The sequence below is a fragment of the Antechinus flavipes genome, chromosome 4 (genome assembly GCF_016432865.1).
Source record: "Antechinus flavipes isolate AdamAnt ecotype Samford, QLD, Australia chromosome 4, AdamAnt_v2, whole genome shotgun sequence".
Lineage (NCBI taxonomy): Eukaryota > Metazoa > Chordata > Mammalia > Dasyuromorphia > Dasyuridae > Antechinus > Antechinus flavipes.
This window is the reverse complement of record NC_067401.1, coordinates 28,485,965-28,630,143: the sequence shown is the minus strand read 5'-3', so window position 1 is coordinate 28,630,143 and position 144,179 is coordinate 28,485,965. Positions and strand designations below refer to the sequence as shown.

Sequence of the window (144,179 nt, the reverse complement as noted above, 5' to 3'; positions counted from 1 at the left end):
GGGGTACTAGACCCCTTTTCCCCAAATTGACTACTCGGAGGCATCTTCAGATACAAAAAAAGCATTTATTCAGTCTTTGCAAAGAGAGATCCAAGCATACTTACTGAACAGCCCAGCATGGTGTGTGGCAGGGGCTGGGAATTAATTATATAGCAAAAAGACTTGGGTTCAACCCCTCTTCCTGTTGATTTTTAAATTCATTGGATGGACTGAAAAAGAAGAAACCATTGACATTATAATAGTCAGCAGTGCTGTCTACTTCCTGTGGATCATATAAATTCCTGAAGCTTAGATCTAGGGTTTGACTTTTTCTGCCCTACAGTCCTCTGAGAATAGGGATCATGTAATGTCCTGAAATTTAGACCTAACGCCTCTGAGAAATCTTCATCTGTTCCATTCACTTATAATATGGCGAAGGCAAGATCTGAACCCAGCTTTTTCTAAATCCACCCAGGGACACCCATCTTTTTATTGAACTAGGCTGCAGCAATTAAGGTCTTTCAGGATGTAGGATGTACAGTTTCTCAGCCACTACAGTGAATCAGAAATTTTTAATGGAACCTGTTGAATCTCCTGCCTCCAATTTTCAAGTTATGATGAGATCAGAAAGACTGAAATAGCAATGAGACAGAATAACTGCTTTTAATGGCAGGAGTTTCACATATCAGAAAATGTAAAATCTATTACTAACAAAGGGAAACTAGCATTTGTATGGCACTTTATACAGTTGTGTATGTTAACTGTATACATATATATCATCTTATTTAATCTGTTTAACTTCAAAATAAAGTATTCTTACTCCCATTTCACATAAGGGACAACTGAGGTTCCAAGAGGTGAAGAGATTTTCTCAGTTTTACAATCTAGTGTCAGAGGCAGGACTTAAACTCCTCCCTATAAGTCCTTGGCATCAAACCCAATAAATACTCTCTCCACCAGATGCTACTTCTAATCTAGCAGAATCTTTAGCATGTTAGTTGTCAGAAGACCCTTATCAGCTCATATAAACCAAATCACTTTGCCATCTATACTTTAGTTTCCTCATCTGTAGAATGGAAATGATGAATATCTCACAGGAGTATTTTAAAGAACAAATGAGCTTATCTAATTTCATCTGACAAATGTTTATTAAGCATTTCCTAGTTATGAGACACTGAGATCTTTTTTGTTTTAAAGTTTGATGGATGTATTTTTTTAAGACACCGTATAATTCAATATTTATCGAGAACTTACTAGGTACCTCTCATTGGGAAGGAGACATAGGAAAATAGTAATAGCAATCCTAGAACAATTTGAAGTTTACAAAAGGAAGAAAAATATAAAGTGCCTATTATGTGCTAGACACTATGCTAAGTGCTTTACAAATGTGATCACAGCTGATCCTCACACCAGCTCTAGGAACGAAATTGAGAAAAATGTGGCAAACTGGAGTTAGGGGACTCCCAAGCAGCATACAGCATCCATATGTCCAAGGCCAGTTTTGAAGGTTTTTCTGATTCCGGGCCCACAGGATTTGATATGCCTTACTTCATTTGGTCCTCTTAAGAATTTTGTGAGCTACCAGCATAGCTGTAATATTATCCCCATTTTTCAGATAAAGAAAATGGAGAATAAAAGTGACTTGATTGTGGCTTCACTGCTGCTGAATGTCAGTACTAAGAGTCTCTCTGAACTCTCGATTTTATATCCTTTTCAATATACTTCCCTATATCCACAGTTCCTACTCTAGATTTTTTTAGACTGGTGGGCAACAAGGTAGCCTGCAACACATTTTGTATGCAAATTGTTTTGTTTTGTTCAGCCATTTTTTAGTTGGTGACTTGTCCAGGTCACATAGCTCCTAAGTATCTGAGGCCAGATTTGAACTCTGGGAAGTAAATCTCCTTGATTCCTATCCATTGCACCACTTAGTTGCCCCCAAAAAACTTTTCCTTTTTTTAATTAAAGCTTTTTATTTACAAAACACATGAATGGGTAATTTTTCATCATTGACCCTTGCAAAACCTTGTGTTCCAAATTTTCCCCTCTTTCTCCCCACCCCCTCTCCTAGATAGCAGGTAATCCAATACATGTTAAATATGTTAAAATATATGTTAAATCCAATACACACACACACACACACACACACACACACACACACACACATAGAGTTATACAGTTCTCTTGCTGTACAAGAAAAATCGGATCAAGAAGGGAAAAAAAAACTGAGAAAGAAAACAAAATGCAAACAACAACAGGAGTGAAAATGCTATGTTGTAGTCCACACTCAGTTTCCACAGTTCTCTCTCTGGGTGTAGATGGCTCTTTTCATTACAAGATTATTGGAATTGTTCTGAGATAGATGCATTTTTTTTAACATTATAATCATTTTTTGCTATATCTCAACCACATAACATCTTTTTTTATCTAAGAAAAGCAGTTCAGCAAAACCAACAGACATTGTGATTGAATGTACATGAAACATTCCACACCCATAGTCACCCATCTTTCTTCTGACAAGTGGAAAGTATGTTTCATCACCTGCTTTCCCCAGGCTAAGATTGGGCATTTGTGCAATACAGTTTTGCAAACACTAGGATGCAAATGAAAGAGATTAGTATTACTGTTAGGGAAACATTTTTATGGAGATGCTACTACTGGTTGCAAGTGTCAGGAGAAATAGGGACAAGTAGTTCAGGTATTTCAAAAGGAAAATGTTCCTAAGAGAGGAGAGCATAGTGAATGAAACTCCCATGTAATGCTATATCCTGCATTGTTGGTGGATGGGCAACATGTTTCAGGATCTGGGGTAAATCAATGCCAGGCTCCTCCAAGGACATATACTCCAATTCTTTTGGAATTTTACAGATAAGGAAAACAGAGGAAGGATATTCAGAGAGGTAGTATTGTTGGGTCACAGGCAAGATTTAAATCCATCCAAGAAGTAATTGGCCAGTGTGGCAGGAGTGTAATTTCAAGCTCCTCTGACTTCAGAAGCAGAACTCTTTCCAAAGCATCACTTAAGACAACCCTCTAAGAATACTGCATCCTTCCAGTTGACCATGGATTCTTTTAAAATTCCCATTGGCTATATACTGTAACTCAGAGCAAAAGTCTTGCATGGAGACTTCTCTCACTGGAGAGAATCTATAACTAAAGAATAAAAAGCCCACTTTGATGCTCCTCTGATAATTTAAGAGAGAAGATGACTGAGCATTAAAGAATTGACGCAGGTACAATTTATTTTGGTATTTACTAAAGGATTAGAAGTATAAATTTTTGAAAAAGAAAAAACAAAAAAAAAAAGTAATTTTATTATGCATAACCCCATTTCTTTAGAGTGGAAGCTGCTTGAGGATAGGGTTTTTCTTTTTGTTTTAGAATCCCCAGAGCATGGCACATTATTTTTAGGAGGGGAAGGGAGAATAATAGATCTGTGATTTCACTAATATGGGGAATCACTGGTGAGAAAAGTCTCTCTGCAGATCCAGATGGACATCTGCTCTGCTGTTTACCCTGTTAGGTGACTGGGTCTCTGGTTTGCCCAGGATCACATAAACAGTACTAAACAGAGATAAAACTTGAACCAAGGTTGTTCTGAAGAGCCAGGCCCTTTCATCACACCAACTTGCTTGACACATTAGGAAAAAATGCTTGTTGATTGAATGTGTGCTGAAAGAAGTAATTGCCGGGTATTTGGACTGGAGAAAGATGACTAGGGAGTAATGAGAAATCTGACTTCAAGTGCATTAGGGGCCAATGAGTGCAAAAGATATCAGAAGTATACTGGTGAATAATGGGTAGAATGCTGGATTTGGGGGCAGAGAGTGCAGGGTTCAAACCCCACTTCTAATAAAGACTAGCTTTGTGATTATAGCTACTTCCCCAGTTTCCTCATTTATAAACTGGGTATAATAAGACCTATAGTATCTGTCTCAAAGGATTGTTTTAAAACTTAATCAACAAGTATTTCTTCATTACCTAATACAAGCCAAGCCAAGTATACATTAAGCAATTAATGTGACTCACCTCTGACAGTCTGAATGTGTGATCTTAAGCAAGTCACTTAGCCTCTCAGTGTTTTTAGATTCTCTCTGCTTCATTTTTTCTCGTCTATAAAATGAGTATAATAATAGTATCTATCTTCCAGGGTTGCTTTGAGGATTAAATAAGAAAATATTTATAAAGTGCTTTGTAAATCCCCAAAGAAAGAACACTGGGAAACGAATGTGAACTATCTGCATTTTTGTTTTTCTTCCCGGGTTATTTATACCTTCTGAATCCAATTCTCCCTGTGCAACAAGAGAACTGTTCAGTTCTGCAAACATATATTGTATCTAGGATATACTGCAACATATCTAACATATATAAAACTGCTTGCCATCTAGGGGAGGGGGTGGAAGGAGGGAGAGGAAAAATTGGAACAGAAACGAGTGCAAGGGATAATGTTGTAAAAAAAATTACCCTGGCATGGATTCTGTCAATATAAAGTAATTATTAAATAAAAATTTTTTTAAAAGTGCTTTGTAAATCTTTAAGCATGACATAAATGCTATTTTATTATTATTCTGTGAATGTATTTTATTATTTTGAAGGCAATCAGGGTTAAATGACTTGCTCAGGCTCACTCAATAAGCATTAGATTTGAGCTTGGTCCTCCTGACAGGGACACTGCTCTATCCACTGCATCAGTAAGTTGTCCCTGAACTTGTTTTATCATCTCAGTAGCTGTATTTCAACATAATTAGTTTCCTGTGTATTTTATTTTATGCGTTTAAAAACATTATTCTAAAGAGTCCATAAAAACCACTGCTCTAAGATTCTTAAGTCACAACATATTCACCTGAATTGGTAAGAAATCATAGATCCTAGTTCCTAACCCTCTGTGCCAAGCACTGTGCTCATTGTTGGGGATACAAAGACAGAAGTGAAATTATTCTTGCTCTCAAGGAGCCTACATTCTCTTAGGGAGATATCTTATCTCATCTTGGCTAGTCCTGTCTTATTCCTTCCCTTCCTGTTTTTTCTCTCTTTCCTTTTCTCTCCCTCCTTTCTTCCCTTCTTCCCTTTATGTGTATGTTTTTTTCTGTCTCTGTATCTCAATCCTCCCTTCCTCCCTCTCTTCCCTCTTACTCTTTCTGTGTCTCTGTTTCTCTATATATACATAAACATATACATACATATATGACATATATAAACATAAAGCAGATATATATAAAAGTGAATGAACAGGGGAAAGGCACTAATATCTGGGGAGATCAGAAAAAGTTAGAGAAGATGATGTGCATAAATCACTTTGCAAACTTTACAACAATTAGAGCTCTTCAAAGAAACTAAAATAGCTCCTTTAACTCTGCAGCTAAAATAAGTTCCCCTCTCACAGTAGTTCTTCAAGCAAAGGCTGGGGGGGGTCCATTGTGTTTGTGTAATATGTAGTGTTGCTGGATAGTTTCTGGGGTCCGTTTTAGTTCTAAAATTCTGTGAAGTTATGGTAATAGAAGCAAGTGGGGAGGAAGAAAAAAATGTGACCTTGGAGACAAGTAATTCAGCAGCTTATCTGACTCAGGAGCCACAGTCCATGTTTCCTTTTTAATTACATAGTTGCTGATTAAATGGCTGGCCAACAGCATTTCTCACAGAAAGACTACACATTTATCTTCAGAAGTATCCATCAGCCCTTCTGTAACATTTCTTTATGTCCTTTGGAAACATTTTTTCAGATTTACAAGCAACTATCTCTTTCTGACTCTCTTAATCTGTCTCTTGTCTGTTTCTGCGTGTGTCTGTCTGTCTTTGTCTCTTTATTTTCTATGTCTCTGTTTCTTTCTCTGTGTGTCCTTCTGTGTCTGACTCTTTCCCTCCCTCCCTTCTTTCATCTGTCTCTCTCTCTCTCCCCTATCCCTTTCTTTTTCCTTATTCCTTCCTTCCTTCCTTTTCTCCTCCCCTCCATGTGTGTATGTATCTGTGAGTGGGAGAAGGAAACTTACCTTGAAAGTAAAAAACAGAAGGCTCCTGAAATCTTACCCCTGACTCCTAATTTGATTGTGAATAAGACTTAGAACTTGAAAGTACTTTCGAGATCACACAATCTGTCTCAATTTACTAAACTGAGCCTAAGCAAGAGGAAATGGCTGTTCAAGGTCACCCAGAGTACAAACAGCAAAGCCTATTTTGAACACAAGTCCCCACAGCCAAAAGTCAAAATTTTCCAATACCTGTACTACTCTGCCTCCTTTAAAAAGCCTCTGAGTGGGATTTGTAGCAAGCCCAATGTAGAAGTTCTTCCCATTCTTCGTGCAGAACCTTTGGCAGACAGTATGATAAAGCCCATGGAGTCCTTTTCAGAGTGTTTTTATTTGTATAAAGATTTGCATATGATTGTAAAAGAAATCAATTAAGTTGAAATATAGTTATCCCAAAAATTGTAACATCATGAAACCAAGGGTAAGAATCCTTTGCCCAGTGAGGAGACAGGTGGCTTTGGAGTGTAAAAAGGTTTTGTCCAGGTCCTTCTCTATCATTTTTCCTATGTGACCCAAGTGGAAAACTACTCAACACTCTTAAGTTGCAAATACTAGTGATCAACATTGGTGCAGGGACTTTCCCTAACCTAGTGAATAATAGTTCAATCGAGTTTAATAGAGAACTCATGAGTAGGAAAAGAATGTGCATGGTGAAAGTAACCAACATCAGAGTCTGGCAAGGCATGAGAATCAATTTCAGCTTCCAATTTTGACCTTTTCATTTTCCTTTGCAATGTTTTTTCCAACCCTCTTAGCTGTTCAAGCCCCTCTACCTCTTCCTATTTTTCCCAATCAAAAATTACTGTTCCAGAAATATTCCAATAAATTCAGTATATTAAAGTGTCATTGATTGATAAGCTCCCCTGGGTTGCCTCTTTTAAGGGTATTTTTATTTTATAAGATGAAAATAAAATCCAGAGGACTGAAATTCAGAGAGAAATTTTAGGTATCAGTAAGTAAATGCAGAAGGAAGACATTTTGGGAAGGGAAAGAAATGATGGAGTCTCTTCAGGGCATCTTTAAAATTTTATCATCAGACCAAGATACTCAAGGAATTGATTCTATATATATATATATATGTGTGTGTGTGTGTGTGTGTGTGTGTGTGTATGTGTGTGTGTGTGTATATACACACACATACACACACACACACACACATATATATATATATATGAAAAAGACATTATTCAATAGATAAATGGTCACAGGATATGAATATGTAGTTTTCAAAAGAAGAAATCTATCAATATTCACATTTTTAAAAATGCTCCAAACCACTAAAGAATTAGACAAGTACTAATTAAAGCAACCCTGAGATTGAATCTCATACCATCTGATTAGCAAAAATGACAACATGATAATAAGTCTTGGAGGATTTTGAAAAAAATAAGCATACCAGTACCTTACTGGTAAAGTGAATTGAACCAGCCATTGTGAAAATCAATATGGAACTCTATCCCCAAAGTTATTAAACTTTGCTTATTCTTTGCCTCAGAGATACCACTGCTAATTCTGTACCTCAAAGAAATTTTTTTAAAAAGTAAGAGGACCTATCTGTTCAAAACTTTTTTATAGCAGCTATTTTTTTTTTTTGTTTTTGTAGCAAATAACTGGAGACTAGGGTGGGACTTATCAATGAGGAAATGGCTGAACAAATTATAATACGTGAATATAATGGAATATTATTGTGCCATTAGAAATGAAGAAAGAACGATTTCAGAAAAATTTAGTAAAAGTATGAACAGATACAGAGTGAAATAAGGAAAACCAGAAAATTTACATAATATATGTTTAAATAAAAACTCTTAAAGACTTAAGACAATGATCTGTATAATTACCAATGATGAGCCCAAAGGACCAACAATGAAGCATGCTACCCTCTTCTCGATGGGGTGACAAGCCCAAGGCACAGAATTAAACTTGTATTTTTGGGCATTGCCAGAGTGTGAATTAGTATTGTTTAACTGTGCTTATTTGCTACCTGGGTTTTGTTTTTCCATCCTCCTCCACCCCAATTGAGGAATAGAAATAGTATTGTCAAAAGGAAGAAAGAAAGGTTAACAAGGAAATTCGGAAGGAAAAACATGATCAGAACAGCTTTGAAAATCAAATATTGAATTATATGTTTAAAGGGAAAAGCCATATATGAGAGATACATAATTTTATAAGAATTCTTTTTTATTTACTCTATACTGTATATGAAAATTTCATTTTATTTCATACTTAAGTTCAGAAATTAAAAAAAAAATTAAAAGAAACCTCACCATCAGGTCCCAATTACTTCACCTACCCACTTACTCTTTTAGCCACAGTGGGGCTGGGTGTGACTATGGGGAAACTCAAGGAACAATTCATGATTTCACAACTCCAACACATTAGTAATCATTTATCTATCCAAGTCACTGATGGAAAATTGTCATGGTGATGGGAATATTCCCAAATTCCAGAGTTCCAGGTATATTCAGGTATATTAAGGTATATTCCTTAGATATATTCAGATTGGGTTGACTCAACATATTGATAGCAAAAAAGTCATTATTAACAACAATAAAACACATTAAACCAACCAGGACCAGGCTTTCCCTAATAAAAAGAGAAAGTCAAAATGGGATTAGCAGATAGTGATATTATAATTTCTGTTAATTGTCTATAACACTTTCGTATCATAAGTCAAGGTTACTGGATCTTATAAGGGTAAATAAACTCTTTCCTGATGAATAAGTTGCTTGTGAGATCATTGGGAGAATTCCATGTCCTAGAACAAAAGTCAATTCATAATTCCAGGAGATAGGGCTAAGACATTAAATGTCTAACCTTACCTGCCAATTCCAAGCAACTTAATAAACAGTAAACTTTCAGATGGCCTATCTACTTAATTAATTTAAGAATCAATTCATTCATTTGTATCTTAAAAGAATGCTTAGGGGTAGACATCCCTGGCAATATTATTTCCATTTTACAGAGGAAACAAAGCTCAGAAAGGTAAAGAAATTGCCCAGTCATACAACCGATGAGTGTCAGAGGTCACACTGGAACTTAAGCTTCTTCAGAATTCAGGCCATCTAGAGCAAAGCTTTTTAAACTTTTTCTATTCACAACCCCTTTTTGTCAAGAAATTGTCAAGAAATGACCCTGGGTATATAGGTATAGAAATCAAATGTTTACTGGTAATAAATCATAATTTAGTGGCCCCTACATTCAGGTATGGAGTTGCAAACCACAGCTTAAGATTCTGGGATCTAGATCAGTTTATATCTAAATATAATTGTGTAGCTCTATGATATCAATGTATGTTATATACATCTCTCTCTATATATGTGTATATATGTATGTGTATGTATATATATATATATGAAATTCATGTAATATAAGATATATATAAACAGATACATTAAATTAAATATGATTGACATCATATGTAATTAAATTAACTATATTTTATATAATTAAATATATCAAATTAGTTCAATAAGATATATTTATATGTAATTGAATTAAATTATTTTATTTTATATTATTTTTACTATCTATAACCATACATACATATATGTATGTATATACACATATATACATGTGTGTGAATGTGTGTATGTATATATACAGACACATATACATCCCCCTCCAGACACATAATTGACAAGGAGTCACGCAGATTTTCCATGAATACTTTTAGTAAGGAGAAGCCAATACCTCCAACTCATCTCTTCTCTAAAATACTAAATAATCCTTGTGAGCTTTTTCTGGTCTTTAAGAGTCTTTGGATTCCTAAGCATCTCACTTTGAGAAATTCTACCTTATGGAATTGAACTGATCACCAGGTGAGATATGACAAAGAATGCCGAGTTTGGGGTACAAAGATTACCCAGAAAACTCTGAAATTACCAACAACTACTCTAGACCAGACCTGCCTTATAATGTCTCCCTGCCTGGCTGGAATTCCTTAAGAAGAGGGAGCTATAAAGAAATAAGATTTGTCCTTGAGTGCTTAGCAACAGTCCTGCTAAAATTTTATGCATTCTATTTCTTCTTTTGCTTTTTTCATCGTTAAGGGCCTTTCCTCCATCACTGGCAGCTAGTCATTTCTACAGAGGGAAATAAAAACAGTCCTAAAATTGAAACCATTGAAGCAGCTTCTAAGGGAGAGAGGGGCCATTTCACCAATCAAGCTATCAACAAGAATTTTGAAGCAACAAGGATTTTTAAGTTTTAGGCACTGTGCTAAGCAGTGGAGACATAAAGACAAAATTCATAGGTGAACCACAAGCAGGCTAGGCCTGGATAACCATTTGTTAGGCACCTTAGTAATTTTGGGGGAAAATTTTACTTAGTATTTTATTTTCCCCCAATTACATGTGAAAAAATTGTTAACCTTTTTAAAACTCTGAATTCCAAATTCTTTCCCTTTTTCCTTGCCCTCCTCATTGAGAAGACAAGCAATTTGATATAGGTTATACACGTGTAGTTTTACAAAACATATTTCTATATTAATCATGTTATAAAATAAAACAGACCAAAAAAACCCCAAGAAAAATAAAGGAATTTTTTTTTAAATTATGTTTTGATCTGTATTCAGACTCCATCAATTCTTTCTCTGGGGATGGATAACATTTCTTTATCATAAGTCCTTCTAAGTTGTCTTGGATCTTTGTGTTGTTGGGAAATACCTAAGTCATTCCCAATTGATCATCTTAAAATATTGCTGTTACTGTGTATAATGTTCTCTTAATTTTTCTTATTTCATTTTACATCAGTTCATGTAAGTCTTTCTAGGTTTTTTTGAGAGCATCCTGCTCATCCTTTCTTATAGCATAATAGCATCTCATCACAATTATATCTCACAACTTGTTCAGTCCTTCCCTAATTGATGGGTATCTCCTTAGTTTCCAATTCTTTGACACCAGAAAAGCATTGCTATAAATATTTTTGTACATATAGATTATTATCTTTTTAAAAAAGATTTCCTTTAAGATATAGATCTAGTGATATTGCTGGGTCAAAGGATATACATAATTTTATAGCCCTTTGGGCACAATTCCAAATTATTCTACAAAAAGGTTGAATCAGTTTTCAATTCTGCCAACAGTGCATTAGTGATTCGATTTTTCTACATCCCCTTCAACATTTGTTATTTTCTTTTTCTGTTCTATTAGCTAATCTAATAGTGTGAGGTAGTACCTCTGACTTGTTTTAAATTGTTTTAAGTGATTCAGAATATTTCATATGGCCATAGATAGCTTTGAAAATTTTGAAAATTCTTCTGAAAATTTTATATCTTTTGATCACTTGTCCACTGGGGACTGGAGCTTATTTTTATAAATTTGACTCAGTTCTCTACAAATCTGAGAAATGAGACCTTTATACAGGTACAAATTGAGAGAAAAGATATCGGGATTGGTACATTCACATTGGTAAGGAATTAAGGCAAGAAAACACAGATATATCAACTTTAAGGAAAGTCAGGTATTTTAGTCTAAATGTGTCCACTGAGTATATATTGACTCATAACTAATGCATAGTTCTACAAATTGTTGTATAAAAAAGATGGGCTTCTAAACAGACATTTTCTTTGACTGGCTCCATTGAATTTGTCCATTTATATTTGTCTTAATGTGTTCATAAGTGAATCCTAGGATTGAGAAGGTATCAGGTACAAGTTAAATGGAAATTCAATTCAATTAAACTAATGTTTATTAAGTTCCCTTCTTTAGGCTATGCCCTGTTCTAGGAACTGAGAATACAAATATTTTTAAAAATCTACATAATATTCCCTGCCTTCAAGGAATTTACTATATTCCAGAGGTAGGAGTGGGGGATAGGAAGGGGCACAATTTGTATCCAGATAAGTAAATACAAAATATATAGAAGGCAATCAAGTAATAATAACTGAGAAGATAAGGAAAGGCTCCTACTAAGAAGTATTATTTGAGCTATGCTGTAGAAGGAGTCAGAGCTTTTAGGAAAGGAGGATGAAAGGCAAATAAATTCCAGATACTAATGCAAGGTGGAGGTGGGAAATGGGATGTTATGCAAGAAGGATCATTACTACATTAACTTCTGAGAAGAAGCTTTGTTCAAATTCTAAGATTTCCTCTGTTTCCATTCAATCCTCCTCCTCTTATACCTCAAATTAGCCAATTTTTATCCTATTTTCTTTTAGCCAAAATACTTAGATTGACATTAATTGATTAGTCCAACACCTCTTCATCAGCACTGACCGAAGGAAGCACATTTTAATAAAAGCAAGGAACACACACGGGACTCCACACCCACGAAGGCCTTGGTATTGTCCTCTACTGTTAGACAGCTGCTTGATTCTTCACCTAGAATCAGAAAGAAGCACAAAGGAAAGACAAGAATTCCATCAATGGAGAAGGTTGCATATGGAACAGAGGGGAAGGAGCATTCTAGGTCTTCAAAGAGAGCCATATTCATCCAGTCAGGCCCCAAAGACAAAGAGAATCTAGCACTGGGATGCAGCGCTTCCAGCCCTAGCTGAAGGAGTTTGACCTGGGTGTCTTCCCTCAGGGTAGGCCCTCTCAGTCATTGACACCACACAGCAATAGAAAGGCAATTTCATAAGCTAGAAATTGTTCTAAAAGAAGTGAAGTCCTAAGGCTGAAGGTGGTGTTTAGGTCTGGGCAGCCTGCCAACCCAACTTGTCCTTGCTCGTCTTACCTCACTTCTATTCAGTAGAAACACTTTCAGATTCCCTTCCTCCCTCCTCCTACTCCCTCAGATAGAAGAAATATTCAAGGAAAACCATCCTTTTGGATTATCAGCAGTTATAATTGTGGGGAAATGATGAGGACAGTCTGTCCAAGGGAAGTCATTCAGAAGAGAGGCTGAATTACCTACCCCAGCCTAGAATCATTCACCTAAAGGTCACCAACCTCTTCCACCAGTGGGGCAGAAGGCAGAGAGAACAATAGGGGAAGTGAACCTTGGGATGGAGATAACATGCCCAAGGGAAGCAGGATGGGCAAGGAGAGCACTCTGAATGCAAGGAAAGCAAGCTGCCATAGAGAGGGATGGTTCTTTCCACCGAGATCCTGAGGCAAAGCCCCATTGTCCCACCTTACTTAGAGCTCTGATTACCAACTATCTTAAGTGGATATGCCTATGGAAAATCATTGATCCCCAAATACTTACATAGCTATACCACTTTGAGGTGTCTGGGTCTTCCTGCAAAGCTAAAAAGCAAACACAACAGAAATGATTCTGCATGTCAGAGGGAGGAGTAACTTTAATTTTAGCAATCTCATTTGAAGTTTCAGTGAGATGAAACTGGAAGCTAGAGCTTCACAGAGCTCGAGCTGCAAGGAGCCTCAAAGGCTATCTGGTCCAAGCCCCTCATTTTATAGATGAGGAAACTGAAGCCAAGATAGATGAAGTGATTTCCTTACAGTTCCACCGATAACTAAGTGGAAGAACTGGATTTTGAATTTAGAGGTCCTGTGACTCCAAGCTCACTGTGTTCCTCCCCTTCCCCAACTCCTTCCCTCCCTTTGGAAAGGAAACAGAACAGAAACTTGCTCCAGCTCTGTAGAATTAGTTCTTTGACTTCCCTTGGATTATTTTGACATCTTTCCTCCCCCTCCCCATCCTAGAATTCCCAGGTACCTTCATTATCTTTTTTCTTCTTGCAATTAGTCCAAACATTATGGTTAAGAAGACCACCACAGAAGCAGCAATAATGGGTTCAATGGGAATAGTAGTTTCTTTATCTATGAAAAATTCAGATATAGATCACAAAAAGGAATGAAAAGTGAGATCATGGGATAACTATATTCATATAGTCATGCACAAGCAGAAACACACACACACACACACACACACACTTCATTGTTTTATTTCTTGAAGGACACACGAGGTAATTGTGGACATTTCTACCACCAGAACACATTGGACTCTTCTATGGTTCGGTAGCCTGACTTGAGGAATTTTTGCATCAGTTAGAATTAGTATCCTGGATCCAGCCTAGTGATAAATCTTCCCAAATTTAGGCTGGTTTTCAAAGGACAGACTCACTATCTCTTTCTGGGTGAAGTTGCCCCAGTTCTTTTCACCCTAGATCTAGCAGAACTTAAGCTCTTCTTTTATAGGAACTGAGGGTCCCTTCCCTACTTTGACCATAGGATTCTAGATTGGCTCCTCTATTAAAATGAGAGTACTTTTAGGGCAGGGACTGTCTTTTGCTTCCTTTTGTATCCCTTGTGCTTAGCATAGTGGCTGGCACATAGAAAGCACTTAATACATATGTTTACTGATTGAGTGCCTGACTCAATTTAAAAGAGATCTTAAAGGTCATTCAGTGGAACGATTATAAAGATAATAAGACTCAGAGATGAAGCAGCTTGCCAATACATTTTAGAGCTGGAACTTGAAGTTAGCTATTTTCTCTCTACATCTAGAGTTCTTCCCATTGAATCACACTGCTTCTGGGAGACAGATTGGAAGAAGACATTAATGCAGAAGAATTCTCTATGAGAAGAATAGGGTAGCTTGAGTGCAGGATTTCTTAAAACTTTTTCTACTCACAACTCCTTTTTGCCCAAGGAATTTTTGAGACCTTGGGTTTACGGGTGTACAAAATAGGTAGACAAATCAAACATTTACTGATAATAAATGTTAATTTGGTAACCCTCATCATTTAGTTACAACACGCCAAATGGGATCATGAGCCACAGTTTAGGAAACCAAGACTTAGTATATTGAGGGCTGGCCTTGGAATCTGATTCCTGTGGATTTTAGTGATAGGAGTTTGCCTCTGATCCCAAATGGTTCTATGACTCTGAGTTCATTACCCAGCTTCCTACTATCCTGGACAGCTTTCAAAGACATAAGTTGTGGCAGAAATGTCTATTTTCATCAGGAGAGACTTTTCTCACTAAGAATTTCCTACTCTCATGAAATCAGAGATTTAAAAAGTACCTTGTGGATATATTTTGTTGAGATTTACAATTTCATAAATATAAAGAGCTCCCCATTAAAAAAAACCTTCTAAGAGTTTATGTGATTTGCCCAGGGTCACAGCCAAGATGCCTCAGAGACAGGACTTAAACTCAGGTTTTCCTGACTTTGAAGCAGTCCTCTATTCACTATCCACTACACCATCACTTCCCATAAATAACTAGCCAAATGAATAGATTTGGAGATAGAGGGATTAATAGATGGATGGATGGATGGATGGATGGACATTGGGTGATTGGATGGATGGATGGATGGATGGCTAGACACAGAAATGGATGGATGGATGGATGGACATAGGCAGATAGGAACATGACATGATGGATACATGGTGAATCAGAAAGACCTGGGTTCAGGTCCCATCTCTGCCCAGTTATTAGCTGAGTGACTGGGAAAGTCATTTAACTTCTCTGAGCCTTAAATACCTGCAAAATCAACCAGTCAACAAGCATTTATTAAGCAACAGCTATGTGCCATGCATTCTGCTGGGTAATAAGGATACAAGAACAAAAATGAAACAACTCTTACCTTCAAGAAGCTTACAGTCTATTGAGAGAGGTTTTTTTTTTTTAATACAGATACGTAAACATGATAGGTAAAATAATGGTTATTTGTTTGGTTCAACTGTGATAGACAGCTCTTCTCAACAATTCAGTGATCCAAGACAATTCCTATAGACTTGGGATAGAAAATGCTATCTGCAATGGGGAGTCCCTGGATCTTCTTGAGCAAGAAAGTGACATGGTCAGACCTGTGCCTTGAAAATATTCATGTGGCAATTGTGTAAAGGATGGACGGGAGAGGGAAGAGACTGGATGTGGGAATACTAATTAGAACACTCCTGTCAAAAAGCAATGAGAATTCCAAAAGAGTAGAGAGAAGGGTTCAGGTGAGAAAGTTTCTCAGCAGGGAAATTGATAAGTCTTGACAGTTAATTGGATATGAGAGGTATGATAGAGTAAAAAATTAAGTATAGCTCCAATGTTGAAATCAAAGAAGCCTGAAAGAAATTAGGCAGTTATAGTTTAAGGTAGAAGATAATGAATTCTCTTTAGGACATATGTTTGAGATATCTATGGGACATAAGAATGGAGATGTTCAATAGGCAGATGGAATTGCCAGACTAGTGCTCAGAAGAAAGATGTAGGCTGAATAGGTAAAGTTGGAAGTCATTTACAGAGAGACATTAGTCAAATTCTGGAGAGCTTAGATAAGTTCACTTGGAGACAATAGAGAAAGGAACAAAAAGAGATCTGGGGGTAAATACACAAGTAGGGGAAGAAGGACATAAATGATGATCCTATAAAGGAGACAAAGTAGAATTGGTTGGTCAAGTAAGAAGAGAACCACACCAAATCTGAGTCACAAAAATCCAAGAGGAAAAAGGATCTAGAAGAGAGTGGTCTTCAGTAGAGCATGGCAGTGAGAACTAGGAAAATGCCATCCGATTGAGCCACAAAGAAATAGATGATGACCTTTGACAATCAAGTGGTAGGGAACCAAACCAGAGGACAAGGCATTCAGATTATAAATTATAGACCCATGCAATCATGCATGGGTGGCAACAGAAATCACAGGTCCTTGAAATATGGTGATGTATGTAGATCACAGTAGGAAATTGGAGAACACACAGATATTGCTTATTCACCCTCTTTCCCAACCATTTTCCATTAGGAGGTAATATAGTACAGCAGAAAGAACACTAGCTCTGGAGTTCAAATCCTGCCTCTGACAGTTACTTACCTTCATAACCTGAGACAAATCCTCTCTAGTCCTCAGATGGGACTAGATTAACTCACTCAACAAACATTTATTTATGTTTCAGGCACAATACTAGCCTATCAGGATACAGCACAAAAATCTAACACTTTTTATCTTCAATGAGTTTTTGTTCTTGTCCAGTAACCTCTGAGGACTCTCTACTAGATCTGTGATCCTGTGATTAGATAGCTTTGGAGGACAGGATACAGTCCTACATTCACTCCCTCTATCCACTATGGATAATTTTCAAGAGTAAATCAATCTAAATGCTTTCGCTGCTTCTTTTCTGAAATGATATTTCCTAGGAAATTGTTCATTGGAACAACTGAGTTATTACCTCCCTTAGTGACCCTGATTCTTGACCTATCCAATTTGGGAGGGGGCAGAATTCCTTTACTTTGTTGGTAGGTGGATGATTGCCTCTGCAGTCTATTCTAGAAGGGACAACTTGGAAGTATGAAGAAAGAAAAGTGGGTCCTTCTGGAAAAGTGACCAGGTCAGAAAACTGAAAACCATCTGTGATTTCTAGCTACTCTCTTCAGTCTGTTATTCTAGGTACTGGACATTTGGATCTCAAGTCTCTACTAATAATATTTGCTGGATGAGGCATATAAAAGCCTTCTTTCCATGAGTGAGATCCCATTGCTTCATGGTACCTGATTTTAAACTCACATTAATGCCAGCCTACATAAAACTCGTGTTTTGTGCGATTTTTTTCCTACCTTCATCCTGGTTCTTAGAAAATCATTTCCAAATACTTGGTCAAGATGCTCAAGATAAGATGCCCAGTATTCTTTTCAATCAATCAATCTAGCTTTTTAATTAAATAACAAAATCTGGGTGTTATAGTGGATAGAGAACAATTGAAAGATCAATATGGAGGACTTGACATTCTAGCCCAACATTAGCAGAAGTTATACAATGACAGTTTATAAGGAAGGTGAGGAGGGAGGAAGGTTAATTGCTGGGATATACAGAAATAAAAACTAGCAGGTTTGGAATATCTCCACCCAGAACAGGATCCTACACATCTGAAAGCTGGCCTGGCAACCTGCCTGACACATCAGCCTCAGATTTCTTTCATGACATGAAGCATCGCCTACGCCATTGCTTTTTAACCAGAATAAATTATGTCGATGTCTAATTTTCCCACCTCTGAGTATGAGTTCAGTTTATAATTTGCTAGGATATTACATCCTGAGGCCTTTGTAAACCTACAAAATATGGGTGAACATGATAGTTGGAAATCTTATTGTGGCATTTCCTGCTCCATTTCAACCCCAAGGGTATCTGGTGGTTTCTTTGTGGCTTGGATTTGGAAGGTTTGTATCTGACAGAAGCAAATCACTCTCTTTCCCAATGAAACAATTCAGGAGGTAGATCACAACTGAGGGAGGGGATCAGTTAGCCTCTGCTCCCCCCATTTTGCACTTGGTCAGAGTCATGTAGTCATCCAAGACCTATGACTGCGCCAGCGACTCTCCATGCATGCTACTGATTTTGGAAGATTGACAAAAGTGCCTGAAGTGAGCGGGCACTGGAAAGATATCTGTATTCCATGCTTGGAGTTAATGATATATCTGCTTTTGTGATGAAGGAAGAGGCTAGGCCTGTTTGTACATTCACTAGTTCCAGACCAGGAAAAGTGTGCATCATCATTTTCAGTTTTGGCTCCAGTGGGTATCTCATCTTTCCCTTTGTTCATACAAGAAATATGAGAAAGAAAAAATATATACAGTACTTCAGGTGGATTCTTTACACAGATCTTAAACTTGAGCGAGCCAAGTTTGTTTTGGAGCATTTTAACTTTTCACAGTTGTCTCTTCCACCCCAGTATACTGTGATATACTGAATCCCCTATGATTCAGAATCAAAGAGTGACTAACCTAAGGTGAGAGTTGTAAGGGACTGGAAAGATCATCTGCTCTAATTCTTTTATATTTTTTGGTCTGCCTTTTGCTAAGATCATGGATTCCAAACTAGATAGGACCTCAGAGGTCAGCCAGTCCTATGCCTTCATGTCATAGAGAATCAAAATTGAATCTCAGAGAAGTGGAATATCTTACCAAGGTTATACAGGGAGTGATAAGAGTCAAGGTCCTTTTATTACAAATCTAGTCATCTTTCTCCTGCATCATGATTCCCTCCCTTTACTTCCTGTTCCTCCCTTTGCTCATGTTTCAATGACCTTGGACCTGAAAATTCCAGTGGCTACATCCTTCATTGTTCAAAGTAATTCAGTAATATTCTCTTTAACATTTCAGGCATATTTATCCCTCTGCACTTATTTGACTTGGAGGAGAACCTTTGGTGAACACAGAGCTAGAAAGAAAGACTGAATTTTCTTATGAAAAATCATCAGGATCTATAGTGCCAGACAACCTTGGCTGGGTCTGTGTTTTAATTCATGGAACTCATAGAGTTAAATCAGGATGGTATCTTGGCACTAACTAGTTCGATCACCTCATTTACAGGTGAGGAAACTGAGGCCCAAATAACTTACTCAAGATCACACAGGTTCATAGGATTTAGAGGTAATAAGAACCTCAGCTTCCCTCTAATCCAACATCCTCCTTTTGTGGATCCAAAGACAGAGGCCCAAAGAAGTAAAATAATTTGCCCATCACATAAGTGTCAGAAGCAGAATTTGAACTCAGATCTTCTGACTTCATGGCAAGTATTCTTTTCATTATATCAGGAGAGCCAAAATCTCAACCCAATTCCTTTGCTTCCCATTTCATTGCTCTTTTCCCTACACTTCAGAGTTAATTTTTATCATCATTAACTAATGTTAATTGTTAACACAGCTAGTGCACCATTCTAGCTTCTCCTTAGGAAGTCTTTCATCACTTTATTGTATTAGTTACCTTCAATGATCAGGTGGAAATTCATGATCCTCAACTCATTGGACGTCTTTGCGTGGCAACTGTATGTCCCATTATCAGATTTCAGGGTCTTGGAGATAGACAGTTGGAATAGCTCGCTTGTTTGATATATTTGGTGATGATTCTTCTCCAAATTCAGGACACTGTTGTATCTGTACCACATCATTTGAGCTGGGGGGTTGGACTTCACATTACAGTCTAATTTTATGCCGTTTCCTTCCTTGACTGTTTGGAGGTCTTTCCCACTCAGAATGGGCTCATCTGCACAGTACAATAAATTGGATTTAGTTAGTGGATTAGCAAGCTCTTGCTTAAAACTCCTAAATAGTACATTGCTGATACTGCAAAGTTAGCCTTATTTTGAGGATCTGAGGATCTTGTCCACAAAGAAGTGGAAGAGATCTCAGAGCATATTCAGAATAACCCTTATATGAATGAGAGTTTCTTCTGCATTCAACATAACCAACAAGAAGCCATTTAGCTTTTGTTTCAAGGGGAAGCCCACTATCCTCCATTTAATTTCTCAATATCTATAATTATTTGAATGGTTTTCTTTGGAAACAAATTTAAGTTTGCCTCATTTCACAGTGGAAAGAGTGCTGGATTTGAAGCCAACAAAAATATAGGATCATAAGGTAGCCTCTATAGCAAACTTCTAGAGATGCATGAGATGGATCCAAATACTACTGTTCCCTGGGGAACATTTGTCCCTGGAAGATTGTAGGAGGGGCTACTAGCTCTAATATTTAGAGCAGGAAGGGGTCTCAGAGGCCACTAGTCCCTGTCTTAGATATCAGGCCTCCTTGATACAGCCTAAGATTTTTTATTGACTTTTATTGACACTTTTTTGACTGCTATATCCCATTTTGGACTCATTAATCTTGTAGTCTTTAATTAAACAACAAATCAGATCTTTTTCAGATAAGCTCTTATCCAGCCATACTTTTCCCATCTTGTATTTGTGAAGCTATCTTTTTTTCAACCCAAACATGTCTTTATATTATCAATATTAAACTCCATTCTTGCTACTCTGATCAATTAATTCAACTCCAAAAGCCTCTCAGAAACAGACCCTGGGAAATGCAAAGACAAAAAAAATAACAAAAAATTGCCTAAAAGGAGCTTATATGCTATTGGAACTAATTTATTCTACTGTGATCAAATCCATCTCCTTCCTTGGGTCTGTTTCCTAATCTGTAAAATGAGGGTATTGAACTAAATTATCTCTAAAATCTCTTACAGCTCTAAATCTGTTGTTCTTGAATCCTTTACATTATAGCTCATCCCATTTTTGTGAATAACTGAAACAAACATATTAACTTTAAGCTTTATGCTATGTCTATTTTTTGTCCCAATAGGGCAGAATCAGAGGAATTGGGTTCAAATCCTTCCTCTGATTATTTCTAACTATAAAACCGCGGGTAAGCCATTTGGCTTCCCTTGGACAAGATGTGCAGGAGGGATCCTTTCTGCTCTACAGCTGGGTTCCAGTACGCAAGGGCTTCAACAAGCAGAAGAAATGGCTGGCTTGAATCTCCCTTCATTCCTACACCCTGTTTTCCAGATGATAGAGGGGCAAGCTGGCAACAAAGGAGGGGAGCAGGTTTGAAAAGGAGGGGAAAAAGCCACAAAACTCACACAGTGAATGATTCCCCAGGAATAAGGGAGGATAGGCTATGCTATGCTATGAATAGCTCCTTTGAAGTCTTGGCTTTTCAGAGATCTTCTGAATGTGTTTCAATTATGCCCAGCCTAACAGAAATGGCATGAAGATATTTTTTGGATGTGTGGGATGTTGCTGGGAAAAAGCAGATAGTTTCCAAATACCCTGTTTTGTGTTCTAAAAGTTTATCGTGGAATGTCCTACTAGATATGTTTTATCTTTTTTCCCCCCTTTCTTTCAAAAGCCCTACCAAATATACTTAGTCTCTTTCTTCCTTCTTCCCTTTTTGATTCCTCTCCTCTCCTCTCACCTTCTTTCTTCTTTTTTCTCTTTTCTCTTCCCCTTCTCCTTTTTTTCCTCCTTCCCTTCTATCTTCCTCTTCCCCCTCCTCTTTCCCTTCCCTTTTCCCTTTCTCTTCTCCTTCCCTTCTCCTTTTCCTTATTCCTTTCCTTCCCTTTTCAATTCTAATCTGCAACCTGAATTAGTTCATCAGAGCCATTCTAACTAGCTGAAGCTAAGTCCTAATAGAGGGAAGAGGAGAGAAGGAAATCCAAAGAATGGGGCTCTACCAAAGAGGAGGTCAAGATTTGATGGATAGCATTCTAGCTAGCCAGGGGGCAAGGAGAGGGTTATGTTCCATGCATGAGAAGGGGGCTTTCAGGAAAGAGTAAGAAAAGAATAAAGCCACAAGAAGAATCAAAAAGCGAACGTGGTCTAATTTAGGCATAGCACAATTAATTTTTCAATCGTGACCTCATGTAGGGATTTCTTGGCAGAGATATTGGAGTGATTTGCCATTTCCTTCTTCTGCTCATTTTATAGATGAGGGACCTGAGGCACACAGGGCGAAGTGACTTGTCCAGAGTCATACAGCTAGTAAGCGTCTGAGGTCGGATTCGATTTTAGAAAGAAGAGAACACTAGTTTTAAGGCCAAAGCACCACCTAGCTGTCTAAACATAGCTGATTATCATGTCCTGTGCCTCTCTTAAGCAATCTCAAACCACATTGATAGAGTCCAAGCCCAGCTTTGGTTCTACTATATCCTACTTTTGATTTATATTGAGTTTGCAGTCCGTCACCACGAATCCCCCCACTCTCTTTCAGATGAGCTGCTCCTAGGCAGCCCTCTCTCATCTTATACTTGTGATAATACTGCTTTTGTTGGGCCTATTCAAAGATGGTACTGGGGAAAAATATATTTCAACTCTACTATGATCTTGAGCAAATCACTTCTTTGTTCTGTGACTTTCTACTGGTTCTCATTAAATTTCATCTTGTTGGGTTTTTCCTGAGTCTCTCACCTGACTAGATCATTGGGGATTCTGCCTCAGGCATCCATTGTATTACCTGACCTCCCCAGCTTTGGGTGGTGAAAATTTGGTAAGTCTGCCATCTGTGGCTTCTTCCAAACACACAGTCATAGATTTAGAGCTCAGAAGCATCTTAAAGGGCATCTAGCCCAATACTTAAAATTTTTTTATTTACTTATTTTTAACTTTAATTTTTTTAAACAGAGGACACTGAAGTCTGGAGAGGTTAAATGTCCAGGTCAAATATATAGAGTCAGAGTTAGAAAAGAACAAAGTCCTCTGAGTCCATATGGAGGCTAGGTAGCTCCAGAGTGAATAGCGTGCCAGACTTGGAGTCAAAAAGAATCACCTTCTCAAGTTCAAATCTAACCAGATACTATTAAGTATCTGGACAAGTCACTTAACCCTGTTTGCCTCAGTTTCCTTATCTGCAAAATGATCTGGAGAGGGAAATGGTAAATCACTCCAGTATCTCTGCCAAGAAAACCCCAAATGGTTCATGGTAGAATCTTATGAAGAGTTGAACATGACTGAAAATGATCAAATGACAGCCTCTGATTCCATATTCAACATTCTTTCCACTATAGTACCTCTTCACATGCCATTGGTAAAAAGAGTTATATGGCACAGAGTTAAGCAGAGACCATGGCATAGGCACTCCAGTGACCACCTCCTTCCAGCCTGCCATTGGACCATTAATGGCTACTCCTCAGATGTGGTTATTTGGCCAATTCTCAATAGTCATGATATTATAAATAAATATCATAACACTGTTGTTGTTGAGTCATTTTAATTATGTTTGACTCCCATTAGAATATTACATTATTTTATTATAAATAAACAAAGCACTCAGTGCTATGCCTAGTATATAAGCTCTATATAAAAATTTGTCATTATCATTATTATTATTAATCCACTTAATTCCATCATCAGGGTCTAAATCAACAATTGGTAAGCTACAATCTTGGGCCAAATTTGGATCACTACCTGTTTTCATACATCCCATGAGTCCTGGGTCTCACAAATGGCGCACTTTTCAAATATGCAGCCAGCAGGCTTAATTATGCAATTGGAGAAGAAAGTGAGATTGTTTTCTTTCTTTCTTTTCCAGTTCTGTATAAACTTAGGTGGAAATGGAGCAAAGCCCTTCCGATTCCGAACCATGATGGGGCAAGGATGCTCAAAATTCTGCTTCTCAGTTAAACTCTGAAACTTTTATCTGACACACAAGGGCAGTTTTCCTTTCTGTCCTGGATAGTTGTGACAGCTTCTTAATGGGTTTTCCTTCTGTAAGCCAAAGTGACTTTCCTAAAGTGCAGGCTCATCATAACTCCCTCTCAACTCTAGGACTGAATATAAACCCCTCTTCTTGGGCATTTAAAATCTGGTCACAACCTGGCTCTCTTCCACTTTCCCACTCATGAATTACTCCCCTACACATACTTTGTCATCCAGTGTTGTGTACACACAACACTCCATCTCCCTCCATGTCTTTACCTCCCATTCCTGTAATGTACTCCTTCCTCAGCTCTGCCTCTTGGAATTAGTGGCTTCCTTCACAATTCAGATTAAGTGCCATCTCGTGCAGGAAGCCTTCCATGATTTCACTCTCCCTAGTGTCCTCCTTACCAAAACTAGCTTACGTCCATTTGGTACGTATACATTGTGTTTCTATTTCAAATATATGTATTGTCATTTCTCCATTCCATAAAGAGTAAGCTCTCAGAGGGCAGGAACTATATCTCTTTTGCTGTTGTATTACCAGTATCTACACCAGGGTCCTCAAACTTTTTAAATAGGGGGCCAGTTCACTGTCCCTCAGACTGTTGGAGGGCCGGACTATAGTAAAAACAAAAACTTTGTTTTGTGGGCCTTTAAATAAACTTCATAGCCCTGGGTGAGGGGGATAAACATCCTCAGCTGCTGCATCTGGCCCGCGGCCGTAGTTTGAGGACCCCTAATCTACACAGTGCCTGATATATAGGAGGTGCTTAATAAATGCTTCTTAACTGATTGTGATTAAGTTTAGGGTTGGTCGGTGCTCAACTCACAAGTGACATTCAAAGTCACTGAGATGCTTATGGATTGGTTCCGTTGCAACTTGCAGGTAAAGGTGACTCCATTGTCATCCTCACTGACAGGATAAATACAAATGTCACTAGAGTTGATTTTGTTTTCAGCTTTCAGGTCCACCTTCCCAGTTTCCCTGTACCAGAGTAGCTCTTCATCTTGGCTGTGATTCTGAACTGCACATTTTAGAGACTCTGAAGAGCCAGGCTTGGTTGGCAGGACATAGTTTTCACTGTTGTTATTCACAGTTAGGATGACATCTGGAAATACACATACACACAGAGAAAAATTATCATAAACAGGTATGGATCTGGAAGAGATCTTAAAAGTTCTCCAATTCAGAGGAGTCAAAATAAAATAGAGAATAGAGAATGTTAATATGTGGTTTTCTAAGTCAATATGCGACCTTCATCCTTATGTCTGCTTTTGTGACCCCTTTTCTATTAAGGTTTGTATACCATTGTGAATTTAGTTCAACTCCTACATTTATAAATGAGGAAACTGAGGCAGAGAAATATCAAGTAACTTGCTCAAGGATCCAAGCTTAATCTTATCCTCTGATTTAGCAATATCATTGCTATTAGTTTATCCTACACTTATAAAAAGAATTGGCTATGATTTCAGTTTCTTCCTCCCTTCTGAATAGGTGAATAGGGAGCTGAATGCTTCCCAGCCTTTCCTATCTTCTTCCTGTGAGGTGATATTCACTGGTCACTGTTTTTTTGAACTCTACCCTTTTTCTCTCTTAGTCTCCCATTAGTCTAGGGGTGATATAATGACCCTTAGGTTCACAGTGGTCTCTTCCCATATGATTTTGTGTAGTTTATATAAAATGAGAAGTTACAGCAATACAATTGTAATAGTTAAGAACTCCCATTTAGGGATGGCTAGGATAATGCAAGTGAGAAAAACATTAATAAGGCAACCTAATTTATGATAAAGATAATAGCCAGTATTGTTCCAGAGAACAGATTCTCTCCTGTTAGTAGAAATCAAAGGCTGTCTAATGTGGTTTCTGTGTCAGTTGGTATTGTTTAACTATTTTTCTTTGTGACAAAAGAGCATCTTATGGGAGATGTCATATAAAAAATAAAAGGCATCAGTAAAACTTATTTTAAAAAAAAGACTTTAACTTACCCATTAAGCCATATGGTAGAAGTAAAATCACTAAGAGGAGTGATGCATAGTTCTGCATTAGGATGTTCTTCTTCCAGGTCATCTTTAGTAATGCCATATCTGCCAAAAAAAAAGATTCTGTATTTCATATGTGACTGGTAATCATGTAATACAATGGGCCTCTGTTTTTGTGGGGATTTCTTTGGACAGAGCCTGTGATCCTATTGGTACAGAGAACTCTCCCTTCTACCAAGTCAGGTAAACAACAATCCTGAAATTTGTAGTCTTTTTCTTGCAAGGCAATTGGAGTTAAATAACTTGCCCAGGGTCACAGAGCTAGTAATTTTAAGTGTCTGAGGTCAGATTTGAATTCCTAACTTTAAGGCTGGTGCTCTATCCACTGAAATTTGTAATCTTAAGAAAGCTATCTGGTGCAGGGAGAGATTAAGTGATTTGCCAGAATCTCAAAGCCAGTATGTTAAGATATAGGCTCAAAGGTTCATAGATTTACTGAAAGGTCCTTAGAAGCCATCTAGTCCAATTCTTCTACTTAATAGATAAAGAAACTGAGGTCCATAGAGGTTAAATGATGCCCAAAATCACATAGGCAATAGTAAGTGGCAGAGCCAGAATTCAAACCCAGATCTCTAACTTTAAATCTCTCATGCTTTCTGCTGTATCACCACGAGCCTTGTGTCAGAAGAACTTTGAGTCAATTCTTCCTGACTTTGAATCCAGTGCTCTGGACACCATGCTGGACACCAGCAAATGCCTTTTATTCAACTTTTTAAAATTTCACCTGTGTTATCTAGGCCCACAGCTGTACAATCCAAACTACAAATTTACAGAGTACTTTCAGCATTAAGCAAGGGTGAATGTTGAAAACTATCTTTGCATGTATTTTGAAAAATAAAAGGCTATTATTAAAAAAAATAGTAAGAAAAAATGAAATTAAATCTCTAAGAGGCATTGCCCTGGAGAAAATAGGAGTGAGATAAAGAACAAAGATGGGGAAATAGAAATGACTACATTCTTCATTGTAGAAAAGAATCAGAATATTTTTAGTTATAGAAAAATAGTGCCTTATGGTATTCTTTTTCATTCCCAAGTGGGAAACTGAGATAATAGGATTATAGATTTAGAGGAACCTTAATCCAATCACCTTATTTTACAGAGAAGAAAACTGAAGTCCAGAGAGGTAGTAATCAAAAATCTGCCCTAAATATGATTCTAAATCTAGAGGTGTTAAAAAGCATTTTCCATCCTTCAGTGGCAGAGAAATAAAGGAACATAGCACCTATTTAGCAAAAAGAATTAAGTAGCAGGCTAAGCTTATTCTTGGTCAAGTCCTACCTTTCAACCTCTCCCTTCTCTTCCTCATTTATGTTCTGATATCCCTAAGTCTCCACCCCTGTGCAAGAACAGAGGACATGGAGAATAGCATTGAGAATTTGGGATGAGAAGAGGTTTAAATTTTTTGGTGCTGTCCCTTCCTGGTTTGCACCACTCCTGGTATAAAACTTGTTAGTTATAGCTCTGATTTTGAGCAACAATCATGTTGATCCCATTAACTCCTTTCTTAGATCATCTTTATCGAAGGGGGTTTGTTAGAAGACTCTGTTTCCATGATTAGCCCCCAATCAACACCTCAGCTGCTGGTGCCTTGGAATGGAGGTAATTTCAGTGAGGCCTCTATTCCAACTGAGATATTTTCTTTATTATCCCCATACAAGTTACTTCCCTCTCTTTGGACCTGCTGCTTCATCTGTAAGATGAGAAAGTTGGACTAGTTGAACACACAAATCTTTCAGTGCTGAAATGCTGTGACTGACAAAGCCACTTGCTCCTGTCTCCATGCCTCTTTGTGCATGCTTTTCTCCCCATCCACCCCATCTCCATCACCATTCATAGTTATATCTAGTGGGCAGGTGCCACATCTTTGGTGTGATGGGGTGGGTATCCTATAGTTCACTCTTTTGCTTCCTACTTTTCTTCTGCAGCCCTAGGCCTTCTAGAGCTATAAGAAGAACCCCATTCTATCTACCCTGTACTCTCCCTGGAGCCTCTTCTTCCTCACCCCATCCATCCCTGCATCAATCTACCTGCTATTTCCATCCTCCCACCTCCAGGAATTGGTTGAGATGACTGCTCTTGACCAAAGTGGGTCATCTTCTCCATGTCCTGACCACTTTGCTTCTCCTTTCTCTCCCTTAACTATAGAAATAGTTCCAGGCTTCAGACTTCCTAGTTATGGTTCTGCTTCTTCCCATTACCTGAAGTATCCCATCCCCATAAAAATCAATTCCAAACTTCCTTTAAGGCCTATTCACCTTCTCCAAGCAGCCTTTTCTGATTTATACCAATTTACTCTTGGTCATTAAACATATTATTTACAATTTTGAGATGTACATAGATTAAAAAGCACATAGATGAGTGTTTTAGGTGCTGTTCATTACTGTGGCTCCTCTTTCTACCAATGTGGATTAAAACTCTTCCATGATTCAATACATTTCTTTTCCATGACTGAAAAATTAATCACCCCTGCCCAGCCTATGTAGGAGCCCACTGATCTTGGGTAGGGGGCGGGCTTCCTATGACAGATGGCCAACACAGTCTGAATGAAGCTTTTACAGCTTGGGGGCTCCCAACAGATCTCATGTACTTCTGGAAGAGCTTTTGGGAAACTGGGGTCACCTCCATACTCCAATAAGACATAATGAGACTAAAAAAATATATACCTGAATGTACGTAAACTCACATACACACATACAGGGACAGGGATTGGACTGTGATTCCATTGGTGGAGGAAACTCCCAGAGAATGAAACATTGTCAATATAGGTCAGCATCTCTCTGATTTATAATCTCAATGAATTTCTAGTGTAGGACGCAAGCAGTGGCTTGTCCAGGGTCATGGAGTCAGTAGGTGTCAGAGGTGGGGCTTAACAGCCAGTCTTACAGGCTTGGAGCCTAATAATCTATCCATGGGGCTGCACTGCCTCCCATATGGAAATAGGAGAAGCAGCGTGGCCTAGTGGGTAGAGATGAAAACTGACTTCAGAGCCAGGAAGGCCTGGGTTTAAGCTGCCCCTCTGACACTTCCTGGCCATGTGGGCAAGCCACATTCCCTCTCAATGTCCCAGCCAGCTCTCTCAGCTGTAAATGCCATGTCAGGAACCCAGTTGACTTTGGTAGAAGGAATCCCTCTCAGGAAGCTTGAAATCATAGGTTCAGCTTGTATATGTACATACACACACACACACAATTTGGAGTCAGGAAATCTGAGTTCAAACTGTATCTATGTCAAATACTGAGTGGGTAATTCTTAAGAAGTCACTTAAACTCTCAGGGCCTTGGACAATTTTTAAAAACTATAAATTACAGAGGAGTCACTGATCTGCAATTCAATAGAATCACCTCATAATCTCTCTCTTTCTCTCTGTTTCTCTATATCTGTTTCTTTGTGTGCTCACTTTCTCTCTCTCTCTCTCTCTCTCTCTCTCTCTCTCTCTCTCTCTTTTTCTTTCTCTCTGTCTCTCTCTGTCTCTCTCTGCCTCTGTCTTTCTCTATCTCTCTCTGTCTCTGTCTCTGTCTCTCTCTGTCTCTCTGTGTCTCTGTCTGTCTGTCTGTCTCTTTCTGTCTCTTTCTCTCTCTCTCCCTTCCCCATTCCTCTGTCTCTTCTGTCTTTCTCTTTCTATGTCTCTCTCTGAAGCCCACATCTCTGTCTCTGTCTCTTGGACTTTCTATCTTTCCTCCATCTCTCTGTCTCTCTGCATGGGTCTCTCTCTATCCCATAATTCTGTCTTTATCTCCTCTGTATCTCTGGCTCTGGCTCTCTGTGTGTCTCGATTCCTCATCTCTCTGTCTCTTCTATCTCTTTGTCTCTCAACATACACAAATATACATATATTATATATATACATTCTACATAGAGATAGAGATATAGAAATAAATGTATATATGTATATACACATGAAAGAAGCATATGCGTGCATGCACAAATACACCACAGAGAATGCATGGGCCTTGGAACCAAGCCCTGGATTTAAGTCCCACCTGTGACACACTGTGTGATTCTAGGCAAGTCACTCATCATCTCAATGGTCTGTGCAATCGTCTCATACTGTGAGTGGCAGAGAAGGTGCTTCCCTCTATAAGTAAAGAGTTTCCCCTCTTACCTAGTGGGAAGAGATGAGAACTGAATGTGGCTTGCCCACATGACCAAGTAGTATCAGAAAAGTTCAAGCTGCCCCTCTGACATACTGACTTCAGAGCTAGTCACGTTACCCTGTTTGCTCATCTGTTAAATAAGTTGGAGAAAGAAATGCCAGACCACTCTAGTATCTTTGCCAAGAAAACTCCAAATGGGGTCATGGAGTTGGTCATGACTAAAATGAATAACAACAATAATAAATTGTGATATATACTGATACATATTTATATCAGCATATGTACTGATACATGCAAACATATGTATTGTGTATAACTTTCTATAAAGTTTGCAAAGACTTTATATATTTTACCTCATTTATGTCTCAACACTACAATTATCAGCTGATTTTTCTTGCACCACATGATATATATTGAAATATGTTTAGAAGAACTGCACATGTTTAACCTATATTGGATTATACTTATTACACATGTATATGTCCACTATAATCAGCAGTATCATCCATTCTTCCAGAGCACTTACTAGGACCAGGACTTCTTTACCACCAATTCTTCTTTCTTCCAGGACCTGAGTAGTTGTATAAACTAATAATTATGGCACTCTGGGAAGCCCTCATTTTAGTCATAGTGCCATAGCTTTAGAGCTAGAAGGCACCCCAGTGACCATGTAGTCCAACCCTCTCATTTTTACACATGGGGAAACTGAGGCCTAGGGAGATCTCAGTGATGTAGCTTAGGTCACCCAAGTGGTAGAAATGAGCAGAGCTTCTCAGTAGGAGGCAGCCTAGGGTAGAAGATGGGTGACCCACCTGAGATTCAAAACAAGGGTCTCTTGCCAACTATAGGAGACGCTGGGCAAAAGACTTTCATTACAATTCTCTAAGAGTTTAAAGTGAAGACAGAGCTTTATTAGAGGGAGGAGTTTCTATTTCTGGGAAATCTTCAATCAGATTAGAAAGTCTTGGCTCATTCCATCTTCACACTCTGAACCCCCACTGAAAGACAGCCAGGGAAGACTTCCCCACTCTCTCTCAGCCTCATACCTCATTTTCCCCTTTTATTCCCATCCTTCTTGCTCTGTATGATTCAAAGCTTTGCTTCTTACCTTAGTAACCTCCAGGAAGCTGCCTTCTTCGAAACCTGCTTCTCCTGTGAAATACCATGAACCTTTTCACCGTTCTGACTTATATGGGTTGTCTTCTTAATATTTTTATGGTAGTGATGTGTCAAGTGAATAAGGCAAATTGGGGTCAAAGTCTGTTTCCTTTATGGATGTCCGAAAGAAGACAAGACTCCAAAGAGACATCTTCAGGGAGATACAATTAAAGCTGGCAGGTTTTTATGTGTAACTAGGTTGGGAATGTCACCATCCTAGAGAGGCTGACCTTTGGCAAAAACATGCTGCCCATCCCACAAAACCTTCAACTCCATGGTCAAACTTTAATCAGTGGAAACCACAGGAGCATAAATTTTGAGGTAATAGGGTCTTGAAAGGTCTTCTTATTCACTCCCACATTTTACAGAAAATAAGTTGTATATAAGAGACTGACAGGCAAATTCATGCATGTAGGAAGTAGCAGAGGTTGGATTCTATGAGATGAGAGCCAGGGTAGAGTAGTAAATAGAAGGCTGGACTTAAACCAGAAAGGCTGGGCTAAAAACCACCACAGGCATTTCTGAACTGTGTGATCCTTGGTAAGGTCAACTGAAGTCTTGGTGCCTCCATTTCCTCATCTTCAGATAAGGGGATTGGACTTGATGGTCTCTGAGTATCATTTCAATCTAGGATCCTGTGAAACTAAAGCCCGAAACCAAAGAATAAAGGGACTTACCCACAATCACAAAGGAAGTAAGTAGCCAGACTGGAATTTGAATTCAAATGCATTGACTTGGGCCACTGTCCCTTCCATAAAAGCTGAGCTCATCTAAAAATTCTGCTGAGCAAGTCAGGCAAGATTAACTCTGCTACAGTCAAACCATTGACAAACTCCCTGGATTTCAAATAATCCTAAAAAAATGTGACTTATCTCCAATGAGAAAAAACAGCTGAAAAATTCAAGTAAATTAGATCATCTCAATCCAAAGTTAAGTATAAAAACTATAGCTTTAGAATTAGTTAGCCAATAAACATTTTTAAAGTACCTGTTGTATACCAGACTGTTCCAAGGGCTGGGGACACAAAGAAAGCCAAAAGAAGGCCTCTGATCTCTCCCAGTCTAATGGGAGAGACAATAAGTAAGCAATTATGTACAAACCAATTATAGTGGAGATAAATTTGAAATATTCAATAGAAACCAGTACCAAGGGGGAATATCAGGAACGCCTAGGAAAGCAGGATTTTAGCTGGGATTTGATAATGGGAAAGAAAACATTAATGACATGAGGGATAGCCAGAGAGAATGCCCAAAGTCAACAGAGGAAGTGTCTGGTTGGAGGAACAGCCAGGAGACTGGGATCTCTGTATAGGGGAGTTAGGTGGAAGGGGAGAAGTGTAAGATGTAAGAACAGTGAAAAGATCTTGGGGAAAAATTTATAAATGACTTTGAAGGGCAGACAGAAGACATATCTGATCCTGTGACTGATAGAGAACCACTGGAATTTATTGAGTAGGGCAGGTGGCTTTAGGAAGATCATGTTAACAGCTGTGAGGAGGATGGCCTAGAGTGGGGAGATTGCAACAGTCCAGGCATGAGGGTCAGTGTTAGTACCAGGGGCGGAAGAGTCAGAGGAGAGGACATGTATTGGAGAAATGATGCAAATGTGAAGTTGACAAGCTTGGCTTGGACAATAAGGGGTAAGCAGTAGAGTCCAGGATGACTTCTATGTTGTGAGCCTGGGTGATTGGGAAGATGTACCTGCAGCAGTAACAGAAGTCAGGAAGAAGAGAGGCTCTGGGAGAAAAGGTAATGAGTTCAGTGTTGAATGTGTTGAACTGAAGAAGTCTAGAGGGCATACAGTTTGACATGTCCGACAGGCAGTTGGAGGTGAGAGATTGGTCAGCAGAGATATTAAGAGCTGGAGAAGTAGATTTGAGAATCATCAGCACAGAGATGAAAATTGAATCCATGGGAGCCAATGAGATCACCAAGTGAGGGAGAAAGAAAAGGGCCCAGGATAGAGCCCTGCGGTCACCCGTTAACCATTGTTGTGACCCAGATGAAAATCTAGCAAAGGAGACTGAGGTAGGATATGTAGAAGAGAATAATGTTATAAAGATTACAGGATATCAAAAATGGTCAAAGAATATGAACAATTTTCAGATGAAATTAAATCCATTTCTAGTCATATGAAAAATATACTCTAAATTATTATTGTTCAGAGAAATTCAAATTAAAACAATTATGAAGTACCATTTTACAGCTCTCAGATTGGCTAAGATGACAGGATGATAAATATTGGACAGGATGTGGGAAAACTGGGAGTTAGTGGAGTTATCAACTGATCCAACCATTCTGGAGAGCAACTTGGCACTATGCCCAAAGACCTATCAAACTGTGCATATCTTTGATTCTGCACTGTCTCTACTGAGTGTGTATCCCAAAGACAGCATAAAAAGGGGGAAAAGGACCTATGTGCAAAAATGCTTGTGGCAGCCCTTTTTATAGTGGCAAAGAACTAGAAACTGAATGGATGCCCATCAGTTGGAGAGTGACTGAATAAGTTATATATAGTATATGAATGTTATGGAATATTATTCTATAAGACACAATGAGCAGGTTGATTTCAGAAAAGCCTAGAAAGGCTTACATGAACTGATGCTAAGTAAAGTGAGCAGAACCAAGAGAACATTGTACATAGCAACAACAGGATTATGTGATGATCAATTGTGATGGCCGTGGCTCTTCTCAACAATGAGATGATTCAAGACAATTCCAATAGGTTTGTGAGAGAAAGTACCATCCACCTCCAGAGAGAAAACTATGAAAATCTTGGTGTTTTTTTTCCCTTTTGATCTGATTATTTGATTTTCTTTTGTGTAGAATGATGAATATGAAAGTATGTTTAGAAGAATTGTAGATGTTTAAACCAATATTGAATTGCTTACTGTCTTGGAGAAGAGGAGAGAAGAGGGAGAAAAATTTGGAACATAAGGTTTGGGAAGGTAAATGTTGAAAACTATATTTGCATGAATATGGAAAAATAAAATACTAAAATAAAAATAAGAGTATATCAAGGAAAAGAGGGTGACCAACATGATTAGTTCGCTAATGTTCACACTTAATTTCCATTTTTTCTGCTTTTTAAAAAATAGATCATAAATTGAATATTGAAAGGGATCTGAGAAGATATCTAATCCAACCTTCTGATTTTATAGATGGTAAAACAGAAGTCCAGGAGGGGAAGTGACCTGCCTAATGTCACACAATTAGGTAAGTATAAGGACCAGGATTTGAATTTAGTTCCTCTGGTTCTAAAGCCTTCTATGCTGCTGAAGGCCTAAAAATCCTGCTAGTGCCCTCTAAATATATATAAAACGTCCTGGGGTCAAGCCCTGATTATCCTGCCTCATTATTACTCAGAAACCTCCTTTTAGCTGTATTAAGGGGAAAGTTAAAAAAAACTCTGGAGGCTCCACCAGACCTGAATGGGCACAATTATGGGCACATAATCTAAATTATGAAGGAACTTTAATAGAGAGTTATAGGTAGACCAGAAAGAACCTGGTTATTTAAAAAGATTATACCATCAGGAATATCACCTTCAAGAGTGGCCACCAGAGGGCGGCTCATCAAAACTCAGTGATTTGGAAGTTGGACTTTGGCCAAGACCAGTGACAACACAGAGAGAGGGACGCGCTGGTGGAGCAGTCCACACATGGCATAAGTATAATGGATCCATTATGTAGCAAGTGGCAGAGGGAGGGCATGGATGAGTGGTGCCAGTGTAATAAATCAGAGTAAATGACCTCCCCAAAGTAAGCCGGACAGGTTCACAGATATGGGGCTAAACTAGACTAAACAGGATTTCTCAGTGAGGGGCTGGACATTGCTTTCTCCAGTCCCAGAAAAGTGGGGGGGAAATGCAGATTCCCTTCCCAGTTCTCTTGTGGGAATAATCTGACTCCAGGAAGGAGAATTTCAGAGAAAAGGAAAAGAAATTTAAAGGTCAAATAATTCCCTATGGGCAATTAATGAAATCTTATTCCTTTGAGTTGGCAATCTTGCCAACCTCACCTCAGATGTCTTGGAATTGTGAGGAAATTCACAGCTCTTCTTCTCAAACGTCAGTAGTTTTCAACAGCTTTTATGAGGTTGGTGACGCTGTTGGAGATGGAGTCAGAAAGACTCCTTTGACACCTGCTAGTTGTGAGATCGTGGGCAAGTATCTTCACCTTCTGGAAACCCAGTTTTTCCATCCACAAAGATAAGGATTCTTACAGCTCTGGCACTTACCTGGTTGTCATTATTGAGGCTTTTATATGACAATATGCAGAAAGGACTTTGAAAACCTACAGTTGTGATATAAATGTCAATTCTTATTAGGTAGTCAGAATGCTGTAGGGCAAGAGTGTGGGATCTGAAATCAGTAAGAACTAGGTTCAAATGACCTCTGACACTTACAAGCTACGTGGCCACGAGCAAGTCATAATTTTTTGGAGCCTTAGTTTTCTTACCAACAAAAAATGGGCATAAATGGTGCAGGATGTGCTAGCACTTGAACAGCTTAATACTGCACCGATTTTGGGGAAGCTTTGATTTGGTAGTATTACAAATAAATGGTGGTAGTGGAGGAGAATACAGCCACGTGGTGGCGCCATAGTGAAAAGAGCTCTGGACCTGGAGTCAGGAAGACTCTATCTTCCCGAGTTCAAATCTGTACTCCGACATTTACTAGCTATGTGATTCTGGGCAAGTCCCTGTGCCTCGGCTTCCTCATCTGCAAAATGATCTGGAGAAGGAAATGGCAAACTTCTTCTGTATCTTTGCTAAGAAGATATCAAATTGGGTCACAAAGAGTTGGACATGACTGAAATGATAGGGAGAATATTGCTTGAATTCTCAAAACTAACATGTTCAAAATGGAGCTCATTGTCTTTCACCCAAACCCAGTTACTTAAGTTTGTAATATGGGATGTAATAAATATGGGATCTATATATTCTTGATTCTTCTCTTTCTCTGTCTTCTCCCCTTTTTCCTTCTCTCTCCTATTTCTCTTTTTGTCTTTGTCTCTGTCTCTTGGTCTCTCTCCTCTCCTCTCCTCTCTTCACCTTTCCTCTCCTCTCCTCTTCTCTTCTCTTTCCTCTCCTCTACTCTCCTGTTCTGTCCTCTACTTTTTCTCTCTCACAAATTTCTTTCTCTCTCCCTCTTCCCCTCAGTCTCAACCTCTGTATGTTGTCTCTATCTCTATGTCTCTCTGCCTCTTTTTCTTTCTTCCTCCTCCTTCTCCTCTTCCTCATTTGACTATGAGGAAGTTTATGTTCCTCTGTCTCTATTAGAGCCAGCTGGAACTGGCTCTCAGAGAGCCTACTGTTAAATTTTCAGTATGATCATTTACACTTCAGATCAGCAAACATTACAAATCAGCTCTGTTTTGTGGAATGTCTAGACTCAAAAAAGTGGTAGAGAAACTATTCATGTTGCAAATTAAACCTAAAAGTGTAACCTGCCTTCCAGAGAGTCCATTGTTAAATATTTAGATTCTGATTGTTAAATTAGCACACCCCTGTACTATAGCAGAACAGTTGCCAAATCTTATTTATTCTACCTGCACATGTCCATGATTGACACCTTTTTCTCTGCAAAAGCCCTCATCACTGCTTAACTAGACTATTGTGATAGCCTCTGAATCGGTCTGCTGTCTCTATTAATCTTTTCTTTCATTGGATCCTAAAGTCATTTTATCTTTGCTAAGAAGATATCAAATTGGGTCACAAAGAGTTGGACATGACTGAAATGATAGAGAGAATATTGCTTGAATTCTCAAAACTAACATGTTCAAAATGGAGCTCATTGTCTTTCATCCAAACCCAGTTACTTAAGTTTGTAATATGGGATGTAATAAATATGGGATCTATATATTCTTGATTCTTCTCTTTCTCTGTCTTCTCCCCCTTTTCCTTCTCTCTCCTATCATCATTTTAGAATTGGAAGAAACTTTAGAAGCCATTGGCACCTAGGTTGCTCAGTGGGTAGACCATTGGACACAGAATTACAAAGATCTGAGTTCAAATCTAGCTAGCTATATACTTGAGCAAGTTACTTAATTTCTAGAGGCTTGCCTCAACTTTCTCAACTTAAAAATGGGTATAATTAAAAACACTTAACTCCCAGATTTTGAGGAAAATTAAATTGAGATTGCATCTCAGTTTATCTTAATTTTGATTTTAACAGATTAATGTAAGGAACAAATGAGATGATATTTTAAAGCACTTAGCGTAGTGCCTGGCTCATAGTAGACACTATGTAAATACTAGCTATTATTATTTATGTACTATATTAATATAATCTATGTTGTGCTATTATTTATACCATATTTATTCGTATTTATATATTATATTAAATCTCCCCTCTCCATTATTCCAGCTCTCACTTCTGTGCCTTTGTTCAATAAGTACTCCATACTGGGAATGTCTTTCCTACTTACTGATGCTTCTTCAAATCCATAGCTTTTTTCTAAAACCAGTTAAGGTGGTATTTCCTTTGAAAGAGCTTAGCTCATCTCCCAGGCATAAAACACTATCCTTCTGGAAATTTCAAAATGTATTTTGTTCTTATTCTTCTACAAAAATTCCCAATGTAGTGAATGACCTTGGCCTTTCTAAATCAAGGTCTTTCCTGGGTCTTACTTTATCTATAGCAATGTTTATTAAGTGAATAAGAATTGAGACAAAAAATGGTCCAATTTATGATCATCAGTCTGGGAGGGAAAGACCCTTAGTTTCTGGCCAGAACAAAAAAACAATTGCTACTTGCACTCATTCTAAGCCATCAAAATATAAACAATGAGCCACAGAGGCTTGGGTTGGGGGCTGTTATTGACCATTAATGCAAAGAAAGCTAAAATGATTTGGGTTTTTAAAAGTAGTAGTCAAGTACTTCCATTTGAAACTCAATGGGCTTTTTAAAAGTTTTTTTCAGGGCTCTATGATATTTTTCAAGAAATCATAAATGAAAACCACTCAAGATAAAAAATAAATTGCCCCAGATTTTGGAAAAATATTGTTAATTAGAATGTAAATCTAGCCTCCAAACCCCAAAATGTTTGAAGGAGGAAGAGGAAGAGAGGAAGAAGAAAAAGAAGAAAAGATAGAAAGATAAAAGAAAAGAAAGCAGTATTGCCCACCTTCTGTTCAAATTGATAGATTGGATCCCGAGAGAGCATCTACTACTACTCCTAAATAATATGGTAAAGACAATTAATACAGAATGTTTTCCTAAAAATCTAATTGACTTCCCACAGATATACACAGTATCAATGGGAAAGGTAAGTTTAAAATTAAACCAGAATAGTACATGTGTAAGTACATGTGTAATTATTTTTTTTATCAGAAAACAAATATACAATTTGGAATGGATTTGAGGCCAATTTTGCCAAAAGCAGATTTGTTTAAATGGGCTAAACAAAGTTTTAAAAAACAAGTAACAATAGAAGAAAATGTTTTCTGGTACATGATCAGTTGTATAAAAAAAGTATATGAGTACCTGAGGCAGCAATGATACAGTGAATAGTGCGCCAGTCTGAAGCCAGGAAGTCTCAAGTTCCTAAGTTCAAATCTGGTCCCAGACACTTACTAGCTGTAAGCTCCTGGGCATGCCACTTAACCTTACTGTTTGCCCAGTTTTTTCATCTGTCAAATGAGCTGGAGATGGAAATAGCAAATGGCTCTAGTATCTCTATCAAGGAAAACCCCATATGTGGGCATGGAGATTCAGATATGATTGAAATAACTCAACAACAATTTGGATAATACACCCTTTTTGCAATAGTACAGTTTTAAATACATATTGTTGGCCATCGATACTCCATTCAGAATTACTACTATACACTTCAAGAACATGCTTGTTCTTGAGAACAAGAACAAGAAAAAAACTACTTAAAGGAAGAAAAGAAAGGAAGGAATGATGGGAGAAAGGGAGGGAGAAAAGAAAAAAGGAAGGAAGGGAGGGAGGAAAGATGGAAGAAAGGAAGGAAGATGAAACAAAGACATAACCTAGATAATTCCCTCATTTGACCAACTCCATTTAAGTTTAGATTTCAGAAGGGCTTAGCTGGAGTGTGGAAGGGAGGCAGTTAATGACACTTATTAACCATCTTCATTTGCTTGATCTCTGCTACTGTCAGGACAGACTGACCTGGGAATCAGAACCAGCCAAGCAGGAGGCAAACTAAGCATCCCTTAAGCTGGGTACACAGACATTCTTTGCAGTTTATACTTGCTGATCTTGCAACTCCCTCAGTTGTGCTACATAACCAACTCAGACCAACTCATTTCGATTCCCAGCCTGGTGGCTGAAGCTGATAAGGCCATGGATATGGACATGAAACAACCCAACCCAGGGGACCAATGGCCAAACCTGATGAGACCGTTCCGCGATTACCCTCTTACCCCTCGAGTTGGGGTTTTTATCTTTATAACCCGTGCTACCTAAGCCCACCCCGTGCTTTCCATGCATGTCCGTCTGCCTGCTTAGGAGGAATAAATACCCGCTGACAACCTATTTGTCTGTCTTAGACCGAACTCTGGAAAAAGGTTGACAAGAGTAAGCCACATATAACATGTTACTTGATCAATTTTCCAAAATAAAATTTCTGGACAATGACAGATAAGGAGAAAAAAACATGGAGGAATGAGAATTCTAATTCCTACACATGCAGTGGAATAGGGGTGGGGAAACGTCTTACAGAGAAGTTACAAAGAAAAGACAAATAATTGCACAAGGTATTTGATGCAATGTCTTCACTTTGCTGTCATCATTTGCACAAATTCTTCATAGTTTACTTGGCCATCGCCATCCATATCGGCTTCCCTGATCATTTCGTCAACCTCTTCATCTGTTAACTTCTCTCCAAGATTTGTCATCACGTGGCGAAGTTCTGCTGCGCTAATAAAGCCGTCACCATCCTTGTCAAACACACGGAATGCCTCTCGGATTTCTTCATCACTGTCTGTGTCTTTCATTTTCCTTGCCATCATAGTCAGAAACTCTGAAAAGTCAATTGTACCATTACCATCAGCATCTACTTCATTAATCATATCCTGTAATTCAGCTTCTGTGGGGTTCTGCCCAAGCGACCTCATTATAGTTCCCAATTCCTTTGTTGTTATACTACCATCTCCGTCCTTGTCAAATAGAGCAAAGGCTTCTTTGAATTCTGCAATCTGCTCTTCAGTCAGTTGTTCAGCCATATTCTTAGAAGCCAGGTTGCCATCAATCAGCCTCCACTCTCAATGGTTTCACTAAGACTAACTTATAACCTTTAGCAACTTAGCTACTTAGTGCTGGATTATGACATCTTAGACAATGACTTTAGTCTGCCAATCCAGTCAGACCTGGGATTTTAAAAACACATGACTAAAATCCTAGTAATTCTCTGTTTTCAAGGAGTTTACACTCTAATTGAGCTAAACAAGATACATAAGAGAAGGCAGCTGCAGGGAAGATGGTAAGTCTCCTGGGCCCAGAAAGCTGTGAGTCAGGAGGGGGGCTCAGAAAGAACAAAGCCTAGCTTCCTATAGTAGTTGTTTAGGATCAGATTAGCCTATGAGGAACTTGCTAACTTGTAACTTTTAATTCTTTTCCAAAATCAACTCTAGTTCCTTTATTCCTTTGAGTTTCCAGTTCTAAATGTCTACGAATCCCCCTACCCAAAGACAAAGAATGTAAGAAAGTCCATACAGCATCAGAAGAATGAATCATATAACCTAGGCAACAACAGATATTCTGTGAACCTCCTGCCTCCACCAATCCTTCCTCAACTGGAAAAAATTAATTAGTAAATACGTTAATAAAAATATTAAGCACTAAGTATGTGTCAGGCACTGTGCTAAGTGCTGGAGGCAAGTAAAGAGGCAAAAGAGAGTCCCTCTCCTCATGTAGCTCCCCTTCTAATGGGGAACTTGGGAATTCCTGTGTACAAGGAAAGCATGCTTTTTACAGAACCCAAAGGCAGAGAGGAACATTAATAAAATCCATGTTCTTATTCAGCAAAAGAGCTGGACTAAAGGTTTTATTTTCTATTTCTTACACATGCTTTGGAGTACAAACATTATTTTGTGGAAAGAAGAGACTGTAATAGGGAAAGAGTAGCTGCTTTTAGTGCTTCTAGCCATCTGACCATTAGCTTTTGCAACGTCAATGTTTTCTGTTCTGATTTTTGATTCATGAACTCATTGACTTAAAACTGGAAGGAAGGATTGTGTATAGTATAATCGCCTCATTCTAGAGATGGAACAATTGAAACCCAGGGAAGTTGTCAGTCCACAAGCATTTATTAAGCACATACTATGTGCCAGGCACTATGCTAAGAGGTATAGAGTGAGGGATGTAGACGAAGAAAGGCAAAAACATGGTTCCTGTCCTCAAGGACATTTCTAATTAGGAGATGATATTCCACATTCTCTTGCTTTTCCTCCGGAATTAGCAGAGACATGTTCTTCAATAATGATCAAATTGAAAACTAGTTGTAGACTTGAAATAGCAATTTTGCAAATGAGTTTTTTGCCTCTATTCCTCTGGCTCTTTACACTTTACAGAGAGTAATACACCTACTATGTGCCAGCTTTATGCCAAGGAGTCTTCATTTGTGCCTTGTGCATTGGTAGGATGCTAGAGTAAGGTGGTGGTGGTTGTGGAGCAGGGAAGATTGGCCAGTGAAGGGAAAGTCCTCAGATCCCATAGGAACTATGTCTTACTTTGTACTTCCCCATGCCCTGACTTTCCCACAGATCTCCCCCTCTCCATCCCTTCCTCCACCCAGTCCAAAGGCATTGCCTTAAATAACCCCAATCCTTTCCTTTTCCCTTCTGCATCTTCATTGCTCACTCTCCAGATGACATCCAGCTGGCAGGATGCTCCCTTGGCATAATCTTTGAGAATCCAGTCACCCTCTATGCTGGGGGAGGGATTGGCAGAGAACTGACTCTTAAGGGGCCTTAGGAAAAAATGAAGGGAAATGGTGGCCAACATCGGAGGGTATCAGAGAACAGGTTCTCTTGACTTGCTTCATCTGAGTGTCTTTTCATTATCAAGATCAGATTAAAAAGTCTGATTTCCAACTCATTAGAAGTCCCTGATAAATCTTTGGTTAATGACTGGGAGCCAAGATCCTTTCATAAATAAGCCTAACTTCAGTTTCTGACATTTCATCAAGGAAATTACAATGTAAGTCACTTAAGGGCCTTTGTTTCAGTCTTTTCTTCTGTGAAGTGGGGATAATAATATTTACTTCACAAGGTCCTCCTGAAGATCAATTATAAAATATGGTACATGCATATCATACATATGGTGCTTGAGAAACTTAAAAACATGATATGGATCTTAGCTTATAATTATTATTACTATTATTCAAAACCTTTATGGATTATTCAGTACTTCTATATTCATTGTCTTACTTGTTTCTTACAACCTCCCCTTTAAGATGGGCAGCTTAGAGGGGATAATTTATAAACAATTGACATCAAGGCAGAGGGAGATACCATGGTATAGAGAAAATAGATTTGGAGTCAAATTTGGGTTTTCAGTGTTTTGGGGATGAGGGTTCAAATCCAGACTTTGTTACTTCCTATCTGCTCAAATCACTCCTCCTCTCTAGGCCTCTATTTTTGACATGTAAAATGAGGTTAGATGAGAAAATTCCTAAGGTCCCTTCCAGAACTTAAATCCATGTCCCTAAGAACATTAGACCTGGAAGAAAGCTTGGATGCCGCCTTGTCTTTTAGGATTCACAGCCCAGTGAAGATGATTATGCAGCAGGTTAAGGGACCCTCAAGGTCCAGGATCAGTTGTCGGATTGATGTGAGGGTGAGCTGTGTGAAGTCATAGCCTCATTCTCTCCTCTGGAGCTCTTTTGGTCCAGGAGCTGGATACAAATCAGGACAATTGGAACTAGCCCTGGCACAGTGAGAGACCTGGCCTTTCTAAGCTAAGATCTTTAACAGGTCTTGGTTTTTCTGAGCTAACACTCAGTCCATGATTAAGGCTAAGTAAAAAATGAGGCAGAGAATGACCTCTTTTACTTAGTTCAAAACAACTGTTTGCTAAATATAACCCACTGAGACCACTAGGGAGCAGTAGGCACAGGTGGTGTCTAAACTCAGAAAGAATGGAGTTCAAAATCAGCCTCAGGCACTTACTAGCAGGGTGACTTCAAGCCAGTTACTTCACCCCTGTCTGTTTCCTCATCTGTAAAATGGAGATAATAACAAAACCACTTTCCAGAGCTATTGAGGATCAAAAAAAGAGAAAACATTTTTAAGCACTTAGCCCAGCACCTGCCAGCTACAGAAATGCTAGCTATCATTATTAATTAGAAATTTCAAATGTATCCATGTAGAAAAAAATAATATATTCCCCTAACAAATGAGAAATTCTGACACTCTCGGGGTAGTGAAATGTTCCCCCTTTCTGCAAAAACAAATATCCTAAAGAGCCCTGATTCAGCGGCTTCCCTTGGCAGTTGGACTCCCTATGCAGGCTGTGCGGTATCTCTTGTTCCTCTTTAATCTGATAATTAAACTCCTCCAGGTACATAGTTCTGTTATTTGCTTTTTGGGCAAGCATTCATTGAATATCATGGCAGGGTCAAATACTGAGTAAGAAAAAGAAAGACTTCATATTGGTGCAGAGACAGCAATAAGTATCCATGTGGAACTTGGAGGAAAAATAAAAATTAATGCTCCTGCCAGTGCCTGAACCACTTCTTCACCCACCTGAACAGGATGCCTCAAAGGCAGCATCACTCTCCCTTAGACTAGAGTCTGTGTGTGTAATAACTACTAGATGCAAGGCAAAGGGACAGGAGGACCAGGCGCTGCTCCCCTCCAGGGATGACCCTCAATGGGAATACACGATAGGAGAAGGCAACATATACACATGGGGACAGAAGGACCAGGTCCTCCCCTCCAGGGATGACCCTCAATGGGAAAACACGATAGGAGAAGGCAACATGTACATGCGGGGACAGAAGGACCAGGTCCTCCCCTCCAGGGATGACCCTCAATGGGAATATACGATAGGAGATAATAACATGTACACACGGGGACAGAAGGACCAGATCCTCTCCTCCAGGGATAACCCTCAATGGGAATACACGATAGGAGATGGTAACATGTACACATGGGGACAGAAGGACCAGGTCCTCCCCTCCAGGGATGACCCTCATTGGGAATATACGATAGGAGATGGTAACATGTACACATGGGGACTGAAGGACCAGATCCTCTCCCCCAGGGATAACCCTCAATGGGAATACACGATAGGAGATGGTAACATGTACACATGGGGACAGAAGGACCAGGTCCTCCCCTCCAGGGATGACCCTCAATGGGAATACACTATAGGAGACAGCAAAGTGCACACATTAATCAAATTAGCCCAAAGTGTCGAGGCAAAGCTGTGAAGTCAGCAAAGTTCATCTCTGGCACTCCTGCTCTCTCCTCTTGGGTCTGACCCAATCCTATGCCCTATTTCCATAAGAACTTCCAGGTTCTCTTCAATCTCTTCAGCTGATTCTGTTCTAAGCTGATCCTGCTAATAGATAATGACTTCCATCATGTTAATTGCTTCTGGAAGAATAAATAAATGTTAAGAACCAAAGAATGAATGTCTAATAGTATATTGCAGGCAGCGAGAGAAAAATCAGGGCAGATCTTTTGGGGATATGGGAGGCCTTCTTTACAGTTCCTGGTTGATTTCTGATGGCATAGATCAGAGCCAGAACACATCCATAGATACCAGTGGACACAAGGGCTTTGTTAATCTTTCCTTCCTGTCACAAATGAATAAGATTGTTCCATGCTTTGGAGTTGCTTTTCTATCTGTTCTTTGAATATACTGATATATTATACCCCAAGGACATCAAAGAGAGAAAGAAAAGCTTCATAAACACTTAAATATTTATAGCAGTATTTTCTGTGGTAGCAAAGAACTGGAAATAAAAAGGGTTCCCAGCAATTGTGGAATGACTAATCCAATTAGTAATGTAATGAACTATTGCTTTGCTGTAAGATAGGGGCCAGAATGGGGCCACTAAATCATACATAAAGATCCCTCTAGTGTCATGTTGACTGAGAAAATGACAAATTAACATTTATGTTTTATTGTATTTTTATTTGTTTTGTTAGATATTTCCCAGTGACATTTTAATCTGCTTCTGACTGCATTCTGGAATGTTGAGGGCTTCATGACCCCAGGGCCATATGTTTGGCACCTCTGCTATAAGAAACAGTAGATGTAGAGAATTCAGATAACCATGGGGAAGACATAAATGAACCCAGCCACAGAAGGCTGCTGAGCTCAAAATCCCGAGGTCGATGGATTGAAATCATTGTCTGCTGATTGCTTGAGCCATCATGAAGCAATGAAGACACTGCTGAATTTTGAGTCAGGAAGACCTTGATTCAAATCCTGCCTTCCTTACAAGCTGTGGGAGTCTGGGCAAATCACTTAACTTCTCTGTACCTCAGGTTCTTCGTCTCTAAAATGAGGGGGTCAGATTCAAAGACCTTTCAGGTACTTTCCAGCTCTAACTCTATGGTCCTATGATGCCAGGCGGTTCAGAGTGAAGAAAAAATAAATCAGGAAAACAATGTACACAACATTATGGAAATGTCAATGAAAAGAAAAATGACAAAACTCTAAACTAAATGCTATGTAATTCTAATGATCAAGTTTGGCTTTAAGAAGATACCTTGACCCTTCACCTTTCCTTGCAAAAGTAAAGGATTATGGGTGAAGAGTGTAACAACATAAATTTTCACATAGTTAACATGCTGGTCAGTTCTGCTAAGCGTTTTTTTTTTCCTATAAGGGTTGGCTCTCTAGGGAGGAGGAGGAGGAGGGATATACTTGGGAATTTATAATATTTGGAAATGTATTTGGAAGATGCTGAAACTTTCTGGAAGGTGATAAAAGATTATCAATAACAATTTTAAGAGAAAGGAATCATGTATAACTTTATGGGATTTAGAGCCAGAAAGATCCTCAAAGTCTAACCCCCATACTGATAACTATCAGTACTCTTGTCTTGCATAGACAGGGCAGATGGGCAATGGCCTGACCCCAGAATTGAATAAGAGGTAGAGAACAGGCTTAAGAACATTTGGGAAATTTTCAAGGTTCTTTTCATATTCCCAGACCTCTCTGAAACTCCAGGACTGTGTCTACAATAAATACCAACACTCTGACAAGGCTATATGGCTGTGAATCATGCTATGATTGTTTTTAGGTCTTGTATCTCAGAATTATTTTGGGACTGTGTAACTATTATATAACTGTGTCATATCAGGTAGAAATGTGCACTTTTTGGTTTCTCCACCTAAGTTTCAAATGGGTCACAGTATCCATGAAGAGGTCTTGATTTGGATTTTTGGGTGCCAGTTAAGTCAGAAGCATTAGAATTATCCTGAGAAGATGTAGCAAGACAAATGAGAAAGATGGATGACAAAAATTGCTTAAAGAAAACAGACTATGAAGTCTAAGGAGCTGAGAAACTGAGGAAAAGCTAATATGAGCTGAGTAATGTGAACAAGTAGGCTTGATGTCTGTGTTGGGGAATGCACAGTAAATTGTCCTTCTTTCACAGGATTGTTGTGAGGATCAAATGAGATGATATTCATAAAGCATTTAGCACTGTGCCCGGCACATGGTAGGCACTCAGCAAATGCTTATTCTCTTCCTTCTCACCTTTTAAGCTATAAATAGCTCTGGAGCACCAGTCAGCCCGCCCCCTCAGCCACTTCTTTACACAACATAGGATGCTGCTTTTGCCAATCAGCTCCCAGCATCAAAGCTTTCTTCCATACAGATCAGGTCCCCAACACAGATATAAAGCCTACTTGTCCACTCTATTCTGCTCCTCTCAGCCGCCTTTCAGCTTCTCAGCTCCTTAGACTTCTGTAGTCTGTTTTTAAGCAACTTTTCTCATCCACTTTTCTCATTTGTCTTGCTATGTCTTCTTAAGAGAATTGATTTTACTGGCATCCAACACTCCAAATTAGGGCCTCTTCATGGGTACTGTGACCCATTTGAAACCCAAACGTGCATATTTCTATCTAATATGATACAATTATATAATAATTACATAGTTCTGAAATAGTTCTGAGCTCATTAGGCTACCCCATCCATCATCAATTTCTTCTTATCTATTGATACCTTCTTTGTTGTCTATGATTGTTTTTAGGTCTTTTATCTCAGAATTATTTCGGAACTATGTAATTATTATATAATTGTATCATGGTAGATAGAAATATGCACTTTTTGAAGAGTCTAGGAATAAAGGGAAGTTCCCTGATTGAATGTCTTGCTCCCTTAGCACTTCTGGAGAGAGCAGGCTGGGAAATCCAGACCCTAGGCTGTTACTGGCTGAAAGAGCTTAACATCGCTTCAGTTGTCTGCATCCAAAAAGAAAGCACAGAGACGGGGAAGAAGAGATGTGAGGTCTGCACTGGTCTCTAAAAAGGCCAGAGACACGGAGTCCTGCAGTTCAGAGTTGCGGCCTGCCCCCGTACTTCCCCCGTACTTCCGTGCCTCACCCCCCACACACACCTCACCCCCCCCACTCCCCTCACTCCTCCTCTCCCCCTCCCCCCGCCCCCGACCACCAGCCTCAGGCAGGACCCACGTCTGTTAGATTATTTCTGCTCTTGCCACCTTTTGAGTAAATGATGTGTTGTTACAGTCTTGTATTCACCTTCTCATTCAATAAATGTTTCACAATGAAGAATTAACGATGTCATTGTTGCTGAGCTGTGTAAATGGGAAGTATACCAGAGCAGACTTGAGAGAATAAACATCTGTTTTCCCAGCATCAGGGTACCTCTAAGACCTTAAGCATGAATGGAGGCGATGTGGCAGCCCACGGCTCTCCCCTCCTCCCTAAACCCCCACGGATCTTTTGAGTGTAACTTGGGGCCAGTAAGCCAGCACAGAGAAAAAAGGGGGAAGTCGGGGGCCTCCTTGTATCACATGGCTGTGACTGCTTCACTGCAGAGCACACTATCCTTCGAGTCACCTGGGGGACCCACCTCATGGACTCTTTTAACAGCTTCCGCACACATCCTATTCAATCATTTCGATCCCTATGATCTCTCTCATAGACATCCTCCTCTTCCCATTCAAACATCTACCATCACCTTCTTCCTCTCTTGCTCCCCAACAAACCTCAATGGCTCCCTATTGCCCCAAGGAATAAATATAAACTCCTTTACCACCTGACCCCTTCCTATCTTTCCAGTCTTTTTGGATTTCACTCCCCATCTTGAACTTTGAAATTAAGTCATATGAGTTTATTTCTTGCTACACACACACACACACACACACACACACACACACACACACCCCTTAGGATCCCTGGCTTCCTTCTAGATTCAATTCCTGGGCCAAAAATCTTATTCCCCTCAACTCCTAATGTTCCTTTGCTACTTTGTATTCATTTGGCATATATTGTGCATATATTTGCAGGCTTATGCAGTCTCCTCCTCTAGACTATAAATTCACTGAAAGCAGGGACTGCTTCATTGTTACCTTTGTATATCCATGTATACTTTATATATATATAATATATATGTGCATATATATTACTTTTATAAATGTTTGTTAATCTCATTTCTGTTTGAAAACTTTGATATAGAACCTTCCTACCAAGTCTCCTCTCAAGGCCAAAATGTCTTAAACTGGGTCATGCCTCCAGATGGAGTCTCTTAACTGAATGTAGGGGGTCACAAAATTATGATTTATTACCAGTATCATTAATGTTTGATTTACATGCCTATTTTATATATATGTATACACACACACACACACACACACACACATATATATGCATAGGATCACATAAAATTTTCTTGGGCAAAAAGGGGTCCTTAGTGGAAAAAAATTTAAGAAGCTTTGTGTTGAGATTATATCAAAATAATAATAGCTACCATTTATACAATACATTAAGTTTTGCAAAGGGCTTTACTATATTATTTCTTCCTTACAAGACCTTGTGAAAAATAGGTGTTATTACTGTATCTATTTTATAGGGAAGGAAACTGAGAATGGGGAGATTGTGATTTGCCCAGGGTTACTCAGCTAAAAAACTATATGACAGGATTCAAATTCTGATCTTCCTAACTCCAAATCTGGCACTCTATCCACTATGCCAGCAGCTAGCCGTCTCCTATTTCACCACAAACTCAACCTGAGTGGGGCTTCCTCTACTATCTTCCCAGGAGGAATCTTAGGATCTTAGGAACTTGGTGTTGGGGACCATACACGTCTATAATTCTATATTCCCAGTCTCTAAGTCCCCATTTATTCTTCCCCTTTACATAGGTCAGTAGCAATGACACCATTAACTCGTTATGCATTTACTAAAGGAGAAGGTAAATACAAGAATGTCATTATATAGCATTTACTCTATCTAAATTTATAGGTTGCAGAAAGCTTATATAACTCTATAGTAACACGCACGTTACTTAATCAGTTTTCTAAAATAAAATTTCTGAACGATAACAGCGAGATAAGGAAAGAAAAATTTGGAGAATGAGAATTCTAATTCCTACACAAGCAGTGGGGAGGCATGGGGAAATGTTTTACAGAGAAGTTACAAAGAAAAGACAAATAAAATTGCACCAGACATCTGATGCAATGTCTTCACTTTGCTGTCAGCATTTGAGCAAATGCTTCGTAGTTTACTTGGCCATCACCATTCATATCGGCTTCCCTGATCATTTGGTCAACCTCTTCATCTGTTAACTTCTCTCCAAGGCTTGTCATCACATGGCGAAGTTTTGCTGTACTAATAAAGCCGTCACCCGCCTTGTCAAACACGCGGAATGCATCTCGAATTTCTTCATCACTGTCTGTGCTTTTCATTTTTGTTGCCATCACAATCAGAAACCCCGAAAAGTCAATTGTCCCATTACCATCAGGATCAACTTCGTTAATCATATCCTTTAAGTCAGCTTCTGTGGGGTTCTGCCCAAGCGACCTCATTATAGTTCCCAATTCCTTGGTTTTTATACTACCATCGTCATCCTTGTCAAATAGAGCAAAGGCTTCTTTGTATTCTGTAATCTGCTCTTCAGTCAGTTGTTCAGCCATATTCCCCCACTTTTAGTGGCTAAGTTCCTATCAGCCAACCTCCCCACTTGTGACTATACTGGCACAAAATCATCACTTTTAGCAACTTAGCAACTGAGTGTTGGATTATGACATCTTAGACAATGACTTCAGTCTACCAATCCAGTAAGACTTGGATTTTAAAACACAATTAAAACATATCCCCACTGACAACTACCCAAACACAAGATTTTAGATATTAAGTTGGAAAGGATCTAGGAGATAATATAATGCAACTCCTTCAAATTATAGATAAAGAAACTAAGGCCTTTAGAGGTAAAGTGACCTATAGGAGTTCACATCTAGAACTGTAATGGATCTTAGAGGCCATCAAATGTCCTAATTCTGTACTTCTTTAAGTTACAGAGAAGAAAACTGAGGTTTAGAGAGGTTAAACTTGCCCATCATTGCATAATCAGTATCAGAAATGAGATTTGAACCCATCTCCAACTTTAACTATCTCCACAGCTCCATTTTTAACTCTTAGCCCCTACACTACTACCTGTGTGGGATTCTGGATACCATTTCCTAATCTGAAAAATATCTTTGATCAAGATTGTCTTTATTCTGCAAAATATAACCTATTTACAAAAAATCTCAGAGATGTTTGGCAAATCTTTGCCAGAAAATACTCCTGAATCTAATACAGGAAATATGTATTTAAATGAAATCATTGGTAAATTGTTTTAAAATTAGGAATTCCCTTCTAACAAGCTGAGCATTTATTAGCTTCCTACCACACTGTTAAGGCTCCTTTATGTTAAAGGAAAACAAAGACAGCTTCAACAAACAGTCCCTGTTCTCAAGGAGCTTACAATTTTCTTTTGCATACTAATAATACCTTTACACTAATAGCACCTTAAATAAAAAATTGGCAACATATTTTATAATCACAACTGAGGGCAGTTCAGGAATTATGGGGAAAAGGATGGGTCACTAGTTAGATCAAGGATGATTGTTTAGAAACCTTCCTCTTAATATGGTAAAAAAGCATACCCACATTCAGTTTTTGATAATAGGTAGTTATTTATAAAAAGCCTCCCAATCCCTAATATGGATTCCTGCTCATCATTTTGCCTTACATGCCACATTAGTAATTACTGTGTGGTTTTAGAAAATGATGGTTACATTTCTGTATCTAGTTAGGTAATAAATCTTTAAAGAGGGACTTGAGGTCTTAGATAGATACCCTTTGTTGCTCCCTTTTTATCTTAGCATGTAGACCTAGTGATGATAAGATATGAAAAAAATAGATGGCCTCTGCTCAGTGAAATGACCAATCATGAGGACTTCCAAGGACTAATGGTGACACATACTTCCTCTTCTCTGTAGAGAAGTGATGGATCATTGAGATGGAGTGAGACATACATTGTCACACATAGGTGTTTGTTTATTTTGAATAAATAAATATTTATACTGAGTGTGGACCACAACATAGTATTTTCACATTTTTGTTGTTTGCTTGCTTTTTGGTTTCTTTCTCATTTTTTTCCTTTTTGATCTGATATCTCTTATGCAGCATAATTGTGGAAATACGGATAGAAGAATCGCACATATTTAACATATATTGGATTACTTGCCATCTAGGGAAGGGGGTGGTGGGAAGAGAGGGAAAAAATTTGGAACACAAGGTTTTGCAAGGGTGAATGTTGAAAATTCTCCATACATATGTTTTGAAAATAATAAAATAAATCAATAAACATTTATTGAAATAGTCTAAATTCAACCTTATACTAATGTCATCCTGAATAAGGAAGGACTGCATCTTATCTGAGGACAGCTAGACCAAGGATTATAGAAAGAGTGTGTATATGTGTGTGTGTGTATGTATACACACACACATATATGTATATATTTGTGTATGTGTTGTGTGTTTTGTGTGTGTGTGTAAGGGTAATTTTATTAAATCAAGGGTGGTTGGCAAGAAGCTTATGTCTTATTTGGGCAAAAATATTCATCATTATATGGTAAGATCCAGTCTGTAGGACAGTCATTAGAAAGTAACATTGTTGTGAATAAAAACCATTCATAAACCATGTTTTGTTTTTAAATAAAGTTTGTTTGAAAGTGCACAGGAATCATGATATATGTCTTTTATGAGTGTCACTCTAGCATGACCCATTCTTTCTTTTGGTCTCAACAGCCACATTGAAGGGAAGAGAAGGGGGTGGGGAAGTCAGACAAAACTAGCCTTTGTTTCCCAGGGGCCTCTGGTTGGCATTTCACAAATAATTTAAACTGTCAGTTATAGTATAACTTTTAAGGCAGAAATCCCTGGGATTAGATTTCCTGATCGGTGGCCAATAGGTCACTGCCACTCTGACTTGTGCCTGGCATCTTTTGGGGACTTACCTTTGGGGTTTAATTCAACTAAATCTGACTGGAAATCCAGTTCATTACATTCTCCTTTCAACATGTTAAGTATCTAGGAATTGGCTAACATTTCTCATTTTAGCAATGAGAGTCAAGTTTTGCCTTTTCATCTTTATAAATCTTTGTGAAAATGATGAAGTAATCCCTCAGAAAACCTGTATGATGTACTTGCTATGTCCTTGGCACTGTACTGAATGTTGGGAATATAAAAAAAATGAGTCCCTGACCTCAAGGTGTTTATATTCTGTCAGGGCAGATAACATATACATATATAGTATAATCCAGGGAAATCTCGGTGATATTGAGGATTCTGTTCCAGATGACTTCAATAAAGCAAGTCACATGATTTTTTCAGTTCACCTGTGCATATAAAATGTTTACACTATAGTCTATTAAATGTGGAATAGTAAAATGTCTTTGAAATGTTCATGCCTTAATTAAAAATACTTTGTTGCTTAAAAAAATGCTAACCATCATCTAAGCCTTCAAAACATAAACTTTTTGTTGGAGGAGGGTCTTGATGTTGATGATTGTGAGGGTGGATAGTTGCCAAGGGTTAGGGTGGCTGTGGCAGTTTCTTAAAATAAGACAACAATGAACTTTGCTGCATTGATTAGCTCTTCTTTTCACTTTTGAATATTTAGAGAAATTGGGAAATTGCTTTCAATCTTACAGACTGCTATCATTGGGATATCTCAGCTATTAAACTCTTATCAGATATCTGACACAAACATTTCCCTCCCTCCCTTGACTGCTTCCCTTTTTTATCCTTTATCCATAACTTTTATTTATTCAAAGGCTTTTCAGTTTCACATAATAGTATTTTATCTTCTATAATCGCCTCTACCTTGTTTGTTGAGGAATTCATCGTTTGCTCAATTGTAAGAAGAATATAATATGTTTTTCTTCTATTTTTATGTTGTGAACTTTAACATTCAAGTGGCTTTTCTAATTTGAATTTATTCGGGGATATGGTAGTAAGAGTTGATCTAAGCCTAATTTCTGCCAGATTGCTTTCCAGTTTCTCAGCAGTTCTTATCAAATAGGCAGTTCTTTCCTGAAAAAAAATTATGCTTTGAGAATTTATCAAATGTTGGGTTATTGAGTTCAGGGTTTTCCCCCTAATTCTTCCTTGTCTAGTTTTCTCTGAAGAATTTTGGGATTAATTGCATGACATGGGAGATGCTGGCAAAGAACTGCCCAGCATGGTGTGCCACATCAAAGAAGGTTCTGTGCTCTGTGAGTGAAGCAAAATTGAAGTAGCTCAAAACAAATGTGAGATGGACAAGTTTAGAGACATTTCTACTCCAAATGTTTGTGTGGACTATTTATGTCTGATTTGTAGTAGAACATTCTGAGCTCATATTGGTCTGATTAACCATGTTGGACAACAGTATAACTTGACTCTAACATAGTGATATCATTTTGATTCTCTTCAAGAATGAAGGACAATAACCACCTAACTACTGATCTACTTGTGTATTTTCTAACCAGTGCCAAGTGGTATTGGTGATTGCTGATTTATGCTATGATTTCAGATCTGGAAGTGCTATTCCTTCTTCATTCCTGACTTTCTTGATTATTTCTTAGGAAGTCTTTCTATTGTTCATTCAAATAAATTTTATTTTTCTAATTCTGTAAAATATTCTTTTGATAGTGTGACTGTCAGAGAAGGTTCTAATTCTAGAAGGTATGGAGGAGTTACCATGGAGAGCTCCCTATCTACACAGAAGAAATCATGGGCCAGCCTTCTTCCCTTGCTACTCTTATCCCCTTCCCCCAAAAAAGACAGAGGGAGAAAACATTTTATAGATAAATGTATTCTTTTGTGGAGGTTACTGGTCTTTTTGCTTTCTCATGAAATATTTTCCAGACAAACATGAGCCAAGAGATTTAGGTTGCTCAGGTTGCAAGAATACCTTGGAGTACAGATGCTAATATATATTCTGTTCCACTGAGATTCTTCATTATTTCATATGTCATGATGTGGCATTCTAATAGAAAGATTCCTATTTAGGCAATGCAAGCTTAGCCAACCACTATAGTGTTAACTTGTAATACTTTCTAGCATGTCATAGTTGGGGATAACACATATTGTACTATTGATGAAAAGAACAAAGAAAGAACAGAATTTCTACTGTGCTTGCTTGAGGTCAATTTTCCATTTAATTCAGAATTCTGTTGCATTGTTATGGGAGGCTAATTGTCCTTGATATAAATCTCAAAGGTTAGGATAGATATTCCCTCCCTATCATCCCCTGTTAGCTCAAGCATCACCTATTCTATGAGAACCTTCCTGATTCCCCTCAGCTGTTAGTATCTATAACTCCAAATTATCTGATGTCAAATGTGTATTTTCTTACATATGAATTTATATGTATTATAAATGTGTATTTGTATGAATGATACATATTAGCTTGTATTATACTAATTTTTTCTATACTTACAATTGTAATTTGGAAGGTAGAATCTCCCTCAATATTATCTCCCAAAATAGTCCATTACATTTTAAGGAAGCTCAGTCAGTCAATCAATAAGCATTTATTAGTCTTTTACTATGTACCAGACAGTGGGAATATAAATATAAGTGAAAAAAAGAATCTTTGCTATCAAGAAGTTAGCATTCTTATGGGGGGGAAATAACACTAAAGGGAAGTTGAAAAGAGAGTGGAGAGGGTGGAGAAAACAGAGTGGAGAAGTTCAGAGGAGTGCAACCTGATGGAAATGAAGAGATGGTTGGCTTTGGTGCTGCCCTTAAATGGAGGTTCTGGGAAGAGTTTTACAAATCAGAGGAAGGGGTCTTAGGGACAGAGGGTTCTTCCAAGGTGTAAGTTCCAGAGCTGAAGTGATCTTCAGGATGAAAAGACTTCTGGAAACTCTAGGGTTTTAGATAATTTCTCTACATTATGATTAAATCTGCCTTTATTCAACTTGCTCCTATAATTTCCCATCCTACCCCCATGACCAAATGAACATGGTGATATACTCCTGGGGTCTTCTCTTCTTCAGGCTGAACACTTCCCATTTCCTTTAAGTGATCCCCAATATGGCATGATCTAAGCATTTGGGACACTTTTCTCTTGGCATGTTCCAGTTTGTCAATGTCCCTCCTAAAAAAGTGGCATTCAGAAGAGAACCCAATATGCCAGAAATGATCTTACTATAGTGGGGAAAGTAGGATTATCACCTCCCATGCTTCAGACACCATACAATCCTAAAATTGTTTCTGGGTTCTTAACTGCCATGAGACACTCTCAATCAAACAAGTTTGGACTGAGCAAGAAAGAGGATGACCTTTTATCAGCAATCCCACAGGAAAATATTTACCTCTCTAGAACTTCGGGATGCAATATTTAACCTAAAGTCATGGTTCCCCAACTTATGATCTATATAGCCCTTTGTGGTCAATTCATGACTTAAAATCAGAGGCATTATACACACAGAGCATCATAGAGGGAATAAGAACCAGATTAAAATGTAATTGGGAAATACTTAAAATAAAATACAGTTGAATATGGATAATGTTCATATGTAATTTTCCAAATCAGTATGGACTCCACAGGAATCCTTATGTAAAGCTTAGTGGCCCTCACTACCACCAACTTAAAGGAAAACAAATTCCTGTGGTCATAAAATTGTCTTGTGGTGGACCTGCTTAAGGAATTTATTGGTTGCTTGGTGCATACTGCTTCTGTTCCAGCTTGCCCTTTCTGTCTCAATACTGCCCATCAAATTGTTATGGGGGAAAAACTCATCCTAATCTCTCTAACTGAACTGAAATCCCCAGCAGAGTTTAGGACAAAATTCTCATGACAGACTGACTCACATGGTGACCTAGAAAGGCTAGGTCATGACCTGATTTGCTCCTATAATCCACAAACAAACGAGACAGAACAAGATCCCACTGAGATCTCTGTCCCTTCCCAATATAGGATCAGGGATGCAGAGCAAAAAAGACTCTTGGGTCCATCTTCTTCGTTTAATAGAGAAACAGAGGCTGAGAAAATTAAGTGGCTGCAGTTAGTAAGCATCCAAGGTTGGTTTCCTGTAATGTCCAGACTTACTCTCTAGAGGACCTTGGGATCGGGCAAAGTCCTTGGTCTTTAGGGTGGAGAAGTGAAGGAGGCAGGAGAGCCACCATGTGACTGGTTCAAGATGGAGTCTGGAGCCTGATGTGTTCTCTGTGGCTAAGAGCTGCTGCTGAGAGAACTGAGGGGTGCAGGGGGGAGGGGTGGAGAGAGAGAGAAAGAGAGAGAGAGAGTGTGTGTGTGTCACACAGACACAGAGACAGAGAGAGCTCTGATTCCCTTTAAGTACTCCAGTATGAAAAAAAAAGAACTCCAGTATGATGCCACTCCCTCACACAGAGCACACCCAAGCACACTTGAGCATGTGCCAACTTGTCAAGGGAGCCATTACATCACATCTTAGTATATGTACTTAAAAGAGTGAATACATCAATAGCTAGAGAATTATTATCTCATCAACTATCAGTCTTAAGAACCTTTTCAGAGTTCTAGCCCTCTCCACCTTCCTGAATCCTGGTCCAGCATTCTCTGCTAGGTCTTTTCATTGTATTTAGTGGAGGAAAATGATTGCCCCTGGCAGGTAATTTTTCTTCCTCTATCTTTCTTTCCTACCACTGAAATTATGGCATCTATCCCTTGTGTCATAACTTAAGGATGGTTCTCTTTCTGTTGTTCTTATCCTATCCCAGTTCTTCCTTTATCTCCGCTGTCCTAAGCATAGGAGGTTTGGACTTATGATCATTACGTCTTCCATCTGGTTGATGCTGTAAGTTTCTACTCATTCCCCTCCAAAGAAATTTTGGCTTCCTTTGCCTTACATAAAACCCTTTTCATCTCTAGACTTCTATGAAGCCCTCATTCACAGCTGACTCAAGCTTAAGTTTCTATTGGTTTAAAACTATTATTCATATAACCCCATTTGTTTTTGTCACCAATGGCATTGGGTATTTTGTGGTAAGCAAGGCATGATGGTAATTCCATATAGTATAGCCCACAAAACGAGTAGAGATTTAGATCTGGAGGGGAGCCTAGAAAGGAAATAAGCTCATGGATTCTTGGGGTTATTTCTGAAGCAAAATTCAAATTTGAATCTTAATGACTTCAGGAGGCACCACCAGGCACCTCTAATTTTTATTAACAATTAATAATAAACCTATTGTCTACAAATATATCTAAACTCTATGTGATTCTATGAAGATTTTCATCTTCTAAGGAAGATGAATTTTTAAGTTGGTTAACCATTATCAAAATGTAACATTTCCTTATCTGTGTTCTAAAAACTATCTTGTGGTCAGTTGACCTTGCTCAATTATTAGCCACTGTGTGGGAGGGGAGGCAAGAATATGTTGATAATACTGTATGTCCCATTGAGGTTTTGTAGCAGTTATGTATATGTCATTTGTGGGACCCAGGCTCTTGCTTGCCTGGCTCAGACAGGTCTGGTTCATTCCTTTTTGGTCAAGGTCTATGATTTTATTAGTGTAAGGATTTCTAAGTGAGGAAATACTTTCCAATAAATAGCACAGATGAGCAACTAGTCTGTAATTTATAGTCTTAGAAAACTGGCTGAGACCTTGAAAAAGTGAATGATTTGCCCAGAGTTATATAGTATGTGCAGGTAAATAGGATTTGAACCCAAGTGTCCTGATACCAAGGTCAGCTCCCCATCTACCAGTTCTCAGAGTTCATCATAGACTCTGGGAACTGAGAAAGACTCTGAGAAAGAAACTAAGGCTGGAGTCAGAGATTTGGGCTATCATCTTGTCTCTGACATATGTGTATGACCTTGTATGACCATTTAACCCAGTCATTTGGCCTCAGTTTACTTATCTGTAAACAAAGGAATTAGACTAAATGACCTCTGAGTTCTTTCCCACCTTGAGATCTGAGTGATCTAAATAAATAACTTTAAAATAAGTAATTGGAGCAAAGAAGGTTTTCCACTATCTTCTGGCCTTAAGATATGGTTGTCAACCAACTCAGCCATGAGAGGGGAGTTAAGAGAAGTCCCAATGCTATCTGGGGTAGTTGGTTAAAAAAAAAAAGATAATTTTGCCAACAAGGATCCAGCTAGAAAATTTTGCCAATAACCAATCATGGAAAAAGTGTGTTAAGCCCAAGAAGAAAATAACTTGGGTGCCAGGGAGAGGAAAGTCTCTGTCATCTGAGAACTGAAATGAGAGAAGAAACAGGAAACTACTCAGGTTCAGGGGCATCAGACAAAGGAGTGAATTCAAGTCACCTAGTCATGATGAATTGTATCCTGGGAACTGGGAAACTGACAGATAGGCTTATTGAGCTATTTCAACAGTCCGTGAAACTTTAACCCAGCAGTGCCATTCCTGGGTCTATATCCCAAGGAAATTATAAAAGAGGGGAAAGAACTCACATGTGCCAAAAATGTTTGTTAGCAGCTCTTTTTGTGGTGGCAAAGAAATGGAAAATGAGTGGATGCCCATCAACTGGGGAATGGCTGAATAAGCAGTGGTATATGAAGGCAGTGGAATATTATTGTTCTATAAAAAGTGATGAACAACCTGATTATAGAAAGACCTGGAAAGATTTACATGAACTGATGTTGAGAGAAACAAGCAGAACCAAGAATATATTGTACACTATAACAGCAAGAATGTGCCATGATATGAATTCAGCAGTTCAGTGATCCAAAGGAATTCCAGTAGACTTTGGACAGAAAATGCCATGTACATCCAGAAAAAGAACTAAGGAGACTGAATGTAAATCAATACATACTAAGTTCACTTCTTTTTTCTGTTATCTCTCCCATGGTTTTTCACTTTTGCTCTGATTTTTCTCTCCCAATATGATTCATAGAGCAATATATGTTTAAAAATAAATAAACTTACTACAGATTAAAAATATAAAACAATCTGTGAAAGATCATGATTAATGGGAGATGGAATACAGGGTTGGAAGAGGGCAAATATTCATCAAACAAGGAAAGGAAATTGATACTTTAAGCCATAAAACAATGAGCTTGACTTTGATTCCTGGCAAAATTATTGAACATATTATTAAAGGCATAGTTAATGAATATCTAAGAGAGAAGTCAGTGATTCCAAAGAACCAACCTTTTGTGTTTTCTTCCTTCCTTCCTTCTTTTCTTTCTTCCTTTCTTTTTTCTTCCTTCCTTTCTCCCTTTTCTTTCTCTTTCTTCTTTTCTTCTTTCCTTTCCTTCTCCTTCCTTCCTTTCTCTTCCTTTTTCTTCCTTACTTTCTTCTTTCTTTCTTTTCTTCTTTTGGATAAAATTACTAGGCAAATTGATCAGGACAATGGTGTATATATATTTACCTATATTTTCACATTTAGCCAATTTTCTCATGCTATTATTATGAAAAAGATGGAGTGATGTGGGCTAGAATTAGTAGTGTGGTAGAACCATATAGTAAAGACTCACAAAGGCTGGTTGTTAAATTTTCAGGTTTTGCATTTATATCTCAGGAAGCAATAAATGTTACAGATCAGAGCTTGATTTTTTATTATAACTTTTTATTTACAAGATATATGCATGAGTAATTTTTCAGCATTGACAGTTGCAAAACCTTTTGTTCCAATTTTTTCCCCTCCTTTCCCCTACCCTCTGCCCCAGATGGCAGGTAGACTAATACATGTTAAATATGTTAAAGTATATGTTAAATACAACACATGTATACATATCCATACAGTTATTTTGTTGCATAAGAAGAATTGGATTTGAAATAATGTACAATTAACCTGTGGAAATCAAAAATGCAGGAAGACAAAACCAGAGGGATTGGAAATGCTATGTAGTGGTTCACACTCATTTCCCAGAGTTCTTTCGCTGGGTGTAGCTGGTTCTATTCATTATTGAACAAATGGAACTGATTTGGTTCATCTCATTGTTGAAGAGAGCCATGTCCATCAGAATTGATCATCATATAGTATTGTTGTTGAAATATATAATGATTTCCTAGTCTTGCTCATTTCACTCAGCTTGGTTTATTGTTTTGCTTGTTTAGATTTAAGGAAGCAGTGGCAAACAAAATGTCTTTAATGAAATATCCCAGGATCTATACTTGACTCATACCATTGGAATTAATAACACAGGTAATGAGAAAAAATAAGCATTTATATAATCCTTAGTCTGTGCCTGGAACTGTATGAACCTTATTTAATTTAATCCTTACAATAACTTGGGAGAGAGCTGCCATTATTGTCCCCATTTTACAATTGAGGAAACTGAGACAATCAAAAGCAAAATGACATGCCTAGAGTCACACATCTTGTATCTGAGGTCAGATTTAAATTCAGGATTTTCTTCCAAGTCCAACATTCCATCCTTTTCTATCTACCTGCCCCAAAGGCATAGGTGTTTTTTAAAACTGAATTTACAAATGACACAAAAATGGAAAGAAAAACTAATACAATGGAAGGCCTTGTTTATTAAACTGGAACATTGGTCTGAATTAATTAAGATGAAATCTAATAGATTTAAATAAAGACTTATATTTGGCTTCTAAAAATCAATTTCACAAATTTGCAGTAAGAGGTCATTATATCTGAAAAATGTCTATGGCATTTAGAGACCTGCAGTTTTCATGAGTGAACAGAATAATGTGGCAGGCAAAAGAAAAAAAATATGGTCTTAAGCTGCATTAAGAGGAGCATAGCTTGCAAGCAAGGGTCCACTAGTAAATGTTTAGCAACCAGCTTTCTAATGGAAAAATGTATGTTCAGCATACCTTTAAGTTAATCTGTAGTATTAATATTTTTCCATCACTTTATTAATCAGCAAAACAATAGGCCCAATTTTTAATCTTTGCTGTTTTCCAAAGTGTAAATGCTGACATTAAAAATTTAGCAATCAATTTTGTTTTCTTACTCATTTACTTTCTTTTTTTTTTTGATCTGATTTCTCTTATGCAGCAAGAGAATAGTATAAATATGTTTATACATATTAGATTTAACATATATTTTAACATCTTTAACATATATTGGATTGCTTACCATCTAGGAGAAGGGGATGTGGGAAGGAGGAGAAAATCTGAAATGCAAAGTTATGCAAGGGCAATGTTGTCAAATTATCCATGTATATGTTTTGAAAATAAAAAACTAAAAACAAAGAAAAAAGAGAAAAAAATTTTTTTTAAATTTAGCAATCAGCTTTTTGGGCTGTGGAAATCCACCATTACATTACAGAAATAAGGAAGTAAGAATCCTTCTGTGTGCTCTAACTTGGTCAGTGATTCTGTGAGTTATTTCATGGAATGGCAGAAAGAGGAGAATTATAATGGTACCTTCCCTAGGCCTGAGATTTCTATTTCCATAGTTGAGAGCTGAGAAGGCTGATTCCCTTTAACCTTACAGGAGCAATTTCCTGGAAAATCAATTGTTGAGTCAACAAGCATTTACTAAGTTCTTACTGTGTGCTAAACACTAGGGGATACAAAGAAAAGAGAGCGAGAAATGATCTGACATAAGAGACAAGATCCTGCTGAGTGAATGAATGAAAAGGCACTTATTAAATAGGCATTTTGCTCTTGCTTAGCTGTTTTTTTGTTATGTCTGACTCTTCCTAGCTCCTTTTGTGGTTTTCTTGGCAAAGATGGTTTGCCATTTCCTCCTGATGCTCATTTTGCAGCTAAGGAAAATGAGGCAAACACGAATAAATGATTTGGCCAGGCCCACACAACTAGAAAGTAGCTGAGGCTGGATTTGAACTCAGGTCTTCCTGACTTCAGGCCTGGCACTGTATTCAATATGCTCCTTAAGCTACATCTATGGGGCCAAAACTGTGCTAAGTCATGGGGATACGAATAGGAAAAGCAAAATGGTCTCTACTCATACTCTAATTGAGATAGTCAAGACACATAAGAGAAGGCTGCTGCAGGGAAGATGGTAAGTCTCCTGGGGCCAGAAGGATGTGAGTCAGGAGGGGGCTAAAATAGAACAAAGCCTATCACAGGATCAGGATTAGCCCGTGAGGAATTTGCCAACTTGTAACTTTTAATCCCTTTCCAAAATCTGCTCTCATTCTTTACTCCTTTGAATTCCAGCTTCAACGTCTGAGAATCCCCAAAGACAAAGAACATAAGAAAGTCCATACTGGATCAGAAGAATGGCTCATCTGTATCCCAAGGAAATCATAAAGGAAGGAAGAGGACCCACATGTGCAAAAATGTTTGTAGCGACTTTTTTGGTGGGAGCAAGGAATTGGAAAAGAAGTAGATGACTATTAATTGGAGAGTGGCTGAACAAGTCATGGTACATGAAGATAATAGAATATTGTTGTTCTATAAAAAATGATCAACAAGCTGATTTTTGAAAAGCCTGGAAAAATTTACAGGAACTGATGCTGAGTGAAACAAGCAGAACCAGGAATACATTGTACACAATAAAAGCAAGAATGGGTTCTTCTCAGTGATTCAGTGATCCAAAACAATCCCAATAGACTTTGGATTGAAAATGCTGTCTGTATCCAGAAAAAGAACTATGGAGATTGAATTTAAATCAACACTCTCTTCTTTTTTGTTTTTTTCTCTCCATTGTTTTTCCCTTTTGTTCTGATTTTTCTCTCCTAACATGGTTCATAAAGCAATGTATATTAAAATAATTAATTTTTTTTTTAAAAAAAGGAGAATGGCTCATACAGCCTAGGCAACAATGGATATACTGTGAATCCCAACCCCCACCAATTCCTCTTCCTCAACTGAAAAATCAGTACATCATTTATTAAGCACCTACTATGTGTCAAGCACTTGCTAAGTGCTGGGCTACAAAAAGAGTTAAGAGAGTCCCTGTTCCCATCTAATCTGGAGCTTGGGAACTCCTAATCTAAGAGGAAGTTGTGCTTTGTACAGAGACCAAAGGTTGAGGGGAAAATAAACAAAACCCATGTTCTTACTCGGTAAGTGATCTGGACCTAAGGTTTTATTTTCTATTCCTTGAATAAGCTTCTAGAGCCCAAACAGTTATCATTTGTGGCCAAACAGACACAGAGACTATTGCCTTTACCAGCTCTATACCTATCTGGAGATGTGTTCTTCAGTATATTCTCTGACAATCTTTCTTCATAGAGATGATCCCTCGCAGACTAAAACTGAGCATTGGGGAGCCCCAGAAAAATGAGGTGGGGACAATCATTAGAGGGAACCAGAGAGCCAGAACCAGGACTTGAAGAAAAAAACAGTCTAGCCTCTGAAAAGCAAGGGATAGTAGGGAAAGGACCAGAGCTTCCGCTCTCTCCACACAGTGGCCCGAGGTACTACTCTTACTCATCCTTCCTGCCTGCCCTTTGAGTCCAAGGTTCTAGAACTGGGTGTCTTTAACCATGCTGGCTTCCTGGGACCTAGACTTCCAGGACTGGAATTCTGAATTGTCTCCATTTCTCCTTCCTCCCGTGGCTTCCTTTTTCCTCTTCCCATACATTTTTTTCAAGAATCTGTCAAGCAGGTCAATCCCATGCTCCAAGTTTCTTTACCCCTATGAACATGGCCAAAGGCAAGTAACACAAAAGTTGTTGTACTTGAGTGGAATTCAGTCAAGTTCAACTCTTTATGACCCTATTTAAGATTTTGTTGGCAAAAGTACTGGAGTCATTTGCAATTTTCTTCTCCAGCTCATTTTGCAGCTGAAGAAACTGAGGTAAACAGGTTAAAATGACTTGTCCAGGGTCCCATCTTTTTAAAAAAAGTATCACCCCCATGGATAATGCCAATGTCATCCAGAGAGAGAACTATGGAGACTGAATATGGATCAAAGCACAGTATATTCATCTTTTTATTATTTATTTTCTTTATTTTTAATAATAATAATATATTATTTTCTTATTCTCTTTATTTATATTTCTTATATATATCTTATTATATAATTGTTTATTATTTATTATCAGACTCCTTTTGATCTGATTTTTCTGCACATGACAAACATGGAAATATGTTTAAAAGGATTGCACATATTTAACCTATATCAGATTGCTTGCTGCTTGTGACAAAGGAGGTAAGGGATGGAGGAAGGAAGGGAGAAAACGAAGAACACAAAATTTTATAAAAATAAATGTTGAAAACTATCATTACATGTATTTGGGAAAATAAAATACTATTCAAAAAAGAAATAGCACAGCCCTTAGTCTGAACTTGAGTGGAAAAAATATTTATTTCAATATTATTAGTTTCCTTTATAATCCTGAGTTTTATTCTATACATTTAAAAACATTATTCTGAGAAAGAAGTTTATAAGCCTAATCTGACTGCCAAAGAGGGTCCATGATCCCCCTGAAAAAATTTAGGAACCTTTAATTTAGGGCAATCTTTAGCAATAATAATAATAGTGCATGTAAAATAATATTTTTGACAATTAAAATATTTTAGAAATATATTCACAAAGGGCAATAAAACTATACACTTATTTTGACCCAGGAATACCATTACTTAGTTTACATCCCAAATTAGATAAAAGGAAAAGAATCTATATATACAAAAATATTTATAGCAGTTTTTTTGGTGATGGCAAAGAATAGATCATTTGAAGAATATATAAGTTGTATATGATTGTAATGGAATACTATTATACTATAAGAAATGATGAGCAGAATACTCTCAGAAAAACATAGACTTTCATGAACTGAGGCAAAGCGAAAAAGCAGAACCAGAAGAACATTGTACACAGTAATAGCAACCTTGTGTGATGATTAAATGTGAATGACTTAGCTCTTTTCAGCAATACAATGATCCAAGATAATGGTAAAAAATACTGTTTACTTCCAGACAAAGAACTGATGGAGTCTGAATGTAGATTAAAAATTTTTTAATCCTCTTTATTTTTCTTGGGAGTCTTTTTTTACCTCTGTTTTTTTTTTCCACAACATGACTAATGTGGAAATATGTTTTGCATGACTGCACATGTATAACCTATATTAAATTGCTTACCATTTTAGGGAGGGAGAGAAAGGAGGAAGAACAGGAAAGGAGACAATTTAGAAAAAAGAATGTTAAAATTGTTTTTATATGTGAGGGAAATTAAAATATTAAACAAATGTAAGGCAAAAAAAGGAAAGAATATTCTAACTTTACTGCTTACTCTGCAGGACTCCATTCCTCTTCCCTTCCCAGCTGCCATTTTCTGTTCTGAAGAAGCAGAGGAGAACAAGTAAAAAGGGTTTAAGCAGACAGAATTATTCAGGAGGGGCTAGGTAAAGGCATGCTGATAAATCCCTAACCAACTCTCCAAAATTTTCTGCTCAAAATATGCTTTTAAGTTGAATCTACATTATTGTTTTCTCTAAGATTGTCTTAAATCTAGGCAATCATCAAAATAATGAATCAAACCTGAATTTGAAGATTCACCAGTTTCCAATTCCTAAATATTCAAACCAAAACATTAATCACTTCTCAGAACCAGGCAAAAGCTAGCTCTACTGTATCTCTAGTTAGGGCAGCAGAAAGGCGGGGTGTGGGTGTAAGTCATCACCCACATCACTTAGAAGAAAACACTACAGTAAGAAGATATTAGTGACTCTGGCCATCTGGTCATTAGTTTTTACAAAGTCAGTGTTTCCTGTTCAGATTTTCAGTTCACAGACTCACTGATTTAAAACTGGGATTACTGTATATATAACATTATAACCTTCTCATTTTAGAGATGAAAAAATGGAAACTCAGAGAGATTGTGGACTACTACAAACATTTATTAAGCACATATTATGTGCCATACAATATGATAAGGGGGTGGGGTGAGGGTGGAATACAAAGAATGGCAAAAACATTAGTTTCTGTCTTGAAGGAGTTTGCATTTTAATTGGGAGACAATATTCCATATTGTCTTGCTGTTCCTCAGGAATTAGCAGAGGCATGTTCCTCAATAATGATGAAATTAGAAACTGGCTGTATACTTGAAACATTTTGCAATTAATTTTTTTTGCCTCTTTTTCCTCTGGTTCTTTGTGCTTTAGAGTGTAGTCTACCTACATATGTGTCAGATCTGTGCAGTGGTAGGATGTTAGAGTAAGGTGGTGGTAGTTGTGGGGTAGGGAAGATTGGCCAGTGAGGGGAAAGTCCTCAGATCCCATAGGAACCATGTCTTACTTTGTACTTCCCCATGCCCTGACCTTCCTACAGATCTCCCCCTCTCTATCCCTCCCTCCACCCAGTCCAAAGTCATTGCCTTAAATAACCCCAGTCCTTTCCTTTTCCCTTCTGCATCTTCATTGCTCACTGTCTAGATGACAACCAGCTGGCAGGATGCTCTCTTGGCATAATCTTTGAGAATCCAGAGTCACCCTCTATGCCAGGGGGAGGGATTGGCAGAGGACTGACTCTTAAGGGCCCCTAGGGAAAAATGAAGGGAAATGGTGGCCAACATTGCAGCACATCAGAGAAAAGGTTCTCTTAACTTGCTTCATCTGAGTCTTTTCGTTATCAAGATCAGATTGAAAAGTCTGATTTCCAACTCACTAGAAGTCCCTGATAAATCTTTTGTTATGGACTGGGATCCAAGATCCTTTCATAAACAAGCCTAACTTCAGTTTCTGATATTTCATCAAGGAAATTACAATGTAAGTCATTCAAATGCCTTTAGTCTCAGTTTCTTCTTCTGTAAAATGGAGATAATATCACCTACTTCTCAAATTATGCATATGATATGTACATATCATGTATATAATACTTTGTAAACTTAAAACATAGTACAGATGTTATCTTATTATTACTATTATTAAAAACCTTTATGGATTATTCAGTACTTTTATATTCATTAGCTTATTTGCTTCTCGCAACTTCCCCTTTGAGCTGGGCAGCTCAGAGGTAATTCTTCATACTTTATAAATGATGACATCAAAATAGAAGGGGAGAGCATGGTACAAGAGAAAGTAGATTTGGCGTCAAAGGCTTTGGGTTCAAATCCAGATTTTGTTGCTTCCTGTCATTGTGACCTGGTCACATCATGCTCCTTTCTAAGCCTTAATTTACTGATATGTAAAATGAAGTTAGATGAGCAACCCTCTAAGGTCCCTTCCAGCTTTTAAACCAATATTCCTTTTAAAGAGCATTTTATTTTTTCCAATTACATGTAAAACAGTTTTAAACATCCATTTAAAAAATTTGGATTCCAAACTATGAAAAAAAATTGTAAAAAGTTATTTGCTTCATACTGCATTCAGACTATCAGGTTTTGCTCTGAATGTGGAGTCTTTTGGAATCGTCTTGTATCACTGCATTACTGTGAAGAGCTAAGTCTATCCTAGCTGATCATCACACAATTTTGCTGTTATTGTGTACAGTGTTCTCCTGGTTCTGCTCACTTTACTCCAGCATCAGTAAATCTTTTCCAGGTTTTTCTGAAATCCACTTGCTCATCATTTCTTATCAAATAATGGTATTCTATCACAATCATAAACTATAGCTTGTTCAGCCTTCCCAACTTGATAAGTATCACCTCAATTTTTAATTCTTTGCTATCACAAAAAGAGGTGTTATAAGTATTTTTGTATAAATGGATCCTTTTTTATGATCTTTTTGGATATAGACCTAGTAATAGTAGTGCTAGGTCAAAGGGTTAATTAAACACATGTTCCTATGAACATTAGAAATGAAAAAGAACTTGGATGACTCCTTGTCTTCTGGGATGAGTAGGCCAAAAAAGGATGAGGATTCAAAGATTACGCAGCAGTTAAGGGAACTGGAATAAGTACCTAGGCCTCCTGACTCTCAGACAGGACTAAATTGTCTCTGCTTGCCCAGGTTGAGTTCCAGTAAATACCTGTTGCCTGGGTTCCAGGATCAGCCTTAGGCAAAGCAACAAAAGCTCACCTCTGGCACTCCTGCTCTCTCTTCTCGGACCTGCCCCAAACTTATGTCCTATTTCCATGAGAACTTTGAGGTTTTTTTTTTTTTCCAATCTTTTCAACTGATTCTGTTCTAAACTCATCATGGATAGTTGATAATGACTTCCATCATGCTAATTTCTTCTGAAAGAATGAATAAATTTTAAGAACCAAAGAATGAATCTCTAATAGTGTATTGAAAGCAGCTGGATAGGACTCAAGGCAGATCTTTTGGGAGACCTTAGTAGATCAAATGAGAATTTCCTGATATCTTCTCCACATACTGGTAAAGCTTGCTCTTCCTGGTTGATTTCTGATGGCATAGGTTGGAGCCAGGACAAATAGATACATACATAAGAGCTTGTTAGTTAATCTTTCCTGTCACAAATAAATAAGATTGTTCCATACTTGGTAGTTGTTTTCTATTTTTCCTTTGAAAATATTAATTCATCAGACCCCAAGGAAAGCAAAGAGAGGGGAAAAAGTCCCAGATGATTAATCTAAAATATTTATAGCAGCACTTTTTGTAGTAGCAAAGAACTGGAAACAAAATGGGTTTCCAGAAATTGGAAATGACTAATTGATTTCGTAATGTAATGGACTACTGCTATGCTCTAAGACAGGCATGTCAAACTCAAATAGAATGGGGTCACTATGGTAGCTTAAAAAACTTTTGTGGTATCTTTATTTTGTTAAATATTTGTTCAATAACATTTCAATCTGCTTCTGGCTGCATTCTGGAATATTGATGGCTTCATGGGCCCCAGGGTCTTATGTCTGTTGACAATTGAAAATTTCCACGAGATAAGAGTTTCTGGGTAAATAGTAATCAATTTTGTTCATTTAGAAAGTAGTCAACATGAAATTATTGATCTTTTTGTTCTTCCAGATGAATTGTGTTCTTTTTTTCTAGTTCTATGAGGTAATTTCTTGACAGTTTGATTGATATGTCACTGAATAAGTAGATTAATTTGGGTAGATTGTTTTTATTATATTAGCTCGGCCTACCCATGAGCACTTGATATTCTTCCAATTGTTTATATTTAACTTTATTTGTGTGGAAAGTGTTTTGTAATTATGTTCCTGGCTTTGTTTTGGCAGGGAGACTCCCAAATATTTTACATTATTTACAGTTATTTTAAATATCTCTTGCCACTGGAAATTGTTGATAACATATAGAAATGTCAATGATTTATGTGGATTTATTTTATATCCCTCAACTTTGCTAAAATTGTTAATTTTTTTCTAGTAGTTTTTAGTTTAATTCTCTAGGATTCTCTAAGTATACCATTATGTCATCTGCAAAGAGTGATAATTTTGTTTCCTTACTACTTACTCTAATTCCTTCAATTTCTTTTTCTTTTATTGCTAAAGCTAGCATTTCTGATACAATATTGAATAATAATGATGATAGTAGGCAACCTTGTTTCACCTGTGATCTTACTGGGAATACATCTAGTTTATTCCCATTACATATGATGCTTGCTGAAGGATTTAGATAGATGTTATTTATAGTTTTAAGGAAAACTTCATTTATTCCTATGGGTGTTGTATTTTGTCAAATCCTTTTTCTGCATCTATTGATATAATTATATAATTTCTGTTAGTTTGTTGATTGACATAGTTAATTGTGCTAATAGTTTTCCTGTTATGAACCAGCCCTGCATTTCTGGTATAAATCCCACTTGGCCATAGTGTATTATTCTGGTGCTAAGTTGCTGTAATTCCTTTGCTAGTATTTTATTTAAGATTTTTGCCTCAATATTCAATAGGGAAATTGGTCTATAATTTTCTTTCTCTGTATTGACTCTACCTGGTTTAGATATCAGCACTATATCTGGATAATAAAAGCAATTGGGTAGGACTCTTTCTTCCCCTATTTTCCCAAATACTTTGTATGGTATTGGAATTAATTGTTGTTTAAATATTTGGTAAAATTTACTTGTAAATCCACTTGGCCTGGAGATTCTTTCTTAGGGAGTTCATTATTAGTTTGTTCTATTTCATTTTCTAAAATGGCACTATTTAATTAATTAATTTCCTCCTCTATTGATCTGAGCAATCTATATTTTTGTAGGTATTCATCAATTTTGCTTAGATCATCAGATTTGTTAGCATACAGTTGGGCAAAATAGCTCCTAATTATTGCTTTAATTTTTCTTCATTGGTGTTAAATTCATGTTTAGTATTGATATTATTTCATTTTCATTGGTACCCTTTAGCAATATGTATTTTCCTTCCTTATCTCTTTTAAATAGATCTATTTTTGCTTTTTCTTTATCTGAGATCATGATTCCTACCTGTTTTTTTTTTTCTTCAGCTGATGCATAATAGATTTTGCTCTAGCCTTTTATCTTTACTCTGTTCTCTCTGCTTCAAATGTGTTTCTTATGAACAACATGTTGTAGGATTCTGGCTATTAATCCAGTCTGCTATCCACTTCCGTTTTATGGGAAAATTCATCCCATTCACATCCACTGTTAAAATGACTAACCCTGTATTTCCTGCCTTCCTATTTTTCTCAAGTTATACTTTTCTCTCTCTTTTCCCCTTTCCTACATGACCAGTGTTTTGCTTCTGATTACCACCTCCCTCAATCTGCTCTCCATTTTTTCAGTCCCTCCTCTTTTTTTTTTTAAACCCTTTTCCCTTCTATTTCTGTTCTTCCTTCTAATCGCCTCCCCCTTTCCTTTTCCCCTTCTATTTACCTGTAGGATACCTACATGCCATCTTTCAAGAAATTATTAAGGAAAACTACCCTGATATATTAGAACCCAGAGGATAAAATAGAAATTGAAAAAATCCATTGGTCACCTCCTGAAAGAGATCCTTAAATGAAAACTCCCAAGGATATTATAGTCAAATCCCAGAACTCCCAGGGTCAAGAAGAAAATATAGCAAACAGCCCAAAGGAAACATTTCAAGTATCATGCAGCCACAGTCAATATTACATAGGATTTAGCAGCTTCTACACTAAAGCTTTAAAAGATCAGAGGGTTTGGAATAAAATATTCCAGAAGGCAAAGAAACTAAGATTATAACCAAGAATCATTTGGTTTTGATCAGCAAAACCAAACATAATCCTTCAAGGAAAAAAATGGACATTCAATCAAATAGAGAATTTTTAAAGCATTCCTGATTAAAAGACTAGAGTTGAACATAAAAATTGACTTCCAAATATTGGGTTCAATAAAATATCGGGTACCATAAAAAGGTAAACAGAAAGAAAAATCGTAAGGTTTAACTTTTTACATTCCTATATGGAAAGATGGTACTTGTAACACCCTAAGAACTTTCTCATTGTCCGGGTGGTTAAAAGTATATATAGACAGATAGGGGGAACACTTCATTGTTTCCTTTGGCTGCTTACTCTCACTAACTCCCCATATTCAATCATTTCTATCTCTACATCTCTCATAGACATGCTCTTCTTTCCATTTACACATTTATCCTCAGATAGTTCATACACTCATCACTTCTACCCTTCCCCTCCACTCTGTTCCCTAACAAACCTCAGTGGCTCCCTATTGCCTAAAAGGAACAAATAATATTAGTTCCTGCATTTGACCCTAAAAACTTTTCATCATCACCATCACCTCTTCCCTCCCCACACCCCTCATTCCATCTCCCATTTCAGCTTTTGCTTTAGCCATCCCTCATGCCTAGAATGGACTCTCTCTCACCTATGGTTCTTGAAATCCCTGGTTTCTTTCTTTTGTTTCCCTTTTTTGTTTTGTTTTATTGCAGCTTTTTATTTTCTTTTTTCATGTAGTTTTTTATTTTTCAAAACATTAACCTTTGAAAAACTTTTTGTTCCAATTCTCCCTTCAAATCTTCTCCCCTAGATTGCAAATAGTCCAATATATGGTTTTTTTTCCCCTGCCTTCTTTCTAGACTCACCTCCTTATGCTCTCTTCTCGATGAAGTCTTTGTTGCTCCTCCCAATTGCTAGTGCCTTCTCTCCTAAGCTATCCTGTATTCATTTGGTATACTTGGTGCTTATACTTGCATGCCTTGATATTGTCTCCTCCTTCAGACTATAAACTCATTAAGGGGAGGGATTATATCATTTTTATTTTTATATTTCCATGGCTGACTTTAATAAATGTTTGCTTAGTCATTCCCTAGTTGATAAATGGTCAAAGGACATGAAGAAGCAGTTTTCATTTGACTATCTATAGTCATGTGAACAAAATGCCTTAAATCATTGATTAGAGAAAGGCAAATTAAAACAACTCCGAGATACCTCACATCTATCAGATTGGCTAAGATGAAAGAAAAGGAAAATGACAAATGCTGGAGGGGAAGTAGAAAAGTAGGGACATTAATGCACAGCTTGTGATGTTGTGAACTGGTCCAACCATTCCAGAGAGCAATTTGGCATTGCCCAAAGTACAATCAACTTTGCATATGCTTTGATCAAGAAATATCACTTCCAGGTCTGTATCCCAAAGAGATTTTAAAAATTAAAGGGAAAAGGACCTATTTATACAAAAATAATTGTAACTTTTTTGTGGTGGTAAAGAATTGGAAATTGAAGGATTGTTCATCAATTGGGCAATGGCCGAACAAGTTATGGTATCTAATTGTAAAACAATATGATTGTTCTATAAGAAATGACAAGTAGACTGATTTCAGAAAGAACTGGAAAGACTTGCATGACTGATGCAAAGTGAAGCGAGCAGAACCAAGAGAACATAGTACAAAGTGACAGCAATATTGTTTGATGATTGGCTGTGAAGAATTTAGCTTTTCTCAGCCATACAATGATCCAAGACAATTTACAAGGACTTATGATAAAAAATGTTATCTATTCCAGAGACAGAATTGATGGAAAATAAATGCTGTTCAAAGCATACTTTTTAATTTTCTTCTTTTTTCTTTTCTTTACAACATGATTAATATGGAAATACATTTTTCATGATTGTACATATTTAACCTATATCAATTTTTTTTACCATCTCAGGTAGGGGAAAGACAAGGGAGGGAAGGTGAATATTTAAAACTCAAAATTTTTTAAATGAATGTAACAAATTGTCTTTACATGTAATTGGGAAAAATAAAATATTTTAAAAATAATTGTTCATTAATCCCATTTCAGTTTGAATACTTCCAGTGATAGGAAACCTAGCACTATCCCAAGCTGCCTAATACATTTTGGGATGCCCTAATTATTAGGAAGTTATTCCTTTTGGCAAACTGAAATCTTCTTATTTTCTCCTTTCATATATCACTCTGTCCTCTGAAACTAAGCAGAATAAGACTGATTGCTCTTCTCCAAATAATCCTCTGAAAACTTGAAGGTAGTTATTATTCTTTACCAAATCTTCTCTACTCTAAGCTATATCAACATAATAATAGTTAACATTTATATAATTCATTAAGTTGTATGAAGTGCTTTACATATTTTATCTTATTTGATCCTTACAAGACACTGTGAGGGATAGGTGCTATTATTGTTCCCATTTTACAGGGAAGGAAACTGAAGCTGGGGAGGTTAATTGACTTACCCAGAGTCACACAGCTTAAAAAGTATCTAAAACAAGATTCAAACTCAGTTATTGCTAATTCCAAGTCTGGCTCTCTATTCACTATGCTTGCACCGGCTGCCTCCTACTCTACTACCAATTCAGCTAAGGTGAGACTGACAGCTTAATTTCTTATTCCTCCCAAAAGGAATCTCAGGATCTTAAGGCTAAATCTAGTGTGGGGGGGTATATACTTGTATATTTACAGCTGTAGCATTTAAGGCCCCATTCATGTGCTTCGATTTGCACAAATCAGTTACAAAGACACCATTAACTCTTCATCCTGAAACATTTGCTAAAGGAGAAGGCAAACACAAGCATATCATTACACAGCATTTATCAAAAGGTGAGAGCAGGAATAATCTAATTGTAACAGTACCCATAGATGTGTGTGTGTGTGTGTGTGTGTGTGTGTGTGTGTGTGTGTGTGTGTGTGTGATGAACCCTTTTACCACTGTGGGAAAGGTCCTGGACTCTTCAGAATAATGTCTTTAATTACATAACATGTATTGTATTACAAAAGAGACCAATTATATTAAAATATAGCTATTGACTTTTTTTTTTTAATAAAAAGCAATTTCATGAATCCCTGGTTAAGAACTCTGCTAGAAAGAATGGTTTAATGCAGACATCTTGAGAATATTTCTCTTTAGCTCAGCTGATGTTGCTTAGCACAATACTTAACACATAATAGGTAATAACCCAGTGTTCACTGACATGATTGCCATGAACTTCTTGCCTCTTTCCATAAGCAATTATGAATTTTCATAAGTTTTCAGAGTTTCTTCCCTTATAAGGTCGAGAATTCTCATTAACAGATTAAGCTAAGGGATACTGTCACAAGACTCAGAAATTCCTCGATAGAGAGAAAGGATGAAGGGCACAAATCCAGTGTTCTATTTCCTTTTTGTTGTTCAGTTATGCAGGCTGGGGCAATTTGGGTCCTTTTGCTTGAAATTCATGCTATAGTAACTCCTAAAGATGAAGATTTATAGAGTGAAAAGGACCAAATACAGCAACTTCTCTCTCAAGTACTCATCTGACAAGAATGTGGCCATCCTTCAGCTCAGGTTCATGTTAAATCATGTCAACATTTTTTTCTTATACCTGTTTGCTCACTTTTCAGGCCTATTCTGCTCCATTATTACTTGAGTAGGGCCTGGATCCAATCCAAATGAATCCAATATGTATGGAACAGTAAAAAGAGAAGAACCTTTGCTGTGAGATAACTTGGGTTCAACTCCTGTTTTCAGAATATCACTAATAAGTCTCTATCCCAAAGAGATCCAGGAAAGAAGAAAATAACCCATATATACAATAATATCTGTAGCGGTCCTTTTTGTGGGAGCAAAGAATTGTAGACTGAGAAGATGCTCATCATTTAAGGAATAGCTACAAGTCGTGTGTATGAATGCTATGGAATACTACTGTTCTATTTAGAAGTGAAGAGATGGTTTCAAAGAAACCTGGGAAGAATTATATGAACTGATACAGAGTGAAGTGAGCAGAATCAAGAGATTTATTTATTTAACTTAATAGTATTTTATACTTTTTCCAATTACATGTAAAGATAGTTTCCAGCATTCATCTTTGTAAGATTTTGAGCTACAAATTTTTCTCCCTCTCTTCCTGTCCCCATCCCCAAGATAGCATTCAGAATATAGTGCTTTCTCTGGGAATGGTCAGGATTTTCTATCAGGAGTCCCTTGGTATTGTTTTGGATCATTTAATTCCCATTGATGTTGTTACAGTGTACAGGGTTCTTCTGATTCTGCTCATTTCACTGAGTATCAGTTCATGTAAGTGAACTTTCAGGTTTTTCTGAAATCCACCTGCTTATCATTATTCCATTGCATTCATTACATCAGTATTCCATTACATTCATATACCATAACTTGTTTATCCACTTTTCAATTGATGGTCGGCCCCTCATTTTTCAATTCTTTGCCACAGCTAAAAGAGCTGCTATAAATATTTTTGTACACTTAGTTCCTTTTCCCTTTTTTATGATCTTTTTGGGATATAAACTTAGTAGGAGTATTTTCTGGATGAAAGATGTGGTTTTGTAAGCCCTTTGGACATAGTTCCAAATTGCTCCCAGATCAGTTCACACCTCTACTAACAATATATCGGTGTCCCAATTTTCCCACATCTTCTCCAACATTTATCATTTTCCTTTTCTACCATATTAGCCAATTTAATAGGTGTGAGATGGTACCTCAGAGTTGTTTTAATTTGCATTTCTCTAATACATAGTGATTTAGAACATCTTTTCCATGACTATAGATAGCTTTAACTTCTTTATCTGAAACCACTTGTTTATATATATATATATATATCCTTTGACCATTTATCAGTTGGGACAAAAGAATAATTTATACAGAAGTAATAACATTACAAAGACAAACATCTTTGAAAAACCTAGGAACTCTGATAAATGCTATGAACCAATCATGATTTCAAAAGACTAATGATGAAATATGCTTCCACTTTCTGATAGAGAGGTGATAAGACTTGGGTTACCAAATGAGACATACACATAAATATATGTATATGTATATGCATACATATATATTTATATGAGGAAATTTATTTTATTTGACTATATTTGTCACAAGGGTTTTTATTTCTTTTCTCTTTTTAAAGTGAGGAGAGATAGAAATAATAATAATAATAACAATAAATAGTAATAATAATTATATATATATATATGTATATATATTTCTCACTGTGTGCCAAACACTATGCTAAGCCCTTCACAATTATTATCTCATTTTATTCTCATGACAATAGCAAGAGATAGCTATTAGTATTCTCATTCTACAGTTGAGGAAACTGAGACGGAGGTGATAAACAAAGTCATAAAGCTAAGGAAATGTCTGAATCCAAATTTTACCTCAGATTTTCCTGACTCCAGGCCCAGTTCTCTATTTAACATGAATGGAGAAGGTGCTCCAGGCATAGGGACCAGCTTGTGCAAAAGATAAGAAGTGGGAGGTAGAGTGCTAGAAGAGAAGGGCTAAAGATCAAAATTAATGGAGAAATGCAAGAAGTTAAAGGATGATAACAATAACATAATTAATAATAATTATTAATATCACTAATATTAAGTATAGCATTTATATAGCAATCTAGATTTGTGAAATACTTTACAAATATTATCTTATCCTCATAACAATCCTGGGAGCAGGATCTCTATCTCCATTTTACAGCTAAGGAAACTGAGACATAAGTTAAGTAATTTGCCCAAGGTCACAAGCTTATGAATTTGAATGTAGGTTCTGACTTCAGGTCCATGGGTCTGTCCACAGTGTTACCTAATTTGTCATTGGCATTCCTTCAATTTACATATATATTTTAATATTATTATTATTATTATTACTATGCAAGTATATATTTTTGTTCCATTCAATAGTAGTTTATTTTTCCAAATATATACAAAGATGGTTTTCAATATTCACTTTTGCAAAACTTTAGTGTTCCAAATTTTTTTCTCTCCCTCCCTTCTTCCCAAGCAAGCAATAAACACGTTTCCATATTCATCATGCTACACAAGAAAAATCAGATCAGAGGGGGAAAAAAAACCATAAAAAAGAAAAAAAAACAATAACAAAAGAAGAAAATACTATTATGCAAATATATCTTATAATCATTAAGCATTCAGGGCAAGTGATGATATATTCAATGGACATGCAGAAGAGTTCAGTGACTACCGATCACTGAGGGATGCTGCTCATGCTTGTAACCTAATTTAGATGGAATAACATGGAAGAAAGGACAGAAATTTCTTACCTTGGAGGCTCTCAATCATTCTAAGACTCTCCCTACAACTCCAAGGGAGAAAAAGTGAGCAGTGGAACACCAGTATATCTGGGTTCCAGTCCTGGCTTTGCTTCTTCCTCCCTGGGTGACCAGGGGCACCACCTCAATTCCTTAGGCTTTGGTTTCCCCATGTGGGCTGGTCTCAATGGTTCCCCTCAATGGAGGGGACCTGAGAGATTAGGGAGTCCGATACCTACTCGTTATTTTTTTATTATAGCTTTTTATTTTCAATTTACATGCATGGGTAATTTTTCAGCATTGACAATTGCAAAACCTTTTGTTCCAACTTTTTCCCTCCTTCCCCCCACCCCTTCCCCGAGATGGCAGGTTGACCAATATGTTAAAGTATAAGTTAAATACAATATATGTATAGATGTCCATACCGTTATTTTGCTGTATAAAAAGAATCGGACTCTGAAATAGTGTATAATTAGCCTGTGAAGGAAATCAAAAATCCACGTGGACAAAAATAAGTGAGATTGGGAATTCCATGAAGTGATTCATACTCATTTCCCAGAGTTCTTTCGCTGGGTGTAGGTGGTTCAGTTCATTACTGCTCTATTGGAACTGATTTGATTGATCTCATTGTTGAAGAGTGCTATATCCATCAGAATTGATCATCATATAGTATTGTTGTTGAAGTATATAATGATCTCCTGGTCCTGCTCATTTCACTCAGCATCAGTTCATGTAAGTCTCTCCAAGCCTCTCTGTATTCATCCTCCTGGTCATTTCTTACAGAATAGTAATATTCCATAACATTCATATACCACAATTTATTCAGCCATTCTCCAATTGATGGACATCCACTCAGTTTCCAGTTTCTGGATGCCTACTCTTTATAAAGAGGTTGAGGCTTTGAGCAGGAGATTCATTCAAGGCCACAAGGTTCATTTGTTTGTTTGTTTTTGCTGAGGCAATTGGGGTTAAGTGACATGCCCAGGGTCACACAACTAGGAAGTGTTAAATGTTAGAGGCCAGATTTGACACAAGGTTCATTTGTTACACAGCTGAGAGAAATGATCACACCTCACATTTCAATGTCTTAAGAGAGAGCTTCTGTCCCAACCATTTGGCCTGCTACTTGGAAACTTTGCCATCTCTGAAGCTTATAACTTGTATGATGTTAGGCAATCAACAAATAGATCAATCAGCAGCATTTATTATATGGCTGCCAAGTGCTCAGAGGACACAAGGCCAAAAACTTATATTCACTTGATTAGATGGCCTTTTAGGTCCCTTCTACTTCCCGATCTATTATCTTAGGATATCAAAATTGCTACTATTATTAACTTCCATTCTACAGATGAGGAAATCGAGGGTGAAAATAGTTAAGAGCCTCCCTGCTTGGAAATATTAAAACCAGGATTTCACCCCAGGTATCCTGCTGTAAGTTCCAGTATTCTTTATGCTGTGGGAAGCTGTGGAGTTAGAAGATGTGGGTTCAAATTCTGTCAGTGTCACTCACCATGAGCAATTCAGCTTGAAATTCCTGGTTCTCCATGTCCTCATCTGCAAACTGAGGGGATTGGACTAAATTGGTCCCTTCCAGCTTTTTGCTTTCTTCTTCTCTACACAGACTAAGGAACTTTTCAGGTGAGAACTTATCACAAGGCCTTTTATGGGGTCTAACGACAATTCAGGAAAAGGAAAGCTCTTTGAAAACAACTGGCTCTGGAGGAAGAAAGTGATTGTAAATGACCAGTGGTCACAGTCCTGTAGCTTGTTAGATTTTGCTATTCTTCCAGGGAGAGATATTCCAAGATAAAAAGACCCTTTCTTGGATCTTGTGACAATAGCTTTCCCAATGCCTGGGAATGCTCAGCTCCACCCTGCAGTGCAGAGCCGCCAGGCATATGTCACCCGCTGCTTAACCAAACAGCATTTCAAGGCCAGTTAAAAATAGGGAGCTCCTGGGGAAAGCAGGCAGGTGAATTGAGCGAAATGATATCTTCCTGATGACGCTGAGACCACTAGACAGATGGACATATTGACAAAGTGAATTAGCTGGGGAAAGGCTGAAGAGCTATATAATTTTTTTTTTTAAATAGACTTCAAGAATATGGAGGGGGAGTGGAAGACAAGAGAGAATGGAAGAAAAAGCTATGGGAAAGTGGTGGAATTCTCTCTCTCCTATGGACAGGACTTGCTGCCCCTGAGGACCTTTTCAACTCTGAGAATTTGGGGAGTCTTGAGTAGGAGTGCCCTCTCATTGGGAGCATTTAAGTAGACACTGATATCTGCAAGTTGGGAAATGCTTTAGAGAGAATTTCTGTGCAGAAGAGGTGACCAAAGTCCCTTCCAACTTTAAAATTTCTCTGGTCTTTCTAAAAGAAAGGGATAGAAACTGGCAGAGGGGAGAAGGGATTAAATTAAGAAGCACAGAAAAGGTGAGATTTTACAGAAGTTTCCCGAAAGGAAGAAAAGGAGGATAGATGGATGGATGGATGGATGGAAGAAAAACCAAGAAGGTGGGGAGATGGATGAGGAGTAGGACATGGTGGAGGGTGGAGGAAAAGGAATGAGGAGGAGGAGGAGAAGGATGGAGGAAAAGGAGTAGAAGGAAGAGGAAGAGGAGGAGAAAAGAAATTAGGGAGGGTGGAGGAGACGGGGAAGGGTGGAGGAAAAGAAGAGGAGAGAGAAGGAGAAAGAAGAGGAAGATGGAAGAAAAGTGAAGAGAAGGGAAGAGGAAGAGAAGGATGGAGGGAGGAGGGAGAGAGAAATGAGAGAAAAGCATAGAAAGGACGAGGAGGAGGAGGGAGAAGGGGAGGAATAGGAAGGACGAGGAAGAGGGAGAGGGAGAAGGAGGAGGGGGAAGCAGGAGGGCAGGCAGGCGCCGAGGGCACGTGGCAGCGGGGTCCCGACCCTCCCGGGATGCTGCGGGTCCCCAGCAGGGCGGAGAGTCCGCGGCTCCCGAGGAATCCGGCGGCTTTAAGGAGAGCTCCGCCCCCCGCGTGACGCCCGGCCCAGCCGATTCCGACATTGGCTGCGACCGGGAGGGCGGGCCGGGCTGCTGGGTGCGGAGGGGATCCGGCGGGCCGGGCTGAGGGAGGGAGGGAGGCCGGGGATCGGCTCTGTTGCTGCCGCTGCTACCAAAGATGTGGAGCCGCGGGCGGCGGCCCCTCGTCGGCCAGCCCGGGGCGTCCCGGCAGCCGCTACCGCTGCTGCTGCTGCTGCTGCTGCCGTGTCCGGCGCGACTGGCGCACATCAAGAAGGCGGGGGCCACGGCCACAGCTACGGCCACGGCCCCCTGGGCCCCCGCGGCGCAGGAGCCCGAGGCCGGGACGGGGCCCGAGAGCGCCGGCCCCTTCGGGCGCTACTATCACGAGGAGGAGCTGGGTGCGGAGCTGGCGGCGGCCGCGCGGCCGGGCCTGGGCCGCCTCTACAGCCTGGGCCGCTCGCTGGAGGGCCGGCCGCTGTGGGTGCTGCGCCTGACGGCGGGCCTCGGGGGCCAGGGCCAGGGCCAGGACCCGGCGACCGTCGGGCAGGACCCGGGGCCGCGTGTGCCCGGACGGCCACAGGTGAAGCTGGTGGGCAACATGCATGGCGACGAGACGGTGTCGCGGCAGGTGCTCGTGTACCTGGCCCGGGAGCTGGCGGCGGGATACGCGCGTGGGGACCCGCGCCTCGTGCGGCTGCTCAACACCACCGACGTGCACCTGCTGCCCAGCCTCAACCCCGACGGCTTCGAGCGCGCCCTGGAGGGCCGCTGCGACCCCGCGCCCGACGCCCGCGCAGGCCGCTACAACAGCCGCGGCCACGACCTCAACCGCAGCTTCCCGGACCAGTTTGGCACCGGCGAGCCCCCGGCGCTGGACGAGGTGCCCGAGGTGCGCGCAGTCATGCAGTGGATCCAGAGCAACAAGTGAGGATGCGCCCAGCTGGGGGCCGGGAGGGGAACGAGCTGGGGCGGGGCGGGCGGGAGAGCGGGGAGGGGAGCCCCGCTGCGCGCCCCGGCGGCAGCTTTCCCCTCTGAAAAGCCCGGTTCGGGCTGCGCCTAGACGAGCCAGAGAGTCAGGGAGCCCATTGGTTGGAGGGCGAGATTGAGGGGGGATGTGCTTGCGAAGCTGCCCTGGGGTGCTTGCGGAGGGAGGGGGCTGCCTTCCTGAGGGGGGTGTGATATAATCAGGTTGTGGGAAGGCGTATGTGATGTATGGGGGGCAGGAATGTTGGGCATGTGCTGCGGAAAGTGCCTTTGGTCCGGGTATCTTCGGAAAGAGAGGCTCCTTTCGAGAAGGGTGTGTTTATAAAGTTGTGGGAGGGAGTTCTTGTTGGGGAGTGGGGTGAAGGATGTTGGGGATGTGCAGGGGAAGGTGCCTTTGGGTGCCCTGGTGGGGAGAGGCCATCTTCCAGAAGGTTGTGTGTGTAAGCTTGTGGGAGGGAGTGTCTGATGAACGGAATCAGGAATGTTGGAGACATGCAGGGGAGGGTGCCCTTGTCTGGGTGTCCCGTTGGGGGGGGGCTGCCTTCCAGAGGGGTGTATGTATCAGGTGGTGGGAGGGAGTGTGTGATGCTTGGGGAGCGGCAGGAACGTTGGCGACGTGCAGGGAAAGGTGCCTTTGGGGTGTCCTGGCCGGGAGCCACCCTGGGGGCTGTTGCAACACCCAGCTGTAACCATGTGGGAGGGGTGTGTTGGGATAGAGGTGAGGCACCCCCTTTTCCCGGGGCGCTCCATGCTTTGTTTCTGCCTTTGTGCCCGCCCGGTGCGGGTAAAAGGAGTCCCGAGGGGCGCACATGACTAAAAAGTCAGGTTCTAGCCCAGCCTCTGCAATGTGTCATTGATCTAGTCGCTTTCTCTGAGCGCTGTTAATGTCTCAGACCTGATGGCCAGACTAGAAGCCAGGACACAGATTACTTGCAGAGCTAACATCCTCTGATTCTCCGCTGCCCCATTTACTCCCCGTCGCCTTGGAAGGTGGACAGGAGAATCCTTTTCTGACCCAGCTGGGTTTGTGGGTATAGACACATGGCACCATTCAGGGAGCCTCCTAGTCCTTGCTGAGATTAGTAGTTTCTTCCTTAATGGAGAGAAAACAATGATCCTTCGCACGGTGCTTGCTTTAATAAATTGTTATTGACCGATTGATTGATGGGAACGTTTTCATCTGGAAGGATATTAGAGGCCACCTGAGCCTCCTTTTTACAGATGATAAAACTGACTCCCAGAGAGGTGAAGCTCACTGATGAAATGAATAAAGTTTGGGGCATGAAGTCAAGAAGGCTGGAGTTCAAATCTAGCCTCAGATGTTTGCTTAACCGGGTGAACCTGGGCAAGTGGCTAAACTTCTGTTTGTCCTTGTTTTCTTCACTGCAGAAGGGAGCTAAGTCCCCCCTTCCACTGTTGTGAGAAACAAATGAGGCAGGAACAGTAAAGCATTTATCTCTCCCTTTTTCTCCTGACTTCAAATTCGGTCTCCTTTCAGTGGTACCATCCCCTGTAGTGTCCTTGAAGATCCCCACCTGCCCCTGTGATGGTTGTTTACCTATTAGGGAGACTTTTCTTGCAAAGCTCCCATTTTGTGGAGGATTAGCTGGTATGGACTCTAGACCTCTTTATAGGAGAAACATTGTTACAGCCTTTACAAAGTATAAGTCTTATCTAATTGCTAGGAGTGATAAAACTAATAGTTTGCATAGCTTGTAAGGGGAGAAAAGAATATTTGTTTTTCCCTTTCTCTCTTTTTCCCTTCTTATAAGCAATTGTGAAATAACAACATTTCTCTTGGAACAAGTTTATCTTGAAGGACACTCTGCAATCTTCACTTTGTACCTAGAATCCCGATTTAGGACCGGTGCCTAATTATCTCCTGTGATCAGATGGTACTTGAATTTCCCTGAAGTCAGAGAAGAGTTATGTGGCACGTTGGTCAGCCAGGTAGAGGAGACAGCATAAGGCCCCGGGCATGCCAAAGGTCACCCAGTTGCAGAATTGGCACTTGATTCTGCCTCAGGAGCTTTCTAGGCCCAGCCCCTTTTTCCATTAGATATTTGTGTTGTTTCAGTGACGAACAGAAATCTAAAAGATTTTACCTTCCATATGGAAAGGAAGTGGGATTCATAAGGGGAGAAAATCCCATAAAATCCACAGCCTACTTTATTGTTTGCCTGGCTGGTGCATTTTATGATACAAATGACAGTTTCCCCTAATTAAGCTTACTTTTGGGAAAATAGTAGCCATGTTTATTTAAATGAGGTTATGCTTCATTCTGTCTTTTTTATGTATACATTAGTATTTATACTTTGAAATAAAAATACATTAAACCAACTTTCAAAATAATGTTGAAAAATCAGATTTTTTGAATTGTTTATTCCCTTTGATCCTGTGGAGAATAACAGAATCAAAAGTTTAGACCCAGGAAATATCTCAATAGGTCATTTAGTCTATTGCTTTCATTTGACAAATGAGGAAACTGAGTCTCAATGAAGTAAAGTGATTCGTTTTTAGATACATTGGTTATGTATACGTGACAGACAAGTTATGAGCCTGCATTTCTTGATTTTCAGATTTAGCACTCTTTCTACTGTACCATAGTGAATATAACAGAAAACTGATTAAAATGAATTATTTGTGAGAAGTACTATCATATGCTGATATATTTAAAAGGAATAACAAATTATACACAATCATTTGTGATTTCATGTGCATCTTTTTATTATAATGCTATACTAATTTCTATTATACAAATTAAAAATCAAATAATTTTTTTTAAATCACCCCCTCATATACAGGTACCATAATTTCATTAGTGCTTGTCTATATAATTATAATAGCTGAACTTGTCCTTAAAAGATAGTATAAGTAAAGGAAGCATACTTCTCTCTTCTGTGCAGAATATGCACAGATTTAGTTGATTGGATAGCATCAGATGTAGTTAATTTATTACTTTGCAGAACTGCTCTTCTTCTCTCTTTTTTATTCTTTGTAATAAGGGATAGTAATGGGAGGGAAAAGATATATTCAGAAATGAAGGGAATATTAAAATCAAAGGATTGCCATAAAAGTAAGCTGAATTCAAAAAAGATATGAATTCTTATAGTTGGAGACACTCCTTAGAGGACCTCATACATTATATATGATCACTGATAATTCATTTTGTCAGTTCTCTATTATCTGCAGCACTGAAGAACAATATGTGCTAGATTGGGGTCATCCTCTCACTCCTCATGCCTCAGTTTCCATTTTGTCTTCTGTGAAATGAGGAGGTGGAATCAGATGGCTTCTTGAGGCCCAGATCCATGTGCCTGTGACCCCAAATCATTTTTCTCAGCTGTTGGCCAAGCCACTTAAAGGCAGAGCTGCTTCCGTCTCTCTTATCTGCTGCCCTGGAGTGGAGAGAAATACAGCTGTGCTATCCTAGAGGCATTTTTAGGTGTACAAACCAGAAAGTTAATTGATTGCCCAGTTCAGTTGGGAAGGCCTGATAGAACTTCTAAAGCTCTAAAGACTTGGATTGTTTCTGTCTAGTCCTGGAATAGTCAAAAGCTGGTGGTGGGATTTAGCAGGCAGGTGTGTCTAGGGGAGCCAAATTTACTTTAGATCAATTTAGTACATATTTTGAGCTCTTCCAGTGGAATGGAAGCTCTATGAGATCAGGAGCTGTTTTTTTTTTTCTTTTTCTTTTTATAACTCTACCTAAGACCTTTATATACCTGCCATCCTTGCCAGGATCTAAATATCTACTATCTAAAATTTCACACCAAATACTGTCCTAGGTACTAAGTATTTAGGGACAGTACATTAATGAATACTTATTGACTGGTCCTACTACTGTCACTACTATTACTATCACTACTACCACCTAGATAACATTTATGTATACCTCCTATGTTCTGCTTGATGGTGCAGTCATGATGGAGAGAGTGCCAGGTCTGGAGTCTGGAAGATTTGAGGTGGAATTCATCCTCAGATGCTTACCAACTGTGTGACCCTGGGCAAGTTCATTTAGCTCTGTTTGCCTCAGTTTTCTTATCTGTAAAAGAAGTGGAGAAGGCAATGACAGACCACCCTAGTATCTTTGTCAAGAAAAACCCCAGATGGGGTCATGAAGAATCAGACATGGCTGAAAAACCACTAAATAGATCCTGTTTCCGTAATTATGTCAAGCATTTTATACCTATCTCATTAGATGCAACCTTGGGAGGTAGGTACTGTTATCCCCATTTTAGAGGTGAGGAAAATGAGGGACACAGACTTGGCCACGGCATATCTAATGTATGTGATTGCGTTTGAACTCAGGTCCAGGATTCTATTGACTGCCATAAACTTTTTAAACTTAGGCTGTTTTATTGCTTGACTAATCAGCATGATGTAGTGAGGGCTCAATTTTCTTATCTATCAAATAAGATGGTTGGACTGGATATTCTGTCTCTAAGGTCCCTTCTACCTGTACGTCGATAAGCCTATAATCTTCTCTTTCCCTCCCCGCAGCCAGATATTCTTTGAATAGAATCATGATAGACTTAATTAATTCAAAGTAAATTTTCTTCTGTGTGTGTGTGTGGGGAGGGAGAGAGGGAGGGAGGGAGGGAGGGAGGGAGGGAGAGAGGGAGGGAGAGAGAGAGAGAGAAGAGAGAGAGAGAGAGAGAGAGAGAGAGAGAGAGAGAGAGAGAGAGAGAGAGAGAGAAAATGTGGAGTGCATAGGGTCCAGATGATTACTGATAATTGCAAGCAGGCATGCAGAGCTCAGAAAATGTCTTTCAACTGAGAGGATAAGGAAATGTTATTTAGTATGTTTATAACATTGAAAGACCTGTGATGTGAGAAAGGGAGTGGAAAGTGAACCATCAGGCTCAAACCATGCTTTTGTTTTTGGCTTTTGCCAAACTTCAAACCTTTTTTGGTGTTGCTGCGTTTGTGAAGGGGATGGTTTTGCTTAAGTTTCTCAGAAAAGCAGAAATACTCAAGCTCAGGGTAGTCAACTTATCTCCCACTGCTTTCTGTGGATGCCTCTGGAAATAACCTCTTTTATCTAGGGAGCCAATCAGAAAAAGAGGGCTTGAAAAGAGAGCAGCTCTGGGAAGGACCCTGTAAAAGTGAAAATCCTTTGATGTCCACCATTGTCTTTCTTTGCAAGTGGGGCCTCCAGTGGGTCTCTGATTTTTGTCGTAAGCCTTCTCGACTGTGGCTTCCTTTTTGGAAACATGACATCGGCCTAAGTGTGTTTACAGCATAGTGGTGGATTGAGCCAGAACATATCCTGTTTTAAAATGTGTTTCCTCTTGCACAAATCTGCTTTAATAATGGTCCCCAATGCCATTAAAATGTTAAATTTCTCTTGGCTACTGCTTTCTCTGAACTGATATGGCTCCCCAGTTAAAGCGTTCTCTGTTATCTTAGTTTATTGTGGCTACTTTTTTCATTAAGCATAAGGCTACTGTCTGCCTCCCTCCTTGGTTTATCCTTAGAGGTGCCCCTGAGAGGCTATTTTGTTTCATTCATTCACTTATTTTTTATATTGTTTATGTATATTTGAGGAAAGGTTTTATTGAAGTCTTTTTGTTTTTATATCACTTGTTTCTGGATGTATTCCTCAGTTTTATAGAACTTTCCCTAATAATAAAGAACCCTAAAGTCAGACTAGCTGAAAAAGTGATTCCATCCGACAGGATGTGAAAGGTCTCCCACCTCTGGAAGGGAAGCAGGATAGAGGGTTATTTTTCTCTCTTCTCCAAAGCCAGCATTGTCTCTCACAGTTCCTCAGGATTATAGCTTGTCCCTGGGTTCTCAATCCAGCAAAGGGCAAGCTCTGGTCACTTCTACCAGGCTGAATAAGCAAAAGTGTGGAATACATGTCTGTCATCCATGGACCAGCCTTGCAAAGAGGCATGTGTCACAGAGCAAAGAGCACGCTTACTACCTCTGGAGTCATGGGACTCTAATAGCATCATTACTTTAGATTTAGAACTGGAAGAGGTCATCAGGGCTAGTCCCCTCATATTACAGAGGAGGAAATAGAAAGTGACTGGGAAAGGTCATTCGGGGAGTAGGGAGGTCCCCAGCCTCCAAATCCAGAGTGCTTCCTACTTTGCGAGGGAACCTAAGAGACTCAGAGTCTTTTCTCCTCCTAGTACCTCAGTATCCTCATCTGAAATGGATTACGGCCCCTTCTGACTCTTGCTCTGCAATCTTTTGACACCGAATTGGCTATCTGGCCTTTTTTTCCCTGGTAACAGGAGCTCCTTATACCTCTCCTAAGGCCCGGAGCTCTGCCTACGTGCAGGCGGGGTGGGGCGGATTCATATCCACTGCTATCATGGTTCCATAAAGCACCGAAGCAGCCCTTTTGGGTACTTTTCCATTGTCAGGCCTGAAGAGGAATTACCGTCACAGTTCTTAAACTGCGTACGCTTCCTCCATTTTCTGACTTTCTCTGCTTCTGGGCAGCTCATAAATGCTTCATATGTTTTGGATAAGTGTACTTACAGAGTGTTTAAGCTGTCAGATACTGATCTTGAAAGCCAAGGTACAAAAGTGCTATGGAATTTTAAAATGCTGTTATATTTTTTGTTATTATCATTGTTGCATCTCAGTGCATGAATGATGGTTGCTTTTTTCTTTCTTGTTAAGCTTTGTGCTTTCGGGAAACCTACATGGCGGCTCTGTGGTGGCCAGCTACCCTTTTGATGATTCTCCTCAGCACAAGACCAGTGGGATCTATAGCAGAACTGATGATGATGAAGTCTTTAAATATCTGGCTAGATCCTATGCCTCAAAACACCCAATCATGAAAACTGGTGATCCCCGCTGCCCATCAGACGAAGACGAAACTTTCAAAGATGGAATCACTAATGGAGCCCATTGGTATGATGTGGAAGGTAGGATGTTGCTCCCTCCCCTCGCCTTCATTTTGGGAAATGGGAGGAAGAAAGTGTGAGACCTGTGATAAACTGCCTCTAAAAGATGTTCAGTAGCCCAGCTAATGGTAAAGCTCCCCATCATTAGGTTAATACCTTCAAGTAAAAATGGCTAATGGCATTCTGAGCAGATGATAAGGACACCAAAGTCATCATAATGAAATGATACCCTCTCCTGGATTTATCCAAAGTACAATCCCTGAAGTTTTTACTTACTTTGTCACTTGGAGAGTTAATTGTGGTCTGTCTTTCAGCACCTCTTCTGTTGTTGTCTCCCACCTCTGCCTCCATCTTTTAACTCTTGTCATCATTTTACATTCCCACTTGGGTCACGGTGTGTTTCCACCCATTTAGTGACTTTCGTTGAGGAGAATAGGATGGTGTCTTATATTTCCCTATGATCGCCTTGGACTGAGTGGCTGTTTCATATTAGGGAGAATAGATTTACAGCTGGACAGGACTTTAGAGGACAGTGTTGAAAATAACATAAAAATTTTGTTTAAAAAAATTTTAAGGCAGGGAGCATGAACTGGAGATTCATAGTTTCATAGAAAATTTTTTTGTGTGTTGTGCTATTTATATGGGAATGTATGTGTTTTTAACTTACAAGTAAAAAATAAAATTATTATTATTATTATTATTTTTTGCTGAGGCAATTGGGGTTAAGTGACTTGCCCAGGGTCACACAGCTAGGACGTGTTAAGTGTCTGAGACCAGATTTGAACTCAGGTCCTCCTGACTTCAGGGCTGGTGCTCTATCCACTGTGCCACCTAGCTGCCTCAAATAAAATTATTTTTAAAAATATTTATAAATTAATCTCTTTCACATAGCAATCAGAGATGAATTCTGACCCTTTATCCTTGTGATGAAATTGTAGGCTTTTTCTTATTGTAGAAGTTAACTAGATTTTTAAAAACAATTGCATTTTCATAGCTTCTTTAGGTTATTAACTTATTTTATGCTTATAGTAACCCTGGGAAATAGGTGTTTTTATCCCCATTTTGCAAATTGAGCCAAACAGAGGATAAATGGCATACCCAGAGAGTTGGGTTGAATTCAGGTCTTCCAGATTCTGGTCCCCTTCACTCTCTAGCTACCTCTTTTTAAAACAAAATAGAATTTTTTTTTTTAAAGATTCCTTTGACTCGTGTTTTAGAAAACATAAGACCTGTCCAAAGAGAAGGACTACATAAAGTCGTTAGTTGCTTAATTCAGACATTTTCCTGTTTCGAAATGAAAGGTTTTTTAAAAGGAGCTTTGGAGATAGTTTCAATTGCAATGTATAGTTATTTGGACCTTTACAAAGTTGCAAAGACACTTTTGTTTTAAGTTCAAAGATGTAGCTTTAATATGACCTTGGTCTAATTGAAGTTTTCTGATTCCTGATTTTCTCATCTATAGAATGGGGATACTCTCCTCTCAGTTAGACTGGATCATCCAAGGTCCCTTCCAGTTTTAGATCTATGATCTTAACAGTTAAAAGATTATTATTCTTTTCTGAAGAAATAAAAATTTTGCGACATCTTTCTGTTTGCCTCCCTGATTGTACCAGTTTGTGTTGACTCATTTTTCTGGCTTAACATCGAATTAACCACCTTAGGAAGCTTTGACCTGATTTCCCCAGTGGTAGAAGCTCTAATGGTTTCTTCACTGGCAACTTAGCTCACTGTGTTTGTCTTCTGTGGGGCCCGATCTGAGCTGGACCTTGTGACACTGTTTTTACAAACCAGGATATCCTGGAGCTGGCAGGAAAGGCCATGGCAATGTGGTCCAGATATGTGGCTTACCTTGTCCCTGTCTGATTCATTTCAAGGTTCAGCGCTTGCAGAATTACTGCCAAGAAGAAATTAAGCACCAGCCCAGCAGGGCCGGCTTTCCATGTTCAGGCCCTGATTGATCAGTGTCTTTTGAGAGGCAGAAAAGGCTAGGGTTGATAAAACCTGTTATAGTTTTATCAACTGTTACTCAAGATCATGTTTGGATTTTACAGGTTGATGTTTCCCTAAAATGGAACAGTAGCCACACTAGTTGTGTCATGGAGATGATATATTGGGTGGGGGGAGAGGAAGGGTCCAGTCCTGTGATTTTTAAAATAAAGTTTTATTGATGTCATTTTTATATCATCATAATTTGCCCTTTCCTTGAGAGCTATTCCATGTAATAAACAGTATTTTTAAAGACAGAAAAAGAAAGAGAAAGAGGGGGAAAATCAGCATAATTAATATATTGAAAAGGTTTGGAAAGGAACATACTTGGTATGAACTTGTCCCACCTCTGGCAAGGGATGGGAGGGTAGTATCATCTTTGTAATTTTATATCTTTTCCTTTTAAAATTTTTGGTGTGCATCCTTTCTGTTTTATCTATCCTGTGATTTCATAATGTGGCGGAAGCTCCTAGTATGGGAATTCCCTCAAATCAGGCAGATGAGGAAGCTTTCTGTAACTTAATCTTGATATTGCCCCTTGCAGGTAACTTACCATTGTGTTCTTGGCCTTTGAAAGCTGGTCTTAAACCATGATCAAACTCAAGTAGAAATCACTAACCCTCCATACATAAGTATGGCCATCTCTTGACTTAGAAAACCACATGTTCACATTATCTGTTTTTTTATTGTATTTTTATTTATTATGTTAAATATTTCCCAGTTACATTTTAATCTGGTTTAATCTGTGTGTCTCAACACTTTGAGGTTGCAAAGCTCTATTTCTCACCAATAAGAATAGCTAACATCTTGGGGGATGGTTTAAAGTTTGTAGAGCGCTTTGTGAATTTGTCTGGTCTGAGCATCACCCCAGCCTTGTGAGGGAAGATCTTTAAATGTTTTTCTTTTCATTTTACACACGAGGGAATTGAGATTTAGATGGTCACACGGCTTTGAACCCAGACCTCTTCTGATGACAAGGCCATGCCAGTTCTGTTTCTGTGCCATATCCCAAGATCCTGGAGATGAGCAGCAAGGGCTTGCTCAAACAGAAGTGAATTCTCACACTGCACATTGACTTAGAAGACGACAAATTAATATTATCTATATTTTGTATTTTTTGTTGTTCATTAAATGTTTCCTAATCACATTTTAATCTGGTTTGGGCGGTTCCTGCTGGTTGGACATTTTTGTGCCCTTTAACATTTAGACAGTGGAAGGCCACTTTGGAATTTGCTAAGGTCGGTTAGGAAGAAGAAAAATATTTGCTCGACCTGAGAAAAATAAGGATAAAACTTAGCTTTTTATTGGGAGGAGGAGGGGAACAGGAGCTGCTGAAGTAGGGCTTTCAATGATTGCTTATCAGGCCGAGTATTTCACATTTTAAAAAGGGAAAACGTGTTTTTCAGTTCTGTGTGACAGGACTGTGATAGTCTTATGATACCTTGAGGTCAATGTGTTGGGTTTTCCTTGTTCCCTCCTTGGTCACTTTACCAGTTGAGATAGATTAGCTTCTTATCTGGCCTTTTTACAACATCAGCTTGTGTTTCTCAGTGAGATTATGATTCAGCCCTCACAGGGGAGGAAATGATTCAAACAATAGCCAGCTCCAGAGATTTGGTTTCAGATAGCTTACTCTGTTGTGGCAATTAGACCAATACAATTCTTGCTCTCAAAAGGTACAAGCATATAGCTGTCTGGAGAATACAATATACCCATGAGGATGTAGAAAGTCAGGGCCCCTGCCTCTCAGAATTTTTGTCTTTTTGGTTTGCTACAGACTTTTAGTCTATCCCTTTTCTAAATAATATTGGTAATTCTGTTCCATCCTGTGCTTCCCCTCTCCTCTATGGGGTCTCAGAGAAGTAATCTTAAATTCTAAGTACTTTGGGGGTCAGATTCTTCTTCAGACTATTGCTCCTGAGCCCCCATCCATTGTGTTTACATTTACTAGTCAGTCAGGGGACATGAAGTTCAAAATAAAGATCTTGAATGAATAATAACTTTGAATGCAGTAAAAGCAATAGCAGAACTTCCCTCCCCAAAAGAAACCAAAAAAAACTCTCCTTGAGTTGCTTTTTCTTCATTTCTTCTAAAGAAGAAAATTAAAACAATCCGTTAAGGGCACATTTTCTCACCTGTTTCCACCTCCTGTAGTGAGTAGGGATCTGGAATGTGGCTAGAGGGGATATAATTCTTGTCAGTTTAACTATGAAAAGAAATGCCAACTGGTCTTTTAGAAAGTGGTTTCATGTTTTGAGGGGATGTTAGGTGGAGAAACATTGTAGTGTTCAAAATAATCAAGGTACAGTGATCTGAAATGGATCAATAATTAAGGAAAGAGCTTCTCAGGAAGGAATAGTAAAATCAACTTGTTTATTGAAAACGCAACTATTTTGGCTGCCAGTCTTCCCCCACCTCCTCCAAAGCATCCTTCTTTGTTGAGTTATCCAATAAGTGGTTAGTCAAGTAGTAGTAGAAAAAAAGACCCCATTTCATTTTAATCCCAGAAATGGATATAGATGACACTTCCTTAACATGGAAACATTTAAGAATCAGAAATGAAAAAAAATAACTTGTTTAGTCTGAGTTATAGAATTTGAGGCATTTGTTGTTTTTTTTTTTTAAGAAATTGAATTACAGATGAAATAAAATAGCTTCCCAATAAATATGTATCCTCAAGTATGAGGTTTTGTTTAATTTGCTAACTGATTTCTCCTTCTCTGGAAAATGAGGTAAGAAATTTTTACTGTACATAGACCTTATGGTGAGGTGTTAGCATTTAAGGAACTCTTTTTTGGAGTTGGTGATGAAAAGCAATTGAACAAGTTTGTATTGGGTTGTTGACCAGGGTTGTGAGACTTTTGTCCCCTGGGAACTCTCTACAATGGACACAATAGGTCACATTCTTCATTCATGTAACAAATACTTTATTGAGCGCTTACTTGTCAGAGACATTTTGTTAGGGGCCGTGACGGATCTACAGAGATATACAATTTGTGTTTCCCACTCGTAGAAAATGTATTGTCTAATTAGGGTGGCAAAGACCTAATTATAATCACCTCCTTCCTTTCTTTGCAGAGATTGGAAACTGGTGGGGAGAAGCTATGGTTAGAGAACACTGCTACATATACCTCAGACTTAATTTATTAGTTTTGGTAAACTGCTTTACCCCTCTTTTTCCCTCTTTTTTTTGGGGGGGTCACAAAGATCACTTTGCTGGGTAGGTAAGGAGGAAAGAGTATATTTAGAAATGAGGATGATACATAAATAATGTTTTTATATTGTGATTAAATTGGTTGTGTATGTGTAGGAGATAGTGGCAAAAGAGCTAGAGCCCCATTGTAGAAGACTTCTGTAGATCGCAGAGTCCTAGACTTCAAGCTGCAAGGTCTGCAGAGAAAGAGAGAAAGAGAGTGTGTGTGACGGGTGTACCCACATGTGCTTGTGTACACTTACCCATACAGAAACACGTGTGTGTGAGAGAGGGATGGACTCCTGGCCCAGCTTTATTAGCGAGTCCAGCTGCGGGCCCTGTTTTCGGGCTCTGGGAGTCCTTGAGCAGGCGAGGGCTTCATTCCTAGTTGGCGCCTTCAGGAGCCGGGCTGTGTGTGGCGTAGTTCTGGATGACACGGAAGAGGCTGGAGGCAGGGAGACCAGTTAGGTCAGCAGGAAGGCCCAGTTTCTTGAAAGCCCTGCAGGGGGGATCCCTCTTGGAGCAGAACTCGAGAAGAGAAGTTCTGTCTCTTTTCTGGGTTGTGGGCCCCTTTGGGCAGATGGAAGTATGGGTTTCTTTTCAGAATCAAGCCTTTAAATGCATCAGCTACATAGAATTGCAGCCGAAACCATCTGGAACCAAGTAGAACCAGAGTAATCTCACCCCCCTGTGCAGACCCTCAGATACTGGGAACTTGATTTTTTGCAGCTTCGTGTAAAACTTTGCATCTGTCCCTGTTGAATTTCATCCTCCTGGAGTTGGCTCAGTGCTGTAGTTCATTGGAAGCCTGACTGTCCTTCAGTGTGTGAGCCATTTCTCCCAGCCTGGTGTCTTCAGCTGGACTAGCTTCAGAGGCCTCATTTACAGACAGGGAAACTGAGACCTGGGGAAGCTTAACCCCCCTCTGGTCTGGTGCCCTGTGTTATACTGGGCACCAGTATATACTGGTGTAAAATTTTATACCTCGCCTAGGGACACCGCAGTGAGGGGAGCTAGCCGGGTCCTCCTGCTCTTTGTGGCCCCCTTTCCCTTCCCCACACCGTGTTCTTGCAAAGTGGGATACCTGGCTGACTCCGCCCTCCCGGTATCCAAGCAACCCGCAACCAAATGGAAACCTGTCACAGCCGGCTTGGAAATGGGCCTGGAGGGGGTCTGAGGCGGGCAGGGCCTGCCCTCTGAGCGCCTGCCTGGTCTTGGCTTGGTTGAAGTGGCCACTTTGGGGAAAGTCTACAAAGCCTACAGAAGCATGTATTTTTGAGGGTTTAATTTTGCAACTGTTTCTTGGCATAAGCTGATTGATTTTAAGCCAGGAACAATTCAAGTCAATTATATATTTTTTTTAAAAAATGGAACAGATGGGTCTCCCTTCCCCCCACCCCCCTCACCAAACTAAGTGTCCTTCTGGTTTGCTAGCTCTCTTGTGTGAGATCTGTTCGCTTTGGGGGAAGGGAGCTGTGGGATCTAAATCTCGAATCTTAACACTTTGCTCACATCTAAAAATTCCTTTTAATCATTGCAGCTCCTCAGGGAGCCAGTGCTGGAGCTGTGGGCTTTGCCATTTGGTCTCAGGGAAGGAGTAGACGAGTCTGTTTTTACTGGAACCGTGCCCAACTCGGAGTTATTATCTTGGCTTTGCTTTTATCTGCAGGAAGAATAGATGCTTCTGCCTTGGGTCACAGCTTCCTTTTGTAAATCAAAGTAATTTAATATAAATGCTGATCCTTAGGTCCATTGCAGCCGCCTGTTCTGTAACTGGAGAGTAGATGGGTGCCCAGGTGATGGGTAGGATGCCATTTTGGTGGGACTGCCCTCCCCACTCCAAGATCTGGGCATCAGAGCCCAAGTTAGTTACATATCTTTTTCCACTATGAACTTTTAATTTCATTTGGGAATAAAGTCAGTAGTCAGTTGGTGACCATGTATTAAAACACCTACTGTGTGCCAGGCTTAAAAGATAGGCAAAAGGCAGTCCCTTCCCTCAGCGAGCAGACATTCTGATTGGGGAGACCATGGGCAAGCAGTGACGTACAAGAGAGACTTGTGGGGTAAATGGGAAATGGTTATTAGAAGGAAGACTAAGAGGGAGGGAGAGGGGGAAAGCTTCCTGAGGAAGGTGGGATCTTGCTGAGACTGGATGGAGCAGGGAGGGAGAAGTGAAAGGGGAGAGTGCTGGAGAGCATGGAGGCCCCCAGGGAAAGGGCCCAGATCTGGCTGAAGGAGGGTCTTGGAGGAAGAGCCAGGAGGCCCTGATGATAGGGGAAGTCGTAAGAAGACTGAAAAGGGCTTTGAACGCCGAGTGGAGGATTGTGAATTTAATCCTGGAGATAGGGAACCACTGGAGGTGACTGAGTGGGTGAAGGAGTGTGGGGGACAGGGGGTGTGTGTGACACGTGAAGATCATTCTGATAACTAAGTAGGGATGGAGTGGAGGGAGAGGGAAGGGGCAGGGAGGTCCCTCCAGACTGTTGTAGGTCAGGTGATGAGGGGAGCAGTAGTGTCAAATCAGAGAAGGGGGACATTTGAGGGGTGTTCTAGGGCAGAAAGGACAGGTTTTGTCAGCTGCTTGGGGGATGTATTGTGGGGCAGCCAGTTTGAGGTGTCCTCCAGGGAAGGAGCTGGGTACATGAGGTGAGAAGTTAGCCGAGGATGGGGTAGGACAGTTAGATTTGAGAGTAATCAGCACAGAGATAAAGCCCTGATGAGATGGATCAGAGCAGAGGGCCTGGGCCAGGACCTTGTGGGGCACCTGCAGTGAGAGAGGATGGTGCAGACAGGGAGGAGGAGAGGGGGATGGGGGACGGACTTTGGCAGAGGCTGCTGAGAGCTGAAGAGAGGGGAGGGCTGAGAAAAAGCCAGAAAAGGCTGAGAAATGGGTTGGAGTCTGTCAGCTTTACCTTCAGGTTCAGTAGGGTCCCCCACCAAAGATCAGAGACCAGGACTGAAGTTCCAGGCTGGGGGCCCTAAACTATAGATCCTGGCACCTTTTCTCCAATAGTCAGTGTATTATATTTTGTGCTTATTAGCATAGCTTCACATGCTAGAAGAAACCCTAGAGACCATCTTATCCAACTTTCCCATCTTACAGATGAGAAAATTGAGGCCCTCGAGGGACCAACCAGAAATTGCATAGTCAGCAAGCATGTGTTAAGCACCTACTGTGTGTTAGGTTAAGCACTGAGGCTAGAAACCAGTTACTCTTCTCAAGGAACTCGTTGACAAGTCACTGAGCTTTTAAGTGCCAAAGCCAAGAGTTTTGGAGGCGAGTGTTTTGTTTTGCTTTAAAATTTTTTTTTAGACTCAAAGGAATAAAGGACTTTAGAGGTTGTTTCATTTTACAGATATGGAAACTGAGTCCTATAAAGGTGAAATCCTAGAGGAAGTAAATGTCAGAGGGGAGATTGAACCCAGGGCCTCTAGTTTCAGAGGTAGCAGCCCTCTTTTCCTTCTTTCCTTCCTCGCATCCTCTAAGTCTGGGCTTCTGAGACGAGTCTGGAGCCAGAAGGCTCATCTCGTGGGACCCTTTGTCGTTTGTAGCTGAGGAAAGTGAAGTCCCAGAGAAGCTCAAATGGCTTTGTTCTGGGCCGTCCAGGTGGTGAGGGAGGGAGGTGGGGTTGGACCCAGGACCTCTGCTTACCCTGGCCTCCTGCCCCATCTGCTTGCTTTGCAGCCTGCGATCGTTCATTAGCAAATATATATTCAGTGGGAGTGGTAAAGGAAATAAGCTTCTCGAAGATAAGCAGCCCAGGGCCAGTTCCCGGCCCTGCCCGGGTAAAATGGGAGGTGGGTCCCCAATAGCCCGCCACCGATTTGGGGGAGGGATTGACTTTTTGATGACTCACTTATTTCCCTGGCCAGTCTTCTGACTGTGAACTCTGTTAGAACCAAGGAATATTTATTAAAGGGCTCCTGACCACCCAAAGCCGTGTGGAGTGGTGGTTAGAGACAGGCCTCCCTCAGCCTCCCCGGGCGTAGGCGCTCCCGCTCAGCCTGTTCCCCGGCTCCCTCCGTGCTCCTCCCGCCATCACCCTCCAGTCCTTCCCAGAGGGAGAAATCCACCCCGAAGCCCCGCCGTTGTGCCGGGTGCCGTACAGAGACATCCCTGCCCACCTCGGGGTGACAGTCTACCAGCCACCTGCTCGGCTCGCACCGACTCTTCCTCTGTGGGATTGTTTGTTGTTGATTTGTTTTAAATCATGTTTTGGAAGAGTTTCCGACCATCAGCCTCCAGTCCTCCAGGAGTTATCCTTGTTTTTGTTTGCGATTGTTTTGGATTTTTCTCTTAATTTCTTTTTACCTCTGCCTCCCCCAACCTAGCTTACATTCTAATGAGGTTGGAGGGACGGAGACAATATTGACGTAAGAATTGTTAAGGACTCTTTAAGGGTCCCCTGAACTTTTTTAAATCATTTCTTGTGCTTTTGTTTGAAAACTTCAGGTTTGCCTTTTTCTTTTTCCTGCTTTAAAAATATGCATTTATTTCTGCCTTCTTTGCAGAAGTGGAAGATTACAGGTGGTAATATCGCACATATTCATATACTTGTTATGTTAGTTGGGTCGAACTGCCTTTTCCTCCCTTGGTTTGTTCTTTTGACAAGGAATAGCTCAGTGGGTGGGGAAGAGGGTGAAAATCTACTCCCTAATGAAAGTAATATGGAACTGGTTACAGCTTCTAGGCCAGTCAGCGTTGGGATCAAGCCCACAACTGACCCTGACTTACACATATTTAAAACAAAGCCCCACATATTGTGTGCCAGGAGTGACTCCTTGGAATTCTCCTGGAGAAAAAGCCAACATGTGAATAAATAAAGGCCAAAAAAAATATTTTTGAGTGTTGGAGGGGATCTCAACGGCCAATCTAGTTCACCCACATTCCCCAAAAATCCTTGTTGTAACGTCTTTGCCTAGTGGTCAGCCGCTCCCTCCTGAGGCAGCCATGTCCACTTTGGGATGTGTCTCTCTGGAAGGTTTCAGAAGGGAGAGAGATCATTAAAAAACCAGGGCAAGGAGTGAGACCAAGAAGGGCTGCTTAGGAAGAGACTTGCCTGTCCCTTCATTTCTGAAGGTCAAGAGTAAGCCCTCAGTGCTGTAGGCATCTCTCTAAATCAAGATTCTTAACCAAGGGAATATGAACTCTGTGTGTGTGTGTATGTGTACCACACATGCATATATGTAAATTTATAATATAAATGTGTTATTTATTATGTATTCATTTTATATATTATATATTTTAAATTTTATTATTTTATATATTATTACATATTATTATATATTTTGATAACTATTGCCATATAATTTATTGCCTTTATTCATTCAAAAACTTTGTTGTGAGAAAGGGTCCATAGGCTTCCCTGGACTGCCTGCTAAATGGATCTAGAACCTCTGCTCTAAAATAGTCATTTGCAGAGGAGATGCTGACCTGCATTGGAAGAAGGAGTTTTCCCATCTGGGAGCTCCCATCCCCATCCGCCTTAGGCCCGGCCCCTGGGTCTCCCCCCACCTCACTATGCTGTACTTTAGAATGCAGATTAAAAAGGAGGAGGAAGTTCAGCTCAGTGAGCCAGTGCTCAATCAAGTCCACCAGTGTGGGCAGTGTCCCAGATCGTTGGCGTCCACCCATGTCTGCAGCAGTTCTTTAGGGAAAAAATCTCACAAATTTAAATAGACCATTTCTACACCTTGGAATAAATATCCTATCTGTAAAAATGCTTCTAATTTATTTCCCAGAGAAGAGAAGCTCCGCTGTGTGGGGTTTGAGACTTAACAAATGTCCTGCTGGAACAGATCGAACTCTCGCCTCCCCAGAACGGCTGATTAACTCAGACAAAATTATCTTCCAGCGATTTGCATTTCTCACCTTGAGATTGCAGCTAGAGCCTTGACAGCAGATAATTGGGCCTAAGATGCTCCAAGGGCGGAACCAGCTCTTGTGGGCGCCATCTTTGTCCATTGCAATCAGATGTTCTTTTTCTCTGGTAGAAGGGAAGCGGGGCGGCTTTGCTTTTGTGTTTGCATCCGCCGTGCCGGCCCTGGAGCGGGAGCCTCAGAAACGCCTGTTGCTTGCTTGTTTGATCTCTGGACCGAGCACTGGCTCCTTCCCGGTGCTGGTGAGATGGCAGGGTTGGGGAATGGGAGGGTCCACATTCAGATCTTCCCTGTGGGGCTCCCCATAGTGGGGAGATGAGGTAGCCCTCTTCCATCTCAAGGTGCTCGCTTGCTCTTCCCGGCGACTCTGGGAGCTGGTGCAATTACTGTCCCCATTTTACAGATGAGGAAGCAGAGTCCTGACCAACTCTATGTGGCCCAGTTGGAGTTTTCTCGGCAGAGACACTGGAACAATTTGTCATTTCCTCCTCCAGCTCATTTGATAGATGAGGAAACTGAGGCACCCGGGGTGAAGTACCTTTCCCAGAGTCACCCAGCTAGTGTCTGAGAGGCTGGATTTGAACTCAGGGTTTTTTGACTCACAGAACCGCCTTCTCCCCTGGGCCAGCTCAGGCCTCTGGGACCCTGGCTGAGGTCCCTGGAGCTCCCTTTGCTCCTCTGTCAGACTGGGGGTGGGATCGGCCCGGTGAGTGCCGGGCTTGTGTGCAGTGGCGTCTCCTTCCTTGGGATGGCGGAGCACCCGACCTGTGTGTGTGGGCCCCGGGAGGGAGGGATGTTTTATGGGAGGATAATAATAGCTTCTCTTACATAATACTTAGCGGGGAGCAGAGTTCTTAAGGTAGAGTGTTTAATTTGATGCTGACAGTAAGCCTGGGAGGCAGGTGGTGAGACGGAAGCAGCTTCAGATGCCCCCATTCAGGGCAGTGCCCAGAGAGCAGATCTGCGGGGGTCTGTGGCTCCTCGGGGTCCCCATCTGCCAGAGGAGGGGGCTGGGCCCTTCCAGCTGCCGCAGGGAAAGCCATGGTTTCAGAGAAGCCCTGCCTTGGGGATGAAGCAGGAGGCGGCTTTCTTCCTCCTCCTCTCCTGGACCAAAAGCCCGGGGCCGATGGGCCTCAGAGCTGGGCCGGCCCCCGCAGGGCCCCCATCTAAGCACCTTCCTCTGTCCCAGGCCTCCCCTTGTTCTCATCCTGCAGAGAAGGATGAACAAAGATTTAAAGATATTAAAAAGCAGTCGCGCCAAATCCGTACGTCCACAGGGTCTCAGAGCCTGTGCCATGTTCTGTGCCCTCCAGCAAGTGGGGCAGCGGTGGCCGCCTTTATTAATAGGCTGGGCTTCATTGTGTGATTTTTAAGCGGTTCCTCAGAAGAAGGGGAAAGGGCTGTTGAGGAGGACTCCAGTTTGATGACGAGAGGGTGGTGGGAACCCCATCTTGCAGACTGCCCCTCAAGCCAGGTCCTGACGGCAGTCTGAAGTAAGTTGGTACCGTGGCATGATGGGTAATGAGAGTCAGCTGCAGGGGTCTGAAAGGCCTCGCTTGAACTGCTCCCCCCTCCACATCCAGGCTGTGGGCCCCGGCTCTTCATCTCTCAAAGCCGGTGTCAGCCCTAGGCGGTCAGGGAAGTTCCCTGTGCAAAGGAGGTCACAGAGCGGGCCTAAAAGCCAGGCCCTGACCTGGGTGAGGCAGCCGAGAAGTACAGTGTGAGGGTTGTTTTATTTTCTGTTGGTTCACAGGGCAATTTATTTCACTTAGATAAATTTTGTCTTCCTAATTGGACTGCAAGCCTTCTCTGGGCCAGAAATCTATCTTTGTCTAATTTTTTTTTTAGCAGAAAAGTTCTTAATTCTTTGAGGGCAGGAATGGTCTTTCTTTTTATTTTTTATCTCCCCAGAGCTTAGCACAATGCCTGACATATAATAGGTGCTTAATAAATGTGCCTGACACACAGGTGCTCAATAAATTTTTATTAGATTAGATTAGATATAATTGGTTTCTTTTGTAATCATTTATATTTTGTGCATTTGAAAACATTGTAAATACACAAGTGCAGGATGTCAAAAGGATCCAGAAGACAAAAAGTCCAGTCAAATCCACAAGCATTTATTAATCACCAGCTGTGTGCCAGGCTCAGTGCTAAGCATTGGGGACACGAACATTCCTTCTGCTTGTGGAGCTGCTGAATGAGGACTGTACAGAGCAGCTCTGAGTTGGCTAAGATGGAGTACTGGAAGTAATCCCCTTAGCATCAAGGCAAGCAAAAAAAGATTCAAAATCCCTTCTATATTATACAGTCAATCAGCCCGTGCTAACTAAGCCTTTACTTTGGGCCCTATTCTAATAGGAAATGCAGAGAAAAAAAAAAAAAAAAAAACAATGTAAAACAGCCTTGCCCTCAGAGAGCTTCCTTTCTAGTTAAGGGGATAGCACCTTACACCCAGCATAGATCCTGCACAGATGCAGGTCCTGGTTCCCCTTTCCCAACTTTTCCTTCTTTATAGCCCTCCTCTGGGGTCTGGACTTCTGGAGATCAGAAGGGACTCTTGTTTTTCAAGCACTAGGTCAGGTCATTATTATAGTTTTTCCCCTTTCCAGGGGATTTTACAGCTATCAACAGCATTTTTGCTTTTTCCTAACTTGAGGTTGAATTTTGTTTTTTTTTAGCCAAATTTATCTTCCTTTTCCTCCTGTAGTTTTTTTTTTTTTTTTCTGGGAAAAAAAGTCAAACAAATCTTCTTTCATTCCTCATCACACCTTTTTTTTTTTTTTTTTTCCTTTTTGCCGCAGAGACAACTCCAGCATTAGAGATATGAGTTCCTTGGTGCAGCTTGTGAAAGAGACAGAGACAAGAGATAGAGACAGAGACAGAAAGAGGGAGAGACAGACAGACAGCAAGAGATGAGCCCTTCCTGCTCCCTCCTCCTTCTCTGCTTATTTGCCAGTGCTCCAGGGACCATCTGTTTCTATCACACCTGAGAGTTGTTGAGATCCAATAACTCCTTGCCAGCTCAGCCTTTTCTTCCTGCTCACCTGGACTCTGGTTCTATCAGCAGAGATTATCTAAATGGTTCCAAGTGGAATAACTCAATTCAACAGGCATGGATTACATACCTACTATATACCGAGGCCCAAGCTAGGAGGCCCAGGGAGTGAAGTAAAGTTTCTGTGCAATTCCCCTGCCCTTCTAAGGCTTAGAGCTGAGGTGGCCAAGCATGGACACAGTCTGGAATATTATGACTTGTGGGTAGGAGCTGCCCAAAGAGGAAGGACAGGACAGACAATGAGGAAGGGAAGAGGATGAATAAAAAATTCTCAGAACAAAAAAAATTGTTCTTCTCCAGTAATAACAACAATTAACATTTATGAAGCACTTTAAGATTTTTCAAAACACTTAACAAATATTATCTTACCCCTTCTGTTTATTGTTGGGAATGTGCATTTGTGTGCATGCTCAGGTGTTAGTTTCCCTGATAGAATATGGGCTTCTTGAGGATAGGAGCTTTTTATTCCAGGCCCTGTTAGGCCCTATTAATGGGGAACACAAAGGGAGGGGAAAGGCAGCTTCCATTGTAGCAGGAGAGACAAATCGATTGCCCCAAATAAACCTAGGAAACATTTTGTGTTCTGATCCCCAGCACATAGTAGGGAGATGAATAAATGTATGAATAAATGTTGACTGGTCACTTAGTCAGTCAGTGGAGAATTCTATGAAACCATCTCCATGGCTGGGTGGAAAGAACATCCATGCTTGTATCAGAAGACTTGGCTTGTTTCTGCATTTCTTGTGATGTTGGGCAAAATACTTAACTGTCTGGGTCTCAGTTTCCCCATCTGAAAATTAAGGGAGTTAAGGGATTTAACGCTAATTCAGACAACAAGATACTGAGATCTCTAGATGAATGCGTGAAAGAAGCAGCATTTAATAAGTATATACTATGTGTTAAGCACAATTCTAAGTACTGGGTTTACAAATACAAGCCAGTAAGACAGGCCCTGCCCTGGGGAAGCTGATGGTTTAATAAAGAAACACAACACATGAAGGATAGCTCAAGTTGGAGGGTGATGGAGAGAAACATGGCTTGGAAATAATGGAGGAATGTATGGTTTCCAGACAAAATGAGAGAAAAGCTCATTTCCAGAGGCCAAATCCCCAACAGAAGAGGAGGAGGATCAGAGTGCTGTGTAGAAAGAACAAGAGATGTTTATCCTGGAAGAGAGAAGAATTGATTGGGATGGTGGGGGACAGGGGTGCAGATGGAGATGATAGTGAGCAGAGAATATGGGAACTGGCTTCAGAAATGGTGAGGACATCAAACAGGGAGGGTGAATCAGAGCAAGGAGCAGGGAGCAAAACTGGGATTGTGGATTCAGAGTTAGAATTATGATCCCTACAATTTTTTTCATAAATGGGAAAACTGAAGCTCGGGGAATTTTTTTAAGTAATTGAAGGTCCCAGCTTACAAAATCATCAGCTTGAGAAGTGGGATTTGAAGCCACATCCTCTGTCTCCAGATCCAGGGCTCTTTCCACTGTCCCTTCATCACTCATCGGGTACCAGATCTAGAGGTAGAAAGTCCTTAGGTGATACCAGTAGCCAAATCTCATCTCAGTAGATGAGGAAACTGAGACCCAGGTCTGTTGAGTAACTTGTCCAAAGTCACAAAGGTTGTAAGAAGCAGGAGTGGGACGCGGAGCCAGGAAGGGATGTGATCGATCAGCGAGCATGTATAAGCTCCTACTGTGTGCCTGGCACTCCGATACAAAGACCCTTGCCATCAGGAAGTTTGCATTTTTTTGGTGGATAACACTGCACACACACCCCAATGAAAGGATTCTATATATCCTGGTATCCCTAGTCAGTCCATCAGAAAACAATTATTAAGCACCTACTCAGTGCACTGTACTACTCAATGGGGATCCCAGAGAGGCAGCAGATGGCCCCTGCACAGAGAAGGCCGAGCCCCTGTAGCTCTGGAATGGCTGTTTATAAACCCCTTGGCCTGGTTGGTCCCGGACCCCACCAAACTTCTTCCTGGCTGCTGATGTGAGCATTTTAGGGCCCTTTCCCCCATTCCCACTTTTTCCCTTCTTGATTCCTCCCATGTACCCTTTAGAAGGAGTAGAGATTTGTCCACCTAATCTCGCTTGAATAACACAGGTGGTTTCAAAATTAATTCCTTTTGAAAACAAATAAAGCCTTTGTGGGTCTGGCTCTGGCCAAACCAGCCGGTATTTTTGCGCATGGTGCTTTTGTTGTAACCCGATAAGAGCGCTGGGGTGAACCTGATCTCGCCTGCTTTTCTCGTTGATGGCCGTGAAGGCCCAGGGACAAGAGGGATTGCTGCAGGTGGAACCTTGTCTGCTGGAACCTCCAGGGAGAAAATGAGGGGGGCTGTGGGACTGGGGGGCACTGCGGCACAGCAGAGAGAGCGGACGCTGGCGTGCTCCCCACCTCCGCTTCCCTCAGTTGCCTCACTTGTAACAAGAGCAGCAGCAAACACAGAAGGCTTTAAGATTTGCCAGTTATTTGTTATTGAGATCATATTATTTGATCCTCATGACAACTCTGGGAGAGGTTGGGTGCTATTATAATTCTCCCTCTGTAGAAGGGCTACGCTATAGGGTAGCTTAGAGAAGAAAGTCCCTTCCCCAGGGTCCTTCTGATTCCCAAGTTGAGGACTCCTTCCCCTCTGCTAAAAGTCACAAGGAAGGGGCCAGATTAAATGGCCTCTGAAGTTCTCTGCTGGCTCGCCTTTCAGGGGACAGGCGGCTGAGTAACGTGGCACGTCTTAGAACAGAGAATATCAATGCTGGGAGTCCCTGGAATGGGGCTGAGTGTCCTGGGGGCTGAGATGGAAGAGGGGAGACAGACAGAGAAGGGGGATAGAGTGGGGTTGGGATTATCCATCTGGAAGCTTACAGTTTAATTCAAGAATCACTTTTTCCTCCCTCCCTTCCATATTCCTCCCTTCTTCCCTCCCTCCTTTCCCTTTTTCTTCTATCCCTCCTTCCCTTCCTCCTTCCCTCCTTATTTGTTCTGGGCAGTGGACCTCAGGTTAAGAACCCTCTGGTCTGAGGGATCTAAGAATCCCCCACATCCGATGGAGTGGCCACTGGGCAAGACAGGTCTGGAGTTCTAGAGAAGGCTTGGGAATGGATCTGAAGGTTTGGGAATCTCCCGCTTTGACCTAATGGGAGTTTGTTGTTGATGGAAACTTGTGAGACCACCACAATTATGGGGCAGGACCTGGCCACCAAAGAGAGAAAACCAGACAAGAGAACGGGGAGCTGCTGCTTTCAGAGGGGCCACAAGGAACTGGGGATACGGGAAACCCTGTGTGTAAAGACAGACTTTTTCAAAAAGCTTGGTCGTGCTGTTGGACCTTTCCCCTGCTTTTTTTTCTTTCTTGTAAGGGAAGGTTCTTTGGGAAGGGATGGGGAAAGGAAGACGCTGGGAAATGTGAGATTTCACATATCAAGAGGAATTTAGTGCAATAAAGTAAAACTGGGAAAGAGCAGTGAAGGAAGAGAGGTTGTCCCCAGTGTCAGAAACTAAAGAAAGGCAGGGAGGTTGAGGCAGGCTCCTCCCATGTGGGTGCTCGGGTAGGCGTTCCCCCTCCCCCCGTTCTTCATCTATAAAACAAAGGGGTGGGGAGATGGCCTTTGGGGGCTCCTCCTGCCCAGCCCTGGGACCCTATGCTGAGGCTAAGCTGGCTTGGAAGCTGAATGTTGGTAGCCAGAGGAGACTGAGACAGAAAAGGACACAGCTGGGGGTCAGGGGAAGGGGGTCAGGGAGATATAGAAGGTGAGAGAAAAAAAGGCATGATGAGTTGAGATGATGGGCCCAGAGCTTGGGCTACTCAGCCCTGAAAGGAATAGGCGGTACAGGGTGTAAGCAAATGGCAAAATCAAGGAAAGGCTTCCTTACTGAGGAGTGGGGCGGGGAGGGGGAAGAGGCAAGATGAACACGCCATTTGGCAAGGACGGGGTAATTTTAGTGCTCGGTGGCTCAGGTGAGTGTGGCCATTGTTCCCATTCTGACACTAGCCATGTGACCTTGGACATTTTACCTGTGACTGCCTTGGTTTCCTTATCTGTAAAATGTGAGTCATAATAACTCAGGGTCATAGTGATAAATAACATGTAACATGCTTTGCAAACCTTAAAACTATAAATATTAATGACAATGATAAAAATGTTTTATATACTGCAAGTATTTGGGATGAAGGGGACAAGTAGAAGGGCTAATCTTGGGAGACAGAAGGGTAAGATCTCCAAAGCAGGAAGGTCCCTGGGAATGGGAGACTGTGTAAGCAGGTTAGTTTTGCTGGAGGGCAATCTATTGATGCAGAACGCTGCATGTTAATGTCAAATATTTTCAATGTATTGAGAGGTTTTGCTAATTTTTTTTCTTTTCAAACATTTACTTTAAAGGATGGCTGGCTTGTGGAGGGGGGAGGAGAAGGCACAAGGGAAATCTAGGCTATCTAAAAACAAAAGGTATAAATGCAATCTATTTAAAAAAGGATGACTTCTTTCTCCAGCAAAGGAGAAGTAGAAAGGTGAGAATATAGCGAGGTCATGAGGACAGAAGGAACTTAGGCCCCAGTTGTCTGGGGGAAGTTGGAGGGGAAGTCATCTGCTGGGGGGCTGGGAGGGTTGGGAGAGGCACAGAGACAGAGAGATAGAGACACAGAGAAGGAGAAAGACACAGGGAGAGACAGACAGAGACACAGGGAGAGAGAGCCGCACACACACAGAAAGACACAGAGAAAGAGAAAGACAGGGAGAGAGACAGATATAGAAAGAGACACGGGGAGAGAGAAACAGACAGAAAAAGAGAAAGACATAGGGGGAGAGAGAGACAGAGAGATGGGGAGACAGACAGACACACACACACACACACAGATCCAGAGAAAGAGAAGAACACAGGAAGAGAGAGACAGACACAGACAGACACGGAGAGAGACAGAGACCCAGAGATAGAGAGAGACACACACCCAGACAGAGACAAAGACAGACACAGACGGACACCACAGTGGGAGAAAAAAAGGTTTTGGCGCCAGAATGAGCTTTGCAGGAGCCTCAGTTAATGGTCTGCCCAACGTTCTGCTGCCGCTTTGCTGGGTCCGTCCATAAAGGGCCCAGATCCGGCCTTGCTTTGGCCTGAGGCGGCGGACTGACGGCCTTCTCCGCTCTCTCCTGGCCCAGGCGGCATGCAGGATTACAACTACATGTGGTCCAACTGTTTCGAGATCACGCTGGAGCTGTCCTGCTGCAAGTACCCGCCGGCCTCTCAGCTTCGCCAGGAGTGGGAGAACAATCGGGAATCTCTGATCACCTTTATCGAGAAGGTAAAATGCCCTCCCCTGCTCTTCTCCTGGAAATGAGAGGTTTGTGCCGAGTGGCAGACACACAGAGGCGCCTTTATGGGGCGCTTTGGGGGCTGGAAGCCCTTGGTGGAGGTAAGGAAGAAGATGGGGGAGCTGGTGCCGGTGCCGGCCCCGCGATGGGAAGCTTCCTTACTGAGGAGTGGGGCGGGGAGGGGGAAGAGGCAAGATGAACACGCCATTTGGCAAGGACGGGGTAATTTTAGTGCTCGGTGGCTCAGGTGAGTGTGGCCATTGTTCACATTCTGACACTAGCCATGTGACCTTGGACATTTTACCTGTGACTGCCTTGGTTTCCTTATCTGTAAAATGTGAGTCATAATAACTCAGGGTCATAGTGATAAATAACATGTAACATGCTTTGCAAACCTTAAAACTATAAATATTAATGACAATGATAAAAATGTTTTATATACTGCAAGTATTTGGGATGAAGGGGACAAGTAGAAGGGCTAATCTTGGGAGACAGAAGGGTGAGATCTCCAAAGCAGGAAGGTCCCTGGGAATGGGAGACTGTGTAAGCGGGTTAGTTTTGCTGGAGGGCAATCTATTGATGCAGAACGCTGCATGTTAATGTCAAATATTTTCAGTGTATTGAGAGGTTTTGCTAATTTTTTTTCTTTTCAAACATTTACTTTAAAGGATGGCTGGCTTGTGGAGGGGGGAGGAGAAGGCACAAGGGAAATCTAGGCTATCTAAAAACAAAAGGTATAAATGCAATCTTTAAAAAAGGATGACTTCTTTCTCCAGCAAAGGAGAAGTAGAAAGGTGAGAATATAGCGAGGTCATGAGGACAGAAGGAACTTAGGCCCCAGTTGTCTGGGGGAAGTTGGAGGGGAAGTCATCTGCTGGGGGGCTGGGAGGGTTGGGAGAGACACAGAGACAGAGAGATAGAGACACAGAGAAGGAGAAAGACACAGGGAGAGAGAGACAGACAGAGACACGGGGAGAAAGAGCCGCACACACACAGAAAGACACAGAGAAAGAGAAAGACAGGGAGAGAGACAGATATAGAAAGAGACACGGGGAGAGAGAAACAGAGACAGAAAAAGAGAAAGACATAGGGGGAGAGAGAGACAGACAGAGACACAGGGAGAGAGAGCCGCACACACACAGAAAGACACAGAGAAAGAGAAAGACAGGGAGAGAGACAGATATAGAAAGAGACACGGGGAGAGAGAAACAGACAGAAAAAGAGAAAGACATAGGGGGAGAGAGAGACACACACAAGGGGAGAGACAGAGACAGAGAGATGGGGAGACAGACAGACACACACACACACACACAGATCCAGAGAAAGAGAAGAACACAGGAAGAGAGAGACAGACACAGACACGGAGAGAGACAGAGACCCAGAGACAGAGAGAGACACACACCCAGACAGAGACAAAGACAGACACAGACGGACACCACAGTGGGAGAAAAAAAGGTTTTGGCGCCAGAATGAGCTTTGCAGGAGCCTCAGTTAATGGTCTGCCCAACGTTCTGCTGCCGCTTTGCTGGGTCCGTCCATAAAGGGCCCAGATCCGGCCTTGCTTTGGCCTGAGGCGGCGGACTGACGGCCTTCTCCGCTCTCTCCTGGCCCAGGCGGCATGCAGGATTACAACTACATGTGGTCCAACTGTTTCGAGATCACGCTGGAGCTGTCCTGCTGCAAGTACCCGCCGGCCTCTCAGCTTCGCCAGGAGTGGGAGAACAATCGGGAATCTCTGATCACCTTTATCGAGAAGGTAAAATGCCCTCCCCTGCTCTTCTCCTGGAAATGAGAGGTTTGTGCCGAGTGGCAGACACACAGAGGCGCCTTTATGGGGCGCTTTGGGGGCTGGAAGCCCTTGGCGGAGGTAAGGAAGAAGATGGGGGAGCCGGCAGCGCCAGTGCCGCCCCCACGGTGGGAAGCGTGGTCGGTGGTGGCCTGGGAGGAGAAGGCTTGGGGACCGAGGGCATGGGGGCGGGGAGGGCACAGCTGCTTGGGAGGCTGGCTTCTTCCGCTTGGTTTGGAAGGCGAAACGGAGGAGTGGGCGAGGGTCCTTCTCAGCAGAGGCCTGCAGGCAAAGCTGGGAGTGGGAATTCTTGTCTGGTCACTCAGGAAGGATTTATTAAGCACCTACTGTGTGTCAGGAAGATAGTCCCAGGCCTCCAGGAGCTCATGTTCCAATGGGGAAGACCACCGCCTGGCAGCAGAGGGCCAACAGGCTCTGGGAACTCGCTGGCAGTCCCCAGGCCTGTACTGCTGCCTTTCCTGGTGCCCTCTAAGTCCCACTCAAATCCCACCTCCTCCAGGAAGCCTTACCCAATCCTTCTTCATTCTAAAGCTTTTCTTTTAATTGCATCCTGTTTATTCCCACATATGACTTATGATCTATATATTTAAATGTTCACATGTTGTCTTCCCCATTAGCATATAAGCTCCTTGAGGTCAGGGACTATGTCTTGCCTCTTTTTATATCTCCTGTGCTTAGTGCAGCAATTGACACATAGTAGGTGCCTAATGTTTATGAAGTGGGAAGGAATCAACAGAGGGAAGATGCTAGAATTTGGAGGGTTTGGGAAAGGCTTATTGTAGGAGGCTGGAACTAGGAGGAAGCCAGGGAAGCCAGGAGGTGGAATTGAGGAAGGGGAGTGGGGGCCACCCGTGAGAATGCTGGCCACCAGCGGAGGGAGGAGTCTTGGAGGACTTCTCCAGCTTGGTGATTCTATGTTGTTCAGTTGTGTTGGAACTGAAGTCTAGTGTACCTTGCACAGTTGCCCAGTGTTTATTCAGCAGACTTTTAACTGACCTTTGGAAGTATTAAGGCTGTGAGAATAGAATGTCTTGTTTTTCTTCTTTCATTTTTTATTTCCCAGAATATTTCCATGCCTTGCTCTGAGCCCACTAAAAATTAACAAATTTGCCCCATTTGTCTTCCTCGCATGATGGCAAGGTTGGGGTTTTCTTGTAAACAGCAGGTATGAGCGGAAGTCCTGTTTTCACTTTTTTGTTCTTACCTCATTTAAAGTTCTTGGTTATTAGGGGTGAAACGAGCAGCAATCTAATGAATTTGTATTTATTATTATCTTTTGTATTAATAACGTTTAGATTTCCCTTCCCTCCTGCCTAGAGGGCCATCTCCCATGACAAAAACTATAAAAGAAAGGGGAGTAAAACTTATCCCAAACATGGGATCCCTTATTGAGAACGGAAAGAGCCCTCAGAGACCATCCCATCCCACTCCCTCATTTGACAGAAGAGGAAACTCAGACAAGCGGGGTTGGTTCATTGACTTGCCCAGGGTCACACAGCTAGGACGCGTTGGAGGCAGATCTGTCCCCTGCACCCCCCCCCCTCCCCCGGCCTTTGGGTTAGGGTTATGTACACCATCGTCAGCTTGTGTCTTTATCGGAAGTCAGCAATCTTCGATGTTATTGATGGGAGATGGCAGGAAAGCAGCGCAACCCGTAGCCTTGCTGTCCAGTTTGAGTCAGTGGGTGCCAGCGGAGGGCCCTCTGTGTGCCAGGCACTACAGTGGGTACAGAGATGTAACTGTCCCAGCTCTTAAGGAGCTTTGTGGGTGGAAAGGACAAAGAGCATTTAAGCCCTTGCTTATGAGTCATATTTTGGGTCACACAGAGTGAATTCGAATCCTGCTCTACCTGACCTTTTTGATCTACAAGACTGAAGGCACACGAATTTAAATTTAAATTTCAGCCTTGAGTCAGGAAGACCTTTGGCTTCAGACCCGTGACATTTACTAGTATGACTCTGGGCAAGTCACGTGCCCTGTTTGTCTCTTACCCGGCCCCCCAAAATAAAGAAATTCCTGCCCTTCAGACACTGGCTGTGGGATCCTGGGGAAGTCATCCAACTCCCACTGTCCCCACCCGCACTCCGGGTCAGAAAGAAATTCCTATCCTTGTAGATTTGGAGCCACAAAGGACCTTGGAGGTTCCCTGGGCCAGCCCTTCCGGCTTCAGATGGGGAGGGCAGAGCCAGGATCCCCCCCCCCCCTCGCCACCGCATCTCGGCCCCCCGCCCGGGCAGCGGCCGCCCCTCCCGGCAGCTCGCTTGTTGTTCTGTTCCCCCAGGTCCACATTGGGGTCAGAGGGTTTGTGAAGGACGCCACGTCCGGTTCCGGCCTGGAGAACGTCACCATCTCGGTGGCCGGCATCAACCACAACATCACGAGCGGCAAAGGCGGCGACTTCTACAGGCTGCTCGTCCCTGGGACTTACAACGTCACGGCGGCCTCCGTCGGGTACGCGCCCGCTCCCGCGCCCGCTCCAAGCCCCCAAAGCGCCCCTGACCTGCCGTTTCCGTTCTGAAAGGACTCCCTGGGTTGGCTGGGTCTGGCCTCGGCCCGCCCCGCCCCCTTGTGAGGGGGGAGCCCCGCGGGGTCTTTTTCCGGCGCGGCCCCCCTCCCGCCACTCCCCCACCCCACCCCCGTCAGTGGAAGGGCCGGCTAGAGCGCCCTCTCTAGCTTTCTTGGGAAGGTGACTGGGGAGAGCTCCCCTGCTCCCGCCCCAGGCGGAAGTACTCTCTCTGCCCCGGAAAGGGGTTTGCCTTTGCTTTGGGCTGCCTCAGGGTGGTGTTCGCCGCGCTCCGGAGAGCGTGGGCTCCCGGGGACGGGCCCTGGGGGCTCTGTCTCCCGCACCCAGCCGCGTCTGGTTCTTTGTTGGTCCTTTGGAGAACGCGGGTGGAAGGGCTGCAGGGCGATGCAGTGGATGGAGCGGGAGCCCGGAGTCGAGTTCAAATCCAGCCTCAGGCACTTGACACCTGCTAGCTGCGTGACCCTGGGCGAGTCATTTAGCTGGATTGTCTTGCCTGGAAAAAAAGAAAGTGCTAGTTGAATTGAATGGGAATTTAGCGTCAGACTCGTGAGACTGCGGGCTGGGAGTCAAGGCTTCAGCCTGGGGACTCGGCAGGCGGCTCGCTGGGGCCGCCGTCTTTAGGCAGAATGCAAAACTTTCCCCTTTGCTGGAAATGCTTCTGGAAGCTTCTTTTCCTCAGTTTCAGCTCCAGCCTTCTCCTTGGTAACAGCTGGAGCCCAATGTGAGTCGGCAAAAACCCGCCCCCTGTGAGCGGCGCAGGCTTGGGACTTACCTGGGCACCCGAGCCCAGCGCCCAGGAAAGAGGGAGGGAGCCGGAGGAGGCAGGCAGGCAGGGGAGGTGCGTGCTGTCATCCCTGTTTTACAGATGAGGAAACTGAGGCACGCGGTCTCTGAGGCAGGATTTGAATTCAGGTCTTCCTGATTCAAGGCCACTTCTTGGCCATGGTTCCTTACCCAGATTGTTTAGTGAGCTGCAGAACTTGAAGAACTGGAAATGAAATGTCTGGAGCTTCTGGAGGGCAGGAAGTGTTTCATGTTTGGCTTTAGTGTCTGGCACATAGTAGGTGCTTAATAGCATCTGGAATCAGTAAAGTTTGATTAAACTTTTAATATAAAAAAATCCTAGCTCAGGAGCTGGAGTGGAGGTGAAGGGGCTTGTCGGAGATTAGAGTAAGTGTCAGAGGGGGATGTTTGGTATTAAGCCTCAGAGGTCCCCAAGCTCCCGAGCCACTGTACCCGCCTGCTTGTCAGCTATTGTGGGGGCTGCTGCGGACACACGGTCTGGGACCTCTGCTTTCTGCAGTCTTTTCTTTGGAAAGGACCCCCGCAGTTGTCCTGTACCCCGATGTTAAGAGCAGACTCTGGAGCCCTTTGGTCTGTAGCCGGTGACCAGAAAGGGGCCCCTCTGCTTTTCTAGCCCCTTACAGAAGGATCCAGAGTGGGGAGGGATGGACTCTGGGCCCTAGATTCTTAGGTTTTAGAATGCCCAAATGCAGTACACAGGATTGCAAAGGAAGAGAATTAGACTGAACTATGGTGCTTGTGCTACTTTTTAAAAAACCAAGTTCACAGGCCCCAGAAGGCCCCCTATTTTAGAAGCAAAGGTACAACACCCGCTAACTGTCTCCGCGTCATCTCTGTTCTCCCGGGCTCACAGGTACATGCCGATGACGGTCAGTAACGTAGTGGTGCAAGAAGGCTCGGCCACGGAGGTGAACTTCCTGCTGCGGCCCACAGTGGCCATCTCTATGGAGCCCCAGACGGCAGCGCCCACCGTGGCCCCCGCTACCGACACCCCTGAGACTTCCACCTCCCACCAACCTATCCAGCCCCAAGACTTTCACCACCACCATTTCCCGGACATGGAGATTTTCTTGAGGAGGTTTGCTAACGAGTACCCCAACATCACCCGTCTGTATTCATTGGGGAAATCTGTTGAGTCAAGGGAGCTTTATGTCATGGAGATATCCGACAACCCAGGTGTCCACGAACCAGGTAAGAGGAAAGCACGGTCCACACAGCTAGCAGGAAACTCTGAGGCTTTCTGCCCAACACGTTCAGATGATAGATGGGAAAACTGAGGCTCACAGCGAGCAGTGATTGCCCGAGATCGCATATGTAGTAAGTGCCAGAGGCAGGATTTGAATCCAGCCTCCCTGACTTCTACAGGCACTGCTGAGCCCCCCAAACCAGGTGCTGTATTACATTGATCGGTCTGTACAAATCTCCTGGTGTTCTATATACCACCTGAGAGACAGGGCGGCTCAGTGAAGAGTGCCAGCCTCAGAGTTGGAAAGCTAGAGTTCAGGTTTCACAGCTGATCTATCCTGGCTTTGTGACGGGACAGCTTAACCCCTCCATTGCCTAATTCTCTTAGACTAAGCTAGAGGAGAGTGCTGACCTTCCTTGTTTGCTTGCAGAGAAAAGTTATCTGTATGTAGGTATCTGCCCATTCTGTGTTTATTTCCAGCAGCTCTAGAGTCCTAGATCCAGCTTTGTTTACCTCTGTCTCTGTCTGCAAGTTTTATTGTCTTTATCTGTTGATGTGTCTGTCTATGTTTCTCTGTATTTTACTATATTGGTATTGTTAATGTATGCATATGTAGATCTCATCCATATGATACATGTGCTATCACCCATATGCTGCACGTCTCAAGTGTTCAGTTATCGGGACATATGTTCGGTGTGTACATGCCCATAGCTTCACACTGGAGACGTAGCACATCAAACACTCAATGTGTGTTATTAAGCAGCTTCCCTCCGGGCAAAAAAATTATGGCTGCTTTCTCCTTGCTTCGGTTAGATAGCTGCTGTCTATAAATAATGCTATATTTATGTCTATGTATAGCATCTTCAGTTATGGCTGCTGTATATATGTGTATGTGTACTTATATATATGTATATATATACACACAAACATTCACATGTAACTGGAGCAGAGAGAAGGGATGAGAACTTTTTTTGACTGGAGGGAAATAAAGCCCCTTAATGTTCATTGGGAGTTTGATTTAATAAGCTACATGTCTCTAGTGTGAAATTAGATTTTTATGGCTAAATATTAGTTCAATGTGGAATTTATAGTGAGATTGCTTTCCACATCTATGGAAAGGCTGTTTTACAGAGAAATGAGTATTTCTTCAAGAATAAAAATCATTGGATAACTTATCCCTTCCCCCCAAAGATAATAATATGATTTTGGAAAATAATAGTGTTAATATTTTTTAAATATTTAGAATGACTAAGAGCACTGGACAAATCTTTAATCCTCAAGAACCAATGAAAACAGATTCATATAAAATATTGCATTTTTGTTCTCCAGGTGAACCAGAATTTAAATACATTGGGAATATGCATGGGAATGAAGTCGTGGGCAGAGAGCTGCTGCTGAACCTCATAGAATTCCTTTGCAAAAATTTTGGGACGGACCCAGAGGTGACTGAACTGGTCCGTAACACAAGGATCCACCTGATGCCCTCCATGAACCCTGATGGCTATGAGAAATCTCTGGAAGGTAATGGGGATACCAGAGAGAGAGACAGAAATAGAGACACAGAGCGTGACAGAGACAGAGACAGACAGACAGAGACAAAAAGGAGAGAGAGAGAGAGAGAGAGAAAGAAAGAGAGAGAGAGAGAGAGAGAGAGAGAGAGAGAGAGAGAGTGTGTGTGTGTGTGTTTGTGTGTGTGTGTATTTGGACTGGTTGGATGCCCTTTTGCATCCCCTTTATTCTTGATTGTTTCATCCATCCAGGCGACCACTGATCTTATGTTTCAAGGGAACAGAATTTTTTTTGTCCAGCTAATGGTTCATGTTACAATTGCATTCAAATGAGTTTTCCCACTCTGCTGATGTTTGCTTAGACCTGAAGGATGTATGTATTTCTTTATATCTGTCTGTATCTATATCTATATACACACATATACAGAGAGAGAGTATACACTATATATGTATACATATTTGTGCACACACACACCCTCTAAATATACATACACAGAGACATATATACACAGTGTATCATGTGTATAGACATATTTATACATATACAAGTATACATATTACATGTATTTTCCCCCTTTCATTTTTTACTGTTGCAGTTGCTGTATAAATTGTTCTCCACTTTTCACTGTTCAGAGGAATCTTCCCAGATTCCTCTGAAGCCATCCCTTTCATCATTTCTTATGATAGAAAAATATTCCATTACAGTTATTTCCATAACTGGTTCAGCCATTCCCCACTTTCTAGCGACCTCTTTTGTTTCCAGTTCTTTGTTGACACAAAATATTCTGGAAATAGAAATAGGTTTGTATCCTTGGTGTCCTTTTCCTCTTTCTTTGGTCTCTTTGGGGAAGGGGCTTCGTCTAGCCGACGCTCTTGCCAGACACTCTTGGAATGTGCAAGTTGGGAATGCTTCGTCCCTGGTCATCAGAACATTATTTCGAGCCAGTGGCTGTGTGGCTGTGGCAGTCTGCCTGGATTATTTGTAATTAAGAAGTAGCTTATTATAACTTGCGTAACTGGGTTTCTGTACCCTTTAAAGTGTGTATCGAGAAGATGGGATTATTGGATCATAGATTTGATGCTTAAAGGGCCCTTAGGGCCCACTTGTCTGCAGATTTGCAGCCATGGAGTATCTGAGGCTAGATTTGAACTCGGGTCTCTGCACTCTCTGAGGGTGAGAGGGTATTGGGAGAGGGGTCCATCTCAGTCTAGTCTGACTGAGGCACTGTACCCATTGTCCCAATCTGTGGCATTGTCCATATGCCCCGTCTGCAGGGGGCACTGGCTGGGGCCCAGCAAAGCCTCGTTAGTGCGGTAGGCAGCAGCCGTGGCTTGGAAGCCCTTGGCTCCTTCCCCCAGTCAGTCCCATTTGGCAGGTTTTTTTGTTTTGTTTTGTTTTGTTTTTTTGCTTATCTGTAACATTGTGGCTTTGGGCGTTGACTTGTTAGGTCCCTTTCTGCTTTGATCTGTGGAATCAGGAGAGACTTATGAGGGCTGGAACCCTTCACTGAATAGTCAGTGTGCTTATGCTCATAAAATCCTGATAAGGATCAGGCGAGATAATGTATGTAAAAGTGCTTTTGCGGCCCATAAAACACTCCACAAATGTCAGCTGTGATGCTTATCTCCTCTAAGGAAGCAAAGTGAATGGCAGGCCTGTGACCCTGAAGCCCATTCAATTAGTCTGGGAGTAGGTATGTCTTGGACAGGTGCTGCAGATGGACAAGAGTGGAGTAGGGGCAGCCAGAAGGGGCTGACTGGATCACATTTGGGAAATTAATTACATGAAGTTTAAAAAAAGTTTTATTTACTAGGAAGATCTTTTGTTTTTATATACAGCTCAATTTCCCATCTCCCTCACCCCTACCTCCCCCCAAGAACCATCCCTTATAAAAAAGATTTTTTTTAATAGAAAAAAGACTTAGTTAATGTACTTCATTTCTGACATCAGTACTCTCGTACAGTGTGGGTGCTAGTGAATGCAGAATGAACATGAAAGCCCAAAGGAAGACTGAAGGATGAATGGTGAGGGAGGAGGTCTGCTGCTGGTCCGAGGGGGAGGGGAAATAGCCAGAAAAGGGCTGGTAGGTAGGCTGGTCCAGAAGGAAGAATAAGAGAGAACTGGTAATGGTAAATGGTAATAAGAAGAGCTGACATTTACATAGCCCAGTAAGACTTGCAAGCTATTGTACATCCATTATCTTATTCATTTGGCATTCACAATAACCATTTGAGGTTAGGAGCCATGATTATTCCCAATTTATGGAGGAGAAGATGAAAAGTGACTCACTTTTGGTTGAGGGAATAGCTGAGCCTCCCTCAAGGTTATGCTTTTGAGTTTTCACCCAAGACTAAACTTGAGTAAGTGATTTATTTACCCAGAGATGAACAGCTTTGAAATGTCAGGGCACTGCTCGACCTGTACCTGCCTCCTGTTCGAGTCCTTCAGGTACCTCTGCGTGTTCAAGTTGGTCATTGTTGTTTCCCCTTCGTTCTTGAAAAGGACTGTGGCCAGGGAGGGGATGCCAGGAAATACCAGTGATTTGGACATAAGAGAGGGGAGGGCTGTGCACAGAAGCAGACGGTGGCCCTCTTGGCGTTGGGCAGACCCCATAGAGGATTGTTGGGAAGTGGGGATGAGACACCTCGGATGCCATGGGGACTTTACCTCATGGAATACAACCATACTCTCTCTCTCTGTCTTTGTCACTCTCTGTCACTCTCTCTCTCTCTCTCTCTGTCTTTGTCTCTCTCTTTCTTTCTCTGTTTCTCTGTCTTTGTTGCTCTGTCTCACGCGCTCTCTCGCATCATGTTTAAAAAAAGAAAGGGCAAAGACACACGTCTGGTCAGATTTCCCTTTTCATGTGCACCGGCTCGGCCGCGAGCTGCGCTCCCACCAGTTCCAACCCCAGCTCTGTTGCCCCACAGGAGACTCCTTCAGCGTGGTCGGCCGAAATAACAGCAACAACTTCGATCTGAACCGGAATTTCCCAGATCAGTTCTTCCAGATCACAGACCCCGTGCAGCCCGAGACCACGGCCGTCATGAGCTGGCTGAAGACCTACCCGTTTGTGCTCTCCGCCAACCTGCATGGAGGTACGGGTTGGGGCGGGAGGGCCCAGAACCCAGAAGCCAAGGCTGCGGTCATCAGAGCTTTGTTCTCAATGCTTTGGGTGTTTTTGGTGCTGTGGGTGATGGGTGTGTCTGCCCCCCATGGCCCACCACTGTTTAACTTCGCCACATTAGGCTTAGGGTTTTGGAGCTGGCGGAACCTCTCCTTGGACATCTAGTCCAGCTCCCAAAGTTTGACAGGTTAGGATGAAGGGGTTTGCCAAAGGGAACAAGCCCCTGAGGTGGGATCTGAATCCAGAGCCTCCCGCTGCAGAGCCCAGGCTTGCTTGGTGTGGCTGTTAGACCTGGCCCAGGACCACAGGTGTGATGGGTGTCAGAGCCATCTTCACCCAGAGGGCACATTTGCCCCTCACTGAAGGGCTTGCCTTCTGGGAAATGGCGTTCTGATCGGGGACACAGCAAAGGGAGGGTAGCTGGAAATGGGGGAAAGAGAGGAGGCTGGCTGTCTGGGAGTATGGCCACACCCATCAAACAGTGTCCCTGGGATTGACCCGCCAGATAGAGGGGCCATAGGATAGAGGATCAAGTCTGCAGTTGAGGCCTCAGAGGCCAAATGATCTAGAGCAGGGGTCCTTAAACTACGGCCCGCGGGCCAAATGCAGCAGCTGAGGATGATTATCCCCCTCCCCCAGGGCTATGGTTTCTTTATTTAAAGGCCCACAAAACAAAGTTTTTGTTTTTACTATAGTCCGGCCCTCCAGCAGTCTAAGGGACAGTGAACTATCCCCCTATTTAAAAAGTTTGAGGACCCCTGACTCTAGAGTAATCAACTCCCACCTTACAGAGACAAAATCCAAGAGAAAGCTGCTGGCCCAAAGCCATGAGGTAGCCGGCATCAGACACAGGATTCGAACCCAGGGCTTTTGTGCAGATTTGATGGCGATCCTTTTGTCGTCCAAACCTTTTATTGGCTGTAAATTCCACAAGGACAGGCAGGTCTTCTGTTTTCGTCCTGGCAGGGTCAGCGTATCCCTTTTCTCACCTCTCTCTTCCCCTACTTAGTTGAACAAGATGAAAGGATTCCCAGATTTAGATTTAGAATCCAAGGACCTAGATTCAAATGCTACCTTTGTCATTTGATGCCTCTTCTTGCCTTGGACAAATCACTTTGTGAAGCTTTATAAAATAAAGGGACTGATCAGATGACCTAGAAGGTCCTTTCCCCTGCTAGGACTGGGATCCAGTGGTTCCATCACAGCTACTCCCTTAAATCTAAGCAGAATTCTTCAGCTTATTATTGAGCAGCGGTAATGTGGGTAGTTATATGTAATATGTAATAATAGTGTTGTTAGGCAATATTATTATATATTATTAGCATTGTTATATTATAAAACAGTATTCTTCAGCTTATTAAGCAAAATTTTCATTAGCATTATATGTGTAGATATTAAGCAGTATTGTATTAATATGTATTTATGTTATTAGTATTGATATTATATTATTAAGCAGTATTTTAGCTTACTCTTAAACAGTAGTAGTATACATATTAGTAATATTATATTTATTATCTTATCAAGAAGTATTTTGTATAACATGTAATTAGCATTATATGGCATTCTTCAGTTTATTATACAATATCAATGTTATCATTACATTAGTATTAAATACTAGTATATATTATTAAGAATCATTATTCTATTAGTATATGTTAGTATTGTTATATTATTATTAAGCAGTGTTCTTTGGCATATTAAACAGTATTATTAATATATAATTACATTATTGAGCAGTATTCATTTTATTAAACACTATTGTCATCATTATATGAGTATGTATTATTAAGCAGTGTTATTGTATTAGTATGTTATTTGCATTATTACTAAGCTTATTAAATAGTATCATTAGCAGTTATATGGATTTTTATCAAGTAATATTTTAGTATACATTATTAGGAAATAGTCTTCATCTTATTAAGTAATATTATATTAATATATGTCATATAATATTACTATTACAATTAATCCTCAACTTTTGCAAGGCTAATGTTCCTAGAAAATGATGCAGAAGTTAAATAGGTAAATGTTGATTAAACCTATTAATCATTAAACCTATGGGATAAAGATAGGTGCCTCTTTCACTAGAGATTGCTGAAAGTATATTTTTCTGCATACAATTCTTTATAACAAAACATTAATTCTTATAATATGTACTTTTCCTAACACAGTAGCCATGAAGTAACACATAAAATATAGTATAAAAAATAAAACTAGTAACATTCAAAACATTTTCTTTCTCTAGTAATTCCCTACAATTCTGTGACCTTTTGTGCTAACATCTCAATGGAAAAAAATCAAAACATTGATTTCAGATAATATTCTCTTTTCATAACACATGAAACACATAACATGTGACTATAACAAATTATTTGTTAACAAATTTGCAGCTGACAGCAGCTGCAGACATTTTCATATGTAGTTTATCTAGCACCTTTATTTTTTCACTAAGTCACACTTTCTACTCTTGGGCTCAGGTCCAGAGGACTTGTTCTGCGCTTTAGGAGCATAATTGCAGCACAAAACTTGAGTTTTAAAGGCAAACAATGAAAATGTTCCATGAATACTGAACTTTTTACCATCTTAGACTGAACAAGACCAGAGAGGTACCTAAACTTATGCCAGCCTCTCTATAAACTTGCACATAGCATTTCTCATTTTTTCCTATTGTGCAAAGTGACAAATGAAAGTGAAAATGAGCTTATTAATAATGTCACAAATGCTAAAAGTCTCAAAAGTTAAATTGTGAATGTTAAAGATTGAGTGTATATTAGTATTATTAACTAGCATTCTGAAGCTTATTACTAAGCAGTGGTATCATTATATTATTAAATAATCTTATGTTAACATATGATATGTTAGCATATATTATAGCATAATTATTGTATTCTTAACCTTAAGCAGAATCATCATTATTATATATTAGTAAATATTATAATAAATGTTATGCATTATTATTAAGCAGCTTTATTCTCCTAAACTTATTCTTAAATTTAAGCGGTGCTGCCAGACCCCCAGCTAAGAAATAGTGTGATGGAAGGAGGAGGAAGGCTTTCAAAATAAGCAGGTCGGTGAAAGGCAAGATATAAACTATGTAGAGAAGGGAAAACTGGTTAGAGATCCGACCTGTTAGGCCCAGGAGACTTAGAAAGATACATACTTTGAAGTGTCTATCAGGGAGCAGTCAGAGTGACTCCATGACACCTTTTATGCAGCTGAGGTTGTCTGAGTCCTGAGAACTGCTGCAGGTCATGAAAGTCTTGGGCAGTCGGTGAGGGAGACATCCCAGCACTCCTGTCATGGAGATGGTTTCTAGGGTGGCTTTTAGGAGACCTTCCCTGCACGAGTGAATGATCAACTGATGGTTTCCTGGGTGCCAGGTAATGCTGCAGATTCTGATGTTTTCAAGGAGAAACAGTTCCTGTCCTGAGCTGAGACTCTGCAGGGGTCCTCAAACTATGGCCTGTGGGCCAGATGTGGTAGCTGAGGACAATTATCCCTCGCACCCAGGGCTATGAAATTTCTTTATTTAAAGGCCCACAAAACAAAGTTTTTGTTTTTACTATAGTCCGGCCCTCCAACAGTCTGAGGGACAGTGAACTGGCCCCCTATTTAAAAAGTTTGAGGACCCCTGCTCTATAGGAAAGGCCCCACATTGCAGGGAGAGCTGCCGAGGAAAGCAGGTTTTATCAGGCTGGAAATGGGGACACCCGGGATGCAGGCAAGCTCAAGCAGATGGACAAAGTACCTTCCAGGAGAAGTGGAGGGAGCCTGCCTTAGCAAGGCCCAGATTCAGGGGCCAGGGGCTTTTCCTAGGTCCTGAGGATGCCACTCTCTCCCTTCTGATAGTGATCACCCCTTAAATCCCTTTGATGAGGCCATCCAACCTTTGTTAAGGGCCTCTGGGTGCTGGATACTATGTCACCCTGGCTAAAACTTGGCTCCCTGGGATTTGGGTCCTGGCACATGTTCATTACCTTGACCATACCAGGTCTTGCTGCTAGAAGTCTGACTTCCTGGAATGACTAGCCCACAGAGAGATGGCACAGAGCCTCTGGTGGGAGGGATCTCCTTTTTACACCAGTGAGGGATAGTTTGTGGTGCCATTCATTTTTGGTGTTTCTTGTAGGTTCTTTGGTCGTAAACTACCCCTATGATGATGATGAGCAAGGAGTTACCGCCTATAGCAGATCTCCAGATGATGCCGTGTTCCAACATCTGGCCCTTTCTTATTCCAAGGTGGGCTTCCATCATAAGAGAGGGAGCACTGTCGAGTTTAGTTCCCAGAGTTTAAAAATTGTATCCTTTGTTTATAGAGGTAGAAATAGAGGGGAGCTCCCAGGCCATCTGGACAAGCCCATTTTACAGATGAGGGCTCAGAGAGAGGGAATAGCTTCTGGGGTCACATGGGGAATAAGGGGAAGTGCCAGGATTTGAACCTATGAAATCTGACTCCAAATTAAGTGCTTTCTCATCTACCATCATGGTATGCTATTGAGTAAGGCCAAGCCAAATCATCAGATGTACTAATTAGATGTTTTTGGTTTCTTCCAGGAAAATTCTGAGATGTATCAGGGCAACTCCTGCAAGGACCTGTATCCTGATGAGCATTTTTCCCATGGCATAACCAATGGAGCCAACTGGTACAATGTCCCAGGTAGAATCCGCTCAAATGATCATCATGATTAAGAATTGCTACTAACAGCTAAGACAGAGCTTTTTACAACTTATCTCACTTGACCCTTTCAAAAATTGTGTTTAAAGGTGTTGTTCTCATCCCCTCATTTTATAAAATTGGACGGGTAATGAGTTGGCATTGAAGGTTTGTGTCCCCAAACTAAGGATTCCTTGGAACCTCTGGGATGGAGAATCAATTGCTTACCTTTTTGGATGGTAAATTCTAATTCTTCTGACTCTCTCTTCCCCAGGTGGGATGCAAGACTGGAATTATCTTAACACCAATTGCTTTGAAGTGACAATTGAATTGAGTTGTATCAAATACCCTTATGAGAAGGATTTGCCCAAGTATTGGGAGCAGAATCGTAGGTCTCTGATCCAGTTCATGAAGCAAGTATGTATTTCAGAGCTTGAAGGATGAAATTTCACCTGTGTGTGATATTTAGATGTTTTTTATGGAGGTTTTTAAAAAATAATGTTTCTTCCTTATTGTGAAATTGAGCTCAATATATAGCTTACTCTCTTGTTGATAAAATTGTTTTTTCTTTCAATTTAGTTAAGAACCTATTTCTTATGCTTCTATATTCAAGGCTTACACCAGATACTGGGAGTATAAAAACAAAAACAAGACATTCCCTGCCCTGCTTACATTCTGCTTGTATTCTTACATTCTCACCATCTAATGGTGGGTCTGTTTTAAAAGTTCAGAATGTGATGATAATAAGTAAAATAAAGCTGGAATTTGCAGTAACCATTATGAACAAACACATTATCCCCTCAGTAGTTGATAAAAAGTATAAAAACCTTTCAGGGTCTGCACACAATATTATGTCCATTGCCAAGGTAAGATCCATCAGAGGAAAGATGAGGTAATCATGGGACATCCCAAGTGGCCACCAGCCTGGCAGAATGGATTCAAGAAGGGATCTGAAGAAAGGCCTTGGGAAAGTACAATAATATCTATTGGTGGGAAACTGAGATACCCCGTGCCCATTTAGAGACAGCAGCAACAAAAAGGGGCTGTGGAGGAGAATCTCAAAAACAAAAGCTGGTCACGTTCCAGATTGCTGTAAACTGAACATTGAAAACCAAAGCCAGAAGCTTAAAGCACTAGAGGAAGTTAGAGCAGTATCAAGGATGTCTTATTTGACCTCAGTCAAAAGCTTTACTTGAGGGGTCTCAGAAATGTCTTGCCCCCTCAAAAAAATTGCAGAGAAGAGAGATATTTGAAAGGAAAAAAATGCAGAAAATTTCTTAATGGATGAAGAAAGCACAACACAGTGAAAATGCACATGAGCTCAAATAAGAAACAGGAAGTTTGCGAGTTATTTTAAAAGTAATGAATCCAAGAGGACCTGAGTTCAAATATGACCTCAGAGACTTAACACTTCCTGTATGTGTGACCCTAAGCAAGTCACTTAACCCCAATTGCCTCAGCCAAAAAAAAAAAAAAAAAAAGTAATGAGTGAATACGTGACAGAACAGTTGTCAAACCAGACTAAAAATTCTGGAAAGCAGTGGAGCCTGTTAATAAGCTGCACCATTATTAGCTCTAACGCTCTCTGAAGGTTAAAACCATAGAATGGGCTGCTGACTAATTGGTCGACTTTTTTCCAGGTCCATCGCGGTGTCAGAGGATTTGTTCTGGATGCCACAGACGGTCGAGGCATCCTAAACGCCACCATCAGTGTGGCCGACATCAACCATCCGGTCACCTCCTACAAAAGCGGCGATTACTGGCGCCTCCTGGTTCCGGGAACTTACAAAATCACTGCTTCAGCCCGAGGGTGAGTGAGTGAGCTGTGGGACCCTGGCTTCAGAGCACGTGGGCATGGGGGGAGATTTATAAAGTGCCTACTATGTGCCAGGCACTGTGTGGGACTCTGGGAATACAAAGGAGTTGTTGCCTTCGAGGGATGTACCTTCCAGTGGAGCACACAGTGTGTGTGCATGTGTGGATACATTTCCAAGGCAGTGTGCTAAGTTTTGGGGAATACATGTATGTGGACATGGACATACAGACATGCTGTCTCTCTGGATACACCCTATACAAGTGGGTGTTTATACATATGTGTGTGCATGTCTATGTGCTGCCCTCACATTGTAATAATAGTAATTTTTAACTGCCCTCAGACGTCCTGTTTATGAAAAATATATACCTAGGAAATAAAAGGGAGGAAAGGACCCTAGTAGGTGGGGACAAGAGATTCAGGAAGGGCCTCTAGTAGAAGATAAGAGCTTCTAAGAGACAAGAAATCTGTATAAATATGTATACATATATTGTATTTAACATATACTTTAACATATTTAACATGTATTGGACTACCTGCCATCTAGGGGAGGGGGTAGAAGGAAGGAGGGGAAAAGTTGGAACAGAAGTTTTTGCAAGGATCAATGCTGAAAAATTACCCATGTATATGTTTTATAAACAAAAAGCTATTTAAGAAAGAGAGATGGGAAATAAGGAGGGAGTGCATTCCAGGCATGAGGCACAGCTTGGGCAAAGGCCTTGGGGTGGGTCAGGATTATTAGTCTTCTTAACCTCCCTTACCTGAGGAGAACAACAGGCCCTCCAGGGAGGCTGAAAAGCACCAACTGTTGGAGTTCTATTGTTGCTTGGGCCTTCATTCTCCAAGAGGACCATGAGATCAGGGAGGGGAGGCCATGACATAAACGTGATTTGGAGTTAAGTGAGGGAGGCTGGGCTAAGTCATTTCTGGGTCCAGCGACAAGATAGAGATCAGGAATGGTCCTGAATGCAGCAGGAGATGTGGGTCTTTTTAACTGGTCTCACATTAACTAAGACGAAGACCCAATCAGTGATTAAAGTTAGGTAAGAGGTGATGTGGAGAATGGCCTAATCCTTTTTTTTTTTTTTTTTTTTACCTAATTCAAAAAAAAAAAAAAAAAAAAAAAGAGAAAGACTCAGGGTTTCTGGCCAGAGCTGAACTCCTGGGAAGGAAGCAAATGTATTGTGGGTTTGACTCCCCTCTAGTGGCAAAGGAAGTGTAATACCTTTATTTTTAATTAATTAATTTTTAAACTTAAAAGCTATTTTATTTTTTAATACATTATTTATTTTTAGCATTCTTTTTTAAAAATTTGCATGGTAACTTTCAATAAGTACTGGAAAAACTTATGACTTTTCCTTATGGCTACTCCCCTTTTGCTGACCACACCTTACCTGTGTTTGTTTGTGTGGGATTTTTAAAAATATTGTAATGTCTGTTGGTAACTTTTTGTTTTTATTTCACCTCAATTTCTTTTTTTTTTACTTTTATTTATTTATTTTTACAAAGCCTTTTATTTTCAAAACATGTGCAGAGTTTTCAGCATCCATCCTTGCAAAGCCTTGTGCTCCAAATTTTTTTTTTCTCTCCTTTCCCCCCACCTCCTCCCCTAGAAAGCAAGTAATCCGATATAGGTTAAACATGTATCACCTCAATTTCTGACTTCTCCCTTCCCCAGCCAACCCTTGTAAAGAAGCATTAGAAAGCTAGTGGAAACACATCACAGACTATGTTGTGCTGAAAGCCCATAGGCCCATTTTCTCTGCCTTGTGACTCAGTATGGCTTACTGTTACACTAGAATGACATTGGCCTTGGTGTCCTTCCTTTCCTTCCTTTAGCTTCACCCTCTCCCAGAAGCCTCTTGACTATCTTTTAGTATTTCCTGAACCAGTATCTATTTTATGGGCAAAGAACCCAAATGGGAAATGGAGAAGGAGGGCATTGAGAGCTGATCTGAAAGAAGTGTTATTGAACTAATCAGTATTAAATGTCACGTGACTAAATATGGCTTAATGATGTGTTCAGAAATAATGCAGTGAAAAGAGAGCTGGTCTCCCAATCAGGAAGGCCTTCATGACATGCTCTCTCTTTGTCCCCTCCTGCATTGTAAAGGGAGTTTGCTCTCCTGAAAATTCCCTTTAACCCAACAAAAACCACAGACCCAGTCTCATCGTTGTTGCCTTCCTTCTGGTTGGAGAGGACGTGTGGCCAATATCCAGACAAAAGACAGGGCTACAGTTTTATTTCATTTCCCCTTTTCTAAAACCTTTCTCTCCATCACTTGTCGTAGATACAACCCTGTCACAAAGAACGTGACGGTGAAGGATGAGGGTGCGGTCCAGGTCAATTTCACACTCGTGCGATCCTCGTCAGATTCCAGGAATAAGTCGAACAAGATGAAGGACATGATGGCAGACAGCGGCACGAGCGACCCGACCACCAAGGAGTTCGAGACCTTGATCAAGGACCTCTCGGCGGAGAATGGCCTGGAGCGCCTCATGCTCAGCTCTTCGCCCAACCTGGCCCTGTATCGCTACCATTCCTACAAGGACCTGTCTGAGTTTTTGCGAGGACTCGTCATGAACTATCCCCACATCACCAATCTCACCAAGTGAGGGACCCCTTGGAGTAGCTTTTCAGTCCTCAGAGATGTCCCTCCAGGGCTTGCTACCCCAGCACTTATTGAGCACCTGCTGTGTGTCAGGAGAGAGAGAGGACAGACCTTGAAGTCAGGAAGACCAGGGTTCCAACACAAATTGAATGGTGGTTCACAAAGTATGGTCTGGGGACCCCAGGAACCCCAAGAGCTTTTGAGGGACTGTGAGCTCACTACTATTTCCCAAATAACAGTAACACTATGATGTTTTCATTTCTAAGGAGATAAGTATCAGTAGATATAATATCCATAATTTTTAAGAATGTAAAGAGGTATTGCTCACCTTGTCAGTAGATGAAAGGAGAAACTGGAGGGAAGGAGAGAAACACTCGAAATTTTTTTTAATGTTAAAAATAAATAATCCATTGAATGGGGCAGGGGAGAATATAATGAGGTCCTGAGACCAGTAGTTTAAGAACTACTGATGTAGTAGGTAGCAGCCTGACTTCCTATCTAGTCGGTTCTAGTTAATGTCACCTGGACAAGTTGTTATTTCTCAGTGTCCTGGCAGACAAGGTGCTGGTCTGCACTTCCTTGTGGGTGGCTCCCCGTGCCAGTGAAGTCAGAGCACCATGGATAGCGCCAGAGAGAACAGGACAGAAATGAAGTGATCCTTGCCCTCAGAAAGCTTCCTGTCTCTTGGGTTCGATTCTATATAGTCAGACAGTTTCATTCTAGGATGGTGTGGTTTTACTTGGATAGTAAGAGAAAGAGAAATTACTTTTTTTTTTTTTTGCATCTGCTGATGAAGTATTGTGATTCTGAATGAATTTCTGAGGGCTTTCTTTTGTTGGAAGTAATTCAGTCAAAGTAAAGAACAGTGATTGACTTTTTTTTTCTTCTGACTTTTGAAAGTTTGGGTCAGAGCGCTGAATTCCGTCAGATCTGGTCCCTTGAAATCTCCAATAAGCCTAATATGTCTGAACCTGAGGAACCCAAGATCCGATTTGTGGCCGGAATCCATGGGAATGCCCCTGTTGGGACAGAGCTGCTCCTGGCCCTGGCAGAATTCCTCTGCCTCAACTACAAGAGGAACCCAGCTGTTACCAAGGTAAGAATGGACTCTTTGTGTTTCCTTGCTGGAGTGAGAAGGGGGGACAGGTCAAGTCAGCTTCCTCATCCATAAAAAGAAAGAGATTGGACCAGAGGGTCTCTGAGAATCCTTCCAGATCTAGAATTAGGATCCTAAGTCACTTAAATGCTCTGGTCTTAGTTTATCCATCTGTAAAGTCAAGGTTTGGATTACAGATGTCCTTTGAGGTCAAGCCAGTGATGCCAGTGATCATAAATTATATTTAGTACATTTTAAATGTTTTGTATCTTAGTGTGGTCTTAAGCTTTAATAGCTTTAATCACCTAAGCTTTGATGCCTGAACATGTCCCTAAAGTTTTGGGGACACACACTGTAGACCATGACTTTTGAGCTCATTCTGCAGCTTAGAAATGATGAAGAGGGTGTGTGTGTGTGTGTGTGTGTGTGTAAAATGCTCACGCGGGTTTTGGGGTGCTTCCTTTGTACTGTGTTGAGCTCTGAGTCTGGGCAGACTAAAGTCCATGCTGCAGGACACATATATACAAAATAACCTGAGAGACTTAGGGCTGAAAAGGGCATCCTGGACTCTACCTTATTTTACAGATGGGGAAACTGAGGCCCAGGAAGGTGAAATGATTTGCATAAGATCACCCAGGCAGTAAACGTCAGAGGCAGGTAGTGAACCCAGGACCTCTGACTTGACCAAGGCCCTTTAAACTGTTCACACTTCCTCCATCAGTTAAATAAACAAAAAAGAATTAAGGAAATCCTATTTGAACCCAGAAGAAATCTTGGTCTCACTCTCTTGCATCTAGCCTAGAGCCACCTTTTCTGTGGGAAGGATGAGGGTTGGGGTGCTGGCCATGAGAACTGATGCATTCACTGGTGTTTGTTTGTGTTTTAGTTGATTGACAGGACTAGAATTGTGATTGTGCCTTCTCTAAATCCAGATGGACGGGAGAGAGCGCAGGAGAAGGCTTGCACCTCCAAGACAGGGCGCATGAACGCTCATGGCAAAGACCTGGACACAGACTTCACCAGTAAGAGCTGGCTTACAGGGCGTCCGACACCTGGGGACCTCACGCAGTGCTCTCCCTTCTTTTCTGGGGGCCTGTGAACACTCTTAGGGGGGAGGCTTAGACTCAGCTTCCTGTGGGCAGGTTTGCAGCCAGTTTTTGCCAAAATTCTTGCTTTCCTGAGAAGAAAGTTATAGTGTAAACCCTAAGCTATTTAGTAATAATGAGAAATTATAATGGTGCTCATGTAGCACTTCAAAGGTTAGGAATACAGCAGCCTTCTGGGATGGATACTGCAGAGAGGATCATTCTCATTTTACAGATGAGATCACTGAGACTGAGAGGTTCCTAAGATGTGTAAGAGATAGGAGGCACCTTCTGTAAAGGGAGTTTGCCTCGTTTTAACATTTATGGAAGCCAAAGAGTTAATAGCTTGAGGACACACAGGCAGAATTCGAATTTGAACCTAGACCTTCTGATACCACTTTAAAAATTTTTTTCTAATGAAAACTCATTTTCTTTCCCTCATATGTCCTCTCATCCCTCATTTAGAAAGCAAGGAAATCAAACAAATCCAATGCCCATTTTGACTATGTCCAAAAAAAAAGTGTCATTCTTCACACTTTCTCATCTTTTCCTCCTTCTCTTTCTTCCATTCCTCTCTTCCTCCCTTTCTCCTCTTTCCTTTTTTCTCCTTTCTTTGTTCTTTCTCACTCCTTCCTCCTTCATTCTCGGCTTCTGCCCTCCCTTCCTTTTCTCCCTCCCTGCTTCCTTCCCCACCTCCCTCTTCCATCCCTCCTTTCCATTTTTTTCTCCCTTCCTCCTCTCTTCTCTCCTTTTCTTTCTTTCCTACCCTCCCTCCCCCTTTTCTTCCTCCCTACTTCTTTTCTTCCTTCCCTTTATCCCTTTCTTCTTCCATCCTAATATCCCTTTCTCCTTTCCTCCTTCCCTTCCTTCTTCCCTTCCTCCCTTCTTCCTTCTTACCTTCCTTCTTCCCTCCCTCCTTTCACCCTTCTTCCTTCTTTCCTTTCTTCCTTCCTTCTCTCCTTCCCTCTCTCCCCGTTTCTTCCTCCCTCCCTTCTCTCCTTCCTTCCCTCCTTCCTATCCTCCCTCTCTTCTAATATCCTTCCATCCCTTTCTTCCTTTCCTCCCTCCCTTCCTCCCTCTTTCCTTCCTCCTTCCTCTTCACTGCTGATCCACATGGATGTTTTGGTTTGCTCCATTTACCACCTGAGCTGCTCCCCTGCTCCCAGGGGTCATTACTTTGGTGCTCTCCTCAATATCCAGTCACCTTTAGGCCTCCTGCTGCTCAGAACTCCCTAACTCAATCAGTCTTTCTCCTCAGCCTCCCTTTTAGCAGGAGTTAACAGTCATGGGGATTACCCAATTCAATTAGCATCCCACATTTCCAAGCTTATCACACATTCCCCCCACATGTTCTTTTGTGTTCTAGCCAGATTATTGCCCTAGTTTTTCCATTTCTCTGGAGCATCTCCCACCTCCAAGCTTTTGCATTGACTCTTTCTCCCCGCCTCTTAGAATCCCTAGCTTCAGGGCTTAGCTTCGACCTCATGTCCTGCCTAAGATCTTCCCGGATCCCCTCAGTACAATCACTTGTACTTTGTTTTCTGTTTTACCTTTTTGTGTATGTGTTATTTTCCCTGATAGAATATAAGCTCTGGGAGGGCAAGCATCTTCGGTTATGTATTAATGGCCTGGAGTGACGCCTGGCAGATAGTGCTTGTGGAAGGAATGAATAAGCGTTCATTCTGCTCAGAGTTGGCAGCTTATGCTTGGCCCTTTTTCTCGCAGGCAATGCCTCCCAGCCTGAGACCAAAGCCATCATTGAAAACTTGATCCAGAAGCAGGACTTCAGTTTGTCTGTCGCTCTGGACGGGGGCTCTGTGCTGGTCACCTACCCCTATGACAAGCCCGTGCAGACAGGTATCCGTGACTTCGCTCTTGGGACACGACCTCATCAGGACTGGGGGTGGGCGGCCTTCCCCAGTGGTCTGAGTCAAGGTTAAGTTCATAGCCAAAGGCCTTGGAAGCTCTCCGGTATCACTGGCACTTGGAACAAGAGTGACCTTGGGCAGAACTCCGGACAAACAGCCTTATGGCCCCTGCTCAGAGGCCTCCCATGGGACAGGAAGCCCCAGGGCCTGCCAGGGCGGCACGAGCTTGTGCTTGTCTCAGACTTTCCTCTGTTACTGCTTTCTTCCCCAGGACAGCCTTTCCCATGCCTCCCACCCCTTGTCTTCTCCAGTTCCTTTCATTGCTCTTTATATGGCTTGAGCTCACGGCTCTTAGTCTCCTTGGCCGTCCACACCTCAGCCTTCTTAGCCATGTTCAGAGCCTTCCAAATGTTCTCTGAGTAGGGCAGAGGACAGAAAGTAGTTCTGGAAACCCTTGGTATGCTCCAAGATCAAATGACCCTTCGAGACTGTTCTATCATATTGCATCAGGTTTGTGGTCCACTAAGGTACCAAGATGGCTTTCTGACTGCCTTGACCATCCTGCACTTGTAAGGTTGAGGGACCTTACAGGTAGCATCCCTTATAGCTCTTCCCTTTTTAGGTCATTCAGGCACTCAGCAAGCTGACAGTTTTGCCACTTGGGTAACAAACTCGGAAGCCTAAGTGCTCCCTTAGCAGCCCAGGGGAGGGATCAGCTGTGCTGAGGGAACAGCCCCTCCCATCTTGGCCCATCTTCCAGAAGCTAGAGGAGAGGGAAGAAGGAAGGCCCTCGCTGCTGGGACTGAGTATCCAATCTCCAGGAGGGCATCCGGATCTGGGCAGGGGCTTGTAAAGGAAGGGAGCAAACTAGGACTGGCGGGCCCGGGCCTTGGGACTGGCTCTGTTCTCTCCCACATACCACCCGTTCTCCAGATCCTGTCTGTAGGAAACTGGTAACCAGCCTGTGAGCCCAGTGTTGGCCTGTTGTCCTGGGAGAACTTTGTATTCCACCAGCTTTGGTGAATTTTGTGATCAGCCCCTGGCTGAATGAGCTAGTTTTATGTCTGCATGCAGAGATGCTTAATTAGCATTTATCTGATTAAGTCATGAGACAGACCTGAATTTCAGAGGGAGAAGTGAGCTAATTTCTTCTCTGGTGATGGAAGTTGGAGATTCAAAGCCATTTCTCTAGGGACCCTCCACTGACTCGGGAACTTTTCTTTTTATAGTGGAAAACAAAGAGACTCTGAGGCACCTGGCATCTCTCTATGCCAACAATCACCCGTCCATGCACATGGGACAACCCAGCTGCCCAAATAAATCGGGTACGTGTTGATGGGGCTCAGGGTTCCTCCCTCATTCTATCGGCTTCTTGGTTTTTATAATGTTATAAAACTTAACCATGTGGAGAGTTCCTCCACTGGGGCATTTGGGCCTCAGCCAGAAGGACCCCTCTGTGCCTGCCTGCCCGCCCCCAAAGGGATTGACCAGGTGACGGAGTCTGAATGTCCAGACTTTGAGCTTTGGAGAGCAGCTGGACACATCGCTCCTCCTCTGGCAGTTAGTGCTCCCTGCTGTAGTGGCTCACCAGGGGCAGCCTAAATCCCCCTTTGGTTGTCCCACCTTTGGTGGGATCATGTAAAGGAAATAGATTATCATATCTTCCAACCTTCCTGCATTAAGGATTATAGGTTTAAAGCTAAAAAGGATGTTAGAACTCATTGATTCCAACCCCCTGATTTTATAGATGAGGAAACTTGAATTTAAGTTACTTAACCAAGGTCATAAAGCCAAGAACCAAATTACCAGGCCTGTACTCTCTTCATTATGCAACACTGCCTATCAACTACCACCAGGCTAAATCCTGTAACCCTGGATGGTAGAGCTAGAACTAGGGTGGGACAACTAGAACGTTGCCCCAAGACACCAGAATTTAGAGCATACGCTGCTTCCTTTAGTTGCTAGAAACCACAGAGCATTAATTCATTAAACTATAAGTAGTAAACATAATCATATAAAAACATAAAATTTATAATTTGTACATTATATTTAAGACATTTATTCTATATGACATGGAATATGAATTTATTATTATAATGATAAAATTATAAACAGTAAATAAATATAATAGGAAATTATAAATAGTAAATATTGGTTAAAACAAAATATATAAAATAACTACCCACAAGAGGGTATATCTTAGTAGTAATATACATTTGTGAACCCCTTTAATTCTTGATCTCAACTGAATTTGTTGATTTCAGGGCTTGTGTTAGCAGGCTAAACTAGCTTTACTTTCTAAGATCATAGAATTATTGGTTCTGGAAGGGACATTAGAGGTTATTTTACAAAAAATAGAAACTGGGTCCCAGATGGGTCATAGGATCCTGTGCCTAGAGCTGGAGAGGACCGTTCTCATCCAAAGCCCTTCATTTTCCAGATGAGCAGGCTGATGCCCAAAGTAGGCAATGGGGAATGTCTCGCAGACATGTAGATAGTTGGGGTTGAATCTAGTTCCTCTGGCTCCATGTTCCCACCCCTTGTGCCACATTGTTCATTAGCATCCCTTCAGAGGCTATGATTCTGATTGTGACATTGTAGCTGGCCAGTAGCTGAGCCAGCCCGTGACATCTGGGCTTCAGCAGCTTGGCGTGCTTGCTATATCCCTGTCTTGTGTTTCTGAATGCTTTTACAGATGAGAATATTCCTGGAGGAGTGATTCGCGGGGCAGAATGGCATGGTCACATGGGCAGCATGAAGGTACTCCCTCCTCCCCCCTTCTGTCTGTTTCTTTTTGTCTCTGACCGGTTCTCTCTGTTGCTCTGTCTCTTTAACCAATGAATTTAATTTTAAAACATTGATTTTTCAACAAATGATCTGTTCCCTTCTACCCTGGATACTAAAAGTCTGGGTGACTTTGGGGACTTAGAAAGAAGGGGTTTCACTGGTCTATGAGGTTCCTAGTGAGTTGGCTCCTGCTCTGCTTCTAAGAGTCTTAGGAACCAAGTCACACAGCCAGGATTTGTCTAGAGGCAGTTCTCTCCTAGAGCCTTCCAATTTTGTTCTTATGATGCAGTCATCTGTTCCAGCCATATACCAGTATGTTTGACCATTTCCTCAGTTACTGGGCATATGATGTGTTCCTGGTGTTTCATGGCCATTAGTGTTGCTGTGGCTGTGTTGCCAATCTGCATCCTTTCTTTCTATCCACTGCAGCCTCAGACTTGGGTGGTGGTTGTTGCTGTATTGCTATTTTAAAAATTTACAACCTTTATTTTTTTCCCCTCTTCTCTTACCACCCCCCATTAGAAAAATAAGAAAAATATGTTTGTAACAGATTTCCATCATCATCGATGCAAATTCCACTATTGCCCAATGTTCTGTACGTTCTGCTCTGCATTTGTAGGCTGGTTCTGTTCCCTGGGGGTGCAGCAGGTTTCATCAGTTCTCCAGTGTCCTTGGTCACAGCATTCATCAGAGTTCTCAATCATTCTGAATTGTCTCCACAGTATTTTTGTCATCATTTAAATTGTCCTCCTGATTCTGCTCACTCCATTCTGTATCAGTTCACACGAGTCTTCCCAAGTTTTTCTGAAGCCATCACTCCAGTCATTTCTTATGGTGCAATAATATTCTACTGTATTTATGTACCATAATTTATTCAGTCTTTTCCCCACTTAATGGGCACATCCTTTAGTTTTCAGTTCTTTGCTATTACTTCTATGAATATTTTTATACATATGAGTCCATCTCCTTTTGCTTTGCTGTCTTTTTACTGACCAATAGTAATATCAATGGAACAACAGATTGATGCACAGTTTGGTGACTTTGGACATAGTTTCAAATTGCTTTCCAGAAGAGTCGGACCAATGATTCATGGCTCTACCAACAGCATATAAGCGTATAAACAAGTATACTTGTTTTGCTGCAGCTCTTCTAGCTTCTGCCATCGTTTTTTTACCTCTTTTTTTGGTTGTCATTTTTGCTAATCTTTTAGAAATGAAGTAGAACAGTTCTACTTAGATGTGTTTTAATTTTATTTCTCTAGTAGTGACTTAGATCATTTTTCTTACAGCCATTAATGGCTTGCATTTCTTCCATAAAAAACTACCTGCTCTTATGCTTTGACCATTTATCAGTTGGGATAATGGCGCTTTTTCTTATAAATTTAGATCTGTTCCTTATGTGTGTTGGAAATGAGACCCTTATCAGAGAAAGCTTCTCCTTCTAAAAGATACTTTATGTTCCCAGAAAGGTCTTATGAATTCTCTTTTTTGGTGGTTTTTTTTTTTTTAATTTGTATCACATCTTGCTGTGATCTTATATCACAAAATATCCTTTTTGCTGAATTTTTTTGATGCTTACATCTTGACTTTCTTTTTCAGGATTATAGTGTCACTTATGGCCATTGTCCAGAGATCACTGTGTATACCAGCTGCTGTTATTTCCCCAGTGCTGGACAACTCCCTACCTTGTGGGCAGAGAACAAGAAATCCCTTCTCAGCATGCTGGTGGAGGTGAGACTTTCCCCAGATGCCAGTCCCAGCATGTATTCCTTGACTCTGTTTGCTTCGCTCTGTCCCAGTTTGTATCAGTCTCTTTATATTGTTTTGAATTCTTCAAACTGACTACATGATAATATGTCTTTAGCAAAAGGGACCTGAGTTTCTTTTTTTGTTAGTTTTTGTTTTAATTTCCATTAAAATTAGATGATTTATTAGTGATTTTGAATTTTTTCAGGTATTTATTATGACTTTTATTTCGGTTTTAACCTCAATAGTATTTTATTTTCTATATACATATAAAGATAGCTTTTAATTTTGTTTTTAATTTAAATTTTGAATTTAATTTAATTTAAAAAATTTTTAATTTTAATTTCCAAATTTTTCTCCTTCCCCAAGACAGCAAGCAGTCTGATATAGGTTAACTATGTGCGATCTTTTTAAACATATTTCCCTATTTGTCATGTTGTACAAGAAAAATCAGACCAAAAGGGAGGGGAAAAAAATACGTGAAAGGGGAAAAAAAAAACCATAAAGATGAAAATCCTATGCTTTGATCCACATTCAGTTTCCATAGTTCTCGCTCTGGATTTGAATGGCTCTTTCCATCCCAAGTCTATTGGAATTGCCTTAAATCACCAAGTCCATCACAGTTGATCATCAAATAATTTTGTTACTGTATACAATGTTCTCTTGATTCTGTTCACTTTACTCAGCATCAGTTCGTGTAGGTCTTTCCAGACTTTTCTGAAATCAGGCGTCTGGGTTTCAAAAACAAACCAAAGCAGACTCAACTTTCTCTCTCCAGGTTCACAAGGGAGTTCATGGAATTGTCCGGGACAAGAGTGGAAAACCAGTCTCTAAAGCAATCATTGTTCTCAATGAAGGCATCAAGGTACACACGAAAGAGGGTGGCTATTTCCATGTGCTGTTAGCGCCCGGCTTCCATAACATCAACGCCATAGCCGATGGGTACCAGCAGCAGCATTCTCAGGTAAGAGACTTCAGTAATGAACAAAATCAGAGGATCCTAGATGTAGAGGCTGAAGGGAGCTCATTTAGTCCCATTCCTTTCATTTTATAGATGAGGAAACTGCCTTAGAAATCATAAAAAACCTGGGATTCAAACCATCACAAAAGTCTTCCCCTTCTTTTAAAAAAAATCTTCACATTTACTATTCTTTCTGGTGAAAGAATATATTCTGTTACATTAATATTCTCAAATACTCAACTTCTGTGCATAAAAACTCCTCTCTCATTCATATCCCATCTTCTTGTGACTCAAGCTAGTCCAGCAGTTCAGTCTTGAGCCACCTCATATTGACTCAAAGGAGAATTTTCTGACCTATATAGCACAGAAAGGATTTCCGCTGGTTATAGGCCTTTGGTCAGTTGGATGCAGCTCCCCGGCCTCCCCATTTGCCATGCTGGGGTACCTGATCAGAAGCATAATATCCCAAGCTTTGGGCTTTTTTCCATAGGCAATCAGGAAGCTACTTCAATAATATGAGTCCCTAGCCCAATTAATAATATTAATTCCCTAGCCCAAGTCAGTCTTGGGAAAGGTTTCATTACATTATATTGGGAAAAAATACTGACCTCCCCAGCTTCCATGGCAGGGGTTAGCTGTCATCCTGCCTCTGCCTGCCCATCCCCTCTGACAGATCGGTGTCTTCCCGTGAGTTTGCTGTGATCATTCTGCCTCCTTGTCAGATGCGTCAGCCATCCACAGTGAAAGATGCAGAAGGGACGGAAGGCAGCCTTAGTGGGGAAGGCCCCGAGCCAAAGAGGGGCTCCACTTCCTGCTCTTCACGCGTTCAAGTCAGAGCAGACTTCTTCCTGACCCCGTGCACTTTGGTCTTCCAGGTCTTCGTGCACCACGATGCAGCCAGTTCGGTGATCATTGAGTTTGACACGGACAACCGGATCTTTGGCTTGCCCAGGGAGCTCGTGGTGACTGTGGCAGGTAAGGAGCTCGTCTGAGGTCTGCAGGCAGACCGCGGGCACCCTCCGCCTGGACCCGACACCCCCATTCCATGTCATCTAGATTTGGGCGGCAGTGACCTCTGGAGGGCGGCACTAAGGGTCCGGCCCTTACTGCCCACCGAGCTCTCTGAGGTGTCTCAAAGGTTGCTCACTAATCCTGTTAGGAGGGGAGCGGCTAGGGCAGGTAGGAGCTAAGGGACTTGCCCAGAGTCCTGTTCAATATGTGTCTGAGGCTGAATTTGAACTCAGGTCTTCTGCCCCTAAAGTTTGACATCTGACTTAGTGTCAAGCAGCCCTGAGTTCCAGTTTTGCCTAAACACTTGATGGCTGTGACCTTGGTCAAGTCACTCACTTCTGGGCTTCCCTTTCCTCCTCCATGTCCCCCTTGGCCCCGAGGCCCTTTGCAGTTCACATCTGTGCTCATGTGAACCTGTATCTCCTCAAGACAGCATCCTTGGGATGGGAAGCTGCCCCGGGGGATGGGCTGCCTAGTAAGGTCTCAGTGGCTCCCAAAAGGTATCTGAATCGCAGGTTTGGGGGTCTCTTTGTGATCTCTATTTTCCCCTGTGATTGACTTCTTTTAATCCTGTGCATTTTACCATTTGGATTTAAAAACGTGCTTTTTCGGACTGCCAAGGCTGGGGTGGGGGTGGGGGTCCAGGACAGAAGAAGGTTAAGTAGCCTAGATTGAGGGCATGGCCTGTCCAGTCTGGAACCGCACTGTGAGGGGCGGCCTGAGGCTCGGGAGGTCACCTGGGGGCTGTGAGGGGCAGCCCTTCGAAATGGGACCTGGGTGCCACGGCCGGGGAGGACGCTTCAGCGCCGTTTCTCCCGGCAGGTGCCACCATGTCGGCGCTGGTGTTGACAGCCTGCATCATCTGGTGTGTGTGCTCCATCAAGTCCAACCGGCACAAGGATGGCTTCCACCGGCTCCGGCAGCACCACGACGACTATGAGGACGAGATCCGGCTGATGTCCACAGGCTCCAAGAAGTCGCTGCTGAGCCACGAGTTCCAGGACGAAACCGACACGGAAGAGGAGACGTTGTACTCCAGCAAGCACTGAGCCGTGCTCTGCCGCCCCGCGCAGGGGCCTCCCCGCTTCTGGGCGGGGCCGTGCCCCTGCAGGCCGCGTCTGCCCTGCTTCTTCGGAGAGCTGTTAGGAAAGTTAACTTGCTTTAAAAATGTGTAACCTCCATGAATACAGAAGACCTGGTCCTTCTTCAATGCACCCTCATCTTTTTTTTTTTTGCCTTTTTTTCTTGGATCTCTTATTTATGCATCAGGATGGGGCAAGACACATTCCCCCCTCCCTTTTTTTTTCCCCCACCAAAACCCAGCTGTCTGGCTCGTTTAATGGCAGCATCGAATTGACTGGTAAAAATTGCCTTGCATTGCAGGTGTTGGCTAGTGGCTTTGGCTTCTGCCCCTTATTAACACAGTCCCTGATTCCCTCCTCCCCCCCTCCCTCCGAAACAGGACTGCAGAGATAGCTGTCAACAGCAGAAGTATGAAGCTTTAAAGCTCTAGGTTTCTTTCAACCTTCTGAGGATTTTTTTTCTTCTAGTTCATAAAAAAAAAAAACTGGAGTTTCCTTTTATTATTTACATGGAATGGAGGCTAAATTATAAGTGGAAAAAGGAAAAGGCTTTCTGGGGCTTTTCTCTCTATCTTAAAACTAATTGGGAGCAGTCATGCTAAACCCCAAAATGGGATTTTACTACCTCTCTCATTAGATTTCACAAAGCTTGATATGCTGGCTTTCAGGGAGAAACCAGAAGGCCTCAGAGTAGAAGGTCCTAATGAGACTTTGAGGAGAGGAGGAGGAGGAGGAGGCTTAACAACGGATAACTCCGTTGGGCTGCCTTGAACCTAGCTAAAAAGAAAGCCACAGGTGCTCTGCTGCATTCATCCGCCGAGCTTGGGCTCGCCACCAGGAGGATGCTTGGCTTGTGAATGTTTCCTAAACCAGGACCTTGGCTCTACTATGCTGGCTGTGTCACTTCATATGGTCTATCCAGCCTGGTGGCTGATGGCATCTGGAAGTATTGAGGAAGGGCCTTTTTTGCACATTTTTAATCCCTGTTTAAACCCACGGCACCCACCCACATGATTCTTCAACCCAAGCAGCATTGACGGCATCATGCTGTGAGCTGCCAAAAATGTCCCCCCTCCTCCTTTTCTTCTTCCTCCTCCTCCTCCTCCTCTTCCTTGTGGAGCTTGGCTGATGTCACAGACTTGGGCCCTTGGAGAAGGCTCTTTCTAATAGTTCCCTCAGTAGCTGCTCTCTGATTTAACCCATGTGATACCCTGTGGGCAGCATAGTCTTTAAATATGGCTACTGCCCATCAAGGAAACAGTATTGGGGGATGAAGTTGTTTCCTCCACAGATGGTTGGGTTATTCAGAAGAAAATTTTATCATGTTGAATATCATGGTCATGAATTTGACAAGTGCAAGTCACAGTAAAGTGATAACGAGAATGTCAGATAACCTTTGTGTCCTAATGATCAAGGGTTCAGAATAACTTGTCTCTTCTGATTGTATTGAGCATCCATGTATCAAGTCCTACATTCCAGAGTCCTTCCTCTGAGTTATTCAGTGCCATCCAGTAACATTCAGCATGGCTCGGGTATGGAATACATCCAGAGTAGCTCATAAAAATAGACTTGCGAAGTAGGATTCACCATCGTGCCATTTAAGCTGATGAGGGTCAATTTTAAACGGGTGGTTCAGAATTAAGTTGTTCTTCTGGCAGGCTTGGACTTGGGAGGCCCTTCTGGAAGAGGAGTTCATGGGTGCCAAAGTAATGGTTATTATAATTTCCCTGGTTTATATTCCTTCCCCATTAATAATTTAACATTTCTTTGGGTACCAGACTTCATTTCATCTGCGTTTTCAAAGTGCTTTATCGAGTAACCAACAACAAAACTTTTGAACTGAGTTTTTGAAGCATCATTTTAACTTGAGTGGCGGGTTCCACTTGGGACAGTGCAGATGGAAGGGAAATATCATTGGCCTGAGATGAGAGGTGCCTCAGTCTTCACTCCCAAAGACTAATGCTTTCTGTCAGAAGGTGACTTAAGAATCACTATTTCTTCCTCAAACTTAAACATTTTTTAAGTTGAATTCACCAAGAGTGTATGAAGCACCTGCTAGGCCAGGAGCTATTTTGGGTTCTGGAGATAGAAAGACAAAAAATAAGACAACCCAGACCTGCCCTCTAGAAGTTTACCTTGTATTTTCATCTTCCAGTCTTTGGGAAACATGTTGAACATAGACAGGGGAGTGGGAATTCTTTTGGTCATTATTTTTTTAAAAAGAAAACCAAATTTTGCTCTATGTCTTGAATTAGGTAGGAAAAGTAGAGGCTTTCTGTCTTAAAATGAGAAGTTTCTAAAATTGCCAGTGTGCTGCAGAGCCTCAGTGTCCCTAGCTTGTGCCCCCAATTCTTGTGAGTGTCATGGATGTGTCACTACTAACCCTAAGGGTTCTCGGCCTTCTTTCATGTCTCTGTGGAACCAAACTAGCCATATTAGGCCCAGCTGCCTGTATCCTAGGGCCAGAGAGAGGAGGGGATTAGCTCCCCTCTTTGTGCTTTATCCAGGAGTCTCACATCTCCTGAGGAGTCATGGAAACCCACAAGTGTACAGTATTGAAAAATGTTGCGCAGATTCAACTTGTGCCTTGACTCCCAAGGCCTGGAGAGTCGGTTTTGTATCCCTGTTCCTTAATAAAAGGCAATTTGACCTATTAGGTACAGTGAAATTGTCTGCTTTTATGTAAAAATGCTTTCATTGGGTCCTTCAGTCCAGGGAGGTAAGCTGATTGATTAATCTCAGGTAGAGGAAAGACACTGTCCTCTGGTTAGATTTTGCCAGAGAATATGAGTGGTGGGTGGTGACGTTACCAGCATGAATGTGGGATTCTTGTTCCTGTAAAAGGAATTCTGCCTGGGACTCCTCGATCCAAATGGGAAATGCGATCTGTCGGGTATGTTGGCTGGGATGGGGACAAAGGGGGATCGATGGGAGAGCTCAGCCCAAAAAAAGGTACACTAAATGAAATTGGTTGTGACCTGACAAAAAGGAATAAAAGGTCGTGCCTCAACTTCTGTGTTCCTAGGCTGTTACCAAGAGTCCCAGGTGATCCACAGAGGCCTGTTTGGAGCTGGTCCCGATAGCCTAACCTTGGTGTTAAAGGCCCCTGGTTTTCTCTTTTCCCACCAGAATGTGCTCTTACCACCATGTTTGACCCTGCTGCGTGTTAAAAGGTTCTCTTGAAACCCCATTATACTTGTACCAGCAGCATCCAGGCAGCGGAAACTTAAGAGTTTTGCTTTAATGTTCTTTACCCAAAATTAGATATTTGTTTATCCATAGTGACTTCTTTTTTATTAAGTTCTCCTTTTATCTTTGGGCCTCTAATTGTAGTTGAGCCTCTCTTTGATTTGGTGATTCGGGTCTTTGATTGATGCTAGGATGGATGGGTCCTCTAGGCCCCAGGACCCTCTCTCTCATGCTCATTTCCCATCTCTAGCAATAACTAGCCCATTGCCTGGATTTCAGAATGCTGGCTTGGCCATTTTCCATCTTGCTGGAAATAACAGTTTGAAGTTTGCTATTCACTTAGAGGCAGCTGGTTTCCAATTATTGTGTAAATATGTGATTGACAAACTTAAGTCAGCAGCATGAGGCAAGTGCACCATCTTATCCTCCCTCTTGGCCACTCTAGTCCTTCTGGGTCATTGGCATGAATGTATTTCTTTTTCTCCTCGGCTTTGGATTCAAACCCCCACGAGCCCCATATCCCCAGAACGATGCTGTGCTTGGTTTCTGCAGAACAAACTTGTCATTGTAGCTGTTTCTACAAAGGTGCCCAGCTCTGCGCTCTCATCTCAACCACTTCAGGCTTGGGCGTATCACGTGCACTGTGCCTTCAAAAAGAAAAAAAAAAGTTTAAAAGGACTTGATGTGGAACTGAATGATAGTATTTTTTTTAAAGAGCCGATCTGTAATTTATGTGAAATCTAAACCTGTTAATGAGGTCCTTTCTTTTTTTTTTTTTTTAAACATGTAAACAGATCTAATAATCTTGCATAAAGGTTATTTTATGATGTCTGTCTTTTTCTGTGTTTTGTCTCATCATCCTTTTAACAAGAAAATTACAAAAGAAGGTGTTATAGCTGGAGAGGGGGTTGACTTGATCAGGAAAACCCGAGTTCAAATCCTACTTCTGAACCCTGAGCCATTCAAACTTCCAGAGCCGCAGTCAGCTTGCTAAGACTATAAATTGTGGAGCAGATGTAGACACAGTAGTGAGAGGGGGAGTTGTATGTGTGTGATGGTGGGGAGGTGTGACATTGAAATCGCCCATGTCTGGTCACCCCCCAAAAATAACTAGAACCATGACTACAAAAAAAAGAGTCATAATTTAAAGGCCTGCAAGGTTTTTTCCTGAAACATATCAGACTAATTTTAATGAAGCATCAGCTCTGTCCGAGTGCAGCACCTGAGGGAGCAGAGTATGCAGTCAGGGAAAGGGATGAGTTATGTCTATCTCTGTCTCTGTCTCCTCTCTTCCCCTCCCCCCCCCCCGTATGTATTGTGAGAAT

General features: G+C 41.1%; 3 protein-coding genes across 4 annotated transcripts; 1 reads left to right on the top strand and 2 right to left on the bottom strand.

Annotated features, from left to right (window-relative positions):
* Positions 1-10,251: 10,251 nt before the first annotated feature.
* Positions 10,252-31,336, bottom strand: TMIGD1 (transmembrane and immunoglobulin domain containing 1). The gene is made up of 7 exons (XM_051992239.1): positions 31,053-31,336; positions 25,797-25,895; positions 24,641-24,919; positions 19,598-19,876; positions 13,623-13,726; positions 13,152-13,192; positions 10,252-12,322 (listed from the first exon to the last, which is right to left on the bottom strand). Exons 2-7 carry the CDS (start codon positions 25,891-25,893, stop codon positions 12,319-12,321), a joined length of 804 nt encoding a protein of 267 aa, XP_051848199.1. The 5' UTR covers positions 25,894-25,895; positions 31,053-31,336; the 3' UTR covers positions 10,252-12,318.
* An 8,393-nt stretch (positions 31,337-39,729) lies between these two features.
* Positions 39,730-50,257, bottom strand: LOC127561210 (uncharacterized). Its single transcript, XM_051996504.1, has 3 exons — positions 49,749-50,257; positions 41,933-42,002; positions 39,730-40,332 (listed from the first exon to the last, which is right to left on the bottom strand). The coding sequence occupies exons 1-3, from the start codon at positions 50,192-50,194 to the stop codon at positions 39,847-39,849; spliced, it is 1,002 nt and encodes a 333-aa protein (XP_051852464.1). The 5' UTR covers positions 50,195-50,257; the 3' UTR covers positions 39,730-39,846.
* Positions 50,258-80,811: 30,554 nt separating this feature from the next.
* On the top strand, positions 80,812-143,681 carry CPD (carboxypeptidase D). 2 transcript variants are annotated; one of them, XM_051992235.1, is made up of 21 exons: positions 80,812-81,625; positions 88,328-88,575; positions 109,611-109,753; positions 112,086-112,255; positions 113,986-114,323; positions 115,648-115,839; positions 118,755-118,922; positions 123,081-123,190; positions 123,506-123,608; positions 123,880-124,022; positions 125,246-125,415; positions 127,710-128,030; positions 128,931-129,126; positions 130,013-130,148; positions 131,937-132,068; positions 133,309-133,404; positions 134,775-134,839; positions 136,465-136,596; positions 137,390-137,575; positions 138,448-138,547; positions 139,406-143,681. In XM_051992235.1, exons 1-21 carry the CDS (start codon positions 80,859-80,861, stop codon positions 139,630-139,632), a joined length of 4,143 nt encoding a protein of 1,380 aa, XP_051848195.1. In that variant the 5' UTR covers positions 80,812-80,858; the 3' UTR covers positions 139,633-143,681. The 2 variants fall into 2 exon arrangements, with proteins under 2 accessions (XP_051848195.1, XP_051848194.1); XM_051992234.1 differs by lacking the exon at positions 109,611-109,753 and adding an exon at positions 107,845-107,987.
* The last annotated feature ends 498 nt before the right edge of the window (positions 143,682-144,179 follow it).

What these genes read in the sequence shown, in the direction of transcription:
- TMIGD1 (XM_051992239.1), bottom strand. Translation starts at nt 25,893, where the DNA reads ATGGCATTACTAAAGATGACCTGGAAGAAGAACATCCTAATGCAGAAC. An exon ending in TCTACCATATGGCTTAATGG is followed by an intron (nt 24,920 to 25,796) that starts GTAAGTTAAAGT and finishes GTGTATTTCCAG; the next exon opens with ATGTCATCCTAACTGTGAAT. An exon ending in AGTGACTTTGAATGTCACTT is followed by an intron (nt 19,877 to 24,640) that starts GTGAGTTGAGCA and finishes TGTACTGTGCAG; the next exon opens with ATGAGCCCATTCTGAGTGGG.
- CPD (XM_051992235.1), top strand. Translation starts at nt 80,859, where the DNA reads ATGTGGAGCCGCGGGCGGCGGCCCCTCGTCGGCCAGCCCGGGGCGTCC. An exon ending in GTCACGGCGGCCTCCGTCGG is followed by an intron (nt 112,256 to 113,985) that starts GTACGCGCCCGC and finishes CCGGGCTCACAG; the next exon opens with GTACATGCCGATGACGGTCA. An exon ending in CTCCGCCAACCTGCATGGAG is followed by an intron (nt 118,923 to 123,080) that starts GTACGGGTTGGG and finishes TGTTTCTTGTAG; the next exon opens with GTTCTTTGGTCGTAAACTAC.
- LOC127561210 (XM_051996504.1), bottom strand. Translation starts at nt 50,194, where the DNA reads ATGGCTGAACAACTGACTGAAGAGCAGATTACAGAATACAAAGAAGCC. An exon ending in GCTCAAATGCTGACAGCAAA is followed by an intron (nt 42,003 to 49,748) that starts GTGAAGACATTG and finishes TCCCTCCCCCAG; the next exon opens with CATAGAGGGTGACTGGATTC. An exon ending in AGCTGGATGTCATCTGGAGA is followed by an intron (nt 40,333 to 41,932) that starts GTGAGCAATGAA and finishes AACCATTGAGAG; the next exon opens with TGGAGGCTGATTGATGGCAA.